Here is a 125,489-nt window from a genome sequence, read left to right as displayed (position 1 = left end):
ACCCTCGCGCTTGCAAAATTGTGCGGCAGTGTGGCCCCTGCCTAAAATTGAAAGTGAACACGCTTCAGATAGTTCTGCAGTGTGATAATTTATTTATTTATTTATAAAATATTTTACCAGGAAGTAATACATTGAGAGTTACCTCTCGTTTTCAAGTATGTCCTGTTCACAGAGTTAAGACAAATAATACATGTTTACAAATACAGATACATAAATGAGCAGGGTATACATTATATACAAGACAATTGCGTGCACAGTTAAAGATAATATATATATTATGGGCGTATGAAACAGTTACAGACCAGATTAAAATGTGTGACAGCCTTAGATTTGAAAGAACTTAAACTGGTGGTGGATGTGAGAGTCTCTGGTAGGTTGTTCCAGTTTTGGGGTGCACGGTAAGAGAAGGAGGAGCGGCCGGATACTTTGTTGAGCCTTGGGACCATGAACAATCTTTTGGAGTCTGATCTCAGGTGATAGGTACTGCATGTGGTAGGGGTGAGGAGCTTGTTCAGGTAGCTGGGTAGCTTGCCCATAAAGAATTTGAAGGCAAGACAGGAAAGGGGAACTTTGCGCCTAGACTCGAGTGATGACCAATCTAGTTCTTTGAGCATTTCGCAGTGATGTGTGTTATAGTTGCATTGGAGAACAAAACGACAAATTGAATTGTATAGGGTGTCAAGTTTGCTAAGGTGGGTTTGAGGTGCTGAGCCATATACTATGTCTCCATAGTCAATAATTGGCATTAGCATCTTCTGTGCGATACGTTTTCTGACCAGGAGACTTAGGGAGGATTTGTTCCTGTAAAGTACCCCTAGTTTGGCATAGGTCTTGGTTGTCAGGGTAACAATGTGCATCCCGAATGTTAAGTGGGAGTCAAACCATATGCCCAGGAATTTAAAACTAGTTACAGGAGTTAGGGTGGTGTTAGTGTTGGTTCTAATCTGGAGCTCAGTCGCTGGAAGCTTTAAAAATGTAGTCTTGGTCCCAAATACCATTGTTACAGTCTTGTCAGTGTTTAAAAACAGTTTGTTTTGGGAAATCCAGTTTTCGAGTCTCAAAAAGTCAGACTGAAGTATGTGTTGAAGGTCAGAGAGGCTATGGCTGTGTGCGTATAGGATTGTGTCATCTGCATACATGTGTATTGAGGCTTCCTGACAAGCTGTGGGAAGATCATTGATGAACACTGAGAAGAGTAGGGGCCCCAGAACAGAGCCTTGCGGGACGCGACAGGTGATATCCAGGGGGTTAGAGCCAGAGATGGACACATGTTGGGATCTTCCTGATAGGTAGGACTGAAACCAGTTTAAAGCATGCTTCCCTATTCCAGAGCTCTGGAGTTTAAGCAGGATAGCATGATCAACAGTATCAAAAGCCTTTGCAAAATCTAGGAATATTGCACCAGTGAGTTGACCCCGTTCCATTCCACACTGGATTTCATTGCAAACTTTTAGCAGGGTAGTTACAGTAGAGTGTTTGGGGCGAAAGCCAGATTGGAATTGGCTAGGGAAATTTGTCTTGTTATAGTAATCGCTTAATTGGGAGTGGACACATTTTTCCATGACTTTGGATAGGATTGGGAGAAGGGAGATTGGCCTGTAGTTTGAGACAGTGTTTTTGTACCCACTTTTGAAGATTGGGACAACTCTGGCAGCTTTCCAGGTCTTAGGGATATGGCCTGCATAACGTGAGTCGAGGTGTCCAATGTATACGCCAGGGGTGCGCCAGTCCCCTCTTCTCCCCCCCCCCCCCCCTAACAACTCAGGATTCCAGGATACACCTGCTTCAGGACAGGTGGCTGAATCAGTCCCTGCTTCAACACAGGAGGCTCATTCAGAGTGTCAGACCGAGCCTCTGATTGAGCCACCTGTACTGAAGCTGGGGACTGGAGTTGAGCACCCCTGGTATAAGCCAACATTCACTGAATTAACTTATGCAATAAATGTTTATACACTTGTTTATATAATGTTTGTTTCTGTGATTTGTAAAAAAAAATATTTGTAGATCACTAAATCTTAGTCTTTTTTTGCATTGAGGATAGTTTTTGGAGCGCTTAACACCCTCCTATTTATGTTGGTTTATTTCACTTTCTTTAATTTTCTCATGTTGGTGCCCAGCCTTTGTTGTTGTTGGTGTTCTATGAATCCTTGTGACTTGTTTAGTTGAGCGAACACACGAGTGTAATAGCTCCCTGGTTGAAAATCATTGACCCTGACTGATATTTTAACGTCAAGTTGCACCTTGCGCTCTCCTGAGAGGGGAAGGTGACAAAGGATTACATTTGGGAGGTTGGCTTGTTGGTTACCATGTTTCTAAATACATAACACAATACATTTTCAATACATGAATAATCCTGGAGTCAAATTTATATTTGGTCAGAATAGTGCGACATTTTGAAGTGACAAAACATAGCAAAATAGAAAACCTGAATCAGTTTCCCCCACTTTATTCCTTCTAGTGTCTCTTCACTAACAGGATCATGTTTATTAATCAACAAGGCACCCTCTGACGCATTAACATGAATAAGCTTTATGTTGCCCTACCAGGGCCAGCATAATGGCAGTGCCATCGGTGCGACTGCACTGGACCCTGCGCTTGCCGAGGCCCCATGCTCTCCCCCGGGACACCACCTGTCGAGTGGCAGAAGAGTGTGTCCACCTACGTGGCGATTACGGAAGTCAGGCCTAATTTCTGTGTCAGGGCCCCCGGGTGGGCTCCCTCCACCGCCCTAACTGCCCCACAGATAGGTTCCAGGGAGAGTAAGAGGCCCTGCGATTTTACAAAGGTTTGTAAAGAGTTTACAAAGGGCCCTGTGATTTCCCAAGCTGGCCCTGTCTACAGTTTAACACTGCTTTGTAAATATGGCCTGCGGGGAGAAATGGTTGGTGGCATGTCACTTCCTATCTGTTTCTACAAGGATTCTAGACAGCTTTTCCGAGTGCATTTGAGTGTGTGCAGCGAAGCACAGAGCCAGTGGAGCTACTCAAACAATAGTTTCATCCTTGTGCATTGTGAGGCTGGTAGGAAGTCAATGTGTGTTTTCCCCATAGTCACATTGTACAGTGTTTAAATTAGACAAGGATTGTGGGTAATGACCCACCATAACCTTAGGGTCTGTTTTGCACACCCCACCATCTTCCCAATAGCAATAAAGTGATGAGCACTATTTCATCCCAAATATAGCTCACCAAACACATGTAGCTGAAAAATAAAAATCCTTAAGCCTGCTATAACAGGCTGGTTTTGCTTCCATGCATGTCACTACCCCTCTCACCCTATTTAGTAAAGTCTTCCAAGTTGCAAAAGAATGGCACCAGTCTTATCAAATGAAAAAATCCCATTGCTTTCTATGGGATTAACTTCTCGGATGAATATGGTGTCGTTATTTGCACGAGCCCGAGGGGCAGCATGTCTGCACGGACGCTGGCCCTTCCGCTGGCCCTTCCGCTGACCTTTGGCAGCTGCCCACTGGGTAGTTGCTGATTGGTCACCGTGGCAGCTCACAAGGTCAGTTCGGTAGTTGGTGGGAGGGTATAAATAAGGAAACGCTGGCGAACGGGCAGCAATTTTTAAGTAATAATATTCAGAATTAAAGTGAAAAATGTGTTTTATTTTTGTATGTGTATAGATGTTATTTAAAAAAAATGTTTATGGTTGTCACAGCTTTGTTTATGTGTGGTATGTTGGGTTAAGTTTGGTAAATACGGTGATGCTCTAGGCTGGGAGCCGGAGCTTGTTAAAAATGTTTTATGTAATGGAGAGTAACAGGATTAATGTATATAGTATTTTATCTAACCCCTCTTTCCTGCCCTCAGGCCCCCACCTCAGCAATGGTTGTAAGACTGAGTCCCTATGAATAATTAAGCCCCGCGTGGCACCTTAAGGTCAGACAGCGACAAATGAGAACACAGGCTATGAGTGTTACCACAGCTTTGTCTGTCTATCCCCTGGGTCAACCGTAACGGCTGTCCCTCGGCAGAGAACCCCGACATGTACAGTAATGATACAATCACATGCAATAGTAACGCTGAGCAGGTGTGTCAGTATTTACTGCGCAGCCCCACTCCTGGGTATGTTGGCTTGTGATGGTGCCGACACACTGCGGGAGCGCGTGTACTAAATGTAACAGGCCTGTGCTTTGGAAATGGGGGCTTCGGTACCACTGTGCTTTGTAGCTTCTGAGGGTCCCCTTCGATGGCGCTCGAACAACCGGTCACATCCTGACTGGAATCCGCTGATCCTACTGCCACGTGTACTCGTGCGCACCCTGTAATCCTCAGACGAACCTGGTCACACTCAGGTTCGTGCAGATCTGATCTCATCATGGCTGCCCCCCTTTTAAAAGCCTCCGCTCCTTATTAGTCCCACCTCTTCTGCAGCTGTTATCATGTCCATTAACAGTCACATGTCCATAGCACGTTGGACAGGAACCTGCTGGGGTAGAGCGAGTGTGTGGATTGCATCTCACAGGGTTACAGCTATAAAAACTATTTCATTGCACGGTTGTAATATATGGTCCATGTTTAAAAATGATACGAGCTTCATAAAGTAAAGGCGTCCACCTGGGGGGCTGGAGTCACGCGCTCTGCATGAAGGCGGAGGATCATTCCGTAGCTAATAGATCACAGAACCCTTGAGGAATATGATGGGGCTTCTGTGATCCCCGTCTGTATAAAAGTGTACGCCGGTATCTTGCAAAGTGGCAGATTACCTTCAATAAGGGAGAGCACTGAACAGAACTGATCTAGCAAACTGATCCCGTTAACCATTCCAGGGTTAGTCCGTTACAGTACAGGAGGAAAACACAAAGCAATATAAACTGAGCATATGAATACATAGGGGTGGGGGTGGGAGAATACATTCTCCTGTTAAGAATTATAGTTTATAAAAAAAAAAATATATATATATATATAATATTTAAAAAAAACACACAGGATTACAGTGTACATAGTAGTATAGGGAGAATCTTGGGTGTTTATTCTCAGTGACAAATGTAGCCTGTGTTTACATGTTTAAAAATGTTCAAATCAATGTTGTCCCCATGGCCTGAGCCCAGTATGATGACTTTCAAGCTTTGTCTTGATTCCCCACCGTACCCTTCTTTATAACAATCTGTTATCAACGTTTTAATGATTATAATGTCTTTCTGTTACTCACAAGTTGTTTCTCTCCCCCCCCCCCCCCCTCCCTGGTACGTTTTTCATGGTTTCCTAGAATCCAGTTATCTACAATTTCTCATATTCTGGTCCAATATTTTCTCAATCAGTTTCATGTTTGAATGTCATGCTTAAAATAATCTCTCAATGTCCAAGTGCCTTGAAATGCTTTTTATAAAAGCTAGGGGTGATATAATTTGTCTACAAGAAACCCATTTCCGGATTCATAAATCCCTGAAATTTCAGGATAAGCACTGCCCCGTTCATTTTCTTTCCGCCACTAAAAGCAAAAGATGTGGGGGGAGCCAGTCTGATAAATAGAGACATTCCTTTCACACCCCTAAACTCTTTCTCTGACATCTGACTCCAAGGGACTTTTCACGGTCCCAAGGTTCAACAAAGTATCCGGCCACTCCTACTCTTACCGTGCACCTCACAACTGGAACATTCTACCGGAGACTCTCACTGCCGCCACCAATCTTAGGCCACGCTTATAGTGCCGGCGACGCGACGTCGCCCGAATACAAATGCATTGCCGCCGCGTGCGCTTATAGTAAGCGCGACGGCGACGAAGCGACGGAGCGACGTCGTGAAAAATGGTAGCCGGCAAAATTTGATTTTTCAAGAGCTGTCGCCTCATGTGACCAATCAAATGTCAGGAAGCCTGTGACGCCGCCGCCCAGCGAAATATAACTTTCGCCTGTGGCGACGGGTGACGTCACACGTCGTGTCGCCGTCACTATAGGTGCGGCCTAAGTTCTTTCAAAACTAAAGCTGTCTCACATTCTAATCCAGTCTGTAACTATTACATATGTCTTTAACATATATTATCTTTAACTGTTTATACAATGTCTTTATACATCAGGGTTATACATTTTCACTTAATATAACTATGTATTTGTAACCATGTATCTGTCCTCTTAACTCTGTGCAGGGCCGCCGACAGGTCTCCCGGGCCCAGGGCTAGAGTTACCATCGGGCTGCTTTAAAAAGAAAATCGTATGCACATCATGCAAGTACTGTATTTTATTTAGTTGAGCCACCTGTGCTGAAGCAGGGATATTCTGAAAAACTGATGCCGGTTGCCATGGAGATGCGTCGCTGGAACTCCAGGTAAGTGAAAAGTTAGAGGCCTTGCGTGACTCCTGGCATTTATTTTAAATGCCTTCGGGATAGGGCGGGGCCTCTGTAACAGCTGCGCCCCCCCACCCTCCCCCCCCAAAATCTATCGCCCCCCACTTTGTGCACCGCTGTTTTAGGGCACCCAAATGGTTCAACTTCAAAGAACTGTCAAAGTTTGCAGCAATAAACTGCAAATCCCATATCAACCTCTAGGGGTCACTGTTGCATCATATAATGTTCTCGCTTTTGTTTTTGCAGCAGCATTGCTTCCTAGTGACCCCCTAATATATGTTCCTGTCTTGCCTTCAAATACTTTCTGGGCAAGCGACCAGCCTATCTGAACAAACTCCTGAGTCGGGCCGGCTTTGAATGTGGCGGGGCTCAGTGCCGGGGGAAGGGCGCTGGGCCTCTCACCTTCGCCGGCATCTCCTCCTGCTCATCTCTGCTATGTCGTGGCGTCATATGATGGCGCGTTGTCACGGCGACGCCTCATCGCAATCAGAAGATGCAGGAGAGGAGAAGTCGGAGAGAAGGTAAGAGACACTTGGAGGCCCTGCGCTCTCCCCCAGCAATCAGTTTAAACGCTGTGTGGAAGAGCGCGGGGCCTCTGTCAGCGCGAGGCAAGGTGCACACGCATCGATGGCACTGCCATCAAGCTGCCCTGTTGACCTCACCCCTAACACATCACCTGACTCCAAAAGACTGTGCATGGTCCTAAGGTTCAACAAAGTATCTGGCCGCTCTTCCTCCTCTTACCCCCGCACCTCACAGCTAGAATAATCTACCAAAGTCCCTAAAATGTGAGATATCTGAAGTCTTGACATTACTTAGACTGGTGATGGCTTTGAGAGTCTTTGGTAGATTATTCTAGCGGTGAGGTGCACGGTAAGATGAGGCGCGGATAGATACTTTGATGAACCTTAGGACCATGGATCTTATCTGTAACTGTTACATATACTCCCATAATCATATCTCAAACAGTCCTTGAAATGTCTGTAAATATAATGTATAACCCTGTTCATTTAATGTAACCATGTATTGTCATCATAACTGTGCCCAGCACATACTTGTAAACAAGAGGCAACTCAATGTATTACTTTCTGGTAAAAAAAAATGTTTTATTTAAAAACTAAATGGCAGAGGTTGTTCCTCAGACTTCTGTGGGTTAGTGTTGGGACCTGCAATATTTCATCATGCCTTGAAGTTGCTTGCAGGCTTAAAATGCTTTGGCCAAAGGGTTTAACTAAATTACCACTTTTCAAGAGATGTATAGGTATTTCACTGTATATTTTTGTATACAGAAGAAAAGGAAACCTAGTATATCAGCACTCAGTCAAACTAAGTGATGATGTTAAAATACTTTATTGGCAAACAATGAATAAAAAAATGAGGTTTTGAAATCAAAAATGTATCAAACAGCACGTGACTGTGATCATTTGTAACTTAACTATAGGTAGTTAAGTAGTGTGAACATATGGAGATCCTTTGTCCATACTACCAAGGCTCACAATACATTGCTAAGGTACCCTATCAAGGGTGTTCACATCAATCCTTCAATTGCGCATATACCTGCAGACCTTTGTTTACACGGCACTAGGGGCTTATACTCACAGAGTGCTTCCTCCAGCATTACCCTTACGGTAAGCAGCTTCTATTGTTTAGATGACTGGGGCTTATACAGCAGCCACTCATCAACAGGTAGTCACACACATATTTCTGCTTTGCTTTGCCTAGATGTTATACTTACACACCACATTGATGTCACCATAGATTCAGAGCGCTTACTAACACACGCTCTGAGAATATACATTTACACTTGGATTGACATTATCTGAGTGGTGGTTATATCACGGACCTATCTCCATATCTATAGGAGGCTATATACATAGCACAAGATCCTAAATATCTATCAAGGATCTCCATATGTTCACACTACTTAACTACCTATAGTTAAGTTACAAATGATCACAGTCACGTGCTGTTTGATACATTTTTGATTTCAAAACCTCATTTTTTTATTCATTGTTTGCCAATAAAGTATTTTAACATTATCATTATACATTTAGTTTGACTGAGTGCTGATATACTAGGTTTCCTTTTCTTCTGTATACATTATTTCCCTACCTAGTAAGCACCTCATCGTGGTTTATTATTTAGCTGTGCGGGAGTTTCCCTTGTGTGTAGCTGTATATTTTTGTCATATTGGATGTAGCTTTGGGCTTCTTTGTTTCTTGTTGTATACATTTAGCCACGCCCAGCAGCACTCCCATTGATAATATATATATATATATATATATATGTGGTCATTTTGGGGGGTTCTTAGAGCTTGCTGGGTATCTGTGTGTTTATTAACTTTGTCCAGCTGGTCTCAGGTGTTTTGGAGGTTAGTAGCTCCTCCCTCCCAGGGTTTAAGCTCGCCCCTCCCCACTTTCCACGTAAGCAGTTCTTCTTTCATGCAGCTGGTTGGGACAGATCCAATGTGATAATTCTTCCTTTAACTATAGAGATAAATAAGAATTTTAATCAGTTAGTGTTAGGACCTGCAATATTTGATCATGCCTTGAAGTGGCTTGCAGGCTTAAAATGCTTTGGCCAAAGGGTTTAACTAAATGACCCTTTTATCAAGAGATATATAGGTATTTCACTGTATATTTTTGTCATATTGGATGTAGCTTCGGGCCTTTTGTTTTTGTTGTATACATTTAGCAACACCAAGTAGCACTCCAATTGACACGTACATGTGTGTGAGTGTGTATGTATATTTGTGTGTGTGTGTGTGTGTGTGTATATATATATTATAATATGTGGTAATTTGGGGGGTTTCTTAGAGATTGCTGGGTATCTGTGTGTTTAAAGGGTAAGGGGTAGATTTCCTCACTACTTCTAACATCAGGTTTAGAGATTTGTTTAGAAACAGAGAATGACAGTGAAACATTAGGGGCAACATTTTTTCAGAAATCAACTGCCAATATTAATGAATTACTGCAAATCAACATCACAGACAGGCTTTGTGTTATCCAGCTACCAAATAATATGGGACAGCAGGTGTGAGAAAGCTAAATAGTGCATGAATTAGGTACTAACATTTATCGACATTCCAACTTCATAGCACAAAAGCAGCTGTGAATTTCACTTTATACACAAAATGTGAAGAATTGGAATGATTCCCTTTAGAAGGAAAATGCAGTGGAAAAAAAAATGTAATTCCAATTTCTATGGCTTGTTATTCTCTGAATTCTCATTGCATGTTCCCGGCTTACTGAATCGATGTCTAGTTGCATTAAAAACTTTTCTTGATCTCCAGCACAGACATGTCTGGCAGTAGAGAAGCTTACTTAAGTCTTTCTACTACAAAACTATGCCATATTGGTGTAGTATTGGTGCAGATATCAGAGATGAAAGTGCCTTTGGACGCAGTAGTGTTTTTTCTCGGTCTTTGTTTGCACCAATATTACATACTCTTACTGCAGGAAGGCGGAACAATAAATCCTCATTCTGTCTTCTTTCCAGCTGGCTCAAGTCTAACTTCAGGTACTCACCTGCATGTCTAGTCCGGTTTGGTCAGCACTTCCGCCAATCTTCAAGCATCATCACCTCATTTCATTCACAACTACAAAAGGGCGGACATCCACCCACCCACCCCATTGCCCTTGTTTATAGTAAATCACTTAGATTGTAAGCTCTACGGGGTAGGGACTTCTTTTCCGAACATTTACATTTGTGTATGAAGTGCTTATCCCTGTTACATCACGGTACTGCAGTAAAAAGCTATGTACATGGATGACACTACATAAATAAAGTGCAGGTCTCACAGACAGAGGTACAAAGTAGAGCTCAACTCAAGTCCATATGGGACCTGAAACGTTGTTATTCCACTGTTCTTGGGTGTCACAATAAATGGAGAATTGCATTATGAACTTGAGTAGAGGTCTACTTTGTATCTGTCTTAGAGGAGACCTGTACTTTGAAGAAATTGTTCGTCTGTGTTGTGTTGGATGCACAAGCCGGATTCTCCTCGCCTGAGGCTGTTTCCACGCACTTTTGGAATTGTACTATATAAATAAAGACATACATACATTGACCACTTGGATTGCAAGCTCTTTTGAACATTGGCCCTCATACTTACTGTATGTCTTTACACTAGGTTTCTCTGTATATGTATATATGGCTGTCATCTTCCTTCCCCTTGAATGTATTATGTTACAGAATACAAAAAGAGAATATTTTTACAAATATAATATTTCTGTTATCTGTTCATGTAAAGACCTAAAGATCACAACTGATGCGATGTATAGATGTGGTGGAAAAATGTACAAGTGTTCAGATGTAAAAATGACAGACTCATGAAGCTAAGATCACGAGTGCAGTTTTTCTTGATAGTGGGAAAGAAAACTGTTTCAAAGGAGTCTACAAATAGCTTTGATATACTCAGAAATATATCTGGAAATAGACACCACGGAAGAATGAATATAGAACTGCCGTCTACAATCTCAGTTATGGAAACAATTTGACCCAAACCTGCTGGGTGGGAAAATTGTAGACAGTCAGGAATTTATATACAATGGATTCCATTTTAAATGTTTCTCAAACGACGGCAGATGTATTTTCCCAGGACATTATCCCCATCTATTAATACATATTATCAGAGAGAGAACATAATGTCTCTTATTTAGATAAAACTCATCACTTAGCTACTTTTAAACAAGAAGTATGTCTGCACATCCCTCCCTGGCTGTCTACAGTCATTTTGGCAGTTTCAAAAGTTAGCTCACTGACGAGAGTACATTAGGATCGTTAAAACCTTATTATATCTCCTAAACTCCGAATTGTACTTTGCTACCGGTGCCTAGAAAACGTTCTCTCCTTGTTTTGTCATTACAAGGTGTTTTGCCATGATAAATAAAGCTAATGGCTAGGTTCCTCTAATAATACTTTATGAATGCACTGGTTTATGCTTTTTAAAGAGGCAATCCAAGCGGCCAATTTTTTTTTTAACATAGGTTTGAAGCTGGGGGGGGGGGGGGGGGTTTAGTTCTCCAGAGCTGAACCAAATTCATTTCAGCTCAGGGGTCCACCTGTTTCCCGAGATTCTTGCCTCCGTAGGGGGTGCCGGTGGCCGCTCCGCTAACAGGGATCACGTAATGGCAGAGTTTTAAAGCTCCCGCACCCTGCAGGCCAATAGGAAGCCGTGACGTCATCAGGTGCGGCTTCCTGTTAGCCCGCGTGACGCGAGCCGAGATATCGGCACCTCCTTTGCAGGTTAATATTTCGGGAAGCAGGGGGCCCCGGGAGCTGAAATGAATGTGGTAGAGCTCCGGAGACGAGCTTCTTCAAACCTATGCTAAAATAGTTTAAAAAAACAAAAACAAAAAACACACACAAATTGGTCCTTTAAGAGAACTGCAATGAAAGCTTGCATTTATTCTGGGCGAAAACAGAGGGATTCAAGCTCAAACCTCAAAAGATTACCAATCTGTCACGTTTTCAAGATCTTTCCAATTAACACATAGGTCAATCAAATAAGCTCCGACTATTACTAGACTAACATGAGTGCACATGTATTGCCCTGATATCCTGGACCGTCTGTGCCCCTTCAGTACTCGGTTTCCCACACTGGGGAAAGCTCATGGATTTGCTTTCTGTACCTTACTCTGATTTGATTTGATTGTTCATATTGACACAAAACCAAACCTATATAAATGTATGTACCACCTGTCAATGTGTTTTGTGTTCCTGCTTAAACAGAATTGAAAGGTTTTCTTTAATTTATCTTGCATGTCTTTTTGCATTTATATATATTTATTTATTTTTTAGATTTTTTTTTTAAAATATAGTATGGAATTTCTCTATACTAGCTCACTGAATGCAGTACAATATTACAGTAAGTTTCCCTATACACAAGTTAATATGCTAGAAAGACCCAGAAGACCAGTTTTCAAGGCAATCTACTGGTTTACAAAGCTAATGTAATGTGTAAATGTGGACTAGTTGTTTTTGTTTTCCCAGGATATCAAAATTAAATCATGATTTAAATCATTAAATCAGTGTGGCTTTGCTGCACTTTGAATTATAGGCCCAGTTTTCTAACTGCATGGTGTACAAAAACATTTGTACGTACATGTATTTTTTCCTCACTCCTACTGTAACAACACCTGATATAAATCGGTAAAAACATAGCCCTTGGATCACTACAGTGGAGCTTTTCCTAGCAGCTTTGTTGTCTGCTGCTTTTAGACCAATGCTATTTAATTGTCACTCTTTGGTTTATTTTGAGGACTATTTTATTAAATCCTCCCGCTGTAAACCACATGTGGTTTGCCATTACATTATAAAGTTTATGCAATTTTAAAGATAAAGTAGGCTTATCACATCAATGGCTTTTGTTTAAAGATAACCCTTTATGCTTAAAATCTCCCCCTTAATTACTGACATGACTGTTTATAGGTATAGGACTTTTAGGTTACCTGAACCATTCTCAATAATAACAGAGCACAAATATTAAAATAAAACCGCCCCACGCATTATTTCCGATAGGTAATTGAGAGAATATTCCTTGTTCCGTTCCCCAAAAGAAAAAATATATACATAGGATTCAAAGAAAAAAAAAAAAGTGTGAAAAAAATACAGAAACGTCAAACAGAAAGCAATCATTGTTTATCTAAAAAGAATAAAAGAAAAAAAAACATTAAGAAAAAATAGCAACAATTTTTTTAAATTAAAATCACAACATATACAAACAAATTGTACAAAATAAATAGAATAGATTGCAAATCTACAACACCATTTGAATAATTATAAACCTAAATTTGCATAACAATCAGCTCATAAAATGTATACACTTCATTCGTAATTTTTTTGTGCTTCATTTAGATGTATATACAACATAGTACTGGAGTCAGAATTCTGCAGCCCTGGGAAGGAATATTGTACAATATGATACAACGAGCCAATAGCAAAACGTGTAATGTGCTTCAAATGATACATTGTGCACAATCACAGCTTCAGATGAGAGCGCATGCTTCAAATATTATTGTTGTTCTGAAACCAATTGAAACAACTGTTTATCAACCTCCCCCACCCCAAGAGAAGAAAGGGTTTGTGGAGCATACCGTTTGATCAGTCAGGAATAGAACATCTCATCATACCTCTCATCCCACCGCGCCTTCCTTCAGAAAATAAAAAAAATCGCTTTGATTTGGACCATGAAAAATGGCGAGCCAGGTTATGTCGGGAACACTGGAAATCACGGGGCGCTAATGTGGGGTATTGTGACCCAATCTAGTGTTAACCGCCATGGACTTGAATCAGATACCCGCACCGCGGCTTGGTGAATCTCCTCCGTAGGGATTTCCTGGCCGCAGACTCAGAAAATTCAATAAAAGTTGGGGGATCTAACTGCATATTCTTCTGGGGTTAAGAACGGTTCTGTACCATGGGTCTACCACACGGACCTGTCCTTAAATCTTCCATTTAATTACATGGGTGTCTGCTTTTTTCAGTTTATAATGTTACTGTAACCCTACCGTTCTGCTTTCCCGTTTAGTAATGATGGCATCATTCTGTACACATTGTATAACTCCTTTATTACCCTCAGATTTAAATGGCAACCGTAGAGGGGAAAATACAACCTTACACCTTGTTCTCAGAGATGATGTATCTGGCTTTAATGTTATTTTAGTGAATTCCCGCTAAGTAGCTATTATTTCCATGTAGGTAACTGACCCGTACTCAATACAATATGCTGTGAGACCGTCTTCCCACCTGCTCAGGTAGATTTTGGCTCAAATCAAATGAATGGAGTGGAATTCTTTGCTAGAAACATTGCTCTACAGCATGCTGAATAGGGGCCGTAGCTGCATCATCGCATGGAAATGTCTACAATAGAATAGGTGTTCCAAGTTAAGAAAACTGTATTAAATTTCAACTGATTGAAGTTCTGAAGGAAAAAAAGGTAGTCCCGTTTTTAGAAGTAGCTACGTAAAAATTATTAGTTACCTTCCGGCTGCTGATTTTCCATTTGTGTTTTCAAACGGTTTCAGGTTTTGTTAATACAATGCAGTACTTTGGGCAATTTTTTTCTCTTAAAGTAATGAGTTGGCAACGCGTAGCACCCTTTAGTGAATATGGCCCTTAAAGTGACAAATCTGAGTGTTCTTTTAAAAAATATATTTTATCAGTATTTGAAACGGGGATGGGGCTGTGGGAGCTCACACAATCTATTTTTAGCTCAGGGGATCTCCCCCATTCCAGACATACTTTTAGCTACCGGTCTTCGCCTCGTCCCTTCATGGGAAAGCAAAATGGCTGCCAAACCATGAGCCAATAGGAAACAACAACATCATGGATGATCGCCACTGACCCTCCCCCCCCCAAAAAAAACCAAGTGCAGCGAGAATAAAACTAAGTATTTTGGGAATAGTGGGGGGAGTGAAAATAGAGCGGTTAAGCGCTGGAGGACTCCCTGGTTCAAATTGCTGCTTTAAGTCTCCTGAACTGCATTACAGTCGTGATACCAGCACACCATAGATCTTCAATATTAGTCCAAGATTCACAGTTGAGATCCCAAATCTGTAGAGTTTATGGGATTAGACATTTATTTGTAAGACTTGGGAATGATATTATATTGTATGCAATACTATAACCGGCATTTGGCATCATATGTATTCAGTATTAGAGAGCAGTAAAATATCCAGCACAATAATATACATAAGTGCCCCGGTCCTTCACAGAAAGTTATCTCATGCAGTTTGCTAGAACGGTCCTTTAAAACGGAATTTCTTGGTCACTTGGAGGTAAACGACTACATGAAGAACAGTCAGAAATTGAACTTCCATAATAAAAGAATGAAATACAAGGTTGCTTTATTAAAATTACACTCCTTCATAATGCCGTATCATTTTACAATATTTCAAATCAGAAGCAAAAAAAAACAAGTAGAGACCTTTGCATAATAAACTTAGCTTCTGCTACATATCATGTACTATTTGTCCAACAAACACAGCTTTCAATTATGACATTGGGAAGACTGGCATAGAGAACATCCAGGTTTAAGCAATCTGACAATGGGGTGCTGTGGGTGCTATGTGCAACTTTGGGGTGAGCTTCATTGATGACATTTTTCATTCAAGCTTATGATAAGATAGGTCTTCAAGCAAAAATTGGTAAGTCATCTTACCCTATCTTGATCTGAGTCACGGAGAGCGGTGTGCGATCTCAAGATCATTGAAACTCCACTAGCTGCTATTATTTACAGGAATGCCATTTTTAAAGTTTTACAATAAAATACTTTGGTAATGCCCAAGGTTAACCGCGTGCTGTGGACCAGCAATTGTTCTGCAATCCTCTCCAGTGGCAGAGAGGAAAGAGGGATAATACAATAGATGGTCTTTTGTCATTGAAATGAACCAGGAGTGTAAGAAGTTAATCATTCACAGTGGTGCACTGAAACATTACTTTAAAAAAAATTGTTGTGCAAAAAAATGTCTCGAAAAAAACTGGCTACATTAGTTTACTTCATAAATTCATAATCCGTTTCTGCAACTTATATTATATTTGACTTGCAGAGAGAGTGTACCATATTAGACCATACAAACACAAAAAAACAATAAATGGTTGGCTAAATGATAGCGAGAGAGGGGGGTTGGGGGGGGGAATTTGTGTCACCTCCTAGATGAATTCTTTGCAGATATACCACAGAGCACTTTACTGGACCAATAAATCAATAATACCAGGATTTACAACCACAAAACTCTTCCTTAGGTGGGACAACTTCAAGAGCCACCATTTTGAATGCGCAAACGTGTTGTATTGGATCGAAAAGACTTCAGGACTGGCAAAGAATCCAGTTACTGCAATTACTGCATCATCAATATAGCAACCAGAAGACTATATTTCATCATCCTATGTGAAACAAGTCAATTACACACTACTCCGGATGCAAGAGCCTCCAATTAAATTTAAAAAAGAAAACTCAACCCCTTAGCACCAATTGTTTAATAGAACATTCATTAACAAGTACCTACATTACGGTTTAGGAAGAATGGAAGTTGGGAAATTACCATTGTATTGTGTGCTGTTTCCATTTTAAAGCAGCAGTTCAAGCAATATCCTGTTTTTTTTGTTTTTTTTTAATAAATCAGTTTGTACTATGAGAAAATACTTGTAGCATTAAAAAAGTAATGTTTTAAAGACATTTATTTGAGCCCCGCCCTCTCTCTAGCAGTGCACGAATTGTATCTAGTAACTGCCCAGTCAATCATATTCCAGGAACTACATTGCCCAAAATGCTGTGCAAGAACTGAATTAAATAGCCCTGTGCAAGCGATTGATTACAGGAGACCGGATCGATCTGCAGCTTAGCTAATCATTTGTCAGCGTGCAGATTGTATTGATGCACATATTGAATGGGAAATATATATATATATATTATTATTATTTATTTATTTTTAAACGACAGCTTGAACTGCAGCTTTAAGGGATTGTGACATAACTAAACCATACTTAATTGTTCCAAAAAATCCTTATTGACACCCAAAACTTCATCCACTTTTACCTTTCTTTAAATCCTCTATCCTCCATCAATTAAAAGACCCAATGTTAAAAAGTCATTTGAAGGCGCATTTGCAACCATCAACGTATATTGGCAGAGACAGCGACTAACATTTGCTCAGGTATTTAACGGGGGTATTAGAATGTGAAAGAGCATGATTGGTCTGAAAGTATAACTGTAAAAGACTCACTAACAAATATCACAGCATATACACTATAACTGCAAATACAGTACCTAAACCATTAGTCAGGACAGAGGTACAAAGCAGCTTTTAATATCCCAGAAAACAACGTTTTTCCATCAATATTGCTTTTCAATAAAAACCTGCAAGGATTTTACTGTGAAGTATGCAATGAAAATGGCAATACATGACAGTAAAGGCAAGTGGAACTGCACTATTAGAGTATTAATTACAGCCAATCATTTTCTATTGGTGTACTGCGTTGGGCACAAAACCACATCCATCCGTTGTGAACCATCCAACCCTAATGTAACCTAATGTGTGTGATTGTTGCATTCAAATCTGCAACGTTTCATCCAGTTTTAAGGTTTTCCTCCAAACACACTAAAATATTTGACTATGAAACCTTAATATTCTCCCTGCAGGGATTCTCAACGTCAGTCCTCAAGAACCCCTCAACGGGTCAGGTTTTCAGGATATCCCTGCTTCAGCACAGGTGGCTCAATCAGTGGTTCAGTCTTCGACTGAGCCATCTGTGCTGAAACAGGCTCTTTGACTGAGCCACCGATTGAGCCAGCTGTGATGAAGCACGGATATCCTTAAAATCTGACCCGAGGGGGGAGAGGGGGTGTCGTGGACTGGGGTTGAGACCCCTCCCCCCCTCCGATAAAAGGCACGGTAAAGAGGTAATGAAACGTTACATCTAAAATATTATTTGAACATCTTTACCCACCACACTGCTTCATTTCTCAATTACAAACTCTGCTCTTAAAATCTCTAATACAATTTGAAGTCGATCACTAAGGCAGACACCACCGGGATGTAGATTTAGAAGCAGAGATCTGCTTAACAGACTTGCAGCTGAAGCTTAAATAACCTCTGCATGTTACACATTCATTACCAAAATCAGATGGGTGACGCCGTGTCCGTTCTAACAAGGAAGTGTGCAGTATAAAGGTGGCCAGTCACGCGGTCTCGCTCCTGTTACTAACAGTACATTTCTTCAGTTTCATTTCTATAAGTGAGCAGGGTCAGTGTGTATGTGAGATCCATATACGGTATCAGGGCCTCGCAGCCTAAGGGGCCTATCCTCGCGGCTCCAAAGTTTGCCTAACCGCACCGCTTGGCATGTTCAGAAGTAGTGGAATGAAATGTGAAAAAAACCTTATTCTCTTTTGCAAACCGCTTCTTTCAAAAGTGACAAACCGCCAGGTGTGACAGCCAGAACGCCCGGTGTGACAGCCAGAACGCCCGGTGTGACAGCCAGAATGCCCGGTGTGACAGCCAGAACGTCCGGTGTGACAGCCAGAACGCCCGGTGTGACAGCCAGAACGTCCGGTGTGACAGCCAGAACGTCCGGTGTGACAGCCAGAACGCCCGGTGTGACAGCCAGAACGCCCGGTGTGACAGCCAGAACGCCCGGTGTGACAGCCAGAACGCCCGGTGTGACAGCCAGAACGCCCGGTGTGACAGCCAGAACGCCCGGTGTGACAGCCAGAACGCCCGGTGTGACAGCCAGAACGCCCGGTGTGACAGCCAGAACGTCCGGTGTGACAGCCAGAACGTCCGGTGTGACAGCCAGAACGCCCGGTGTGACAGCCAGAACGCCCGGTGTGACAGCCAGAACGCCCGGTGTGACAGCCAGAACGCCCGGTGTGACAGCCAGAACGCCCGGTGTGACAGCCAGAACGCCCGGTGTGACAGCCAGAACGCCCGGTGTGACAGCCAGAACGCCCGGTGTGACAGCCAGAACGCCCGGGTTGCACTTGCTTCAGAAGTGGAATGACCTAAATGGTGCTAACTCCATCCCCGGTCTGACTTATGGGTTTTTCTCACTCAGCCAAACACATTTTAGGCTCTGCATGTAACTTGCAATTTCGATCTCACTACCCTAGAGGTGGCGTGAAACAAATGTGAGTTTTTAGAAGCGCTTTGCATAACAGAGCCACGAGAATTGCAGTTTTTGTAAAAAAAAAAAATAATAATAATAATAATGTGGCTTTGGAGGCTTTTTTGACAAACCGGTCGGATTGGCAGAGCCGGAGTGAAACCGCTTCTTAAAAGCCTTTTTAGACACGGATTGGACATGCGAGAAGGGCTTACAGAGTAGCAAAGAATGCCAATCTGCTTGTGAAGGGCACTTTGGAAGCGGTTTGCTACACTTCGGAGCTACGAGAATAGTCTTCTATGTGTTTCTGTGAATCTGCCAGAAAAAAGCTGCCTTATTGCCATACATCTATGGTTTGATAAACTCTAACAGGGACTAACATTGACATATACAACATCCTCTTAGTCTGATTTCAGAGTGGAAATTGACACCAAAGGCAATAAATAAAATCTCAACTTTGGGAACACAGGCAAAGCAGGAGTCATCCACCTCAGTTACATTGTAACCTATAGGAAAGTCTCCACATCCAACAGTAATAGGGGACAAAAGCAGCTTCTTTTTCTTTCCATTGTATGAAAAATAACTTTATGAAGAGTTCATAGAACTACAACTTAGTGTTACGCCAGGTTTAAAGCAGCAATGCGCTTTATTCACTATAAAAAAATAAATATCTCCTTTTTTTTACCACCGCAAAGTCCTGCTGTTTAAAGCAAGCTCACCCTTTTTACATTCTGTAGTTACATTTTGGAGATATCAGCTGCTGAAAATGTTCCTCGCTGGGAGGTGAAAATGGCCGCTGCCGGTCACACTCCTTGAGAGGTAACCATGGTAACAGCTGAAGCTTTTGGGGATTTTTTTAAATAGAAACATCAGCACAACATAATTGGATTATGTTATGACTTTATTGCAGATTCCTATTGGTCCGCAGGACCCAGTGGCCATTTTGATTTCCCGGATCAGAGCTGAAACAGAGGCAACTAAAACCAGTATAGGGGGGACCTGGAGCGTCTCTGGAGCTAAAAATAGGAAGGTTCAGCCCCGGAGGACCCTCTCGGTTTGAATTCTGTAACGAAAATCAGTAGTGAAAATCAAAAAACAGTATAGGGTGTGCGCTCCTGTCACACAAAAGGTGCACAAGTGTCTCATATGTCCATAGGCAGCCCGCATAACCAGCAACTTAATGTACATATGATCAAGCAGATATTAGAAACTGACCTTACGATTAAGTTTTATCCAGGTGACTTTTACACTTCGATAAAAGGAAAACAAAAAAATAACATCTGACACTAATCCCTTTACGGAGCAGAAAGGTGTTACACGCCCACACAATTTACACTTTTCAGTCTGTCACGAGAGATTGACACAAACTCATACAACAAATGTTACATTGGGATCCTTACACGGAACAGGCAACATATGTCACATGATGGTCGGGGCCTTATTTGTAAATCAGCGGCCATTGCACACAAAATGGTACCTTTAAAATGAGGCATATAAATTTGAAGTGATTTGTGGCAATATCGTGCACATAATATAGGGCTATCTAAAAAAAAATAAAGTTCTGCTAATTCAGGAGCAGAGAAAGTATGAATTACAGTTGGGTTACTGAGTGCCATGCTTGGAATCACATAGAAACAGGGCAAATCGAGGATTTCGAACCCTGCCCTCGCATGTATAAATTAGCCAAGTCTGGGTCAGCACTGTGATTGTCATTTGTGTATTTTCAATAAATATTATTAGCTTAATTAGTGCTGCTGTTTGGCTCGTCACTCTCTTCACTGGCTACGCAAAGGGTGGAGAATGTGAAGCTTATATATCCAGTGTTTCCTACAATCTGTAAGAGCAGTTGTATGAGGGAAGTCCTACTAAATGTCTGAATACAGTGAATAGTAACAAAATGAACACCTGTACATCATTGGGAATACCAATACGGTTTCACGATTCACAATGATCTCACGAAGCATCACTGTGGTTAGCAAAGCACATTCAACAAATGAGCTGCAGGAGTGCGAGGCTTCGGGATCTGATGTAGCATGTGCTGCTTATACATGAAATGTGTCATTTGAGCAGCAGTGCTAAATACTGTAACACCCCATACAGCTGTGCGTCGGGAGGCCGCTTACCATTACAGGCTAAAAACATGGGAAAATGTACATTTGTATACATTTCTTTGTTTTAATCCCTGTGTTTTCACGCCACAATCTCAAGTGAAATGTAAAATGATCCTACTGCGAATCGCTAAGGGAGCTTCTGCTTACGGACCTTCCAACATACAGATGACGCCCACATTACTGCACCCACAGGTGCACTCCTACTGGTCACTAGTAGCATTTGCACCGCCCCTTTCATACACGCAGCTGATTAAAAACAATGGCGGCTTCTCCTGCTGGTGCGCTGTGTATGTCGCGCTGCAACGCGTTGGCGGGAGCAATAACTTTGGCTACACCTGTATACTCGCTCCCTTATTGTGTAGTATACAGTCAACTAATGAGCTGCCGTTATGACTCGATGACCTTCAGAAATGGAAAGTGCAAAGGAGGACATGATTATCGCAGCCGTCCCCAGCCACTTATTTACCCGAGGTTTAAATTCATTTTGAATGCCTGAAAAAGGAAGGTTAACATTTCACACACGAAAACAAATCATCACGTCGAGATTGGAACAAGTTGACTCGGCCCCGTTTTCTTTAGAGTTTACATTTGTATGGCTGTAAGTAATGATGGTATAATGATGGTTAGTCTCTCAGGTAGGGGGCACTGCTGCTTCCATGAATTGTAGGGCAGGTGGCAGCACACTGCAGGTCTGGACTGAAAAATGGGGCCAAACATGATTTGAGTTGACAAAGCCTTTCCCCTCCATTGTTGTGCCCATTAGGTGCAGTAGCCAAGAGCAGCTTAGCATGAAGATTACTTTGTGATCCATAGTTGACGTTCCAAAATAATCATTGGGTTATCCCCCTTTCAGTTCTTGTCATACATTATTAACCATTTTGCTTCCAGAGGGGACCTACAAGGTATTACAACACAATGTGGTCTGCTGGTTAATGGTTTTCTGGGGTTGTGATAACACGTCAGCATGTCTTTATCAATAAAAGGAACTGTAGTGGCAGCCAAGACAGAAAGATTATGGAAAAAATGTCTGCTACTTAAAAATATTAAGAATACTTTCTTTGGGTGAAGACCACATAGTAGAAAAAATGATGTGGTCTTTAAAAAAAAAAAAAAAATATATATATATATTTTAAGCAGCAAGAATAAACCCAGTGGGAAAAAAGAAATGACTGGGACCAGCAGAAAACTTGTCAATCTTAAACGTGCATTGATTTGGCAGCACAATAAAATAGGTGGATATTTGAAAGTGAAACAAGTGAAATATTCTTAATACATTATGGTAGTATTTCTGCCTAACACAAGGAGATCATGGATTTTACCCCAGTGGATTAAATAGGAGCACACGTACACAATATGGTTGCCATTATGGATACAATGTTTAACGAGTTACACGTTAGAGTGCATGTAAATCTGATTGACAAATTAAATTATCTGAACACTGCAATGTAATCCAATAGGATGTGTCCCAGTTATGGAGACAATACTGTTCAGATCCATATCATATTCACAGCTAAGGCAGTAAAAACCACAAACCACATCCCTGATCCTCAGCGTCACAGAAGGCAAGTTACACTCACCACATTATAAGGCACTGACAGCTGCTAGCCGAGGCTACTAAAACATGTCTAAGGAGGAGATACAAAAAGAAGAGCAGCTAAGTCTTATTAGATACATTTAGTGACAGATGTTGGCCATCACTGTTGATCCCAATCATTCTTTTGATAGTGGGTAGGAGGCTTGTATTGTTATCGAAGCCTATGGTGCATTTCTCTGCCAGTCACTTGGACAGCAATGGCGCTATCTGCATGACATGTTTACAGGTTACTTCCAGTGAATGCAGACCCAGCTGTTTAATTTCTCAAACTCACAAGCATCACTTGGGCTGTAAAGCAGAGAGCTGCAAATAGGAAGGCTATAGGTAACCAAGTGGCTAAACAGACTGTAACACTGGGAGCTAAATTACCCTTTTACACATAAAAGCAAGAGTCCATATTGAGCTTATGTTTCCCACTTTTATAATCCAGGATGGACAGATGCTTTCATTTCCCGAAACATGGAGGATGCAAGGGGGGTATTTCTAATAGGTATATTCAGATTTGGGTCTGTGACAGGTCATATCAATGATAAATCTGTGCTGAATATTTAAAACATAATATAATAAACAAGAACAGTACAGTCAAATGTCTGCAAGTTTAAAAGTGGAAAAATATAGCATCATGTTATTCTTTTCAACATTTTCTTTAGAGGCTCATCACCATTTTTGGTCTCACTCACCAGTCCTCATTTTATTTACCATTATTCATTATTGTTTAGCCGTCTCTCGCCTGCTCTTATCTGAAAGGTCTTCGGTTCCTGCTGCTTGGCTCAGAATCTTTGGTCTCAGAATGCTGGGTGGCGCGTGGCGTGAGCATGTAACTCAATATATAAATTACACAGACAGGATTCCGGGAGGGACGTTTGAGAATGAAGTGAAGACGGTCCGGAATATGAATGAGTTGGGTGACATTCCCTCAGATGGGCCCTTCGTTATGCATACTGTGATTGGACTTGTTGTGTGAGACACAGTTCTGTTCATTTAGCAGGTTTGCTGTTTCGTCTGCTAAGCCATCATGTAGCTCAGTGAGAGTCATTTCAATTTTTGTGTTTTCACTGTCTGAGGACTGAGGGGTTTTGTCCATTCGAGAAGCCATTAGGGCATTTTGGTATTGCTGCCTTGTAATCTGTTACGAGGGTAAAACAAAGAGAAATACAGGTCACTCCTTAATATACAGAGTTGTCAAGTATAACAGATCAATAAAAATGAAAAAGGACATTTATGCCCTGTCAGATGGGGAACAAAAAGGAAGTTAACTAATCTGAGGTACAGATATTTCAGGTATATTTAAACCAAAACACAAAGAGATCTACAGGGTCAAGAATATAATTCCATAGGGACCTTCAAAGAACATAACATGCATATTTACACCACCTTAATAATGTGGCTTCTAGGTCCACATATTTCTCAGTCCTCACAGTAGGGGGAAAGGACAAATAAGAGGCTGTAGGTTGGGTTAGGTCAGCAATACTGAGGGTCATAAGAACTCGTCTATATAGCAGGACACATTCTGTCCTCAACAGAAGGCAACTATTCTCCAACTTACACTTCATGAACCAGCTCTAATTATCTCATTATTGCTCTGAAAACCAGGCCAGCAGATTGCTCTCTTTGGGGAGCCGTGCTTTAGATATTCTGTGCAGAACAAAAAGGGTCTCTGCATTATTCCCATGTCACCGTAAAAAAGACATGATTTTAATATTAAAATATACAGTATACAGCCGTTATGCCGTGGTGCTCAGGGTCCACATAATGAGATCCCGTTATAACCGGGATCACAAAATGGCCACCGCGCGAGGACTTACCCGGCATCTGCAGCTCTCTCCTCTCTGCAGCTCTCTCCTCTCTTCCTGCATCCACGTGCCCGGTGCACATCTCCAAGGTGTTATTAAAAAAGATTTTTTTTTATAACATTTAATGCTTTATTGCTAACGGACACATACACACCTCCCCCCTACACTAATAATTTTTGCATATCATGATGGAATCGAACCCATAATCCTTCATACACTAGTAGCGATTCCCTACTTGCTACACCATAGGATTTGTGTGATGTCATTGTCTCTATTATCAAACTTTACTTCTACTGCACAGTACTGAAAGGCAATAGAGTCAATGACATAACACCAATCCTATGGTGTAGCAGGTAGAGAATCGTCACTAGTGTATGAAGGGTCGATTCCTGTCTGGTATGCTAAAATTATTAGTGTTGGGGGGGAGGTGTGTGTCCGTCCGTTAGCAAAAAAGCATTGAATGTTATAAGAAAAAAAAACCATGAGATGTGCACCGCGCACGTGGATGCAGCTTGATGAAGCAGGGAGAGAGGAAAGAGCTGCAGAGAGGAGAGCGCTGCAGATGCTGGGTAAGTCCTCGCACGACAAAAAAAAAAAACTTGGAGATGTTTTTAAATAGGGAGTCACGCTCAAACAGCGGTATAAGCGGATCCGTGTTGTAGCGGATGGCGCTTTAACAGGGTTGAGATATATATATAAAAAAAAAAACAATCACATTTGAACTCTGTGTTTTATTAAGTGCATGAGGTTGTTATACTGCACATGTTGTCTTTTATTTGTACTACAAATGTTTTCTGGCCCCTCCCAGAGCACTGAATTTTACTGTGGATATCTGCACTTACCAGAAAAAAACAAAACAACCCCAAAAAAAAAAAACAACCTCCAAAAAAACAGTGGGATTTCCAAAGCCCGATAACAGGTATCAGAGCTCAATCAGTGTCAAGACATTAAAGTTAATGGCAGCTCACGCCAATTGAGCCCCAGTTATCAGAACTTTGTGAATCCCCCACATAGCGCCTGATGTAAAATACATGGAGCAAAAAGAATCTAACGCAGTTCTAAGGATGGACAGTGATCCAATTCACTTGCAGCTTTTACCAATTAGAAATGGAAATGCAAGGATCTGTGAAACATGCCTCTGGTGATGGACTGTTTTGTTGCAGCCATAAAAAGCTTTGTTTTTCCTTCTGAACGTATAATTATTTTCAGGCTGCAAGAAGCAGCACATCTTACATATGCACTGCAATCAATTCCAGCAATTAAGTTAAACATAATTATATTATATTCTCCAGTAATTATACAATGCTTTGTGAACAGTGCCATCATCAATAAGAACAAGTAACATTATAATATGTACAGCATAGTGTTTTGTGTGTGTACAGGTAGCTCGATAATAGTGATCCAAACGAAAGGATTGTGCTACCCAGTGGATATAAAAAGAAAAAAGGGAGAAATATAGCAATGTTACGTAAAATGAATTCTACCAAGCACGTATACCGTTGCACTCGCAATAGTAGTAGGGCATTCCGCATGTAACAGACTCCGCAGCCACGGGAACAGCCGTCTCCTCGTCGCATCAAACACAGCGCCAGTGCGGAGTCGTTGTACATGTGGAATACCATACTGCCTTTGAGTGTACCTGTTGACATGCTTGGTATAATACATTTTCCTTAACATATACTATATTTCTCCCTTTCTCTTCTTTTTATATGCACTGGGTATTGCATTCCTTTAGTTTGGATCACTATTGGATTTCGCGTTGCCTATGTTGGAAGGCAAGCTATGCCACGCAGAACTAGGTATTACTGGATGCATGTGGGACCTTTTGAAGTTGCAACAAATATATTATTCCCCTCATTTTGTACACCACATATGTAGATATATTTCTTAACACTGTTTGTGTATGCCAGGGGTTCTCAACTCCAGTCCTCAAGGGTCACCAACAGGCCAGGTTTTCAGGATATCCCTGCTTCACTACAGGTGGTTCAATCAGTGGCTCAGTCAAAGACGGCAACTTGTGCTGAAGCAGGGTTATCCTGAAAACCTGAACTGTTGGTGGCCCTTGAGGACTGGAGTTGAGCACCCCTGGTGTACAATTTAGTATAGTGTTATGTACACCTTATAGTATAGTTTTATAAGGTTTGACAAGCATAGAATTTCGCATATATTTACACCTACTATATTACGTATTTGTATTCACTAAATAGAGAGTAGCGCTAGAGAATATTTTTATTTTCTTTTGTATGTAAGCATCACATAATAGTGGATATATGTTTTGTAGGAATAGCATCAATGATAAAGCAACATAGCTTGTGAAACGCGTTGGGAGGATTTTGTCCCTTCAGTGGACCCGTAGCTGAGGCAGCTTAGGAGCCTGCGAGTGACATCACCACCACCCGCTGGACGGGAGGCACGGTACTCTAGACGGGCCTGGGACATTTACAATATCAGATAAGATAGTGGGTTTTTTATAATTCTTTGAGTGTTTTTCTCTTATTATACTGTACAGGCTACATACACACTGTTGGTTTCCTGTTTGCGCTTCTTCCACTATAGATCCATAAACTTATAGAGATCCATTTTAAAATGGACAAGAAGCAGGGATTGACAATGAGTGCTCATTTGCATATCATTACCCAGAATCCCTGGATGCAGTAGAAGCGCTGTATGTCAAGAGATAATGGGGAAAGACAGTGTTGCAGAACTGTGAGACAAGCAAATGTGCCTAAAAGTGTCATTTTTATTTGCTGTACACATGGGAGTGTGTCACTTTTTCCCCCCACACTACCTTGTTTTGTGTCGTGGAAAATAAAATAGGAATAGTACACGATATGAATACCTTGACAAACTGCATGTCTGCCGTGGCTCTTACAGAATAATCTGGGATATAAACTTGTAAAAAGGAAGCATTTAGCTGGTTATTACTGCTCCCGAGCGTTGGCGTCACTGCATCGATCCGATCACCTCTGTTTAGAGAGTCCGAATGGTTCAATCCACAAGGACGAGGCGGCGACTTATTTTCAGCTAGAGGACAGTAAAGCAACACTAACGTAATTAGTCATATCAAATACAGAAAATGTATCAAAAATGTAAATAAACACGCTTTTAAAGAGATTTCGTCTGCTAAATAAAACTGGAATAGTAAAATGAATCTTTTGTTTAAAAATAAAAAACAAGTCTATCTGTATTTCCAAATACTTTGTGTCTTCTCGGAAAGATGTTGTCACCGGGCAATGTGAGAAGATACAAGTCTAATTTAGCCTTACCTTGAGAACCTGAAACCCTAGATTACTTACATCTGGCGATTGCTCACTAATGGTAAAATAACAATAACCCACACAATTTATTTATTCATTTATAGAATGCTTTTTTGCCTTCTTTTCCCCATTTTGGTTTAAGGTTTTCCCACCTATGGAAGGGTGCCAAGGATGGCAGTAGATTACAAATGAGATGAAGGTGAGATGGTAGGAAGAACGAAGATAAGGGAGGTCCTGTGCTTGTTTAGTCAACATATGTATATACACAGATCAATGCTGAAAAAAGCCACTGGAGGCAAATCAATGCACATTAACTGGATTTTCTAATCACTTTTTTTACCGTATGCTTGGTCCAATGAAAGGTATCAGATCACCTGCTCCTTCTCCTTCCTTTGTTACTTCAAGGAACCAACATGGCGATCCACCCTTCCTTGCTTACCATATGGAGAAGTCATGCTTTAAAAACGCTTAACCTTGCCATCACTACAGCATTTTGCTATAATTCTATCTGGGTGTTGACGGCCTTTTTAATGCAAGATCTTCCCAGGATCAAAGGAGTCTGCAGTGATCTGATCATAAAGGATGCACCTTTACCACAAATAGCAGTGGTTATATTCCCATCACAATTTCAGAATCCATAGAGAATGCCACTACTTTGCCCATCTTGAGAAGTATTCTTACACGTACAAGGCACAGCCATGGGGTGCAATGAAAGTAGAAATTCCAATCACACACACTCAGACCTTTTCCATTGCTTTCAGATCTCATTAAATCTGCCTTAAACAAACATATCATCACGTGATCCCTCTACAGTTAACAGGTCATAATCCCCAAGTGAAAGTATGTAATAAAGGGTTGTAACCCCAGAGACATACTGGTAACAGACCGCAAATGTAATTAAAAGCGTTAATGTCATTCATCTGACTACTAGAAGTCATTCTGACTGAGTCACCTGTGCTGAAGCAGTGATAGCCTGAAAACCCGATCTGTTGAAAACTGGAGTTGGTGACCCCTGGCTTAGACTAACTGTGCTAAGCAAACGCTCAATGATCTAGTATTACAATGTATAATTGTAAAACAAAACGGATTAGGGCACCCTGCAGTATCCAAAAAAGGGACAGCATGTGAAAAGTGCTACACCAATCAAATACACAATATCGCATTCAAAACCGCACTATACGCAAACAGTAAGTACAGATCTCTAAATATCAAAAATATTTATCATAACCAAAATAAACACATAAAACAACTCTTAATTCACATTCCCTGCAGCCATTACATGATTGTCAGAGACCAAAACAGAAATGTAAATACAATACTAACAAATATAAAGGTAAACAAATATAATATATTTTAAATATCTATCTCGGATATAGCACCAAATAGATGTTAGCGTCCAATATTAGAGAACCTAAAGATAAATTGCATGTACGTGATATTAACCAAATAAAAACCGTAACCATGCATTCTTTTTATATTGGTGGATGACTGTTGCTAATAGCGACAGTGTGTGAATTGTGTCTTTTTGTGTGGGGGCTGTAGTTTATTTTAGTTCTAATCAATATGTTTTATTGTAAGATATCTATGTTGCAGCAACTGTTTTTATTTATTTGATTTGAGCTGTTTTGAACTAGATACTTTGTATTTCATTGGTATAGCTCTTTCCAGATCTACTGTATGAAAGTTAAAACAATAAATTAAATGAGAAACCATTATTAAAAAAATAAAAAAAAAAAAAAAAAAAAAAGAGTGATCTTGGCAAAAGCAAATGAGAAAATAAATCAAATTTTAAAAAATGCTCGATCCAAATGGCTTTGGAAGAAATAGGCAAACTTAAGGAGAGAGAAATCAACAAAGTACTACAGTACACTTTTTTTTTTTAATTAAAGAGAGATTACATTTTTGGAAAATTCAGCCAAGTAGTGAAATCCCCTGGAGGCCGAAGCCTTGCAGTGTGTGTGGAATGTGAAACATACTCCAATATTACAGCCAAAGAACAGGAACCGGGTCCTTAGCGAGACTACGAAAGAAACGGAAAACGTTACAGCTGCTTGTGTGTTTGTTGTGTGCGCTGGCAAAAACAAACAATGGGATCAAGATCGTCATAACACAGTATGATTATTACAGTCTGGGCTGCAATTGTGCACCAATGTATAACCCTGTGAGTCACAGGTTTGTACAACATGGGACTATTGTCATTTTAAGCTATTGTATTCACTACATGGTAATTTAGCGGTCTTGCTTACAGGAACAAGACGGTTCCCCTCCACTATTAACCTCTAGAAAAGATTCCTCCAAGCAGATTCAGTTTCACGACCAGAGGCCGAGACTACCATGCAACCTCTAAATAGTGCCAATCACCCAACTTTGTAGTTCCCTATATTTCTGTTGGAACGACACGACGCTTGGTAACGTCTCATGCTGACAATGTAATGAGCTTGAGAACGGCATTCTGATAATACAGTACGGCGAGAACTTCTTGTATATTTATTTCATAGAAAAGACTCCAATTTCAACAATGTTTAGGCTACTACATGGTCTTTTTATATTGATACAGAGCAGGAGTTGCCAACTCCAGTCCAGCAGGTCAGGTTTTTAGGATATCCCTGCTTCAGCACAGGTGGCTCAGTCGTTGACTGAGCCAGGGACATCCTTAAAACCAAACCTGTTGGGGGCACTTGAGGACTGGAGTCGGCCACTCCTGATCCAGAGGAGGTCAAAATGCCATTGAAAGAGCTATTCATTCGTTCCCCGGCCTCACTATGATCATTAGTCCTTGGAATTATATTCCTACGATTCTTTGCCCTCGATTGTTTTTAAAGAAACACAGAACTATTATCCAGAAATATTTTCTTTTATTCAGTAGTTGTGAATTTGAATCACACTGCGATATACATTGTCACGGTAAGACCAGCTTATTACACCTTTTAATTACCGGGATCATTGATTGAGCAAGCAGAGAGATAAAAATAAATTGCGTTTATTCACCTAATGAACGCACACAACTATGTTACACAAAAATACAGTAAAAAGACACACTTACTTTGGAAAACTGGGATAACAAAACTAATCTTTCCTAATTGCAAACACACAGCAAAATATTCCAGGCCACTTTTCCAATGGGACTGAATCTCAGGTGAATCACACAAGATGGAACTGATGAAACTCTTAGGCTAAGGCCCCGCTCCCAGAGTCAGCGCACCCGCACTGCTGACAGGCGGTGCGCTGAGATACACAGACCGCGATATGCGGTCTGTAGGGAGCCGGAGCGGGAGGTGGGCGGTTTGACAGGGAGGAGGGGCGTGGCTTGAGCGGAGGGACCCGCTACTCTCCCCCCCCTCCCTCCACGGACTCGGGCTGGAGCTTCGGTAAGTATTAAACACACACACACACGCAGGCACTCATACATACATACATACACACACACACACACACACACACACACACACACACACACACACACACACACACACACACACACAGGCAGGCACTCACGCACTCATACACACACGCGCGCACACACAGGCAGGCACTCACGCACTCATACACACACACACACACACACACACACACACACACACACACACACACACACACACACACACACACACACACACAGACAGAGGCAGGCACTCACGCACTCGGGCACACACATACACACACAGACAGGCACGCACACACACAGACACACACACAGAGAAAGGCACTCACCTGCTTTCACTCCACACTCCTCCCCGCTCCCCGAAGCCTCTCCTCCTCCCGCAGCCTCCCCTCCCCATTGGCTCACAGCCACACACGTCACGCGTCAAAGCTAGAAAACACCATTCTGTGGTGTCTCCAGCGGCTGACGCGCGACAGCGTGTAGTCAGCTGTGCCGCCAGTGGGGACCGGGACCGGCTCGCGAGGATTCCCCTGCTGGTGGGGAACTCGCTACATTGCCGCCCGCGCCAACGAGCGCAGCGGGACCGAGGCCTTAGATGGATCTCTTAGAACTCTTAGAACTGAAGAATCAGACCTGTGTCAAGGCTTTCAAACCTCTGGTGTCCAGGTCCCAGAAAACCTGCAGCCCAATCAAAAAACCTTAGCAACCGCCTAGCAACCAATCAAAAACACTCATACAGGGTTTCCCACCCCTGAGCCTTTTCCCCGGGCAGGTGAAATAGCCCCCTCTGCCCCTTCGCCCCCCCACGGTGCGAGGCTCCACAGCGGCTGGCTGTTTAGCAAAGGGTGTTAGGTTGCCTTCTTTCATGCCTGGATATGGCTGCTCTATAATAATGGCAGGGCCCATATGGCCTCACACCTAGGCATCTCTGAGCCCTTTCCAGTATGGCCCCTGGACAGACACACCGGAGCCGAGCTTGGTAACCATCTGTGCTTTCCAGAGTCTATAACTTAGAAAGCCCCCAGCTCATATACAGGTCAGTAATATCTATACATATTAAACTATTCCCGTTTAATAAAAGATGTGGTGTCCTGTCTGCTGCGTGCAACAAGTTATGAGTTCCTATTCTGGTGTCATGCATGGAGTGAGTGTAAATATTCCTCTACTAATCACTAGCCTCATTCCTGGCACACATTACAAATATACTTTTAAACACTGCAAATCTGCTCAGCTTCATAACCTTAGCGTGAGTATCTTCCTGAACCCCTACTCTAGGCTCAGGATACCTGGGCATGTACAGTATGGGGGTACCTCTGCTATACTGGGGAGTCCCATGCTATACTAAGGACTCTGTGTATACCTGCAGATATCTTTTAACCCCTTCATACCCATTTACCTTGTCTGGAAGATGCTGCAGCAGGGACTCTGGCAGTGAGTCGTAAGAGCGTTTTCAGGGTACAAGGTTGGCGGAGTAATGCGCTTAGCAGTATCAGAGGATATCACTCAATCTCCGTATACAACTTTTGGGGTATCCCATAACCCGGAACCCCGCTACATAGACACATTCTGCAAAGACTTTCTCCGCCAAACCCACCCTGAAACTTACAGCCTAGAAATCTCCCGATCCCAGCATCCCCGGAGAGGAAATAAAATCACATCATTCTTTAATGTCGCAAAATCAGTATACAGTTGCAGTAATACATTTTTGACATTTGGATCCCAGAGCTGACACTCTAAGACCCTAACACACGGGTCAGGGTTAACCAAGTGGGCCGTAACTTTATTACAAGCCCAGTTAACCTCTTCCCCGCCACATACATGTACTAATGTAATTCTGGGTATTTATCTCTATGCCATTTAATTCATGACATCTTGCTATGGTGGAGAGTGTGAGTACTTGTATTTGCTCGTACACAATGGAAAGTAATTGATTTGGTGAGGATATGGCACAATGAGGTGAATCTCTTGATCCAAGCTGGTAGTTTTATATACAATTGTACAATATAGTTGATTTTACGCTTTTGTTATCCGGTTGGCTATGTAAGTTTGTTTTAGTTTGCACACTTGTGTATATATTCACAGCCCCACCAATGAATATGCAGCCCATCGGAATCACATTGCTGCAGTTGATGCGGCATGCCGTATCGTGTCGGAAAGTCAACAGAGATTGGGTTAGAGCCATTGAAATCTGTTGAATTACAATGCTAAGTGTATAGATCAGGGGTGGCCAACTCCATGCCTCAAGGGCCACCAACAAGTCAGGTTTTCAGGATATCCGTGCTTCAGCACAGGTGATTCAATCAGTGGCTCAGTCATTCTGACTGTCACTTAATGAGCCACCTGTGCTGAAGCAGGGATATCCCTAATTCCGGCCTTGTTGGTGGCCCCTGAAGACAGGAGTTGGCCACCCCCGGTATAGATCTCTGTTGGCTCTGGACAAGATACATAAAGCAAATCTTCGCACCCCGCGGTTAAGCGCGCTTCCCGAGGTGGGTCCCGGTTAGAGGTAAAAGGAAAAGCAGAGGCGAGCAAGGGACAGGAAGCGTTGGAAAGAAACATGCAGATTTACCTGGAGAACCTGCTAACGATTCTGTTCTGCTGACAACAAAGGTGCGTGACAGTGACAAGGGAACTGGCAAGGGGGAGAGACAAGAGAAGGCACCATGAGAAGAATACACAGGGAAGCCGGGCAGTCACCCCACTAACCAGGGAGAAGGAACTCATTCAAACGGGAAACAAATCAACTTTGGAAAAGATTTATTGATCTCTGTTTTCCTGAGGGTTTATTCCACACATTTCCACTACGCATTTTGTAATACATTTCGTTGATGTTCCATTTTTTTGCTGTCTGTTGTGATCTTTACCTGTCTTTTTTTTCTGCAATATAGAATATTTCCTTTTGTTTTCTACAATTCTTTAGAAAACAAATGTTTTTTTTTTTTTGCTTAAATATGAATGATCTGTCGTTTAATTTCCCTTTTTGTTTAACTGCATTTAATAATAAATTCTAATTCAAATCGCATAAGTTCCGTACAAAGGAAATGCCTTGGTCATTTGGTTGCCGTGAGTTGGGGCGATTTCTCATCGTAATTAATCTCGTAGTGTGGTTTTGAGATAACGTTTCAACAGTAAGGTGCAACAGAAGCAACTCTCAGGTCTGAAGAGGCCAACATGAGTCTTTATAAATAAGAGCAAATCATTTCAAAGAGGAGACATTAGTTATGCAGGAACAATCAGGTACACAGCACTTCTCGTAATAAGAATGAATAAGAAGGTACACAAGTTAGAGAGCGGTTAAGAAAATCGAGAGCAAAAAAGACACTGAACCAGTCACAAGGATTTGCAGATCTGTAATACGAATGATTAACATGGAACAAGTTCCATGCATACCTGCACCCGCTTTCAAACATCTACTGTAGTGCCGATGAGTAGTCTAAAACAAATCTGGGGCAATCACCAACAAAACCCAGGTACATGCTGGGTACATGCTGCAACATTTCAGTGATATTTCTGCAGACAGACTAATGGCCCATCGGATTAACAGCGGGGGTCCCTGGCAGTCCCATTCAAACTGAATGCGACTGCCAGGGACCCCTGCTGTGTTCATCCGATGGGCCATTAGTCTCTGCAGAAATGTCACTGAAATGTACCCAGCATGTACCCAGCATGTACCTGGATCTTAAGGCAAGTTTTAGAATACTCGTCGGCGCACCTGTATATGTGCTCACATATCTTTGAGACATCCTATAGGTAACAGAGATGTTACCTACCGGGCCAGTTTTATAGAAGTCAAATTGACAGCACTACAGGAAGCCATATAAATTGCGGTACAGTAGCCTGGTCTGCAGTCTTTAATACAGGTCCATATCTTAGATCAGGTTACAAAGCTCCTGATTGCCAATGGGAGACACCTGGGAAGGCTTCTATGGATTGTACCAAGATCTACAAGGTCTGAAACTCGTCATGTAAAGGCAACTGGTAAAATGTAGTGGGTACCGTGCAGAAAAAGGCTGTATAGACTCTGATGCACAAGACAGCACAGCGCTGTGATAAACGCAACATTTCTTCTGATCCTACTGGGGTTTTCCCATCCACCTTGGTGGGAAAAACCATCAATGAACAAAGGATGACAATACCAGGAATTCAGGGACAGAGTATGGGGTAAGACACTCGGACTTCATGCTTCCAGCATTATAGGGTGTATGCAGACTCGCAGTATAATGGTTGCCATTTTTCCCATCTTGCTGACAGTATATGCACTGGAAAAGCCTGTAGCCCATCCCACTGCATATATCACATACTCACTAGCAGAGAATCCGTTCTGAAAGTCTGAAACCGAGCCCATGCATTCAGCACTACAACATATATACAATATTCATTGCTGCGCGGTCTTCGGAAATATAACGTTTCATGTAAAGAATTTCTGTTCTCTCAAAACTATAACAGGTTTGCTCACAAGGGAAGATATTCAATGAAACATGATACACAAAGATCTGATATTTGTATATCAATATTAGGCATCCCTAATCACTGTCCCAGATACATACGGTGACCATGTAACTATTCATTTACAAATGTATGTATAAACTTTAAACTGGGGTTGTAAGCAATTTACCCAATGGGAATAAAGGGCAAAGATAGATGAGAGAGAACTGGTTTCTCAAATACAGCAGGTAGTTGCAACGTTAGCAATCAGTGGAAATGTATAGCTGTTTTGGTATAAAGGGATAATAAGTGAATAGCGATTAACCAATGGTAAAGGTGAATGCACTTTATACCCATTTAGAACATGCCTTTTTAGCAATGTACTTTGCACCTATTCTATGCTGCTATCAGTTAAAGTACATATTTTAATGGGATGCATCATGTTTTGAGGATCTTGCAGTCATTTTCCCCCTGCAACAGTAAAAACGGTTAGTTGTCAGCTGGAATAACTGATCTGCTTCATGGTTAGAAACGTTACAAACAGAGGATAATGGATAAAGTAGGATATCGCCATGTGCAACAAGGTACATTTTTCTAACGGACGCGAGGAGTGTTTCTAAATATGATAATAAGCAGAAGTTGAGAGTGTGAGAACAGTGCGGAGACATTACCAAGAGTGAGTGCTTAATGTGAGAGACCGAATTATGCAGGGGTTCTCATCTCCAGTCCTCAAGACCTTCCCCCCTCCCCCCCAACAGGTCAAGTTTTAAGGATATCCCTGCTTCAGCACAGCTGAATCAATCAAAGACAGAGCCACCTGTGCTGAAGCAGGGATATCCTGAAAAGCTTACCTGTTTGGGGGGGAAGGGGAGTTGAGGACCCCTGGAGTAACAGGCATGCAGTGAGCTGGCCCACAGCACAATGGGAAACGGTTTCCATATTCAATTTCCCCAAAAAAAGGCTCATCAGTTCAGTCTCCACTCCGTGTGCAATTAAGTGAATGGAATCCAACTATAACAATTGTTTATTTCGTTAGGAAATAGGCTTGAAACACAGGCAGAACATTATCAGAGAGACCGGGATGTATGCACTTACACCGTGTAAATATCCTACACATACATGATAAATGAAAACAAACTAAATATAAAGCAATTTGAACCACTAGATGTTGCTATAACCCTCAGTAGGATCAGTCTGATCTGTGCCTATTATACTGAGAAACTAGATTCATTCAGCAACATGACGGCTAACGACACCAATAAGGACGCATTAACTAATTCACTGCCAGAGGGTTTAAAAGGTGCCTATTTACACTTATTGACAGTCGATACTCAGTTGGACTTTTGTGAGGTAAGCGTAACATTTCTCCTGATCTCACTGGGCTTCCTCCCGCCCACCCTGGTGGGAAGGCATAGGTCTGTGTTCCCCTTTCTGTTCTTCACTAGAAAAGCAGGTCACTGAACGATAAAGGATGGCAGTGCCAGGTCAGAACAAACTATGCATCAATGCTAGTGTCCAGCGACAATCTGCGGGGTAAGACAGGGGTGCTTAACTCCAGTCCTCAAGCCCCCTCAACAGGTCAAGTTTTCTGGATATCCCTGCTTCAGCGCAGGTGGCTCAATCAGCCCCAGCTTACGGACAGGTGGCTCAATCAGAGGCGCAGTCTTCGGCGGAGCCTCAGATTGAGCCACCTGTGCTGAAGCAGAGATATCCTGAAAACCTGACCTGTTGGGGGGAGGGGGGCTGGAGGACTGGAGTGGAGCACCCCATGCATAAGGCACTCGGTCTCCATGCTTCCAGCATTATGGGGTGTATGCAGACTCGCAGCATATTGGTTTCCATTAGATTTCCATCTTGCTGACAGTATATGCTATGGAAAAGCCTATAGCCCATCCCACTGCATATATCACACACAGGCACACCCCACATTAACGTACGCAATGGGACCGGAGCATGTATGTAAAGCGAAAATATACTTAAAGTGAAGAACTACCTTTTCCCCACTTATCGATGCATGTACTGTACTGCAATCGTCATATACGTGCATAACTGATGTAAATAACACGTGTAACAGGCTCTATAGTCTCCCCACTTGCGCACAGCTCCGGTACAAGTAGGGAGCCGATATTGCTGTTCAGGACGTGCCGACAGGCGCATGCGCGAGCTGCCGTTTGCCTATTGGGCGATATGTCCTTACTCGCGAGTGTCCTTAAACCGGGGTGTGCGTGTACTCACTAGCAGTGAATCCGTTCTGAAGGTCTGAAACTGAGCAAATGCATTCAGCACTACAAAATATATACAATATTCATTGTTTTTACCGTGCAGTCTTCGGAAATGTAATGTTTCATATAAAGAATGGCTGTTCTGTCAAAACTATACCGGATTCATAGGGGGCTCGTTAAACAAAAGCAAAGATCTGACAATTGTATATCAAAATTAGATATCCCTACTCATGTCAATATTCATATATAAATGAGTGTATAAACGTTACATGTAAGTGCTATGTTTTTGCTCTTCATTCATAGCCCTGGAATACAATGTTATGGTTAGTAATAAGCAACTCACTTTATCACTTCACGGCCTCTGCATATTTTAAGCCTGGTTTTAAAACAGAGAGCTGAACTGTGCTGCCATATTCCAATTAATCGTGGATATCAGGTTCAGTGATTCCTACTTAGAACAGAAAGATGCTCGGGAAGTAGCTTTACAAATGCTGTAACGTCAGGTAGCCTCCTCCTCAAAGGCCAATGGAATCCAATTCTTCATTTTACTGGAACAATAAGGATTCCAACAGCAATTTGAGACAAGGCGTTGGGGGCATAAACCTGAACATTTTGGTCCAATGTTGATTTTATATCATCTTGTGATTCTTTATATTTAGATTGTAATATTTCGGGACAGCATTTTCTCCGGCTAGTACTACATCGAAATAGGAAACTACTACAGAGAATAATAAATCACATGGGAAAAGAATACCTGGTGATGCTATGAGCGCCATGACGCCATAGTATGAAAAGGCACCAGCTTCAAACTTCATGCCTTCCTTTCCAGCTTCCACTTCTACCTTCCCCTGCAGAGGAAAACATACTGTGCTTTACCCGGGTGATCAATTACTATTTAGCAAAGCAGAAGCATTATAATGAATGCATTGGCCTCGGAAGTAGCAGATCTAGTGCCAAGCTCGTGCTTTCTAGGGCAAAATATCTTATCTCCTGTGTCTCAGAAGCCAAGAATTAGTCTGCAAGCTCTGTAGGTGGAGATTAATCGCGCGTGCACGCGCTCATATTTTCAAGCAATATACAGAGCTGTATTATATATATATATATATATATATATATATATATATATATATATATATATATATATATATATATATATACACAGTGGTCGACAAATCACCAAAAAATCTACTCACGTGTGCTGCTTGGGCCAATAGGAGCTCGCCACGATGTTAAATCCACTCGCCCGGGGCGTGCAAATGTATAGGTTTGTCGAACACTGTATATATATATATATATATATATATATATATATATATATAAAAATATATATATTATATATATATATATATAATATATATAATATATATATAATATATATAATATATATATATATATATATATATATATATAGCAACTGTAAATATTACTGTATGTTCATTTGCATGTCTTAGACAGGTCTGCAACCCTGTCTAAGACATGCAAATGAACATACAGTAATATTTACAGTTGCTTTATGCTTTACTGTGGAGGGTTTTTGTCACTTTTTTTACCCACCATAACCTTAATGACAGTATATATATATATATATAGTATTTTTATATTACCAACATATGCACTAAATGTATTAAAAGCAAAAAGCAACAGAATCAAATTTTTTAAAAAACACGTGTAAAATGGAAAATATGATCATGTTTTAGCACTAGGAATTGTGAAATTGCCACAAAAGTACTTCTCTGCTTTGTTCTTCTGCATTCATCTCCCAAACCCTTAGCACTGGCCGTGCAAAAAGAATGATGTATTTAGATAATTCAAGGAATGTAAAAATGGAGAGCAGTTCTTGCAAAATAGCGAGTCAAGCAGGATACGATGCCCCCAGGGTCACATCATCCACATGTTACTTCCCACCTCGTCTTAAAAAGCAGGTGTTTCAGGGGTATAGGTCATATGCTCAGCCCCTATATGGATAAGTTTGACGGATCTTAAAAATGCTTGAGTGAGCTGAAACTCTTAGAAGACATCTGCATTCCAACATACACTAATCTTGAAAAAGCTGCGTAAAGGAGCGAAACGAACGTTGGGGGAAAGGGTGACACAACTCACATGGTCTAATGTGACGTCAGACGTCACGTGGGTGGAGCTAACTGAAAATAAGGGAGAGGCGCCAACAGTACTAAAGAGATATCTCCTAATATCGCATGAAACACTATCGATCCTAGGTACTTTGGTTAGCTTGACAGCCTATATGAGATTTATAGCAGCTAGATTTAATAATTAAAGACCCAGTACTCTATAGAAATAAATAAATACATCACATAGGAAAACACTGTCACTAATTGAGTGACCTATATAATACACTCTCCTACCTCCACATGTATTTAAGATATTATTGTAATGTATATTATTGGAAAAGTTTAAGATAATATTATTAGAGGCTATTTTTTAAAGTAAATTCTTAGTTATCTGAGGCACTTTATATTTTTTCACATGGTTGCTACATAGATCTGCACACTTTGAATGGGGTATCTTGTTCCCTCTCTCCTAGTGTTCATGTGATCTAAAATGATGATGTGCTTAGGTTCTTCCTTTTTTCAGGCAAAACCAAAAGTATCTGAGACATAAGAAACACCACATTTGTGATGTACGGTAGAAGGACAGAGATAGGGGAGCAGACACTCAAAATGTGGAGCGATTTAAGAAAAACCAGTCTGACCTGTAAGACAAGTACAAAGTAGTCCACTGGCTTATTACGCTGGTAGAGGTAGTATTCAGGGGACTTCTTGTTCTTATCATCAAACTTCAGCTCCTGGATGACATTGGGATGTTTCAGGAGCCTTAGAAGGATCTTCTCCGACATCTGAGATGGGCTAAAAGCATCCACTTCTGGAGAGGAAACAATATCATTACATTTTATTAAAACTATGGGACTGCGTTCATGTTTAAAGAGTATCTCCAGATACACGGTAAGAACCCGTAAGAGGTTTATCCCATGGATACAATTGTAGATTGGACATGAAATGCATCAAGGAGATGGAGGTTTGTTTGCATTTCTGAACATCTGCAATACATTCATTACTTTAAGTGGTCCTCGTACTTTTTCAAGGAACCAGACACTAAGGGAGATTGTCATAAGTAAATTCACTTTTTTTCTATAAAGATATAGGCATCTAAAGCACTTTCTTAGGAAAAAGAGAACTTAAAGAAACGCCACAGTCATCATAACGTACAGCATACAAATACAGAACATGACACTGCTGTCCTTTTTCATACCTACAGCTCAAAGCATCATTTCCGATACCATGAAAGCTGGCTGCAACCGATTAGGCTATGGCAAGTTGTGAACACTTCAAAATGCATCAGGTAAATATGAAAAAAAAATTGCCTTCAATGGTGTATCTGTGATTGTGTCTTGTCTTCACCCCTGTTGCAATGTAACGCAGTGATAATACAAACGCCCTTCCCCAGAACAGGCAATTCCCCTTTTTAATCACAGTTAGTAAATTCACAATCATGTGGGGGAAAGTACCTGCATTTATTAAAGTCCTCGGACGTGAAGAATTAGGTGGTTTTTAGTTTTCAATTAAGCCGTTTAATTATTATTTACATAAATTGAGCAGCTTGTCTGAAGACAGCAATATGTATTCCCAAAAATCTGTAACATGCTAGATGGAGCTCTGCCCTCCATGAATATTTAAAGGGCTGGAAAACTGCATCTTATTTTCTGTCTTTTCCCCCCAGGTCCACTCCATCGCTCTCGTCTGTCCCCCCATTGTCCCGATTTCTACCACTCTGCACCCCTCTAGTAGCTTGCTCAACAAAAACAGGCACGTCAAATGTCACTCGCATGGTATTTTGAGCTACAAGTGCCACTTAATGAGATCAGACCTTCAACACACAAATTGTATTTCTTTTATGATACAAAACACTAAAAAATGTGACACAGTATGAATCCTTAAACCTTCACTTTTAAGTAAAAAAGGAAACTGAGACGTCAAAACATTTTTAAAGGATAAAATATCGAGGTTTACGTTTCTTTTTAAAGACAAATCAACTGTAAAATATAACAAAGCACTCAAATTCACACATATTTTCCATAATCTGAGCAGGAATGTGTGGCAAGTGAATTTCTTTTTTCTGATTATGGCATTATCCTATCCAACTGAAAGAGAATGAAAGAGTGCATTCTCCTTGCTAATGGCTCTGTCAGTATACCTGGTTACTGAAGCAATGCTAAAACACACAGGTTTATGCATCAATTGTACAAGCCATTGTTGAACATGTAACAATGGATACATGTTCATTTGTATCTGTGACTGAAGGGGGGAACTAAATATGCAACACATTTATAACAAGATGTATCAAGCTCTTAATTTCCTCTGTTTCACCATCAAAAACACCTGCATAAAAGATTAGAGCCATAAGAAACCGGAACCAGAGGTTTGAGCCAGTAGGGTTACAAAGGCTATTTGCTTGATATGGTAAAATGTTGTGAATTATTTTCAGCTAATATATTGGAAATAAAACCAATGGGAACGATCAGGTGGTATAAGGACAGGGCTAATTATTGTGAGAGCATGTTTGTGCGATTTTCAGCACACGTAAGTGAGTAACTACTAACCGGACCCTTAGTCCACAAAAAAACACGTTTAAAGAATGTAAAACAAAAGTTATCATCCTTACAACAAACATTCAATTTCTTTTTTTGGGGGGGAGGGGGGGTAAATGAGTTTTTTAGGTGTGATTCTGAATGCACAATAAAGTTTAGCCAGTTAACTTGTTATTTGCCTCTTATTCTGCCCTCTTCGGCAGACAGGAGAACAGACATGAGATTTTGTTTTGAGCAGGTGGCGACCCCGTCACGTGAGTGGTTCAGCCAATGAGGGCGAACCACCCACGGCCATGCCTCCACCACACCTCCTCTGCGTGCCTCCTGTCTGCAGTTCACATGCCGCTCGGAGGCATCGCAAGGATGACGTCACCCGATTGCGCACACGCCCAGCCGGAGCTGGTAGGATCGTAGCCTTAGCTTATGTTGCTTACAAACCAAGTTGAAACAATTATTTTAAATGACCTAGAAGTGGGAGTCAGCAACCTGCGGCTCTTTCCGCACCTACATACGGCTCTCCTCCGTCCATAGGTTGCCGCTCCCCAGCTGCTGCCTCTCTCCCTCACTGTGCTGCCGGTGACTGCGGGGGGCCCGGCCGGCACTGGTCGGGTCTCTTGTTGCCGCAGGGGCATCTCCCCAGCTGTGGGCCCACCCACCTATACTGTCCCACACCGGGCCTCTCTGAAGCCGGCAAGCACCGGAAGTGCGTGCCGCAACTTCCGGATCGCACGGACATCACAGAGCGCCCCGGCGGCAACAAGAGGCCCGACCAACGCCCCCACCCGCAGCACGGCGAGGGAGAGAGGCAGCAGCTGGGGAGCGGCAACCCAGGACAGTGCAGGAGAGAGGCAGCAGCTGGGGAGCGGCAACCCAGGACAGTGCAGGAGAGAGGCAGCAGCTGGGGAGCGGCAACCCAGGACAGTGCAGGAGAGAGGCAGCAGCTGGGGAGCGGCAACCCAGGACAGTGCAGGAGAGAGGCAGCAGCTGGGGAGCGGCAACCCAGGACAGTGCAGGAGAGAGGCAGCGGCTGGGGAGCGGCAACCCAGGACAGTGCAGGAGAGAGGCAGCAGCTGGGGAGCGGCAACCCAGGACAGTGCAGGAGAGAGGCAGCAGCTGGGGAGCGGCAACCCAGGACAGTGCAGGAGGGAGGCAGCAGCTGGGGAGCGGCAACCCAGGACAGTGCAGGAGAGAGGCAGCAGCTGGGGAGCGGCAACCCAGGACAGTGCAGGAGAGAGGCAGCAGCTGGGGAGCGGCAACCCAGGACAGTGCAGGAGAGAGGCAGCAGCTGGGGAGCGGCAACCCAGGACAGTGCAGGAGAGAGGCAGCGGCTGGGGAGCGGCAACCCAGGACAGTGCAGGAAAGAGGCAGCAGCTGGGGAGCGGCAACCCAGGACAGTGCAGGAGAGAGGCAGCAGCTGGGGAGCGGCAACCCAGGACAGTGCAGGAGAGAGGCAGCAGCTGGGGAGCGGCAACCCAGGACAGTGCAGGAGGGAGGCAGCAGCTGGGGAGCGGCAACCCAGGACAGTGCAGGAGAGAGGCAGCAGCTGGGGAGCGGCAACCCAGGACAGTGCAGGAGAGAGGCAGCAGCTGGGGAGCGGCAACCCAGGACAGTGCAGGAGAGAGGCAGCAGCTGGGGAGCGGCAACCCAGGACAGTGCAGGAGAGAGGCAGCAGCTGGGGAGCGGCAACCCAGGACAGTGCAGGAGAGAGGCAGCAGCTGGGGAGCGGCAACCCAGGACAGTGCAGGAGAGAGGCAGGCCCAAAATAAGCGTGTGTGTGTGTGTGTGTGTGTGTGTGTGTGTGTGTGTGTGTGTGTGTGTGTGTGTGTGTGTGTGTGTGTGTGTGTGTGTGTGTGTGTGTGTGTGTGTGTGTGTGTGTGTGTGTGTGTGTGTGTGTGTGTGTGTGTGTGTGTGTGTGTGAGTGTGAACAGAGTATGTTATTTTGGGTTTCTCACAGTTGTATTTCCGGAAGTGGGACAAACTTGCTCCTTTAAGAAAACATTGTGATGTGTATTTGGAAAATAAGTGAAACGGATTACTGATAATGCGCCTGGAGGGCTGGTGATTAATATGTCTTTCAGAAGTTAGGCCCTCGTGTAGTGATATATATATATATATATATATATATTGGGGGGGGGGGGGTTAGTGTGTGTATTTGGGGGTAGTGTGTGCGTGTGAGTGTGTATTTGGGGGGGTAGTGTGCGTGTGTGTATTTGGGGGGGAAGGGGTAGTGTGCGCATGTATTTTTGGGGAGGGGGGTAGTGTTTGTATGTATCGTGTATTTCTAAATGACAAACTGTTTTGCACAGAAAAACAATGAAAAAAACAAAATAAAGGGAGGTGCATTTTATTCCCCCACATATTTGTTCATTTCCCTAATTCTGATTAAAGTAAGTCTGTGGTATGTTAATGCTTATACAGTATATACCTATCAGTGTGGGTACAGTGTATGTATGTGTTTGTGGGGGTGTAATATTCATGCATGTGTTGCGGCTCTGTGAATATTTTGGACAAAGAAATGCTTTATAAAATGGCTCTTCTTCCTTGAAAGGTTGCAGACCCCTGACCTAGAAGCATCTGATTTTCATGAACTTAAAGTGCCAATTGCCTAGATCTAACCACATGACTGTTTAATGTTGAGCTTTCGTTCAATTCTTAGGGTTCTGTACAAACCTGTCCTCAACCTGGTTCAGATGAAGCAGAACCCAAAAGTATAAGTGGATTCTCAATACATCGCAACCTCTCAAATCCAAGATGGCTCACTCCTTATTCCTAAGGGCAAAGTAAGGATATCACAATCATGTCATTCTATATTCTATTCCTGGGTAAATGTTACCTTTAGACAGCTCTGGAAGCTACATTTTAGAGAGCTTGTTGACTGCCTTTGTCATTGAACCAACATGGAGCCAGTGGGTTAAAAAGACGAATTCCACCACTTAGCCCAGGAAACAAAATGACATGAAAGCGCAAAATGAACATTATAAACCTCTACAGTCCTTTTCCAAGCCTCACCACCACCCCCAATCTAGCTCTCAAATGGTTAGTGATTTCACACTGTGATAAGCCAGACTTGCCTGTTGCTAGGAAGCGGTGCATTGCCAGGAGAAGCTGTGGGGAGATTTTAACCTTCATCTCGTTGTCGGTTTGTTTAAAAGCAGAGAAATCCTGCTTTTTCTCTCGATGCGCCACTTTCTTTTTCGTCCTGTTATCAGCTGTGACATAAACGAAAAAGCCCATATTACACAGAGAATTCTAGTAACAGACAGGGGTAACCATAAAAAAATAAATCAATTAAAAACGCTTTCAACACTTAGAATAATAATGAAAAAAATAAAAAAATAACCTGCTCCTCATAGGTCTGGCCCAGCATACACATTGAACATTTACTGCCAGTAGTAAGAATCCACTTGGATACAACATACTCGATTACAGCTATTATGCGGGGGATGTTGTTTTTAACATGTAATTTTATGCCACTGTCTGCATGTCCTTGTCTTAATGATATAAATGCCTTATAGTTTTTCAGTAAATAGGTATAGTGGAACATGCAAGGTATGCAATAAAACAGGGCCTTTTCCCTCGGGTTTCCTGGAAATGAGGACTTTAGACTTCCAGGAGTTCTCCAAAAGGTTCATCAAGGTTCCGCACAGGAACAGGCGTCCACTCCCATTCATGTCAATAGGAGTTAACGCTCGTACTGGTGGATTAACCAGTAACGAAGCTTGATGAATCCGGGGGGCAAGTGAGATGCCTACTACTGGGCAAGAGGCTGCTTTCACTTACTTGGACAATCTGAGCCAATCAGCATGCACAGAATCTGAAAGTTCCATGCAAAAAAAAATTAGGGACCTCAACGGAGAACTCGGATTGTTAAACACCTGGTAATAACCTCATAATTACTCCTTCCGTGCGAAGTCATGGGATTAATGAGAAGTCACGGTCTGATTTAATTGTACAGTAGTTCAGTTGTACAGCAAGTCTGGACGCAGCAAAGAAAAAAAAAACTCACAAGTAAAACAATGTCCTCCAACCGTCTCTCAAAACCTGTACATTCATACATCAATGTATCAAACTGAATACATCACCAATCTGTGGAAGACCTGGTAATGAACATTACAGGCGCCATTTTGAGTTTGCCACCTAATCCCTTGTGTGACTCACTATATAAATCGGTTTCATCGAGGATCTCGGATTTGATGATTTCTTCGATCACATCTTCCAAAGTAACAATCCCAAGCACTTCATAAAACGGGTCCCCTTCTCCCTCATTGTTTACTCTCTGTACTATAGCGAGGTGAGATTTACCTGCGGTAATAAAAAACAGGAGGAAAACAGGAAAGCTATGTTAGTACACACTGGATCCCTTTCATTTCAAAACTATTGGAAGAACAGATAAAATTAAAGCAGTGTAATGAGTGAATATATATGAATTGTATTTTAATATAAGGTGCAACGCCCCCTCCCTTTGTTACTCCTTGCTGAAATGTTACATTGTACCTGGATCCTATGAAAACAAAAAACACCCACCACCAGGTTTATTTAAACATAAGCTTATGTTCTTAGTTGTGCTTGTCACAGAAAAGAACAAGATCACATTATCCTGCGACACTGGGGAGCAGAGGTAGGCTGCAGCTTTAAAGCTGCAGACCAAGCAATATCCTACAGCTGTGTTTTTGTTTAATAAATCAGTTCTTTACTGTGAGAAGATACTTGTAGTTTTTTTTTTAAAAACAACTCCGAATTACATTTTTAATGTATTGTAATGCAACAAGCATGTTTTGTTTCTATAGCAAACATTTACAAAGTCACATCCCCTTCCTCTTCTGAAACGAGCTCTGACACACCCACTTTTTGAGCCCTGCCCTCTCTCTAGCAGTGCACCAATTGTATCTAGTGACTGCCTGGTCACATGATCTTCCCCACAGAACTTTGCATCTTGGGTCCTCTTCTGCTGCACTGACAGCCATTTAGCGAACCCCGAGCCGGATCTTCGCCGATCGATCACAGGAGAACGGATCGATCGGCAACTTAGCTAATTACTTATCAGTGATTGGATTGTATTGATGCCCATATTAAAGGGCGGAGAGAAAAAAAACGTCAGCTTGGATAGCTGCTTTCTTAAGGGTTTCATACTAACATGAATTCTGCTTAAAATCAACTTAAAATGTATCCTTAGTCATTTTAAATTAGACTTTGGTGAAGTCCCTTAAAAATATTTGTTTTGTGAAAGGAAAAGATACAAAGTGTTGTCTCTCCCAGGTTGCAGATTCCCTGACAGCTTCTACTTCTTACGTAATCAGTCATAAGCCAACCAAAGTGGTGTGTCTGTGTGTGTCTTTCTGTGGGTGTGTGTTGTGTGTGTGTACAGCGATAGGGAAATCCAACTGGGAATATCTGAAGGGCTATGTACAGTATCATGCATGCAAGCTGGCTTTCTTGGCGTTCATTCATTCATGCATAATTCGTCATGTATCAAAATACAATTCATATAACCTCTGCATTCTGTTGTTACCAGGATGAGGTAGGATGGGAGTTACCTGACAGCCATATTACATTGAAACGTGTCTATTTTTGTATCACTTGCCATATTTTTTCACATTTTTTTGCTATAATATCTGAGGTGGTATTACCATTGTCTACTTAGCAAACAAATACATTTGAATCATTCTGCATACTGAGTTATCAGAGTCTGCGGGAGAGAAATACAATGATGAATTCATACTGGTCTGGAGCAGAAAAAAACTTGTAACATTCCTATTCATACACAGGCACCACTCCCTACCCCAGTGTTAATTTTTTTTTAAAAAAATTGGATACTGAGCCCCATAATTATATTGTGAAATTCTGCGGAACCCCAGCCCTCTCTAATAGTGAGTCTGAGATCAGATACATTGTAAGGAACCCCAACCCTCTCTAATAGTGTCTGAGATCAGATGCATTGTAAGGAACCCCAACCCTCTCTAATAGTGTCTGAGATCAGATGCATTGTAAGGCTGCGCTTATAGTGCCGGTGACGTCGCTCAAAAACAAATGCATTTTGAAGCCGGTCAAATTTGATTTTTCAGAGGCTGTCGCCACATGTGACAGCCTCTGAACCAATCAAAGACCTGGTCACCCGCGACGTCGCCGGAAAGCAAATTACAACTTTCGCTAGCGGCGTCGGGTGACGTCACCGGCACCATAAGCTCGGACTAAGGAACCCCAACCCTCTCTAATAGCGCATCTGAGATCAGATGCATTGTAAGGAACCCCAACCCTCTCTAATAGCGCGTCTGAGATCAGATGCATTGTAAGAAACCCCAACCCTCTCTAATAGCGCGTCTGAGATCAGATGCATTGTAAGAAACCCCAACCCTCTCTAATAGCGCGTCTGAGATCAGATGCATTGTAAGACACCCCAACCCTCTCTAATAGCGCGTCTGAGATCAGATGCATTGTAAGAAACCCCAACCCTCTCTAATAGCACGTCTGAGATCAGATGTATTGTAAACTCTTCTGTATTTGGTACAATTTCAAATGACCTGAAACTTGTAAGGAACCCAACAGTTTCTAGAAATCCCTGTTGAAAAACACTGCTCTATCCTATAGAGCAGGGGGGCGCAAACTTTTTTCCCTGCGCCCCCCTGACGGCTGTCCCCTCGCTCCCGCGCCCCCCCCAACCCCAACTTACCCGCGCTCCGGCGTAATGACGTCACGTTGCCATAGCAACGTGACGTCACATGACCTCGCAGCGTCATTTTGACGCCGCGTTGCCATGGCGACGCCGGGAGGAAGCCGCCGGAGCCACGGGTAAGTATGGTTTACAGAGGCCCTGCAGCTCCCCCGGCACTTAAATTAAGTGCCTTCGGGAAGCGCGCGGGGCCTCTGTAAACCCCGCGCCCCCCGTCGGCAGTCTCGCGCCCCCCCTGGGGGTCGCGCCCCACAGATTGCGCACCGCTGCTATAGAGCTTGCAGTCTATTCTTGGTACCCAAGACAAAGACCCATATACAGTATTCTGTGAAGACATTTTCAGCACTATAGATCAGCCCCATTCAATTGAATAGGTCTAACATTTTCTCCAGCACAGGTAAGATAGAAAATAGACCAGGTGGAGATGCATGGGAGAGGGCGACATGACCAAGGTTGCAAGGATTTGAACTGCATTCGCCTGCTTCTAAGACGATGACCAGTGATCATAAGACTACAGGTGTGCCGACGAGTATTCTAAAACTTGCCTTTGAAAATCTGGGGCAATCACCAACAAGACCCCCATGTACATGCTGGGTACATGCTGGGTACATTTCAGTGACATTTCTGCAGAGACTAATGGCCCATCGGATTAACACAGCATGGGTCCCTGGCCGTCCCATTCAAACTGAATGGGATTGCCAGGGACCTCCGCTGTTAATTCGATGGGCCATTAGTCTGTCTGCAGAAATGTCACTGAAATGTTGCAGCATTTACCCAGCATGTACCTGGGTCTGGTTGGTGATTGCCCCAGATTTGTTTTAGATTACTCGTCGGCACTGCAGTACGTCGTCTCCCCTTTTGCCACTTGCAGTTTCAACAGCCCTCCATTTATGGCATTAAACAAGAATAAACGATTTTCTGACATTTGCCCACAAATAGAGAAAAAATGAGAATCCAATTAGAAAAAAAATAAATATATAAGAGACAAAATATATTTTATAAGTCAAATGGATCTTTACTAAGGCTCGAAGAATGAAAGAAGGAAACTGACCAATGCATGAAGACATTTCTCTTTAGCTGATAAACAATGAATCAGGTTAAATAAATTACATTTTCCCATGGACTTTGGTAAGTGGTTAAAAATTCTTGGTGAATGCTGTTTGCTGAAAGTTGAAATTCTTTTGCTATTCTCAGCTTGTGATCATTTAAAAGGAATTTTCCAAAGAAAAGTCTAATATTAGACTCAACATGAAGTTTCCATTCCTCTCCAGCTATATTCTCACCAAAGTAACTGCTGTATAATCTGATTGTCTTGGAGCCACTCATTCAAATGCAGATAGACATACTTTACAAACCAGCTGACCACTAACAAAGAGGCTAAAATCAGATGTTTCATTATTGGTCCAAATGTGCTTAAGATGATAAACTAGAGTAACATACATTACATAGTACAGCTCAACCCCGTTATAACGCGATCTGTTACAACGCGGATCCGGTTATAACGCGATGCCAGCGTGGCTCCCAATTTTCGTATTTATGAATACTTTACAACACGTTTATTGGTATCTTAAATACTTTATTGTACAATGCATACAATTGTACATTATTTCTAATGCGATCCGGTTATAGCGCAATGTGATTCTTTGGACCCCAAGCACAGCGTTATAAGGGGGTTGACCTGTAATTGTAATGATTCAGAAACAGGAGCTTATGGTACCGAGGCCTATGGCTCCCACCACTGTTGATGACAAGTTGATGACTCCCATGAACCAAGCAAGCTATCAATGCACTAAACCCATAGCACGACCATAATGTTCCCACCCCTGCCCACCACAAAGCCATCTTAACAATTACTCTATGCCCATCACATGAAATGTTCTATATGTAACCCCTCTATTGTTTTACAAACTAATGTACAGCGCCCTGGATAACGGCGTTATATAAATGTTGTTAGAAATAAATGACATTACCGTTATAAAAGAGCACATTTTATGGCTTGCAAGATGGCAACTATGAATCAAGCATTGTAATTGGTTAGATGACACCTTAAGCTCTGAATTAACCTTCCCCATGCTCCGTTTAAGTGAAATGAAGCCGAAATACAAATGAATGAAGCGTAAATATTTCCAAGCAAGGGAAAGACTGCTTCACAGTATATTACATGGGACAAAACGTCCGACATTGACACCCAGTGCTGGGCTGGTGAGTGTGCCGCTTTGCATCAGAACACAGTTTAGGAGTGTGCAAATGATGACAGCAAGACCTCAGGGCTCACATTCTCTGTTCAACTCCAGTAAGCCGGTTTGTGGAAAAACTAACTATTTGATGTGCTTTATAAGGATTTATTGGTTTCAGGCCCTCTCCAGCAGCAAATAAATTACAATGGAAATTCCCACTCACAATAAGTACAGGTTTGTTTTCCAATTGTAAGGATTCAAATCTACCTCAAACCATTTCATCTAAACAGAAATAATAAAACTGCTTAGAGTTAAAAGATAAGAGCATGTGTGCAGTCATGTTGAGGAAATGTAATATAATGATCAAATATGGGTTTACTGCATAGTCAAACTGGGGTATTGCGGAAAAACAGGAGATAAATGCCAGGGGCCCACTAGATTTACAATATCGCTTGCACTCATGCATACAAAAAACAGACACAAGATACATACCCTCACACGTGCGCCCAGATGCACGCCCTCGCACCACGCACGCCCATATACATGCAGAGCTCCCCCTCCCACCCACGTACATATATTGAGACACAAAGCAGACTGGCTCACCCACATTCACATATATAGACTGCCATGGGAGATTGACCGTGTCTATTCAAGATTTCGGGAGTCTCGCGGTCATGCTGGGAGACTTGCATGCCCATCGGGAATTTCTCTGGCTACACAGTAGCTCAGTCCGGGCCTTGCTCCCCATCTGTTATTAGGAGTTTTAGGTAAAACTACAAACATCAGTCTGCTTTGATTGTTATTCTAGCAATTACGTGTGTTTATCATTTTTTTAGATGAACAAGACAACATATTAGTGACTTTATGGGCCTATTTGCAAAGTGTATCAGTGAATGCTGGTATTTCTCCCCGGTATGAGGTAGAAAGCAGACGTGATATGCATTCAGCTACTTCTGTGTGATAGTCATGACATCGTTCAGAAACTTGGCTAAGTGGGAGAATTTTGAAAATGTATTTAATAAAAACAGAGCAAACATTTTTTGCTCTGAAGCACATGGGAACTATTATAGAACAATTAATCTAAAATAATGGTTATAATATGTGAAGGGTAATTCCACTGCAGTGACTCAGAAGCGAGCCAATCTGCCATAGACTTCACCAAAAATAGTTCACGATTCACAAACCTTGTTTGCTAAACATTGGCTATATTTAAGCTGCACAAACTACTAATATCCCTTGAAGTCTGGCGACAGTTCCTCTCATTTTAATAATAATAATAATAATGTTTTTTTTGTTTTTGTTTCCCGCACTCCTTTTTCCATTGCAAATTCATTTTCTCAACGTCATAAGCTCTTTAACACAATGAATAACTGCACTGGAACTGAACGCTGTGTCTTACCTGATGTTCAGAGAATGCACTGAACGAATACATTAGTGTTAAGAACACCTGGTTTAAATCGGTGTCAGATCTCTGTGTAACATCGAACATTGGACTTTATCTCCCTATGCCTCAAGCAACAAAATTTGATTGCAATCACTTTGGGGCGTGGGCTCCTTATACTGTACCTGCAAGATTCCATGTACAATGCTGCAATTCATTGAGAGCTCTATTTACGTAAATCGCATCATTATTATTGAGACCTTTTCAGTGTGAAATCTACAATAAAATACATTTGATTGAAAACAAAGACGTAGCATGCAGAAAAACCCTAGAGTCCTCTGCATGGAGCCGACTCCTCCCACAGCAAAATGCATTTGGAGATGGATAACAAAACAGACACGAATGTAAATATCTGTATGACAGGCAAACAAATACTGATATGGATAAAAAGATCTCTGGCCTGAAAATCTTACAGTCTACAGGTAAGAAAGGGGTTGGGTGAAATACAAGCCGTACATGGACAGAGAAAGGTGGCGGCGGCTAAGAAAATCACTTATGTTCTCTCGGAGCCCAGCATTTGTCTTGGCATAGAATGGTACAAAGAAATGTAACGGAGCAGATATCAGAATATTGAGAATGCTTCCTTAAAACAGTGTTTTTCAATGTGTGAAGTGAGGTTAAGTGTGATGGTGCAGGCAAGGAATTGCAGATGTACTGTATGATGCAGCCTGGGCAAAGTATCCAAGGCCAGAGTGATGAGAGATTACTAGATGAAGATGATAGGCGAGGTGCAGCAGGTGAGAAGGGGGGCACATGGAAATAGAATGTTAAAAGTAGCGATGGACATGAAGAGCCTTGCGTGTGAGGGCCAGGATCATGAATGCATTTATAAAGGATATTTCCAGCCAAATGAGTGATTTACATATAGCACACCCAAAGGAAGAACAATAGACTAGGGAGATGGGTCTGTAAACGGTATGTTAGGTTGACAAGTAATGAAAACAAGGTTTCAAGACAGCGTCGGATAATGCAGTGAAATAGTACTTTGGTTATCTCAAAAATATTAATTAAAAATATGTTATTAGTGTTGCCTCGTGTGTGTTGGTAGATTATAATAAAATAAAAAAACAGAATCATAGTCATTATTTTCACGTCAGAATGAATTGGGCAACAGCTGTCTCTGCACACCTAGATCTATTTTTAAACCTTTTATCTGATTGGTTGGCGAAGCCAGCCAATCAGTAAGTACAGCATCTGGTTAGCCAGTTAGGACCAACCAGAAAAGAAAAGGTTTAAAACAAAAAGATAACAAAAACCAGTATATAAGTGCACCTGTAACTGAAAATAAAGTGCACTAAATGAGGACGTGGAGTTTAACATAAAAACCATTGGGGGATACCGAGCAGAGCACCCCGCCTAAGGCCCGGGGGATACCGAGCAGAGCACCCCGCCTAAGGCCCGGGGGATACCGAGCAGAGCACCCCGCCTAAGGCCCGGGGGATACCGAGCAGAGCACCCCGCCTAAGGCCCGGGGGATACCGAGCAGAGCACCCCGCCTAAGGCCCGGGGGATACCGAGCAGAGCACCCCGCCTAAGGCCCGGGGGATACCGAGCAGAGCACCCCGCCTAAGGACCGGGGGATACCGAGCAGAGCACCCCGCCTAAGGCCCGGGGGATACCGAGCAGAGCACCCCGCCTAAGGCCCGGGGGATACCGAGCAGAGCACCCCGCCTAAGGCCCGGGGGATACCGAGCAGAGCACCCCGCCTAAGGCCCGGGGGATACCGAGCAGAGCACCCCGCCTAAGGCCCGGGGGATACCGAGCAGAGCACCCCGCCTAAGGCCCGGGGGATACCGAGCAGAGCACCCCGCCTAAGGCCCGGGGGATACCGAGCAGAGCACCCCGCCTAAGGACCGGGGGATACCGAGCAGAGCACCCCGCCTAAGGCCCAGGGGATACCGAGCAGAGCACCCCGCCTAAGGACCGGGGGATACCGAGCAGAGCACCCCGCCTAAGGACCGGGGGATACCGAGCAGAGCACCCCGCCTAAGGCCCGGGGGATACCGAGCAGAGCACCCCGCCTAAGGACCGGGGGATACCGAGCAGAGCACCCCGCCTAAGGCCCGGGGGATACCGAGCAGAGCACCCCGCCTAAGGACCGGGGGATACCGAGCAGAGCACCCCGCCTAAGGCCCGGGGGATACCGAGCAGAGCACCCCGCCTAAGGCCCGGGGGATACCGAGCAGAGCACCCCGCCTAAGGCCCGGGGGATACCGAGCAGAGCACCCCGCCTAAGGCCCGGGGGATACCGAGCAGAGCACCCCGCCTAAGGCCCGGGGGATACCGAGCAGAGCACCCCGCCTAAGGACCGGGGGATACCGAGCAGAGCACCCCGCCTAAGGCCCGGAGGATACCGAGCAGAGCACCCCGCCTAAGGCCCGGGGGATACCGAGCAGAGCACCCCGCCTAAGGCCCGGGGGATACCGAGCAGAGCACCCCGCCTAAGGCCCGGGGGATACCGAGCAGAGCACCCCGCCTAAGGCCCGGGGGATACCGAGCAGAGCACCCCGCCTAAGGCCCGGGGGATACCGAGCAGAGCACCCCGCCTAAGGCCCGGGGGATACCGAGCAGAGCACCCCGCCTAAGGCCCGGGGGATACCGAGCAGAGCACCCCGCCTAAGGCCCGGGGGATACCGAGCAGAGCACCCCGCTTAAGGACCGGGGGATACCGAGCAGAGCACCCCGCCTAAGGACCGGGGGATACCGAGCAGAGCACCCCGCCTAAGGCCCGGGGGATACCGAGCAGAGCACCCCGCCTAAGGCCCGGGGGATACCGAGCAGAGCACCCCGCCTAAGGCCCGGGGGATACCGAGCAGAGCACCCCGCCTAAGGCCCGGGGGATACCGAGCAGAGCACCCCGCCTAAGGCCCGGGGGATACCGAGCAGAGCACCCCGCCTAAGGCCCGGGGGATACCGAGCAGAGCACCCCGCCTAAGGCCCGGGGGATACCGAGCAGAGCACCCCGCCTAAGGCCCGGGGGATACCGAGCAGAGCACCCCGCCTAAGGCCCGGGGGATACCGAGCAGAGCACCCCGCCTAAGGCCCACTGGGAAGTGAACGCAGCTTCCTGCCCAGTGGTCACAGCGGGGGTGAATATACTGGACTGCTTGGAGACATCGTTTAGGCTGCAACCCAGAGCACTTTCTCTCTTGTGGTATGAGATACTGTGTGGGGACATCGATCCCCTGTGCTCGCTACCCAACCCTTTCACAGAACCCGATTTCCTGCTCCTTTTACCCACTAAACATAAAACAAACATACAGCAAGAAACATCTCCCAGTTGCCTTATATCGGCTAACATTTTATTGTGCTTTTTCAGGAGCATTTGGCCTATGTTCATTAAGTTTTATGGTGTATGTGTGTAAACAAATCTTACAACATTGCCTAAAACTTACTGCCAGATGGAAGCAAAGATAAAGATTTATTTTCAATGCTTAACCCGTTTGGCGCTAACGGCGGCGCATTGCAAAGCACCGGCCCCACTTATTCACACACAGGTAATCTGAGGAACAACCAGGCATAATGAATTATAATGGTAACGCATATTTCATCATTTAAAATAGGAGTTGGGCATTGTTATAATATAGCTCTTTTCTTCTTCTGTTTGCCTGAAGAATTTTATTTCATTGAGGAAATATGGTCATTTTATAATCTTTCATGCATCTTTTCTTTTGTAATAACACCATACGAGGTCCAGAGTAATGGCGCTCGGCGCCAGTCTTCCTCCTGATCTTACTGTCTTAGGCCTTGGCCATGTTTGGCGCTTGCTCGCTCTCGCTTGCTGCCGCTCGCTCTACCTGGAGCTTTTTGCTGTCCTTACAGAGGAGACAGCAAGCGCTTGGGAGGCGGGTATCACTGTGTGTGTTGGTAGCTGTCAGTGTGTGTGTCACTGGGGAACGTGTGTGTGTGTGTGTGTGTGTGTGTGTGTGTGTGTGTGTGTGTGTGTGTGTGTGTGTGTGTGTGTGTATTATATAATATTTTAAAAATTAAAAAAAAAAGACATGTTGTGAGAATAAATTATTTCTTAACATTGTGCAACTTTGATAAATATATTCACGCACACACACACGCGCACACACGCATACACATACACACACACACACACACACACACAATGCACACACATATACATACACACACACACACACGCGCACACACGCATACACATACACGCACACATGCATACACACACACACACGCGCACACACGCATACACATACACACACACATGCATACACACACACACACGCACACACACGCACACACATATACATACACACACACACACACACACACATGCATACACATACACACACACACACACACATGCACACACGCACAAAGGCACACACACACACACATGCATACACAAAGGCACACACACACACATGCATACACACACAAAGGCACACACACATGCATACACAAAGGCACACACACACACACACACACACACACACACACACACACACACACACACACACACACACACACACACACACACACACACACGAGACATGGATCGGGGTAGAAGGGGGGCAGACCGTCAGGGGGCGGGCGCGTCACTGGCCGGGGGCGGGCCAGTGACATCACGGAGCTGGTTCGCCCTCATTGGGCGAACCGCTCACGTGACCGGCCTGTCTCGCCGGCAAGCGGGGGAATTTTAAATTCCCCCAAGACCTGCGCTTCCGCAAGCGCGCGGAAGCGCAGGTGAGCCCCTACTAAAGCCGCTCTAATTGCGGCTGTAGGGGCTCAGTGCTGAGCGGGAGCGCGCCTCAGCGCGCTTCCACCAGCAAGCAGGTAACATGTCCGGGGCCTTAGGCCTCGTTTATAGTAGAGCTGCTCACGTGACGTCACGCCTCCCGATGCCGGCAGTGCAGGTTTCGCACGATTGACATCACGCGGTCGTGCGCACTGCCGGCATCGGGAGGCGTGACGTCCCGTGAGCGGTTCACCCCCATTGGCTGAACCGCTCACGGGACGCCGCTGTCGCGGAGGAAGAACAATTTTGGAAATCTGTGCGCCTGTACATACACCTTCATTACTGTCCATATGTCCTTTCCGGCGGCGGCAGCGCCATTATAAGCTATTAAACATATGTGATGAATATTGCTTTTGTTATTGACTAATTAGAAGAGTGGAGCTGGGATATTTTGTAAGATGATGGTCACTAAGTTTTTTGTTATTTTTTTTGGATTAGACCAAAATAAAATGCTATTTAGACATTTAAAAAGTTATGGTGGGTTAAAAAAAAATAAAAAAAAGTGACAAAAACCCTCCATCATTGTGTACAGCAAATAAAAATAGCTTGTGAGCACCTTCACGTCTCAAAGGCCTGCAACCCGGCCTTTCCCCATTATCTCTTCTCAAAAAGTGCTTCCACTGCAGACAGGAATTCTGGGTAATAACATGCAAATAGGGTTCATGTTAAAATGGATGTGACGTAAGGAGTGACTCACCAAGTGCTCATTTGCATGTCATTACCCAGAATCCCTGGCTGCAGTGGAAGCATTGTTGGTGAAGAGATAATAGGGAAAGTCAGGGTTGCAGACCTGTCTAGAGACATGCAAATGAACCACTAGTGTTGTTTTGATTTGTTGTACACTGTACGGTGTAGGGTTTTGGACACACTTTTTTTACCCACCATAACTTTTTTTTTCAATGTTATGTTATACCAATGTCACAGAGTTGCACTCAATACCAGTGTAAATACTGATTTGTGGCAGAGGGTAACCAATTAATACCTCCTTCTGGTCAATCCCTTAACCCTAATGGGATCAGTATTAAAAAAACAAAATAATAACATTTTATTACATCAGTATCTATTTACACAATAGCAATGAACAATTAAAAATAACATTTCATGTAGTGGAGTAGAGTGCTGAGTATATATCTTGTTAGTTAGCTCTGTCCTTTTGTATAATACTAGTAGACAGTAATCACCCCCCCCCCCCCCCCCTGAGGAAGCGTGAAAGACATGCGACACATATGTTGGAGAAGGGAGAAGTAGGACGTCGTTGCTGTGATGTCATGGAATAGAAGCGGTCGTTTTGCAGGTCACTCGCACCATTTCCTGCAGGATCACGGCTTGTACACTGGTTGCATTACTTTCATTTGGGTTCGCTGTAAACCCTGTCATGATTAACTATCAGGATATAATCAGAGTGGTTTGTGCACTACGTGACTTGCACATGGGCACATTCGGGCAAGTCAAAGTCATCTGGGAGCAGGGTTACTGGTTATGCACTTCTTTAACCCAGGCTGGATGGAAAAGCTATGTGATACGGCAGGAATAAGCTTATTTCCCAAGAAGTAAAGAGTGACTCACTGAATGCTCATTGGCATGTCATTTCCCAGAATTCCTGGCTGCAGTGGAAGCGCTGTATGCTTAAAGAGAACGGGGAAAGACAGGGTTGCAGACCTGTCGGGAACATGGAAATGGGCTCACAAGTGATATTTGTATTTGCTGTACACTACGGGAGAGGGGTTGTGTCACTTTTGTTACCCACCGTAACTTTGTCTAAATAAAAGGAGAATTTTATTTTATTTGCTGTCCTTTTATTTAGAAACAGTGTTTATTTTTTTGCTTGTACCAAGTAATCAATTTTGCGATGTAGCAGTTAGTAAAGAAAAGCCATTTAGTTTAAAATGTTATTGTTATGATTAAAATGTAATTGCATGGCAGATAAATCTCGGTTTTATTGATTGATCCAGTACATAACATTTATTGGTGCAGCAATCAAGTGAAAACACACACACTTCTAACAGATGTGTCTCAGTTTTAAATATATTAGTAAAATTTAGCAAAACAAAATCATTAATATCCAATAAGCAACTAAAGCTACAAGAGAGTTTTTATGGGGCTCAAATCTAATCCAGTAAAAAAAATATATAGTAACAATTCCGAAGTTGCAAAGTTTATAAGTACTTTAAATACATAGAAAAAAAAAGGGGGTGATTGCGCAGAGTACTGTAGGTGGGCACACTCCAAAAACTAATTTATATGAAAAATTGAGGAGAAAGTAACATGCCATCTTTAGTGTCTGCATGTTGCAGCATTGCTGTTTCATCTCAATGAATTGCTGAGTTTTTTTTTTTTTTAACATACTTTTTTTTCACAACTAAAAGCTATATTTCATTACACTGCTTTGACCACTCTACAAGGAGGGCCAGTATTCTTCTGGGAATAGGCTTAATATAACAAATTAAGAATGTGAATTTACAGAAAGCAGGTCCCATCTAAATAAATCATGAGAAAAGTACATGAACCCGGCAGACAATGAGAGAAGACCTTTTCCATCAGTACAGGATTATTTTAAGATGACATTTTTCCATGTTTTAATATGTCTTTTTCCCATAATTAGCAGAAAAAGCTCTCTGGGCATCTCTTCATCTTTAGGGTGGTCTGTCAAGTTTAACATTATGGGATGTTTTCTTAAGGAATATGCAATGGAAACCGTTTCCTGACCCAAAAGATGGAGGACCATGAAAAGAGAAGACACATGAAAAAAAAAAAAACTGTTCTCTCCCATGAGAAAGGTATCCCCTCCAGCAGACCAGGACAAATATTAACTATTCACACACGATCATTTAATTCTAAACAGCTTCCCGCTGCAAAAATGCCACCCAACGATGCTCAGAAATTCATGGAACCAATTTACTGAGTAACTTTGCATGTCTTTTCTTTATTTTCCTTATGCAACACCCTAAAGCCCCTTTAGCACTTTCAAAGGATCACATAATAACGTAATTTAGTGGGATGGATTTAAATTATCCTTTATGTGTCACAGTCTCCAACACCAGGATTAAGCAAACCTTGATGGATGGGGGGGGGGGGGGGGGGGGGGGGAGGAGTAAGTGAAAGGGTTATCACACTCAATCTAGCGTGAACTGCCATTCAAGCCAGCTTCTGATCCATGCGACACCCCACATCGGAGATTGTCGAGTGTCTTTGTGCTTTAGAACGCTGCTAGAATTTAGGTAATCATTGGACACAGTGGTACAGCTCAACCCCCTTATAACGCTGTGCTTGGGGTCCAAAGGATCACATCGCGTTATAAGCGGATCGCATTAGAAATAATGTACAATTGTATGCATTGTACAATAAAGTATTTAAGATACCAATAATCGTGTTGTAAAGTATTCATAAATACGAAAATTGGGAGCCACGCTTGCATCGCGTTATAACGGGGTTGAGCTGTACCTTTTTTTGTTTCTCAATTTTTATTGAATTTTCGAGCAGAAATATACAGAAATAAAACATTCGAGGGTGGGTGTTGGGGGGTTGGATACATACAAGAAAAGGGGATTAGGGGGAGGGGGGGAACAGCACAATGGTGAATCAACAATTCATAACATAAGCGGCACAGAGCAGCTTCTCTATATGATATAGAGAGCCAGTCTGGGCGTCCGGGTAGGTGATGAGAAATCGTAGTGGGTAGCCTACGAGAGGGTGTTGGGGAAACACCTGGACCCTCCATGGCAGGGGTATACAATTAGTTGGTCGCAGGGGGCTACAGGCTCAGGGAACCTAGGTCTACATGTGGACTACCTGCGTACACTATCCAGGGAAGCCAAACCTTCTGGAAATTGGAGTGTGTGCCGTTTAGGAAGCTAGTCAGTTTTTCCATCATACATGTGACAAAAATAGAAGATAGGCGGACACAGATAAAAGTAGATAGGTATACCACCCTCTAGTAATAGGTGTGTCAGCTGGCGCTCCTACTTAGTGACCAATGAATAAATACAAAGAAAGGGTTACACAGTGACAAATGCAAACATAGTACTAAAGGGTTAATAAGGTAAATAAATGATATATAGTCACATCATGTGTTCCCAAATACAGAGTCCAGTATCAGATGAAGTATGGGTATGCTGCTTCTTTACAACCGGAACTAACCTCAGGACCGGTAGGAACTATAGAAAAAAGACAAAAGAGAGAAAAAAGCGCCAAGCCCATAGAGTAGTAAAGTCTGTTTATAGAATGATAAAAAGCTGTTATAAAAACTCACAGAAGAATAAGTAAATTCAGGCACTTCGGTACTTTGAATGACCGCTGGAACAGGAGTAGTCCACTCGTCTGTTGGTTGGGGTACTCAATGTCTCATCCCTTCTTCACTCGATCGGCGGCGTGCGTCTGCTTCCGCGTCAGGTGACTCGTGACGTCAGCGCGTGTGTCGTCAATCGGGGGTTGGACTTAGTTGTGCCCCTGACGAAGAGGACATAGTCCTTGAAACGCGTAGGGCTGACATTGCTATGGTTGCTGGTACCACTGAACTACTGAGAATACACGTGACAGATAGAACTCCTGTACGCCGAGTTTGGAGGGGGAGCAAGTGACTACCCTAAGTCCAACCCCCGATTGACGACACACGCGCTGACGTCACGAGTCACCTGACGCGGAAGCAGATACACGCCGCCGATCGAGTGAAGGAGAAGGGATGAGACATTGAGTACCCCAACCAACAGACGAGTGGACTACTCCTGTTCCAGCGGTCATTCAAAGTACCGAAGTGCCTGAATTTACTTATTCTTCTGTGAGTGTTTATAATAGATTTTTATCATTCTATAAACAGACTTTACTACTCTATGGGCTTTGCGCTTTTTTCTCTTTTTTGTCTTTTTTCCATCACACATATAAAGTAAGGATAGACAACAACAAGAAACAGACCCCCCCTACTCCTCATCCACACACACAATTATCTACCTGTGCACTTGTGATCTAGAATGTATGAGTGCTCTCCTTGGGGATCTGTTTCTTGTTGTTGTCTATCCATATTTACCCCTGATTGTAGCACCATCACTCCTATACTTATTTAGCAGTAGCGAGGGTTTCCCTTCCCTTTCCCAGCACCTATACCCTTCCCTAGTTCGTACATCTAAACTAAACCTTGTTTCTAATAAACAGAATTGGCGGTAGCTTGTCCTGTTTCCACAGGCTCGTTATGGCGCACCTTGTTGCTATGATAATGTGGGTTATTAACTTATTTGCAGCCCTTGTGTGGTCCTGAAGTGGTTTGTTCGGCAGAAAAAAAAGAAAAACATAGGTCTGGGGGAATTTCTGAACCCAGAACCTGCTGGATCCAGGATCCCATCTGTCTCCAAAGGTCCTGCACCCTCTAGAGCAGGACCACCACATATGTAGGAGGGAGGCCACTTCACCGCAGCCTTTGGGACACATGGGGGAGTAGCCCGGGATATAGTATAATACTCCCGAGAATATTGCTAAATAATGAGTCATAACTTTATACGCGTTTTCACAAATAGTTGAGCAAATAGAGCTTTTAGCCACTGACTCAAAATTTCCTCCGAGTCATCATCCTCCGGCTTCTCCCCTAGATCATTTCCCCATTTTTCCATGAATCTAAGCTTACCCTGAGGGTCTACAGCTTGTAGGGAAAATTAGCCACACTGTATAACTCAGATCAACCTCTGGTGGGAGTCTGCTCCCAGACACAGTCTCTCAAATAGTGAGGTAGGTCTAGTGGGCAGAACTATAGCATAAAAGGCCCTAAACTGAAGATATCGGAAAATCTCACCTGAAGGAATTCCTCAGTCCTTTACCAGTTTGTCAAAGGGAGTAATCTTGGGATCGTGGCTAATTTAAAAAAGTCTGTTCATGTTTGCTTGCCGCCATTTCGCAAAGATTTGTTTGAAGCTCCCTGGGGTAAAATCCTTGTTCCCAAAGATAGGGGTCATTAGAGAATTTGGACTACTAAGCTTGTATTTAAACTTAAGCCTGTCCCACATTCTGAGAGTGTGTGTGATTGTCGGCAAGGTGGGGTGAATCAGAAGGTCTACCTGGGTTGGAAGCCAGAGAATATTTTCTATGGGGATTGGGTATATAAGATGCGCCACAAGAGAGACCAATATCCTAAATCAGCGGTGCGCAAAGTGGGGGGCGCGGGCCGTTGCAGGGGCCCTGCGCTCTTTCCCGAGGCCTTAAAATTAAATGCCGGGGGATCGCATGAGGCCTCTGCAACGCTATTACTTACTTTAACTCTGCCGGCGTCACTCGTGGCGTCATGTGACGTGATGTCACACGCGTGAAATGACGCTGCGGGTCACTTGACATCACATGACCCCACGGCGTCATTTGACGCCGCATCAAGGTAAAGGAGGGGGCGCGAGCACCAGAGGAGGGAAGGCAAAGGTTTGTGCTCCCCTGTCCTGAGTAATGGGTTGGTGTGCCATGCTACCTATTGATTGGCTTGTGCTGCCCTGTAGTACGAGAGAAGGCAAGGGAGTTATAGGCCTCCTGCTCTGGTGGGTCTAGTTAGCAACATACAGTTAAGTCTAGGTCTCTTGTTATTCCAAATACATTTGGAAACTAAAGATTGGCGTTTGACGATATCTGAAGGTACAATGGGAATGGGGAGGTTTTGGAAAAGATAGAGCAGCCTGGGTATCAGATTAAACTTCACTGATTGAACTCTCCCCATCCAGGATATATTACATTTAGTCCACACCAAGAGATCGACTTAAAGTATCTTCAATATTTTGGGATAATTAGCCTGGGAGTCATAATCCTTAGTTAAGAACACTCCCCAGGTATTTCAAATAGGATTGCTGCCATTTTGAAATCGAAGTTGAGTTTCTAAACAGATTTAAAACATTTCAGGGATGTGCTGAAAATATTGTGTATACAAAACAGGCAAATCTAAACAGAGGACTATTAGACTATATTAGACATACAGTATACATATTAGTATATACTGTACATAGCTTTGTATACAGAATGAGTCCACCTGAGAATAGATATTAGTAAATTGGGACTCTTCTGTGGACTCTTACATTTGACAAGTCCCAACCTTCTATGATTTAAGCTTAATGATTTAATTAACAAATAACTTTCCATTTCCCAGCAGTTTCAGTTTACGTACGGTTATTATTACATGATACAAGCATGTACATGGAAAATGTTACCTTTGTTCCACTCCGTTTCTTTAGCTGTGGACAGCACGTTCTTTTAGATCTTAATCTATTTTTACTTTCTGGTGGTTAAACTCTGTGAACTATAACTGCACCACAGGAAACGCTGAGGCTTCATAGAATGTTCTGGGACAGCGAAACTGGGAAAATATAGTCCTGTCACATAGAATGTTCTGGGACAGCGAAACTGGGAAAATATAGTCCCGTCACATAGAATGAGGGGCAGGCACATCAACCTCCAACAGCCAACATTTGTGACGTTTTGGGGTTCTGAACCAACAAAGGGCATTTGAAAAGAAAAATATTTTTTTTTTTTTTTTTTAAATAATGCATCGGACACCATTTTTTTAAATCAGCGAGACAAAGAATCTTAGGGGGAGAGGTATCCACAATAAAAAAGCTGTTTTGACACATCACATCATTTTCTGGTTGTAGCTAGAGATGGAATTTATTACATCTCCTGCAGACTGCTAAATAAAGAACAAAGTGTGTGTATACACACACACACACACACACACACACACACACGAAAAGTGATGCACACTGATGCAGAACGTATTGTGTTCAATTGTAACATATGCGTAAAGAAACTCCTCTCAAACGTCTTGCAAATGTGCAAAACATTTACCGAGGGACCCAGTACCAGTGTTACCGAGGGACCCAGTACCAGTGTTACCGAGGGACCCAGTACCACAGTGTTACCGAGGGACCCAGTACCAGTGTTACCGAGGGACCCAGTACCACAGTGTTACCGAGGGACCCAGTACCACAGTGTTAGCGAGGGACCCAGTACCACAGTGTTAGCGAGGGACCCAGTACCAGTGTTAGCGAGGGACCCAGTACCACAGTGTTAGCGAGGGACCCAGTACCACAGTGTTAGCGAGGGACCCAGTACCACAGTGTTAGCGAGGGACCCAGTACCACAGTGTTAGAGAGGGACCCAGTACCACAGTGTTGGCGAGGGACCCAGTACCACAGTGTTGGCGAGGGACCCAGTACCACAGTGTTAGCGAGGGACCCAGTACCACAGTGTTAGCGAGGGACCCAGTACCACAGTGTTAGCGAGGGACCCAGTACCACAGTGTTAGCGAGGGACCCAGTACCACAGTGTTAGAGAGGGACCCAGTACCACAGTGTTAGAGAGGGACCCAGTACCACAGTGTTAGCGAGGGACCCAGTACCACAGTGTTAGCGAGGGACCCAGTACCACAGTGTTAGCGAGGGACCCAGTACCACAGTGTTAGCGAGGGACCCAGTACCACAGTGTTAGCGAGGGACCCAGTACCAGTGTTAGCGAGGGACCCAGTACCACAGTGTTAGCGAGGGACCCAGTACCACAGTGTTACCGAGGGACCCAGTACCACAGTGTTAGCGAGGGACCCAGTACCACAGTGTTAGCGAGGGACCCAATACCAGTGTTAGCGAGGGACCCAGTACCACAGTGTTAGCGAGGGACCCAGTACCACAGTGTTAGCGAGGGACCCAGTACCACAGTGTTAGCGAGGGACCCAGTACCACAGTGTTGGCGAGGGACCCAGTACCACAGTGTTGGCGAGGGACCCAGTACCACAGTGTTGGCGAGGGACCCAGTACCACAGTGTTAGCGAGGGACCCAGTACCACAGTGTTAGCGAGGGACCCAGTACCACAGTGTTAGCGAGGGACCCAGTACCACAGTGTTAGAGAGGGACCCAGTACCACAGTGTTAGAGAGGGACCCAGTACCACAGTGTTAGCGAGGGACCCAGTACCACAGTGTTAGCGAGGGACCCAGTACCACAGTGTTAGCGAGGGACCCAGTACCACAGTGTTAGCGAGGGACCCAGTACCACAGTGTTAGAGAGGGACCCAGTACCACAGTGTTAGAGAGGGACCCAGTACCACAGTGTTACCGGGGGACCCAGTACCACAGTGTTAGCGAGGGACCCAGTACCACAGTGTTAGCGAGGGACCCAGTACCACAGTGTTAGCGAGGGACCCAGTACCACACAGTGTTAGCGAGGGACCCAGTACCACAGTGTTAGCGAGGGACCCAGTACCACAGTGTTAGCGAGGGACCCAGTACCAGTGTTACCGAGGGACCCAGTACCACAGTGTTACCGAGGGACCCAGTACCACAGTGTTAGAGAGGGACCCAGTACCACAGTGTTAGAGAGGGACCCAGTACCACAGTGTTACCGAGGGACCCAGTACCACAGTGTTAGCGAGGGACACAGTACCACAGTGTTAGCGAGGGACACAGTACCACAGTGTTAGCGAGGGACCCAGTACCACAGTGTTACCGAGGGACCCAGTACCACAGTGTTAGAGAGGGACCCAGTACCACAGTGTTACCGAGGGACCCAGTACCACAGTGTTAGCGAGGGACACAGTACCACAGTGTTAGCGAGGGATCCAGTACCACAGTGTTACCGAGGGACCCAGTACCAGTGTTACCGAGTGACCCAGTCCTGTTCCAAATTTTGGAGAGACGCATACTAATACTTTCCAAATGTAAGTGCAATACTTACCTTGCTATTTACTGTTGTCAGGACATACTACTCTATGTCCGTCCCCCGTCCTCTCCCCATCTCTATTTTTTCGTCTAGGTCAATCTGATTGTGTGTGTGTGTGTGTGTTTTTTGAGGGAATAACTTAAGATGTAAGAACATTGAACTGATATGGTTAAGAAGACTATTAAAGATAATAAAAGCTTAAAGATGGCAAAGCAGCGTTAGGCCTTGCCCCCGCTGCATGCTGCAGCGTCCGCTGTGGCGGACGCTGCGCTCACCAGAGCCCTCCCCGCAACGGCGCCGGGCCCGCTGCGAGGGGGGGCCGCAGCGCTCGCGCGAGAGCTACTCCTGCTCTCAATAGACTTGAGAGCAGGAACTCGCGTCGAGCGGCTAGGCACGCCCCCCGCCGGTTCAGCCAATGAGGGCGAACCTGCCGGGTGACGTCATGGCCGCGCCTCCGTCACTCCTCCGGCACGCCCCCCCCCCGGTCTCTGCTCCTGCAGTGATCTGCAGACCGGGGAATCGCCGGAACGCGCAGCTGAAAGCGCGGGCGCGCATTAGAGCGCCGTGACCGGGGCCTTAGCCTTATGGTTGGGAAGAAGCAAATCATTGCCCTCAAACAAGCCAATAAATCAACAATAAAGACTGTGCGCTTATCAAAGACAGTAGAAGACAGTGGAGGACTTCTACATGACATTGCACGTGAACACAGATAACACAGGGGCATAATCCAGCACAGAACAAACGAGAAGAAACCACCAATAATGTACCATGCGTCCTTCCAGAAGAAGTGGCAAAGCAATACATTTCATGAAGAACGGGAAGGCTCCCAGGGAAGATGAAATTGCATCTGAAATCTTTTAAAGAAGCAGAAAAAGTCCTTGCAAAACTCTTCACATGCTGCTTGAAGAACAGGTAAATTCCAGAACAATGGAGCAATGCCATAGTTATCCTCATCCACAAGAAAGGAGACAAAATACCTCAAGAACTACAGAGCAGTCAACTTCCAGTCACAAGATTTTTACGGAGATACTCACTAATCGGCTGCAACAGACCCTGGACGTTACCCAGCCTAGAGAATAAGCAGGATTTCGTAGTGGATACAATACAATGGTCCACATCCAAGTCGTACAAGAAGGGATTTCTTGAAGTAATGAACATGATCTACCACTCAGCGTAGGATTCCTAGATTATGAAAAACATTTGAATCCATCTCCACCTCAGCGGTCCTAGATGCAATGGTGCAGAAGCATACATTAAGAACGTTTCTGAGAACCATTCGATTACATAAGATACAAGCAAGATAAGGATGATAAATGGAAAAATGGCAGGGAGACATGTCACCAAGACAATGACCAAAAGTAAGATGGGAGGATGAAATCAGAAAATGTGTTGGAGCAATGAGAAGAGAGGCTTGTAACCACATTACCTGACGATCTTGGGGAGGACTTAATCAAGTCTCATCAAGGGCTAAAGATATTGATATAGAAACACACACACACACACACACACACACACACACACAATAAATGAATGGATAAACATTGGAAGTAGACGACTACTTGTGTAATTTTTCAAGCATTTCATAAAGTAAATGTTTGCAGAAAAAAGCAAACACTGAGGGTCATTGGAATAGATGCTTGTCTGCTACGATATTACAGCAAATCATTCACGTAATGTTGCAAGAATTTCATAACTACAGGATGCTTATTTAAATTAACTTAATCCTATTTGCCTCTTGGTGCTTTGATTTAACTAATGAGATTTACCACTTATGCTCAAGGAATGTTAACCCCAGAGCTGCTGATGGGGGATGCAAAAGCTTTATGTGAGGGATTCACTGGCTCCGATAACGGGTGTCAGAGCTTAATTGGCATTAACAGACTTTCAAGTCAATGACAGAGGCCTATCGAGCTATGGATTATGATACCCATTATTGGAGCTCTGTGACTACGCCACTGTCTTGAAACCTCCCTAAAGAGGCTTAGCTAAAGAGAAAATATATTTCATTATAAAAACATGTCTTGTGACCGTCTATTGGGATAAGAAATAAAAAAAAAAAAGCATAATTCCCCTTCCACTCATTTACAAATTTGTCTAATTAAAAAAAAACCACAACTTGACTATTACATTTATAGAACTACTTTACCACTGCTAGATCTAGACCGATTTACTGTCCGTACTGGTCACTGCAGTTGTAACCCCAGAAGGTCCCAAGATCAGGTCACATCTAAGGTTCCAGCAGTTTTGGAAGCTTGCAGTTTCCACCAGCAGGTAAACCAATTAGTAACTAGAACATCAGCGTTCCCAGGTTCAGGTGTTATAACTTCTGCAGAAACAATGGACACAAGACTAAAATGTTCCAGATTTTGATCCAGTTTGGGCAGTTTCTAAGGGAAGTTATTAATTTTCAGTTATTAAGGTATGATTAATTTATGCAACTAGCCTGTGTGGCAGATAAAAGCACCTTTCTTCACTTTTATAGCGTTTCGCTCAATTGGAAGCAAAATGTATGTCAGAGCTTCAGCTTTCTGCTTTCTAAATAGGAAGCATTTCATATTTGAGGTATAAAAGGTTAACTTAAAAAAATAATTAAAAAAAATAATGTTATCCATTGTGAATGAATACACAAATTCTAAATGATTACACAAAGATCAATTTAAAATAATCTTGAAAATCTGAATTTAGAAAGCCTAAGCAGTATTCGGATGGCATTATAAGTAGTATTAGAATGATGATACCATAAGTAGTACTGTATTATTATGGTAGGAGAAAATATATATGTTACAGTGGAAAACAAATCTGCAGAGCATTTCACAGGTAGTTTACTTAATTTTACATCTACCTGTACTAGACCGACTCCCGCTGTCATTTAACAGTGTTCCCTGGGCTTCCCTGCAATTTTTTGGTCATTTGAAGATTGTATCAAATACAGAAGAATTTACAATGCATCTGATCACAGACGCGCTGTTAGAGAGGGTTGGGGTTCCCCAGAATTTCACTTGGGGTTCCTCAACCAAAAAAAGGCTGGAGACCACTGATCTAACATACTTTGCTACTGTAGCATTTTTGTTGTACTACATTTCTGTACGAAAGGGGCTAACTAGTGGCAATATGACCGGTGAACATCTGTAATTAGTAGGAGTCCAAATGTTTTTTGTATCTCCGTTTTCTAAAACGGATATATTCGATGATTGTAAAAGCATACTTGTGTGTTTCCAGCAGTGCCATAGTCCTAACTGAGAACATGCACTGTATTTTCTAAAAACAGGAAAGGCCGCAGACATGCACCAATTGTTTGGCAAACGAACGGTGCTATATTAGCATCATGCTTTCTCTGGAGAATCTCAGACAGTGAAGAATGCATTTTATTTGTATTTATTTTTAAAGCAATGGCAATATATAAATTAATCCCTGGTCCTGGACAGGGGGCGGGGCACATTTCCTTAATATTGAGTTGGAGTGGAAAAAGATGGCACATTTAGGTAGTCAGGTTCAAGAAATTACACACAATAAGCATGTCTAGTGAAAAAGAAATGTTCTTTACGGACAGGTCATTTTAGCGCAGACCTTTCAGAGATTGTCCTTCTTTGGAGCGGTCTCTATCTACGTTCCAAAAGCATGAGATTATGGGATGATAACCCATCTCACAAGAAGCAGCCTGAAAATAAACCCTTCTAGGGGAGATTGCATGGAATACTTCCAATTTCTCCATGTGGTTTTAGGACTGTAGCTGTGTTTCTGCAACATTATACCGTTCCTTTGAGCTCTACGGATTAACACTAATCCCTTAACTATTAGAAAATGGCATTTAACTCATCCAAGGCCAGAGATGCCAGCGATGTGCTATAGAGCAATGTAGTGTTGGACCTGGTTGAGATGGGGCTAAACAAAATTAGCCACCTGCCTGGGACAAAAGAGTGTGTGTGTTTGTGTCGAGAAATGTATTCATTGCTACATCTGTAATAATACAAATGTTTATCATTTTTGTGGACCATTTAAATAATAATATCTATACTAGTAACATTTTGTGATACGTGCACAATATGGGCTGTCTATAAACATTTGCTGTATTAATCCACCATTTTCGCTGTATGATATGCAGAATATAAAATGCACACAACTCTGACAATTACTGATCTCACACCACATGTAATGTTTTACACAGCATAAACATGGATTTCCATGACACTTCGCATTTATTTCCTCCAAGTGGCTTTATGAAAGGAGATTGACAGAGATTCTTTAAACCCACCACAGTGGCAGACTTCTACTAATAGGATAGCCACACGCGACACATTTCTGTGCTCTCGCATGAATGCTGCAAATAACGAGGGTCACGTTAGTATTGTCTCCTTGACCTGGAGCTCGAAGTTTGAACAGAAAGCGGTTTTCGGCTGATGGCTTCAGAGCTCATTGAATAAGCCTGACTAACGATCATGACACGAGAGCATTGGGGGTTAGCACCTGCAGTTACTAAGGGATTTATTCTTTAAGTAGAAGCTTTAAAGCAACAGTCCTGCCATTTTAACCCCCCCTCCCCCCCCTCTATTTTAATCTTCGGGGGTTCCCGAGATGCTTACCGGCAAAAGCACCAGCATCCCTTCCTGGTTTTTATATGGCCTCCGCAATATAGGAGGCTTACATCTCATTTGTTTGTTTTGTAGGGGGCTGGACACGGGTTCCTTTACCGGTATGTATCTCTGTAACTGGGGGAAATGGAGATCCCCTGGCTCCTAACATTTAAAACAATTATAATTAAATAGGATTGCTTTGCTGGACCCATCAACACTGAAGAGGTGAACATTAAAACAGAGATGACCATAGAAAAAATAACCACAAATAAACCTGAAACTAACAATATCAATATTAATAAACATTGTAACCTTGTGTATTGGGGGAGTGTACAGACCGCACCTCACTCTGCCTTATGTTCACTTTCCTGGTTGGGCGAAGAGCAGGTGTGTGTAAATCTGATTACCTTATCAATGGTATGGACCAAATAGGATTGTCAATCACCCCCCGCACCCTCCCCTTTCCAATTCAGAGCCCAAACTTTGAAATACGACCACAAATTTTAATAAACTAACAAATTAGACATGCCACTATCATTAGTTCACTGCGCCACTATGTAATAAATATAGTAATGCATGACTTGGTCTTTGGCAAGAAAATACCCATAAAATCTCTAAAGAAGCTCAGTTCAAACACATTGCGATCCATATATCACACACAATATTAAATAAATGTGTATTATAACGATGTATACAAGACATAGCAGATCCTGTGGACTTGCAGCCCTGGGAAATACATATACTGTTAATAATACCTCGAATCCGGATGGAAAGAGACACTTCACTGTAACGTAACACTCATTGCCAGGCAGGTTGGGGGAAATCACATTCAAATAAATATCCTGCTCGGTTTTCTTTGACCCGCATGAAACTATTTTCATATATTTATGATCGTCTTGCTGGCCTATATTGTGACTAAAGCTCCCAAAATGAAAACTGTAGCATTACTAACGAACAACTGCCTTGATTGTTTGCAGCTATTAAAGAGGCTTTGGGTTGCCACAGGGATTTCTACTAAAAGTGTCCTGCTCGAAATTAATCCCTATTCCCAGAACCCCAGTGAAATTTGATCTGGGACAGAGTATATCAAGCAAGGAGGACGGGCACATGCATCTCATACGCGCAATGGTGATTGCACAAAGTATGTTGGACAGCTGTCAATGCTGCATTTAAGAATAAAAGTACTTGTGTACGAAGCGGCATTACCATGCTGTTGTATAAAGAAATACAGGGTATGACTAAAGTTGCATAATCTCCCCTAAAATGACACTGTAAATTCTACAATGCATTGCTGGCCACTGCACATGCCTGAGTGTTTTCACTTTATAAATGCGATGCGTTTCTAAGTAAGACTGGGGCTTTCAAAACCCTTTTTAAGGTCACTGACAATGCAGCAAGGCTAATGGTCTCTCTAACTAAGTTTACCCCCCAAAGCTTTTAAAACTTCTGTAGCTGAGCAATCCATTACCCACAGCAGCCAGGGCTATTCCCAGGGACATTTGGCATCCCGGATTTAATATGCTTTGTCTGGCACTTTGAGATCCACAGAACTTTTCGTTTATCGGAGATGGATGTTTCCATTCTTCTCTTAAACTCCGCATGCTGCAGTGTCCTGTTCCAAGTATCCTCTACACTGCCAGCCTAAGCTGCTTCATCACAAACAAAGTCACTGTTACTCAAGAACATACTCTGAGACCCTTTCCAGGTCTACCATGACCATTGTGTGAAATACCTGCAGGTCAGTGCTGGCAGGTATCACACACAATGCACATGATAGACCTGGAAAGGGTCTCAAGTCACAATATCACAATGTCAACTGAGAGTCTGAGTCACGTCACAATGTGATTCAGATGTAGTGAAATCGGTGGAAAGGCATTGCTTTGATTGTTAAAAGGTAAAAGCCCTGGAGTTGTTTGAAGTACGTATCCATAAGCAGTACTACTGTTTCTGTGGCAAACCTGAAGGTAGCAAGGGGAGAACTCAAGAAAAAAAATATCTTGACTAAGACACACAGCCATTTGTGTTCCTGTTTTGCAACAATAAGCTGCAATGTGCTTCAGATATACCCCCGGTATTTGGTTAAAAAATAAATAAATACACACACTTCAGTTTTGTCTTGCAGAAGGTTAAATATACTGTAGCTGCAGTGAAAGCTTCTTCAGAAAGTAGGAACTTTGCTCTACATACACAGCCTTAGCCCTGCGCTCCTCCCATCTCTCTCATTGCTCCAGGAGCCAAAACAGAAGATTAAGAATGAACGAGGCAGTGCCAACGGCGGGCATCGTATTACAGCACAACACTCCTTTCATCTGGCTGCAGGTAACAAACGCTACATCAAACATCAGGAGAGGTGTACAGGGTATGTGGAATGGGAACGTGGTAATAAAAGGAACAGTTTTTGTATACAGTAGAATGGCGCTGATTTTATCTGCGATCACAGGGATAAACAAGAGGGGCGTGTGAAATACAAGGACCGGAAACGTGCTGTTATGGGCAACAAAATAATTGCATAATTAATCATTAATATACTTAATTGTATAAGTGAAATTGTTCCACCACATACAAAACCCTTTATACCAGTTTAATGTCTGTTTTGTAATTTCAGATATATTAAATATCATACTGCGCAAAATCATTTTATATCGAATGCTTAAATGTCAGAAAACAACCTAATATTTAACAAAATGTCACAAGGTTAAAAATACTCCCAAACAAATCTAACCTCTTATTTAAGACTCTTCACGCATCAATGTGCAAATGAAACTTGAACATGTAATAGATCGGTGTATTGGGAGCAAGGTTACAGTTCACTCCATAGGGGGTGCCGGTATCCCTGCAGAGTTTAAAGGTCCAGGTTACGGGTGCCAATAGGTAAGCTGCACCGGATGACATCACAGCTTCCTATTGGCCTGCGCGACACGGGACATTTAAACTCCGCCTTTAGATTAAGGATCACAGTTTCTCTGCCTGCAGGGATACCTGCGCCATTACGGAGGTAAGTATCTCCTGCTCGGGGACCCCCTGCTTCAAACCTGTAATGAAGAAAAGATATAAATAATTCTTTTAAGTTGTCCCATATTACTGCTTTAATACAGCTCAAGCTCTGATACACGTGGTTAGAGCTTCATCAATCACCCCCCTCCCCCTCCCCCAAAGGACTTCTGTATTTGATAAACCTATACCCCTTGGCTTTGTACATTTTCAGAACAAAAATCTAAATGAATAAAACAGGAAAGCTATTAATCCCCTCTGCCAGAAAAGGGGTTAACCCTGGGGTAAGCAACTCCTCAAGAGCCACCAACAGGCCATGGATATCCCTACTTCAGCACAGAATGACTGAGCCACCTGTGCTGAAGCAGGGATAATCTGAAAACCTGACCTGCTGGTGACCCTTGTGGACTCGACTTGCTTACCCCAGGGTTAACATTGCCATTCGAATACACCAGGTCATCAGAAGACAGCGTTTCACTTATGAGAGGACGTATCACCTGCTTTGCTCACCATTGGAAGTGTTTCATGAGGAGGCAGGAATAAGCACTGCGGGTTGATGGGTTCCTATGGTCAAGATAAGTTCCTTGATCAAACTCCCTTGTGGACACACAATGCATCAGAATGTGCCTGCGGATTTATGAACGCCTGCTTTCTCATAGATTAAAAGAGCTCTTTTTCACACGTCGTGAGCAGCCTCGTCTTATTTTAGGGCCCTGTGCTACTCTCTGTATATTTAATGGGCAAAAACTGCACAACAACTGTGTAATAAGATAGTAGTGTAATAAAGAATTACTCCCAAGGTGAAAAATACTTAATGAAAAGTAAAAAAATCAACCGATACTTCACAACAAGAAATCTCAAATAAAGTGCACTTGTGATGAAGGAAATAGAAACACAAAAGTATTACTGATGTGACACCAAAATAATCAGTGTTAAATGGTGATTGAATAAAGATGCATACATACAATAACCTTCGATCATCTATTGGGAGACTGCTGCTTGTCAGTGGATGGCTCAACATCACACACAAGATCATGAAAAAGGAAAAAAAGACAGCGCACGACTCTCATAGGGTTAATAAGTCCTTCTAATGTGACAATAAAAGTGATAAGAATGCACGTACAAAATAGTCTGTCAAACAGGCAGGGCATGTTTAGGGTACATGTTACCGCTCATGGATAAAGGTGACGTGCTTCGTGGACAACCCCTTGCAAACAGCAGCCTCCGGTCCGGATGGAAGCGTCTTACACCTGGTGCTGTAATCATCCAGGGGATCCTCCACTCGATACACAGCCCACGGGTTAGTACCCAAAAGGCAGCATGCAACTGGAACAAACACTCCCCTCACTGTCGGTTCGAAAGGCTATCCTAGCCAGAGATTGGTAGGTCTGTAGCTACCGGTACCACAGAACGGGATCGATGATGTCACTCAGGTGTGCCGCAACTGGGCAACGACCAGAAAGTATTCAGTGATTTCCCGTTGGTTACTGAGACAGGCTAAACAACAGTGATCTCTGGAACAATGTTTCACAGCAGGCTATAAACGTCAATCCTGGATGGACTGAAACGTCTCTTTTACCTCTGTTCCAGGGAGAATGACTGCAGTGGGCCTGTCCATACAGCAAAATGAAAAAACAAACTGGTTTATAAAGTGGGGAGGGGGGAGCCTAAACCCTGGGGAGGAGGGGCCACTAACCTCCAAATACTGATGCCAGATGAAAATGGAAACCAACACAATCCCAACAAGCCCAAACCCCCAAACCCCATCATTTTGCTGTATGGACAGGCTCACTGTGGTCATTCTCCCTCCCATAGAGATAAAAGAGAAGTTTCAAAGTTTAGTGTTAGGACCCGCAAATTTGGTCATGCCGTGACCTGGCTGCAGGCTTATAACGCTTTGGCCAAAGGGTTTAACTAAATGACCCTTACTCATGAGAATATTATTTAAGTATTTAACTATATACTATTTACTATATATTTTGTATAGCATTGGACTTTTCTGTCTTTTATTGTAATAGTTTTTTAATGACACAAACAGGGGAAAAAAGTTGACCTTCAAGTATATGTCACTCCTTAATTTAATTCTGCATGCTGCTAAGGTTAGCAAAAGCACACTCCAATGAAACATTCTCTGAATACACAACCCCTATGAGCAGCGGTCGACAAATCACAAAAAAATCTACTCGCCACCTAGTACCACACGTGTGCTGCTTGGGCCAATAGAAGCCACGATGTTAAATCCACTCGCCCGAGGCGTGCAAATGTATAGGTCTGTCGAACACTGCCTATGCGCAGAGAAAACGTTAGCAATGGCAGTCCTTCATAACCAACTAAATGCAGCTTAGCAAAGCCTCTGGCTTCCTTGAAAAGACTGTATGACTCCTAAAGTAAAATATTCACAGTGTCTTGTGAAGAATGAGCGGGTGTTTGGGAACAGTGCTCGGAAACGTATTGTTTTGCAGCATTAACAAATTGGCTGATAATGGTTTTATGTTGATTTTTCAAGGAGAAGGCAAATCATCAAGAAGTCAAAATAAAGCCTGCAGAAGAGTGGGGTGAGCACGCTGTCATCACAAAAGAGATTAAAGATCCTATGAACTACCCTGAGAAAGTTTAAGTACTAAAATACATGTGTTTTTACAAAGCCTCAGCAATTATAGTTAACCCATTAAACATCCAGTTTCCATTATTTCAATTGGGTCCCAGGTGGGAAAGCATCGATAAACAACTTGTCCTCCTACATCCGCTCTGTACTATACGTTAAATAACACCTGTAACAGTTAGCCATATGTATGTCTTTATTTACATAGCACCATTAATGTACATAGCGCTTCACAGCAGTAACTTACGTAACAATCATATAAATAACACACAAAGGTAAGAAGTGCTTCAGACATAAAAGTAACATTTAGGAAAAGGAGTCCCCGTTCCGAAGAGCTTACAATCTAATTTGTTGGTAGGAAGAACGTATAGAGGCAGTAGGAAGGCGTTCTGGTAAGTGCGTCTGCAGGGGGCCAAGGTTAATGTATGAAGTGTTAATTATCAGCCATGGAGCTAATCATATACTTCTTTAAGCAAGTGTGTCTTAAGGTGGGTCTAAAAAGTGGATAGAGAGGGTGCTAGTCGGATATTGAGGGGAAGGACATTCCAGAGGTGTGGGGCAGTCAGTGAGAAAGGTTTAAGGTGGGAGAGGGCTTTAGATACAAAAGGGGGTAGAGAGAAGACATCCTTGAGCAGAACACAAGAGTCGGGATGGTGCATAGCGAGAAATTAGTGCTTAGATGCAAGGCTACAGCCCCGCTGCCTGCGCTGCACGCGCGCCTGTCAGGCTGGCGGCGCGTGCAGCCGAGTTCCCTGGTCTGCAGTGAGCTGCAGGGAGAAAGACGGGGGGCGCGGCCATGATGTCACCCGGCAGGTTCACCCTCATTGGCTGAACCGCTGGAGGGCGTGGCTTAGCGCTCTGTCGCTAGTTGTGATCTCAATTTTCCAGTCTGCTGGAAAAACTGACCGCACAGCGCGGCCGCCGCCCCATTGAGGCTCTTGTCCCAGCAGCGTCCGCACTGGGATGCGAGATGCGTATCTGTAATATTGCGGAGGAAGTATTTGTATAACATTTAAAGCAGCAATTCAAGGTGATCTGTTTTTTCTAAAATTGATTTTAATACGTGAGAGAGGGGTAGGGTCCTCTGGATCGGAACTGTGCTATTTTTAGCTATTGGGACCTACCATGGGAAATCAAAATGGTCTTCCAACCCGCAGGACACTATTTAAATATTTTTCTTAAAAGGAAGGAGATCCCTTCCAGCAGCAGCTAGAACTGTATCTCAGGAATTGGGAATTCCCGGCGCAAAGATAGTGCCGTTCTGCTCCGGAGGACACCCAGTTTGAATACAGTGGGGGGGAAAAATTTTTGGGCAAGATTTCTGCCAGAAATATACTGCCTTAGCAAATAAATGAAGTGAATACCACTACCTTGTGATACACATCTGGCAGCCACCGGGTCAGTGTGCTCGGAATCGCAAAAGAAGTGGCAGTGACATCGATGAGTCAGGCAGCAGGGAACGCCTCGTAACGGAGGAATACGGGAGCAATTACAAGACTCGGAAGATGTACATTTTACAAAAATTTAAATCTATGAATTGATATTAAGATTAATATTTCTCCAAAATAGTAAACCAAGTGTTTACATTTTAATATTGTAAATACGCTCATATTTCCCTCCACATGCATACAGTGGGGGGTGGTGGGAGGGGTCTACTTTCCTGAATTTATACCAAACATTTTTTTCAGAGGTATTTATTAAGAGAATAATAAAAATAATAAATGATGTTTTGATGGATAGTAGAAAAAAAAAAAATCGAAAAAGTTTGACAATAAATGCCCCTTTTAACTTGGAATATAACGCCTTTGGCCCACACTCACTCAAGGGTGCCAATTAGGAAGTGCTAAAGCTTAGCACCATTTCGTGAATATGGGCCTTAGCGTTTGCTGCTTCTTGCATTGCATTTGAACTTGAAGAGGTGACAACATTTATAGACAGGCACCACTGGCATACTACCAAATCCAGAGCTGTACTGCAGTAATAGTGTATGGAAGAGGCATGCATTGAACATGCAGATAGCTTTGTTATTTACTAGTTTGAATTATACATGAAAAGAAGGATGGTGTAATTAGCGTATCGGAAGCAGTTTACTACTTAGCTCAGTGGTTTCCAACCTTTTTGGTTAAGGAACTCTATGTGAAATTCTGCAGAACCCCAACTCTAAGGCTGAGCCCATGGTGACTGCAGCCGTGCGGAGGCGCGCAGAGGCTGAGGGAAAGCGGGTGCTTTCCCTGGCCCTAGTTCGCGCGCCGTCCGGGGGCGTGTCGGGGGGGCGGGCCAGTGACGTCACGGAGCTGGTTCGCCCTCATTGAGCGAACCGCTCACGTGACCGGCCCTGCGCTCCCGTGAGCGCGAAAAAATAAAAATTGGATAAGACCTACGCTTCTGCACGCTTGCGGAAGCGTGTGCGAGCCCCTGCTAAAGCCGCTCTCATTGCGGCTGCAGGGGCTCACTGCCGAGCGTCAGCGCGCCTCAGCACCTAAGCGCTGACCCTGGACTCAGCCTAATAGCGCATCTGAGACCAGATGCATTGTAAATTGTTCTGTATTTGGTATATTATTCCAATGACCTAAAAATTGCAGGGAACCCTTTAGGGATGCCCGCGGTTGATAACGCTGACCAAGCAGAAATCCCACTGTCAGACGATTCTGTGCAAAGCAAGTACATGTACGTACTAAACACCATGTAGTCAGTGAAATGTAAATTAGGAAAAGTTATTTTTAGATGTCCGACAAAAATAGTTTGATATTGCGGTTGCCTCTGTCAGCAAATAGACAATTATTAATATTCCGTATGTTCCCTAATACAGTATTTCTTCATTATGTTTCACACTAGCAAACACTTCGCTGTATGTTCCAATTGGGTCCTGAAGTGAAAGGAATGTTTCCATGTGGGAGATGTGTACAGCGCAATAATGTTCTATGTGGAGATGTATTCTCCCACCCCAGGATGGGGAAACTATACACGATTCAGAGATATTTAAACTGTCCAGACATCCTTTGTTATCTATGTAATTAAATGCCCTTGCAGCTTTTTATATGTAGGGGAAACCACTAGGCCAGGGGTGGCCAACTCCAGTCCTAGAGGGCCATCAACAGGTCAGGTTGCAAGGATATCCCTGCTTCAGCACCAGTGGCTCAGTCATTGACACACTGAGCCACTGCTGCTGAAGCATGGGTTTCTTTGCAACCTGATCTGTTAGTGGCCCTTGGGGACTGAAGTTGGCCACCCCTGGCCAGGCCATTGAGTAAAGGATAAGTGAACACAAAAGTAGAGTAAGAAAGAAGGATTTGAAATCACCAGATGCTAAGCATTTCTGCACTAGTGGTCACACAGTGAATAAAATAACATTTCCAGCGATGGACTGCATAGATGCACCAAGGAGAGGTGGGGATAGGGTGTATTAAACACTGCCCCCCCCCATGGGATGAACGAAGAAAAGGACTTGACATGCTTTCTGTAATTGAGATAAAACATTGGAGACCCGGGGGGCTCCTATGGTAGTGAGCGGTTTTGTGTGTTATAGTCAAAGTCTGCCTGTGAATTAATAGGGGTAATCGGGTTGATATTAGGATATATTTATAATGGAAGGTTTTTTGTCAAATGCACAAGATTAATATGAGGATGCGTTTTTCTAAATGTAACGTTTGTGAGCATCTGGTCTCTTGGATTTGTACACTTTATAATGAGAAAGTGTATTAGATGAGCATTTATTATTCGCAATGTTAGTGGTTGTTGAAAGTTTATTGAAGGAGAAAAAAATGTACGACTGACAATTATGGTCTTCTGAATAATACCATGGCTTTGTGAATACTTCGTAGAGATGTACATTTGTGATATTGATGAAGATTTGTAAGTTTTAATATATCCATAGTGGGGTCGTAGTTAAAATGGTTATAGGGTTTCGCTTCGTGAGAACTGCCGCGTTGCTGAGACCGTGGTGACGCCAACACACGCCTTTTCGCCAATTAGGTACTGAGGCATCCATCATTGTGTTAAGTATTAGGTTTACCAAAACAAACTTCTATATACCTACTACATTTTATACATCTATATATATGTATAAGACTGAAAAAATGTTTGAATGTCTGTTTGCACCCTCACCTCATTGGCCAGCGGGGTGGCCTGATGTCACGGCCCCGCCTACGCAGGGCGTGACAGCGACACCATCCTCACACCGCGTGCGCCTCTTGGACTCACTCTCCATTTGGCGACTCACTCTCCTCGAGAGCCACACGCCGTTCCTGAACCTCCAGGTAACATCCACCCCCGTCACTGCCGCCCTCCATCCGCCGCTCCACACCTCAACCCGCCCCGCCGCCTGCCACCCTCCACCCGCCCCGCCGCCTCACACACTCCCCGCGCGTTGTGGTGCCGCGCTGCTCCACCGGGGGCGGGAGATGGGCGCGGGGGTGGGGGGAAGCAGGGCAGTAGCGGACGCGGCGCTGCTGACTGTCCCCTGGGGCAGGTGGTCCGTTTCCCCCTCGGCGCGCCCTTGCCCTGGCTGCCTGCGCGGGGCGGGAGATGGCCGCTAGGAGGGGTGGGGGGTGTGGAGAAGAGAGCAGGGCAGTGGCGGGAATGGCTGACTGTCCCCTGGGGCGGGCGGTGGGGGGGGAGATGGGGAGCCTCCTGCTACGATCGTCGCCTTTCCTCCCCCCAACCCCCCTCCTCTCCCCACCGGCACTTACCTCCAAACTTGCGCCTCTTACTCCAGTCTGTCTGTGTATGGGAGACACTGTGTGTGAGACAATGTGCATGAGAGAGTGTGTGTGTATGGGAGACAGTCTGTGTGGTGGGGGCCGTGGGTGATGCAGGGGGGGGCAGTAATGTGAGGTGCAAGGGGGGGGAGAGTCATCTGAGGTGCAAGGTGGGGGAGAGTCATGAGACGTGCAAAGGGGGGAAGTTATGTGACGTGCAAGGCGGGGACAGTGATGTGGGGGCCAGGGGGGGGGGTGGAGACTGATGTGGGGGGCAGGGAGGGGAGACCGCAGCTGTGAAGGAGGGGGGGGGAGAGACGGAGCTGTGAGGAGGGGGGTGGAGCTGTGAAGGGGAACGGAGTTGTGAACGTGGGGGCCACCCACCTGTGAAGGGGGGTAAATCACGGGCAACGCCGGGTATATCATCTAGTATTATATATTCATACCATATATATTTTATGACCGTGTTTATAAAAACCTATGTATATTCCGGTTTTCTATTATCTTTATGTAATGCAAACTTTTTCCATCACAAATACATTAAAACGACTGGATTTCCTGCAATGTGAAGAGGTTAGTCCGAGGCAACCATAGCTAAAAAAGGCAAAAAAAAAGCGCTCTGTGCATTAATTGCTTTGAGAGACCACCTTATCCCTCATCCCTACCACAAAAACGTATGGTCATAATGATTGCTTGTGCAACGGTCTGGTTTTCTGGCAACATCATGGAGGCAAATTAACTTGAAATCGGGTTACAAAAGAAGTCACCAATCAAGGCCAAAATACAGCAGAACAGGCAATCATCCTTTGCAAATCCTGGTACTGTTGGTTGAACAAATGTCTGCTTTGCACAAGTGCCAGGTTTATGGGTTTCTGTTTTGTAGGTTTGCCTTTATATCTTTTCATGATAGTAACATGTTCACACAAGACACAGGAAAAAATATCTGAAGTAGGGAGCCACAGATCCGTCTTGTTAAGAACGGACATTATCAATGAAAATTATGATTATATGACTATTTGAAACATAGGAATTTTATATTTGATTCTTCAGATTAAGTTATAGCCAAATGGTTGTAACTGGGCATGAGAGCACATCACTCAATTCCTTCACGTTCTTAAATTATGCTATAGCAGCCATCAACTTGAATGTTTCTGATACTGAAACAGTCGGCTGTCTATAAAACAAATAATGGGTGTTGTCTCTTAATTTATATCTAGCATAAAGTCAGATTCTCCCTCCCAGAACTGGTCTTCACTACCCCCACCATCCTTCCTGTTTCAGAGCTTCTAATAGTTATACTTATGCTAACTCAATGCCACTGTACGCATATTAATGGGTTTCTTATATAAGTAGTTAAAAGCATAACCCATTGCTCACTGCACTTCAGAGATTCTCTTCTTCTCCTTCTCCCCCCCCCCCCCCCCCCATTAGCAACCACTAGCACTGGGGAGATGGAGTAGAAAGGGGTGTATATGACAGACTAAAGTCAGGTAAACCAAGAAAAAACACAAAAGCGCACCAAGATGAGAGATAGATATTGTATTAGCGCGGACTGAACTTTTCATTAAAGTCAGGTAACTGGGAAAATGTCTGTTAGCTCCATGTTCTAAGACACAACATGGAACATAACACACTGATCAGTTGTTGATGTTGTAGGAGGTTCAAAGCCATGTGATGTAATCTATGAAGGTTACTCAATTCAACATGTAACGAGCTTAGCGTTAGAAGTAGGGTAACCAAGTATGTATTTTCTTGTGATACAACAGGAGATCCCACCAGTCCTTCAGCACTACGATGTACTGATGGCACAATGGATAGCAGCTTCAGCTTGGGAGACAATAGCCCTTGAATTCAATTGTTCCTATTGCTAGATAGAAAGGCCTCGTCTGTGCTACGATTTCATAATTAAAGTATAAAAAATAAAACCAAGCTTTAAAAAGGTGCAGTACTACCCAAATAAATACACAAGATGGTCAGTACCCAGTTACAAGTACAAGTCCAATTATTAAATAAAATCTCAAAAATGACTGTGCCAAGAAGACCCTACAATGGATATTTCATCTCATTCTCACCATTTTCTCTTCCGGCAGTGACATTAAAATAGGGAATTGCATCTGAATCCACCATATTCCAAACAGCAGGGATTTGCACAGGGACTCTCTCCTACTTAGAAAGGTTCAGAACAATGTAGGAGATGGAGTAAATAAGCATGTATATAAGCATGTGGAGGCATAGACGTGTTAAAACCAATAGCATGCCGACCTCCCTCGCTCTGTGTTAACATTAAAAACATGCTTTATTCATTAGACATTTAGAAGAGCTCAGTATTTAGCATGAAAGTGTCAGGAAACAGAAAACCAAAAGCACTATCACACAACAATAAACAAACTACAGAAAGCCCCATGGAAGTGTTTGCTGGAAAATAACTATCCCTACCGCAAGCGCAAGAAAAGAAGGCTGCTTGCTTAGTAAAGCAATTTAGAGTCATAATACTAGATATTCATCTGCCTTACTGGCAAACTGAAACACCCAAGGTCATTTTTTTCCCCCAACAATACTGATATAAAGCAGCGTATTTTTGTAAATAAGCTTTTTATACACTCTGCCATTCTGTCACTGATAATTATATTGGAAGAAGCTCAACGACCAATAATGGGTTTTGTGATAATGAATCCGATGCGCCAAGAAATACGGGAGATTTAATCCTCTAAATTCTGAGTGCACGAAAGAAAATCCTATCAGCGACGTGCGCTCTTTTCCATTTGTTTAGATTTACATCGCAAACAAATATACCAGTAACTTCTCTTCGTCCCAGCTCATTGTTTTTTTAATAAAAAGTTAAAAAGGCATGGACTTAAGAAAACCACCCAAGTGTGCCGAGGTTTGTCTTAAAAGGGACAGTTACAGAAACTCCTCTGCTTAACCCTTTCAGTACCAACACGTCTAAAAAGGCACAAAGTAGCACAGATATTTTGACCTCTGTGTCATGTGATCCGACCCGTGCGATCCGCTGCTTGAAATGCACAAGAATTGCTTGCGATTGCAGAAATAATGCAGGGTAATGTGTGGCTCGTGGAGTGGGAGAAAGCCATCACAATTATTAAAATGGATGAGATCCATTAGTGCTTTTAATCCCACACTACAAAAATGCCTTCAATGCACTGCAAAGAAATGAATTAAAGCAGCAATCACCCTTACTCCTTTATCTTTTCCGTATGGGAACCAAGGGGTCTTCTGGACCTAAGCTGCTTTAAGCTCAGCTTTAATGTGCCATGATTCTGCCTCCCTTTTGGGAAATCAAAATTGCTGTCAGCCTCACTCCCACGAGCCAATAGGTAATCACAATGGCAGAATTGAATATGACCAATATTGGATGATCTGCCTATTTTTCTTTTTCTTTTTACAGTTAACCTGCTCAATAAAAAGGTACATTTCTCAGGAATCGGGCAGCAGAGCAGAGAATTGTGCAGCTCAGCTCCAGAGGACCCTTGCCTCCAATATTGGGGGAGAAATTTGCAGGTGGCGTGCTGCTATAGCCCGTATCCCTCTTGGGGTACAGATCACATGGTCGCAGCCAGGCCCCCAGTGACACGAATGGAAGTGGAGCACCCTACATCTCTGTTCAGATCCGGTGCAGCAATGAACGCGATCAGTCCTAGGAAAGGAGCACAGTTCACATGATGTTCCATGAATGTGACAAAAGCCATTATGAGTAGCGGTTCGAGGGAACGTCTCAAGAGCCCCCAGATGGTCAACTGGCCAGGAACTTAACTTCCCACCTTCAGAAAGGTCTCAATCACCGAGCTAAATGAGCAGCACGTCTAGCTGAAAGAGACATTAGGTACAAGTAACGTTGTTGCTATTTTAGTTGTTTTGACAGTTCACCAATACATAGAAGCTATCTGGATTGTATTTCTACAAAATGACTAAACAATATAGACAAGTGGTGCGCAAACTCTCCCCACCTGCACCCCCCCTACCTGCTCCCTCCTTGGTCGCGCTCACCCTTGCGTCTAATGATGCGTCAAATGACGTCACGTCTCCATGGCAACGGGCGGCAGAGACGCGTGACCAGAGCCTGGCAAGTAAGTTTACAGAGGCCTCGCGCTCTCAGCACGGGGCCTTTGTAAACACCGCGCCCCCCCCAAGAAAAGTCTCGGGCCCCCCAGTTTGTGTACCGCTGCTATAGACTATAATTAAATATTTGTCCTCTACAACCAAACTTTATTATTTTAAAAGTGTATGTATGTATGTATGTATGTATGTATGTATGTATGTATGTATATATATATATATATATATATATATATATATATATATATATATATATATATATATATATATATATATATATATATACTAGCTGATATACCCAGCGTTGCCCGGGATGTAAATCCGTAATAGGTATTATTATTTATGAATAGTTGGAAAGAAACATGGAAGAAAATGTAATACGATATTGTTTAAAAATAGTTTATTGTAAACACACCACAGTACAATGTATATTTTGGTGACATAGGTGATGTAAAAATGTGAGGTGTGTGTCCCACTCAAAAACAGAGCTGGGGAGGGGTCAAAAACGGAGCTGGGGGAGGGGGTCAAAAACGGAGCTGGGGGAGGGGGTCAAAAACAGAGCTGGGGAGGGGGTCAAAAACAGAGCTGGGGAGGGGTCAAAAACGGAGCTGGGGGAGGGGTCAAAAACGGAGCTGGGGGAGGGGGTCAAAAACGGAGCTGGGGGAGGGGGTCAAAAACGGAGCTGGGGGAGGGGGTCAAAAACGGAGCTGGGGGAGGGGGTCAAAAACGGAGCTGGGGGAGGGGTCAAAAACGGAGCTGGGGGAGGGGTCAAAAACGGAGCTGGGGGAGGGGTCAAAAACGGAGCTGGGGAGGGGTCAAAAACGGAGCTGGGGGAGGGGTCAAAAACGGAGCTGGGGGAGGGGTCAAAAACGGAGCTGGGGGAGGGGTCAAAAACGGAGCTGGGGGAGGGGTCAAAAACGGAGCTGGGGGGGTCAAAAACGGAGCTGGGGGGGTCAAAAACGGAGCTGGGGGGGTCAAAAACGGAGCTGGGGGGGTCAAACGGAGCTGGGGGGGGTCAAAAACGGAGCTGGGGGGGGTCAAAAACGGAGCTGGGGGGGTCAAAAACGGAAAACGGAGCTGGGGGTCAAAACCCCCCCCCCCACCCCAACTCCCCTCCAGCAGTAGCAATTCCTCACCTCAGGCAGCAGCAGCAGTGTGGCCAGGGGTTGGGGACCCCTGGGTTAGAGCGCACCGGCCAATGAGAGCCGTGGGGGGGCGGGCAATCCGGAGGGGTGAGACATGTGTGTATATACTGTTAGACCACACCGGCCAATGACAGGTGTGCGGGGGCGGGTGGGCCAAGGGAGCCATCTCATTGGCCTGAGGCGGAGTGACGGGCCAAAGGTCCAATGTGATTGCCCCTAGACACAGGGACATACAATGTTTTCAAAAATATAGATATAGCTATATATATGTGTGATATATGTGTGTGATATATATATATATCACACATATATATATATATTTTACAAATGATTGCGGTTTATTATAGTTTCTAAGGAGAAATCTCAGATACATGCGCTAATATTTTAAAACCAATTTGCTTTACTCTGTCTTTCGTAAAAACATTTGTGAAAGGACTGCAGCTTTAAATATTTCATGATTTGTTTATTGGAAACTGTTAAAGGGACACTATTTAAAAAAAAATATTTTGAATGTTCAATGAGCCTATTCCATACATGGTTTTTAGCACCATATTGATCCTGCCTTTTTGTTACACAATCATATTACTGTTCCCTAGCTACCAAGCGACTAGTGAAAACTTGTTCCTTAGAAATCATGTTTGAGATATATATTTGTTTTTCCAAAATACTAATGTCAAATACTCTTGAGCACTGTAGACTGAGAAATAAGCTCTAAAATTTTAATTTAAAGGTTATATAAAAAGTCTAAGACAGGGGTGGGCAACTCCAGTCCTCAAGGGCCACCAACAGGTCAGGTTTTCAGGATATCCCTGCTTCAGCACAGGTGGCTCAATCACGTTCACGTGTCGCGCCTGCGAGCGGCAAAATCAAATTGATTTGTCTCTCCAAGCAGCTGATCACCGTGCGCTCACGGGCACATGCGCGCTGGTCATTATCGCAATGTGTTTGATCGCGCTGAGCCCTTGGTACACAGGAGACCGGAAGAGATGCTGCACAGTTAAATTGTCAAAGGTTTCAAACTGGTCCAGTCAAAGCAAACACTGACCAATATAAATACAAATTAGAAGTGATGGTACGGGCACAGTAATTGCACAATACAAGAAGAACGCTTGGCCAAGTATTTAGCATTTTACTGTAGATAAACCAAGATTAAAACATGCTTTTTCTAGACAAAGTATTAACACTACAAGTATGTGTGTATGACCACCTTATTCACAGGAGAAACCGAGATAATATACAAGACATAATACAGGAAAGGAAGGGCTGAAGTAGTGGCTCAGTGAGTAAAGACGCTGACTACACGATAAAACAGGGGAACCTGGTTCAATTCCTGGTGTTGTGACCTTGGGCAAGTAGTCACGTTATCTCCCTCGGGCACCGAAATCATGGATTATAAACTCATCTGGGCAGGGACTGTGTCTAACAAATCCTATGTGCTGTGTACAGTGCACTATACTGTCATTGTGAAGCGCTTTGAGTCCCATTGGGAGAAAAGCGCTATATGAAATAAAGTCATTATTTTATTATTATTATTATTATTGGAAGTCCACAATACATAAAGGTTAACTTTGTGGAATAAAAAGTTCCTGAACCGAGGATCTTGTAATCTAGCTGGGAGCGGACTGAGACAGAAGCAGTACATACAAGTGCAAAAATTATAGAGCAAAGTCAAAACTGTATTGTATGTCATCTTACAAGCTGTATGGAAGGCTTCGTTGTGCAGGCGAGTCTTGGACACGGGGAGAGAGGGAGCCTGACTGATAGTGAGGTAGGGTGTAGTTAGTATATAAGATTTCAGGTGGGATTTGTGCGACAGAGAAGACATCCTTGTGAAGGGTACAGGAGACAAGCAACTACCCAAAGAGAGGTGAGATCAGAGATAGGGAGAGGAGCAGAGGAGTAAAGAGCCATGAAGGAAAGGAGGATCATTTGAAGGCGATACAATACATTAAGGGTGGCCAACTCGAGTCCTCAAGGGCCACCAAGAGGTCAGGTTTCCAGGATATCCCTGCTTCAGCACAGGTGGCTCAGTCAATTCATCCACCTGTGTTGAGGCAGAAATATCCTGAAAACCTGACCTGTTGGTGGCCCTTGAGGACTGGAGTTGGCCACCTCTGCAATACATGACCATTTTGGTTTTGATATCACATATATGCCGCCTCCTAGAGAACCTTCTGAGATTCGCTTCGCCGCTGTTTCAATTGAACTTTCCAAAAGGTTTCAAAAACCCGCAAAACATGCAATCGTACCTTTGGAGTTACACGTTCTAGCGAAACGGCCCAAATATTTCAAAAATGCCTATTTTGCTATTTTACCACTTAGAGCGCTGGAGGGCCACTGGCTATCATGGGATTGCTACGTCACCGATGACAGAACAGGAGTCGTCCTCTGTTCCTCTTCCTGTAAATCTAGATTAAGAGACTGTTACTACATGGGGTCCCTGGAGTGTCAGACCCCATGTACAGTAGTAGCTACATCCATTGGTGGCTTAAGTGATGCTATAGCAGCCCGACAACTCTCCGCTCCCCCCCAGAAAGAGATGGTAATCAAAATTCATCGAACATGAATGTCCACGACCTTTAAGCATCTTATTGCAAATTTTTGGATCATAGAAAACCTTTCCTTTTTATTTGTGTGTTGATATTGCTGGCAGTAAGTTAATGGGAATTTAAGTCTAGTTACAGTGTAACAGATAGACCCACAGCTGTACTCGGCACATTACAAGATAAATAATACAGTACAGTACAGTAATTATAATACAATAAGTGCAACAAACAAGATCTAACATCTAGTATGTTGGGAGATTTACAAACACTGCAGGTGGGGAAATAAGTGCAGTAGATGGCAATGTATACGAGGTGTGTGTGTGTGTGTGTGTGTGTGTGTGTGTGTGTGTGTGTGTGTGTGTGTGTGTGTGTGTGTGTGTGTGTGTGTATTTGGAGTCAGGAAGGAATTTACTTTCCCCTTATGAGAGATCATTAGATAATGCGTCACTGGGGTTTTTTGTTTGCCTTCCTCTGGATCAATATACTGTACGTACGGATATAGGATAAGTAACTTGTCTACATTTAACATAGGTTAAACTCGATGGACGTGTTTTTTCAACCTCATCTACTACAGTATGTAGCTATTTGAAAGCTCCAAATCATACCCCCTCATCTAACCTGTACATATTTCAGGTCCTGTAATGCTTCCTGAGAAGTCTCGCGCACCATTTTAGTAGCCCCTCCTTGCACACTCACATTTATGGACGTCCTTCCAGGTCTCAAGAACTGAATACAATGCTCTAGGTCAGGTGTGCGGAAAGTTTCCTACATGCGCCCCCCTATCTCCTCTACCGCCCCCTCCACGGCTCCGGCATCAAATGACGCCGCGGGGTCACGTGATGTCATGTTGCCATGGAAACACGTCGCGGGAAGGTAAGTAAAAGTTACAGAGGCCTCATGCGATCCCCGGCATTTATTTTAAATGCTTTCGGGGAGGCGCGGGGCCTCTAATAGCCGCGACCCCCTCCAGAAAATATTGCGCCCCCAGTTTGCGGACCCCTGTGTTAGGTGACACCTCGCAAATGATCTATAAAATAGCATGATCAGCCCTCTCTCTCCGCATTGTTCTGTTACATTACTCACCAACACCTACGTCAGCTGAAATAACTCCCAGGTGTCCCTTTCCTCTACAGTAGCTGACATAGTTCCATTCATCTTGCATTCTGCCTTTCGATTTTTGGGACCCACGTGCACCATTTCTCACTTTTTGCCATTAAAATGTACTTGCCACACACTTGACCATTCCTGCAATCTACCCAAATCATTAGTCACTTTGGTTACCCAACTGAAGTGTCAACCTTGTTGCAGATCTGTGTATGATCTGCAGAAAGGCATACAGGCATACCCCGGTTTAAGGTCACTCACTTTAAGTACACTCGCGAGTAAAGACATTTTCAATAGCACCATACCCCTGTGTCCGTATGCTCGATTCGGACACTTATTCTGCCCTACAGATCGCCGTAGTAGTGACGCGCTGATTCCCCTCGCCCAATAGGCAAACGGCAGCTCGCGCATGCGTCAGCACGTCCTGAACAGCAATACCGGCTCCCTACCTGTACCGAAGCATCGATAAGTGGGGAAAAAGGTAGTGCTTCACTTTAAGTACATTTTTGCTTTACATACATGCTCTGGACCATTGCGTACGTTAATGCGGGGTATGCCTGTACTTTCCCCATCAAACCATTTTTCACTAATAAAGATATCAAAGGGCACTGGTCACAGTACAGGAATAGATTAAACTTGTAGTACAAGCTCCTTCCAGTCAATGGGAATATAAATGCGGATTGTCACTGGAATGTATAATGATGCATGGTAAAGATTAGAGGTTTCTTCTGTGCCAGGGTTATTGTGCAGAAAACATTTGCACATCTTCTGTGCCAGGGTTAGTGTGCAGGAAACATTTGCACAAGGTCCCCTGCGTTTGTTTTTTTTCTTGCCCAGGGATGTTTTTAATCCATTTGTAACCACACAAAAAGCGGAAGACAACACACCAAAATCTGAGGTTAAAAACATGTTTTCACATACTCTCCTTTAAATAACAATGGGCCACTGTCCATGCAGCCCAGAGCTGTGATATTTGCAGACGTGCACATTCTTAGCTACGGTTGTTTACAGGTTTGTGAATCATAATTAATACCCCCAATGAAAACAATTACTTGTGTCCAAAAGCCCTAAAGCTACAACGAGCTAATTACTAGCACAAGCTCCACAGTCTCTGTTAAGCTGTGGGAATGTCGCTAGGCATAGCAAATAGGCAGATTGGGTGCAAAGCTTAACTGCTTCAGTTCAGAAAGGACCTGAAACCGCAGTTTCAATGAACAAGGGGGGACTGCAGCATGCATTCTTCCAGCAGGCAAGGGGGGGGCTGCGGCATGCATTCTTCCAGCAGGCAAGGGGGGGCTGCAGCATCCATGCTTCCTGCAGGCAAGGGGGGGCTGCAGCATCCATGCTTCCTGCAGGCAAGGGGGGACTGCGGCATGCATTCTTCCAGCAGGCAAGGGGGGGCTGCGGCATGCATTCTTCCAGCAGGCAAGGGGGGGCTGCGGCATGCATTCTTCCAGCAGGCATGGGGGGGCTGCGGCATGCATTCTTCCAGCAGGCAAGGGGGGGCTGCAGCATGCATTCTTCCAGCAGGCAAGGGGGCTGCGGCATGCATTCTTCCAGCAGGCAAGGGGGATCTGCGGCATGCATTCTTCCAGCAGGCAAGGGGGGGCTGCGGCATGCATTCTTCCAGCAGGCAAGGGGGGACTGCGGCATGCATTCTTCCAGCAGGCAAGGGGGGACTGCGGCATGCATTCTTCCAGCAGGCAAGGGGGGACTGCGGCATGCATTCTTCCAGCAGGCAAGGGGGGGCTGCGGCATGCATTCTTCCAGCAGAAAAGGGGGGGCTGCGGCATGCATTCTTCCAGCAGGCAAGGGGGGACTGCGGCATGCATTCTTCCAGCAGGCAAGGGGGGGCTGCGGCATGCATTCTTCCAGCAGGCAAGGGGGGACTGCGGCATGCATTCTTCCAGCAGGCAAGGGGGGACTGCGGCATGCATTCTTCCAGCAGGCAAGGGGGGGCTGCGGCATGCATTCTTCCAGCAGGCAAGGGGGGACTGCGGCATGCATTCTTCCAGCAGGCAAGGGGGGACTGCGGCATGCATTCTTCCAGCAGGCAAGGGGGGGCTGCGGCATGCATTCTTCCAGCAGGCAAGGGGGGGCTGCGGCATGCATTCTTCCAGCAGGCAAGGGGGGCTGCGGCATGCATTCTTCCAGCAGGCAAGGGGGGGCGGCAGCATGCATTCTTCCAGCAGGCAAGGGGGGGCTGCGGCATGCATTCTTCCAGCAGGCAAGGGGGGGCTGCGGCATGCATTCTTCCAGCAGGCAAGGGGGGGCTGCGGCATGCATTCTTCCAGCAGGCAAGGGGGGGCTGCGGCATGCATTCTTCCAGCAGGCAAGGGGGGGCTGGGGCATGCATTCTTCCAGCAGGCAGGGGGGGGGGCTGCGGCATGCATTCTTCCAGCAGGCAAGGGGGGGCTGCGGCATGCATTCTTCCAGCAGGCAAGGGGGGCTGCGGCATGCATTCTTCCAGCAGGCAAGGGGGGGCTGCGGCATGCATTCTTCCAGCAGGCAAGGGGGAACTGCGGCATGCATTCTTCCAGCAGGCAAGGGGGAACTGCGGCATGCATTCTTCCAGCAGGCAAGGGGGGACTGCGGCATGCATTCTTCCAGCAGGCAAGGGGGCTGCGGCATGCATTCTTCCAGCAGACAAGGGGGGGCTGCGGCATGCATTCTTCCAGCAGGCAAGGGGGGCTGCGGCATGCATTCTTCCAGCAGAAAAGGGGGGGCTGCGGCATGCATTCTTCCAGCAGGCAAGGGGGGCTGCGGCACGCATTCTTCCAGCAGGCAAGGGGGGACTGCGGCACGCATTCTTCCAGCAGGCAAGGGGGGACTGCGGCATGCATTCTTCTAGCAGGCAAGGGGGGACTGCGGCATGCATTCTTCCAGCAGGCAAGGGGGGGCTGCGGCATGCATTCTTCCAGCAGGCAAGGGGGACTGCGGCATGCATTCTTCCAGCAGGCAAGGGGGGACTGCGGCATGCATTCTTCCAGCAGGCAAGGGGGGGCTGCGGCATGCATTCTTCCAGCAGGCAAGGGGGGACTGCGGCATGCATTCTTCCAGCAGGCAAGGGGGGACTGCGGCATGCATTCTTCCAGCAGGCAAGGGGGGGCTGCGGCATGCATTCTTCCAGCAGGCAAGGGGGGACTGCGGCATGCATTCTTCCAGCAGGCAAGGGGGGACTGCGGCATGCATTCTTCCAGCAGGCAAGGGGGGGCTGCGGCATGCATTCTTCCAGCAGGCAAGGGGGGGCTGCGGCATGCATTCTTCCAGCAGGCATGGGGGGGCCGATTCCAAAACTCAAATGAGTTTAGGCCGTGGAGTGCACACAAACAAGCATTGTAAGGATCCCGATTTTTACACAGTTGTCTATATTTATCTACACAAGGAGCCATAGCAACACAATAAACCAAGTAATGTAAAAGTAATGTTTGCCAATTACACAAACAGTATGTTAATCAACAAGGTACATATGGACTTCAATACAGCTACTACACCTCTGAGGTGAATAAGAAATCTGCCCATAATGTCTTTCTATAAGTGTATGAAGAGAACAGAGCTTTGACCAGGAAGCTTAATACAAGTCCAACATAGGTACCAAAAAGGAAAACGGAGCTGGAAGGGGGATACCATGAGCCAAATGCAGGGGCCACTTTATTATGGATCATACAAAATATATTGAGACTTGTTTCTCTATACAGCAAATATACAATGTGTGCAAAACATTGTACCCAACATTGTGCACCCCCCCCCCCCCCCAGCTCCCAATGTTCACTGATATTTACAGTACCTCTATTATGGCCATTTTTCCTGCGATATCAAACTTAGCCGATTATAAATGAAATGAAAAAGGAGGTGAGGACAGGGGGGGTTTATTTAAATCAATGAAATCTCTCATCTCCATTAGTGGGCATCTCCAAATTCCGAGTTCATGCATTTACACCGGCCTAATGCACCGCTGTACAGACAGTAGCAGCTTTAAGGGCTCAGGTAGGACACACTATAAATCACTTGTGTTCGTACTGAATGTACACATTGCTCCTCCAACCAAAACCAGACCAGCTGGAACCTGTTAATACACCTCAACAATAGTTGTAAAAATAGATTTCAGACATTTTACGGCGGGGGAACTGACCATTACATTTTGTTACACCTCTTACAAAAACATGCCTATATTCACAGACTTTCCGAGACAAGAACTATATATTATATACGGTCATATGTCCGGCAACAAATCTGAAAGCAGCGTTCAGAAGATAAACAGTGTCAAGCACAAAGATAAAACGTTTATAAAGGTGAAATACAGTTCACCACTGAAATCGTCCTTGTCAGAGGTAATCAATAAGTAATCCACAGCGTGCGATGCAGCTCGCTCGTTGGTGAGATGCTTCCCGTCTCCTGTATGTAGGATATACATACACACACACACACACACACACACACACACACACACACACAGTGTGTGTATAAATTTTTTGGATGCGCAACGATATCAAAATAAATAATTAAATACAGATAATTAAATGCTGCCTCAGAATTCCTAACCTCACACTCAGGTTAACATATATATAGAACAAACAAAATGAATAATGGGCGCAGATAAAAATATCAGTAATAAAATAATACACAATGTGTCACGGAAGGTGTTCGAGGTAATAACCAAGTCCCAATTTTCTTTGATCCTAAAGAGAATGTAAAAAGGGCCACAATAGTGAAGTATGAAACAGCAACTTTAGCTAGAAATAGCACAGTGGCTACTTACGCAAGTAAGTCACTTTTTTTACCCACCATAACATACATACGTGTAACTTTCATACCATCCTGCAGCAGAAAACTGCAATCGTAGAAGGGGATTCACGGAGATCAGCAACGTGACAATGCACCCGCTCCGGCGTTAATTAGCAATTGCTTGAATGGCGGGTTGGGTGCGTTACCCGCAATGGACCTCCGGGAAACTCCCCCTACGTGCTGCGACCGTGAAGTAATCCGTGACCTCAGACAACATAGTTGATATGAGGAGTGTGTTTGGTCGCTAAAGCTAATTATGTCCTCCAACAGACTGGGTATTAAAGTCGAAACATACACAAAAATATCTCAGTTGGAAGCTGTAGCCGTGATTTATTCTTTTACTCTTAGGTGAAGGTTACATTGGTTGCTCAATGTCAGAAAGATGCAAAATTCATATCCGTGGCTATTGTGAACTCAACTTTTACAAACAAAAATAAAATGGTTAATATGAAGCTACAAAGCTTCCCCTTTTTCTGGCTGACAAGGGATCACTGTTTTTTCAATGCCCGAGGTCTGGCAACACCAGAGGGCAACCAGACCTCCAGCATATGTGGTCATGCAACAGCTTTAGCAGCGATGGCGCCCCCTGGTGACAGTACCGTGAGTGGAGAGGGCCCCACTTCCATTTATATTGGGTCGACCGCTCAACGGGAATAGTCTGCTCAATCAGCCCCTGGAAAAAAAGCATTTCCGCATGAAATACCTGGTACATCACACTTTGCTTTGCTGCCTCAGGGCCTGGACGGCTTGCCATCATCGACACAACCATGAATTCTGCATTGTATCAGAAGATTCTAGAGGAGAATGTCAGGCTATCTGTCCATGAGCTGAAGCGAAAGTGGGTCATGCAGCAAGACCATGATCCTAAACATACAAGCAGATCTAGAAAAGAATGGCTGCAGAAGAAGAAATTCCAAATTTTAGAATGGCCAAGTCAAAGTCCGGACCTAAACCCCATCGAAATGTTGCGGCAGGACCTGAAGCGAGATGTCCATGCAAGGAAACCCTTTAATGTCACTGAGCTGAAGCCGTTCTGTGAGGAGGTATGGGCGAAACCGATGTGAGAGACTGACCAGCAGTTACAGGAAACGCTTAGTTTAAGTCATTGCGGCTCAAGGGGGCGCCAGCAGGTACTGAATCTAAAGGGTCACATACTTTGTATCACACGGATATTGAATGTTGAATCATTTGTGGATAAATAAATGCTGAAAAATAATGTGTGATTTATTTGATCAGGTTATCTATTTATTAGAACTTCAATTATGCTCCAACAACATTTTAGGTTTCAAATAGGTGAAAACTCTTGTGTATATAATACAATGGCAAGAAAAAATTGTGAACCCAACAACTGGACCTAAAATAATAAAATACATTGAAGCATTTCACAGACCACAGTTTGAGAATCCCTAACTTTAGAAGTTAAATCCCTGAATGTCTCCTTATCTACTACACGTAACGAGATGCAAGATTTGAAAAGGAAGACACTCATTTCATGACTGGGTATGAGTAATTTAAGGCAAGATTTAGTTTCACATATCCTACTGTGGTCTAAAACTTTAAACGTGCCGAGATAAAAAGACATGGAAAGTGGTCGTGAGAAAGGATGTCATCCATTGCAAGCCTCACCCAAAAATTATTGCGCTCCCCGGTTTGTGCCAGTACCTTACATGTAATTTGTTGCCAATTTTATCCCGCGTTTGGTTTCTTGGTTTCTAATGTATTCCTTTCCTTTTGTAATTGGGAAGTGTTTGGAGTCCCATTGGGAGAAACATGCTCTAAAAATACAGCTATTATCAGCCAACATGTGTTCTTCTCTATTACACAGACAAGCTCACTTCATTTAATAGGATCCCAATCATTCATAAGATAACAGCTTATCGACCTGTAGTTGTATGTGTAAAGAAGGGATCTGAGTAGAAAAGGGAGACGTTTTAGAGAACTACATAACTGGCTTAAATATATTTTTAGGGAGACTTTTTTATTAGAAAAACAGCATGTAAATCCGTGTTCAGTATAATTATTTTGTTACTCTGTATTTTTATCACTGGTACCAAGAAACTGGCAAAAAGAGACAACATCTCAAGGAACCATCCACTTCTTAAACAGGCATTTCAACCTACCTTTAAGTAAATGTGTGTTTGTATGAAAAATATATAAACACCTAGATTAAAAAAATAAGTTGCATTAAATAAAAATGTTCCTGGCTTTCTGTATAGGTGAACATCCCGGTAACCCAGGGGTGCTCAACTCCAGTCCTCAAGCCCCCCAACAGGTCAGGATTGAGTCCCCTGTGCTCAAGCAGGGGCAGATTGAGCCACCCGTGCTGAAGCTGGGACATCCTTAAAACCTGACCTTTTGGGGGGGCTTGACCACCCCTGCGATAACCAATGCCCCCTCTGTTCCATCAATATAGAAGCCCCAGACGCCCCTGTAGGGACCTCACAGCCAGAGTGCAGCGTGACCAGTCAGTTGCAATGTGATTGGTCCCCGGGAGTGGCTCTGTCAGAGTTTGAACATTACAGATAGAAGAGAGAACGCATTGATTATTCCCATGGGTAGGTTGAATTGCACTTTTAAAGTCTGTTCCACTCTTAGTTACCAGAGGGTATTTAGGGCTACGCATGTGAGGCCCAAACTATGGAGAACAGAGTGCCAGAGAAGGAGGGGTGGGTGGTACTTTGGTAACCAGACAATGTTCAAACTTAATTTATTAATATTTTGGATGTTAACATGCTAATGGAGGAGTTCCATTTACTATTTTTAACCAGAGTTATTTATATAACTAAGATGTGGCATCTATTTTTAGGCATCAACAAAAAGCTCCTTATAGCGATTAGGACATGGTTAGGAATGGAGCTGGAATATGGACTGGGAGAAGAATTGCTTTTTCTATCACTTCTTTATTTAAGAAGCTGCAGACCAAGCAATATCCTACATGTGTTTTTTTTTAATAAATCAGTTCGGTACCGAGAAAATACTTGTAGCATTTAAAAAAATTATTCTGAATTACATTTTTAATGAATAAACATATAAAAAACATTTTTGTTTCTATAGCAACCATTTACAAATCACATCCCCTTCTGAAACAGGCCCTGACACACCCCTTTTTGATCCCTGTCCCCACTCTAGCAGTGCACCAATTGTATCTAGTGCCTGCCTGGTCACATGATCTTCCCCACAGAACTTTGCATCTTTGGTCCTCTTCTGCTGCACTGACAGCCATTTAGTGAACCCCAAGCCAAATCATTGCCGATCGATCACAGGAGAACGGATCGATCAGCAACTTAGCTGATTACTTATCAGTGTGTGGGTTGTATTGATGCCCATATTAAATGAGGGCAAAGTGGCAGCTTAGACTGCTGCTTTAAATCTTAATTCTTTATTGTAGTTGTAATATTTTTTTACTTCGGGATCTGATACATTTCCCTTACAGAAACATCACTGCAACCACAAACTAGCAACCTATTCCTGGCAAATTTGTTCCAGTTTTTAGGACTGAACTTTGTTGCTGGTTTTACATTGAAAATGAGAGCCAGTCAAAAAAGCAACACGGTGATTGTGACTATAAAGACAAAAGTGGCAAAACACTACAAAGTGAGCTATAAAGGAAAAATACCAACGCTCTTTTCGTTATCACTTAAACTTTGCATTGATGACTATAAAACTGAAGAGAGTTTCTGTTAACAGGTGAGAATTGTGAAGATAACAAGCGATTGTGGAGGTTGTTATATTTTATAATCCTTTTGCAGCCAGAAATCACTGGCATGGACAGCTAAGTCAGAGGCCTCGGGGACATAAAATTCACAGGCTAACACAAGGTGCAACTCATTACCCTAATGATTCATCCTGCGACACAGCTTTATTGGCTAATTACAAACATACACCGCCGGCCATCATTCATCTAATATTATGGCAAGCATTCACAAGATGAAGCCCTTGGATGCCACATGGGAATGTGGCTCATTGCTCTGCCCCTCTGCCTCCGCGGGGTTAATTAACAAGGGCCTTGGCTGGAAAAAAAAAAATACATCAATACAAGCCACACAATACGTAATTAGCCAAGTTGCTGATCGATCAGTGAAGATTTGAGCGTACAGGTATCAGCAGCACGCTCAGTCGCCCGCGGCTTCCCATAGGCATAAGGAAAGGGGGTTACAGAATCAAAAGATGCTTTTTTTTTTAAAGAAAAAAAAATGCTACAAGTATTTTCTCATAGTACAGAACGGATTTATTAAAAAACAAAACAAAAACACGTAGGATACTGCTTTGTCTGCAGCTTTAACAAACCTTTTAACTCCTCCTTAATGTCCCCTGCTACAGCACAGGTGGCTCAGTCAGAACGAAGCAGGGATATCCCTAATACCCGACCTGTTGGTGGCCCTTCAGGACTGGAGCTGCCCACCCCTGACGTATGGCGCACGTTAAGTGCCACCGCAGGGGCCCGTACACTGTAAATCATTGCACTTTGCTCTTTTTTTAGGGGCAATATGCGATCCGGTGGTGCGCTGATTGCGTACCACATGCCCCCTCCTCGTCGCATCCGGGCCAAGGGCTGGAACAGAAACATTATCAGGTGATCGCTCCGAATAGCAGTCACGTGATGCCGAAGTGGCGGAGGATCCGTGGTCACGGAGGTGGCACAACCTTCTGATACAGCGGGTTAACGCTTTCCGAAGGGACACATTCCCGTCTTTTTATGCCGTTGATCTGCTTGTCCTTTTTGTCTTCTCGGAATGTATACAACGGCCGCTGTGTATTCTTATTCTTGTCATTGGTATCGCAGTCTCCTGATTGAAGTGTGTATTACTTTTGTGAGGAGGACCCGGTGGGAAATAGTGCTGAATATCAGGGTTCAAATGGTCTTGATGACACCAACTTGTTGAAAGGGAAATTGGGTTTCCCCGTCATAACAAATATAAATCTATTAATGCAGAGATTCCTACACAGCAAATTGCTCAGGTTTGTAGTGTAACCTACAATGGCTGTACACACAAAGCTGTTAAATCAGGGCTCATAATGTGACTTTGCCTAAAACAGGATGGAGAGGGGAGATGGGAAGAACACTACGGTATTTCAATTATGCCAAACTGTGACGTTACACCCATCCAATAAAAAAGCCTGATTCCAGTGTCTTCACTGACTATGTTAGAACTACGTCTAATTTGCATGTCATTATCATCAACGTCCATTATACTCAACACTATGGTCTTTACAGTAGGAAATGTTGTCTATGAACATACACACATACACACAACACGCATAAGCATATTACACCCTAACTTTGGAAAACACAAAAAATATAATTGTGCTGCTAACCATTGGCCAAAAATGGATTTACTGTATTTGCAGTACGCTTTACATAGAGCACATCCCTGCACCCAGCCCCTCCAGCACTGAAGTCACACGATGAGATCATTTCCTCACTAAGCACGCGTGAAACCAACGCGAACGATGAGGATTCACGAACAGCCTTTTTGTATGGTTATGCAGCGCAACTACACAAGTTCGAATGCAAAATATATAACGTGTTCTGTTTGTCAGATATGAACAATTTGGCTAATAGGCTCAGATCCAATTTTTTTTTAAACTTTTGTAAACCAAATGAGTTGTGTAACTCAGGTTTTCCACTTTTGAGGAATTTGGATGTAAAACCATTTATAAGAGGCCTGTTAATTCGGGCTTTTTTCTAAAGGCTATTTATTGCCCCGCTACCTGTAACTTTGAAATCGCTGCCTTATTTATCCATTAGCTAGATGGAACCAATTCCCGATAAACAGCATTATATATTATACAGATTGGGATATTATTTTGTGCTACATTTCCAAAGCTAATAAACCCAACTCCGATTATGAAACTACTACAGTATTAAAGTTGTTAGGATGGGTTGGGTGTTTTGATTGCCTCAACTTTTCTTCACATCCTGTACATTTAAAGTACAAAGAAATGGATTCCTTAATCACGTCAGTACTGCCACCGTTTGCATCTCTGTTGGTACCCCAGATTAAAAAAAAAAAAAAAAAAAAAAACGCAGAAATATTGTATGATCAAGAAGACCCTGTATTTAATTCTAGATGCTTTAAGGTTATTTGCCCTTTAAAGCTGCAAAAAAGGTTAATTTTGACTTTCCAACCTATTTTAAATGCTTGAAAAATAAGCAATATTTCACAAATTACAAGATCCCATGGAATGCAATACTCTGTTCATACACGTTCCCGAGCAGGATTTTATTTGCGACGACCCATTTCTTCAGTTATCAACCCAATTGGATGAAAGTGAATCCCTTCCAACCCATAAATGGTTAAATATTAACAGTCAATCTGCTCCATCCCGGTAAAATCCAACAGTCAGGTCTTCAAAAATGCTAATTTCGCACGTCAGGGTAACTTTCGGCCAACATTTGCTTGGGAAGTCTAAATTGCAAAGTGTGTACATAGTGGATTTTACATGCATAATAAAAGCGGTTCTCAGGTACAATTTGTTTTCTCTGCCCTGGCAGGTGAAGAAAAGGCTCATAAGAAATGCAGGGCCATGGATGGTAAGATGTCAGCGATAAACTCCAGGTTTAAACTCACATTATATTGAGCTTCCGTGTACATAATATCATACTCAGCATTTCAAGCACAAGCGAACGCCCCGCAAGGCCTCGATTATAGTTGGTGTCAGTGCGCGCATGCGTGTGATGTCACTCACGTGCGAAGGTGGCAGGGATGCGTGGCGTCACGTGAGCGGTCCACCCTCATTGGCTGAACTGCTCATTTGACGCGGCCATCTCGCAGCAAGAACAATTTCAAAAGTCTTTACAAAGATAGCGCGATTGGACGCACAATGTGCGCGCTCATTGGACAACATTCATTTGTTTTGGCGGTGTGCCTCCACTATAAACAAGGCCTGAAGCACATGGTCACCTGCATGAAAGGCTCCGGTTAAAACTGTACACATCAATTATCTCAAGCCAAAACCCCGCGCCCCCCCTCAGCCCGGCTCCGGCATCACGACGTCACATGACCTCGCCGCGTTGCCATGGCGACGCGTGTGGAGCCAAAGTAAGTAAAGGTTTACAGAGGCCCTGCAGCTCCCCCGGCACCTAATTTAAGTGCCTTCGGGAAGCGTGCGTGGTCTCTGTAAACTGCGCACCCCCCTTCAAGCAGTCTCGCGCCCCCCAGTTTGCGTACCTCTGGCTTAGCATACAGCGCTTCCACTGCAGAACTGCCAGCTACCAACCTCGCCAAAAGGTCGAAACAGCTGTCCGAGTGGGTTTACTGGCTGTGCAACAACAACCCAGGCTGTGCTGAAACGCTGTGTAATACAGAAGGCATAAGCTTATAGGGATATCCATGTTAAAATGGATAAGAAGTTAAGAGTGACTCACTGGTAGTGCTTATTTGCATGTCATTACCCACAACCCCCAGCTGCAGTGGCAGCATTGTATGCAAGGAGAATGGGGAAAGACAGGGTTGCAGACCTGTCAGACATTTGAATGTGCTCACAAATGTGCCTAAATTTGCACCAGTATTAAAACAACTTAAATTATGGGTAAAAAAATAAAAATTAAAAGGTACAGTCACTCAGGACAAAAGTTAGCATGGGACAGTGGTATGATAAATAGGTAAAATGTAGCGATTGACCGGGAGGGTGGGGGGGGGGGGGGGGGGATGCGGGAAATATGGTTTACACTGACTTTATACAATGTATTTGTGAGGCGTTTGCTTGTCTTCAAAACTAGTGATAAATTTCTTTTGTTTTCTCCATTCTTTGTATAGCAATTATGAACCAATATCATTAGTCAGATGGATTAATATAACAAGCTGATGTTGGAGTTCAGTGGATCCGGAGAGAAGGGAAACATTCATTTTCAACAGCATGCAAAGAAGTAAAATTGCTACTTATAATTGCTTCTTTCTAGCTACGGCCCCAGTCAGTGCGTGCACCCGCGCATCGGGGCGTGTGCACCCCTTTCGGCCGCGATCAGTGGTCATGGGTTCATGATGGGACAGCAGGCGCATGCAGGTACCTACTGGGCTCGGCCCCATAGAGGGCCGTACCTTGTTTGCATGCCGCGCACAGCCGCGCACAGTGGGGATGAGGCCCAATGAAGCCGATCAAACGGAGAACTTGTTCCCTTGCTGTGTGGGACTGCCGTTTTAAGATAATAGATGTTACACGGATATGGCCCAGATCCACAAGAGGGTGCCAAGATTTAGCAGCAATGATGGTGTTAATTTTAGGGAATATCCAAACTCAATGTAAAATCAGCGTTCCAAGTTCAGATAATGACACCAACACGCTGTAGAAATGGATGTGGATGGATGTGAAGCACAGAGTATGAGAGTAATCATTACATTCTTAGGCCTCGGGCATGGTCAGCGCTTAGGCGCTGACCCGTGCTGTGGCGCGCTGCTGCTCGGCAGTGAGCCCCTGCTGCCGCAATGAGAGCGGCTTTAGCAGGGGCTCGCGCACGCTTCCGCAAGTGTGCGGAAGCATGGGTTTTAAGAAAATGTTAGTTTTGGCGCTCACGGGAGCGCAGGGCCGGTCACGTGAGCGGTTCGCCCAATGAGGGCGAACCAGGTCCGTGACATAAACCCCCCCCCCCTCCTACCCCCTGACGGCTCGCGGTCTAAGGCCAGGGAAAGCACCCGCTTTCCCTCAGCCTCAGCACGCCTCCGCCCGGCTGGATTCACCCTGGACGCAGCCTTAGACGTGCAAAGTTACTACTCACTACATTAAATGTTGCGATGATTTGCAGGCTGCTCTATCAAATTATTTATTCCCACCAAGACCAATACAGCTACTAGAAAATGTACATATCACGGCATTTGCAGAAAAAACACAGTGTTACCCTATATTAATTAGCTCAATGCGGCCGCTCTTTTTGCCTATAAATTATTTAAGTCAACACAATGTTAACCTCGAGGCAAATAACTTCCGTTCCAGCTTTAGGTATCGTCACTATTTGCCAACTTAAACGAGTTTAGTGAATATGGGCCTAAATGCCTACAGTGAAATGACACGTTACCATGTTCACAAGAGCCCTGTGTTTACAATTTGTACATTTTATCCAATTTCCAGGGGCTGAATCAAGAGTCGCCCTCGAGAATTGTGAAACAGGCTGCAGAAAGTATTAAACTGGGGCACAGAACCACATAAAAGGTGTCATTTCATTCAACTATTTAGTCAAGAACTATTCCCAGGTGACTGGAATTTATTGCAGTAATCTCCATTAGGGAGTGTGTTAAACTACAAATACACACACTTTCTTGCACTTATTTTATACATAGCGCTTCCTTAATAATTATGTGCTTGAATCTTCTTTTTGGTGCCGAGATGAGCAGTAGCAGTTAAGGAATACAACGTGTGTATAATAAAGACACAGCGTGCAATATTAATGACCTCGTGCATGATTCATAAATCCACACTGACATTTCCTTTGCACAAACGGATACATTTATCTAGGCTGTGGTGTCACTAATTTCACCCCCCAAGAAGCACTACATGCAACCTAAGGCTTGTTATATAGTACGCGCTAGTGCGCGCACCCGGTGTTGCGCGTGCAGTTGCTATAGCGCAATCGGTGACGCGCGCGGCTCTGACGTCACAGCGTGAAAATACAAATGTCTTGTATTTTCACCGATCTGCCACGCCAACGCTCACGGACGTGCGCGCGCGTCTCAAGTATATCAACTGCAGGCTCACACTGCAATTATCATTGACACGTGCGCACTATATTACAGGCCTAAGGCAGTAGACCTTATTTCTGTTTTGGGATGGATACTCGGACCTTGTAGAGGTCTAGAAATAGATCCTAGTATTATTTTTTACCTTTATTAAATGAGCTTATATCTTCTTCCAAGATTGTCACTGGGCAGCTTGCTGAAGGGGAAGCAATTCCTAATGGCAACCAGACGTCACTGGCAGTTTCCCGGCACAGTAACCCTGTGGGGTGAGCAAACTTCACGGGTCATAGGTTCCTAAATGTATGATCCAAACTAGGAGACACTTCAATTGACTGATTGACTGATCCACCTGTGCTGAAGCAAGGATATCCTGAACACCTGAAATGGTAGTGGCCCTTGAGTACTGGAGTTGGCCGCCCCTGGACTAGTCAAATAAAAATACGTTGGAAACTGAAGTCGTTTACTGAGCCACCTGTGCTGAAGCAGGGATGTCCCCAATACCTGACCTGTTGCCAGTCATTGAGGGCTGGAGTTGGCCACCTCCGTTCTAAGCTTTCTAGTGCACGACTCAAAAAGAAACAAAAAAGCAAGGTGCTTATTCATGTGGGATCACTTTAATCTACTATTTATTTTAATTGGCATGTTAGAATTTGAGATAGTCAAAATAGCATCAAAAGGTCAGCAACAGAATGTAAAGGCTACGGCCTCGCTGTCTGCGCTGCCAGCGCGCCTGCCGGCGCGTGCAGCCAAGTTCCCGGGTGTGCAGTGAGCTGCAGGGGAAAGACGGGGAAGGGGGGGGGCGTGACGTTCGCGGCCATGACAGCAGGTTCGTCCTTATTGGCTGAACTGGCGGGGGGCGTGGCCTAGCGCTCCGTCACTAGTTCTACTCACAAATTTCATGTCTGCCTGAAAAACAGAATGCGCAACCGCCCCTCGCAGCAGGCCCAGCCCCATTGAAGGGCGGCTCTTGTCCCAGCAGCAGGGACCAAGCCTTTACTCTGCGAGCAAGACCTGCAGTGCCAGAAATCAGTTTAAAGGCAGCAGGTCCATGAGATAGGCCGATAGATCAGAGCGCTCTAGAGGAGATCGACATCTCGTTAGAGCAGTTGAGTGGATAGGGCAAGATCCAGATTGAAGTGCATCAGTTAGTTGGAGGAAAGAAAGTGCATCACACAGTTATAATCAAGACATTGAAGTCGTTTGCAAGAAAATGGGAGAAGGGTGATGGTGCATGTTGTGGAGGTGCGAGGTTACCCTATTTTGTCCCCAAATCCGATAGCTGCCCCACCAATAATCAATGAAAGGAGGAGGGAAAAGGCAGGTACAGGCACATGAAACCACTATGCACTTGACACAAAAAACAAACAAATGTACAGCACTGTGTACACTACTGAGGTACACAAGGAAAATATAAAAGTGGTTATCAAGAGCAGGACTTCCCAGGTTAATTCATTGAGACCAAAGAGGCCATGTTTTCAAGACTGTCGTAATTTACAATTAAATCAACATACTGTAGCTCCAGTTATCACTAAAATAACGTTTAAATGTTGTTACCCTAGAAATGTGGCCTGCTTGTTGGTCTTGCGGACTGAGCTTGGAGTCCCTTCTCCCGGGAATGCTTTAAGAATGTGATCTTAAGCTCCCTCACCGCACAGCAATACACTGCAGGATCGTCTGGCAACGAAGGAGGTGAAAGTTGAATGCTGAAAATCTTTTTATCTGATGACGTTTATAGATGGTCTGTATGTGAAAAGCCTCCAGCAGTACAGAAGTTTAAAAACACACTGAGGTCTTGCACTACTGGTTTCAAAAGAATTCTTTGGAAACTGGAAGTTGTAAAAATAAGCTGTTCCAGGCCTTCCAAATGTAGCAGCTTGTGGCATTCAGCTAATTTGCCAAAAGGGACCCAACAGAGCCAAACTGCAAGGAAGAATTAAATATTTAAGTTTTAGTTTAGCAGTAGTAATGCGGCATTTACCTCTTGCCGAGTTAGTCAGGTCTCGGTAGCAAAGAAGCACCTGTGCAAGTTCACAACGCACTGTATATTATGTGAGGCAATTATTTTCCCATCACCAGCATGCCCCACATTTATATTTGAGTTGCAAATATTAACAGCACTTTAATAAGCTTTATTTCATATGGGACTAAAAGCGCTTCAATATAGTGCACGGTGCGCAGCACATAGGATTTCTACAGACTGTCCCTTCACAGGTGTGCTTACAAACTATGTTTTTGGTGCCTGAGGCACAGAGAAATAAAGTGACAAGGTCTTAAGGAGCCGACAGCAAGAATTGAACCAGGTTCCCCATGGTTTACAGAGTCAGTGTATTTACTCACTTAGCCACTCCTCAATCCACTTGAGTACGTAAAAGAGCTCACACACTTCAAAAGGGAGTTCATACTACAGGCACACCCCGCATTAATGTACATGGGTCCAGAGCATGTATGTGAAGCACTACCTTTTTCCCCACTTATCGATGCTTCGGTACAGGTAGGGAGCCGGTATTGCTGTTTAGGACGTGCTGACAGACGCATGCGCGAGCTGCCGTTTGCCTATTGGGCGAGGGGAATCAGCGCGTCACTACTACGTCGATCTGTAGGGCAGAATAAGTGTCCGTACTCGAAGCGAGTGTATGGACACAGGGGTATGGTGCTATTGAAAATATGTCCTTCCTCGCGAGTGTACTTAAAGTGAGTGTCCTTAAACCGGGGTATGCCTGTATCTTGTATCCTTTTCTAATATAATTCAGCGGTTGTAGGTTTGAAATGTCTTGCATTCAGAATTTTATATAGGTATGTTGACGTTTTAGGACAATTGTTATGAATTTATTGTACTCTGATCCCAGTAGTAGGTACTGTTCAGACTCCATTTCTGCTGATCTTGCATTTTAGTGGCTTGCGTGCTACATGTTGCAAAGGACATTAGCAGGATTAAGGTAGTCCTGTAAAAATGAACTTAAATTGCAAAAAAAATAAAAAAGTATTTAAAACACGTGAAAAAGCTAAAATAACTTGGCATATCCACTTCAGAGCAACAAAAACAAGGGCTATATGGCAGCTAAATTTCAGCCATCTCAACGATATACAAAAGATACAAAGTGAAGTATTATCCGAAAAAAAAGGATGGCCTGTAAAACCTACGAAGCCAAGTGGAGGGGAAGGGAAGCCAACGATGTGAAAATGTGACATTTCAGTAACAGACTGGTGGTTGCCTGGACCAGTTCACAAAATTAAAATATGTACCGAACACACAAAACAAAATCTATAGGCTTGGAAATCGTGAAAAAATTAAAGGAATATTTACCAATTCTACAAAATCTACTAATCTATGTATCCTAGAGTTTTGAGTCTTTTTTGCCTTGTACAAATAAAAAGGAAGATCCTGTTTGATTTCATTTAATCCAGGATTGAGGAGTGTAACTAGAGAAAGCCAAACAGGAGATAAAACGGTCTCTGCCATAAAACCTGATCGAGAGAGCCCTTTAATGAACCCCTTTTTTTTGGTACCCAAATGATTGTATGCAAGGCACGGCCGTAATGTGCCCAGATTGAGCTTCCTACAGGGCTGTGTTCTGCTCCATAACAGAACAGCAGCTCACTCCCCCAAAAGCAGCCAGTTTCCAGCGTGTGCCGATAGGTGCATAGTCATTTCCAGCAGGCTGCCAGAAACCAGCAGTTATAAAGTAAGATGGGCACTGGTATGTGATAGGAACTCTGTATGCCAAACATCTGGTAACAACCACACAACTGCCAAAGGAGATAAGTCACAGTACCATTACATTATTTGAAAAGCACAAAAAGTAGTTGTATTTCAATGGCACCTGGAAACCACCACTATTCTGAATTTTCGCATAAACTGCGTTAGAACACATTGCAACAGAATTATTTATTCTATGTTCACATTGCATTGGTGCACATTTCAGAATTAAGCTTGTGGACCTAAAAATCATTTGAAATGACAAATCTGTAGAGACATTTTTAGGTGGCTGAAATATAAACTTTATTTCAACATGTGGCTCTAAATTTAGAAGAATTCTTAGACCCAAAGTGATGACACTTAGTCACCAGAACGTCAAACTTGCATGTTGCGATCACCTAAGGATTACAGTTACTGTTGAAATAAAAATGATTGAACGAGGAGAAGATACCTTGTGCTGCTTCTGTTCCCCTTAATCACTTTACTTCTAACCACAGACACGATTGAACGTTCGCGCTCATCACAGCGATTTCACAACTTTTCCAGATTTAATTATTTTCTCTATAAACTAGTTAGAAAGGGATTTCATTACCCAACTATTACTACACATTAATAATCAGTGTTATTGAGCGTTCATAAATGTAACTGTAGATTCATATTGTTTATTAGAAATGTAATGCTAAATATTTTAATGATGCATTAAAATAAAAAACCCCCACAGGTGCCCCAATGCATCTGTGGAAATGATTTTTTTTATAACAGAGCTCTTCCACATGTAGCCCAGGGGCCATGAAGGTCTTACATTTGACCCACGCTGCTTGTGGCTGTTCCCCTTTAAGGCCATGGAGTGTATGGGCGGCCATTATGACGGGACATCATATAATCTTCAACTCACTGTGGTCTCTTAAGTGGTTTCACTTTACACACCATAAAAATTGCATTGTTCAAAAGGGACATGTTCACACTTCTATCATTTTACCAAGAATAATGAATACAGTAACATTTGTAAATCCCACAGGATGTAACGGATTACAATACTTTACAAGTCCCACATGTTACATCTTTCATGCGAGTCAGATAGTATCTAGAACAGTGGTGCTCAACTCCAGTCCTCTAGAACCCCCCCCCCCCCCCCCTCAATGACTAAGCCACCTGTGCTGAAGCAGGGATATCCTCAAAACCTGACCTGTAGGGGGGTGGGGGGGAGGGGTCTTGAGGACTGGAGTTGAGCACCTCTGGTCTAGAAAATACACCCAGGCGACAAAGGTAACTTTCATAGAAGCACCCAACATATCGGAGTAGGAGGTAATTGGTGTACATCAAAGATTATACAAAGGGCGGCACACCAGACATGAGAATAAAAAATATATATATTCTAACTTATCTACATTTCAGTGTGATGACAAGTCCTGATGAAGGTGTTGTAAACATTTCACGAAGTTACAATAAACACATGTTTCATTTTCATAACTCAAGTGTGCCCTCCTTTGTATAAGAGTATTGATGTCGGCAGATGCGTTCCCTGCAAGGACCAAGCGAGTTCAGGTTGATGGTGTGCACTTCCATCTTGTTCAACGCAACATCCAAGATTACCGTACTGCTGATGTGTATACAGCTTCTTGAGGTTTACACACATGAAACCACTCATCTGGCAATCAGCCACCCTGCCTAAGGCCAGGTCCCCTCGCTGGCTATTGCAGCGCCCGCTGTAGCGGACGCTGCAGGGACAGAAGCCGCCCCGCTGTTGGGGCCGGGCCCGCTGTTGGGGAGGGGGGGCGCCGCGCTGCGTCGATAGTTTCTCCTGCTCTCAAGAGAATTGAGATCAGGACGCGCGGTGGAGCACTAGGCCACGCCCCCAGCGGTTCAGTCAATGAGGTCAAACCTGCTGGGTGACATGGCCACGCCCCTGTCACGCCCCCCCCGTAGCTCACTTCAGGCCGGGGGACTATGCTGCACGCTCCGCCAGTTGTGCGTGCAGCGCAGGCACTGAGGCCGTAGCCTCATGCAGTAAAAAACTTGCGGCGATAGGCGTGTAACTAGTACTGTCTAGGGGAGCTTTCCGATTGGCCAATTCTTCTTCCCAACAGTTTATAACAGATAATCATCCTGCCTCCGAGGGGTTAAAATTGGAAGTGCTACAAAATGGTTCATGGTGGAAAAGCTTAAATAGTGTAATTTCTTAATTGATGTGAGGAGAGCTCGCATGCAAAATATCATTTTAAAAATGAATGGAGCTAATCCGAGATAAGTCACTTCTAGGCCGACTGGTTATTAAAAATGTATAGCAGGTTAAAGATCACGCAGAGTTCGCATCTAATTATCCAGTATTTATTCCTCTAAAAAAAACACATCAAATATTAAACACATCTGCTATCTTAAAACTGCAACAAATTTAGAAATAAAACAAGTCTGGCATAAATAGTTATAAAAAAAATAAAAAAATCTATTGGAAGATTGTGGGACAGTCATAGTATCAAGTGTTAGGCAATTACTGATTGGAATTTGTGGAATTTATTCTCAGTTTGTTGGTTTACAACCAACACTATTCTTGACTTGTGATAACGTCAATTAAAAAAATAAGTTTGCCACAAGATAAAAAGGCGCTATGAAATTCAGCAACTATCAAAAGGGATCTAATCTCATAATTGTGCGTGTCTCAGCTTTTGGTATTCTGTCTCCGAAACATAAGGATACCATTTTGAGTGCACAGCTCTACATGCAGTATCCTCCCATAAAGTGGGCATTGTCTTTAGCGGTTAAATGTGCATTTTTACATAGGTTTTATCGACACTAAATATTGTTGGTGAAAACAAGCATCAGTATCAATGGAGTTCAATAAACTGAACTTGTGTTCACTATATTGCATTCGTCGTGGGAATAATAAGACGCAAACAGATATTGGAGTACATCAGTCAGGGAGCCAACCTTGTGGCTTCCTATTGAATGACCATCTTGGAAAATGTAGGAAGGAACACCGCCAACTAAACCGGCGAGTATCTCGTAAAGCAGACAGGTTCCCAGAGCGAAAATAGTCAGCGGACCACCCTGGTTCAAATTCTGCCAAATTACAAGAGTGAGCCGCACACCAGCGCTTACAATGTAAATGGAGGTCTCATTTCTAGCATGCAATGCCTTGGTGTTTCACATATTACTGTCAGAGCTGACCTAGTTATCTAAAAATGTCACCTGACACACAAAAAAAGGGTGACGGACCACGACCGTTTTGAACAGTACAAACACTCCAGTGCATCCCCAAACCACACAAGGAAGTGAACTAATTAGTAGATGTTCTGAAAACAAGCTTTATGGTAGAGTACTTCCAATAGAAACTGGAAAAAAACACCTACACAGCTTTGCAAGCTCATTAAACAGAGCTGCCGTTGTGATTTTTTTAGAGCTGCTGGAAGATTATGCTCTCAGAACAGACCCACCTAAATCCTCACAGTTATGCATACACTCCCAGCAAAACCAGAATGGATGCAAAGTGTGGAGACCTGAAAGCTTTTCTCCTCCCCCCTCAATCCAAGGCAGGCCAACGCCAGACCTCAAGAGCTACCAGCATGTCAAGTTTTCAGGATATCCTTGCTTCAGCACAGGTGGCTGTCTTCAACTGAGCCACCTGTGCTGAAGCAGCGATATCCTGAAAACCTGACCTGTTGGTAGCTCTTGAGGACTGAAGTTGGCTACCCTTCGTCCAGGGGAAACAAGTCAACACATAGCTAAGCAAGTTGTCTGTGTGATAATGAGTTTGGTTAATTGGGTGTTAGAGAAGCCTTGAATATCTGGACAATCCCAAAATTGTGATACTGGGCTTAATTCAAAAATACTTCTACACTTAAAAATATTAGGGCACAGCTCTTGGGATTGTAATAAGAGATATACAAAATCTATACTATAAAAACAAAAAGGGTGGTTCTAAAATATAACCTTTATTCATTTAAAAAACAAATGGAACTGCAAATGTACTAACAGAAATATCTGTACTCTAGGTGGGAAACTAAAAAAGTACTGGTACCATAGTATTATCGCACTTCCACCAGTCTTACTACCCAAAGATACCCTGATCAGTTAATTAGAATACCAACAATGAACTAAGAGAACATTGGTAATCATATTTCTAAGTGGGATTTGTTATAAACACTTCTGATCAATAGAAAATCAATAGAAGATGCATTCATGGAAAGATATGGGACTTCGGGTTAAAAATATATTATTCTAGGAAATGTATAGTAATGGATTGAATGGTCACACGCTAATGTGATAAATAGCAGTTATCCAACATTGAATTGATAGACCCCATTGCTAAGCTCTGCCTTGTTAAATTCAGTATAACAATCACAACACATTCCAAGGATAAGGAAAATTAAGCAATATTATTTATTTAAAAAAAAAAAACACCACAACTGAATGTTCTGATGCACTATTCCAAATATAAATATATAAATATATATATATATATATATATATTTGGGGTCATCGCCATACAAAAAAAAATAAATGCACCCCTGTAGAAGGACCCCCGGGGGACCTCCGGTTTGTTATGTGATACACAAACTGTCTTCTACACTACTATCCAAGTGCTTAGTGCTGGTTAGCATTGCTTGGATGTGGCATCATGAACGCCTTTACCCATGCACAGAGAGGTCCTAAAGATACTGCTTTATTATACTCTTGATTGTGCTGCCATTTTACATCAGGCAGGGCTCATTTAAAAGGCTCTTCAAACATTGGCTGAAGCATTCACTGGATAGGAAGATATACAGAGAGGAGCCCATCTATTTTAGCATTCTAAGATTATTTGACTGTATTGGTCGCTCTTCTGCTCGACTGCTGTTCAATGCATCCACTACTCTGTGAACACTGCACATTTCTCGTGAGTTATCATTATGCTACAAAAAGGCATCCCAACAACCAGTGCACCTTCTCAGAAACATGCTCTCCTCCTGCACTATATTTCAAAAGTCTATCATATCCTCCGATCCCCCTATTGTAATTGGTAGTAGCATTCACACAGTGGTCGGGATTTATCAAAGTTGGACACAGGGTATCGTGCTTATGGCGATAACCAGTCTTAATTTGAATGTCAGTTACCGCCAGAATAGGCGCGATGCCCGTCTGCTCTGATAACTCACAGCCTATAGTCCAGCATGCCCAATATTTGGCCAAGCACTGAATATGGAACAGTATTAGAAGTCCACATAAACATGCCCTGCTCTATCCGATTCAATTCTAAAGCGATTTACAAAGGAGGAGTGTGACTAAGGGAGTAATGAAGCATATACCCAAGAAGAACTGAACCCTATGTAGTGCAATCAGAGTCCTCCAAATAGGAGGCTCTTCTTTAAATGCACTATACAGGGTTCTGATCTCCTTGGGTATATGCAGTATTAGGAAGTCCACATTAAAGTGGATAGGAAGCAAAACATGACTCAGTATGGGCTTGGATCCACAAAAGGGTGCCAAGCTTTTGCATGCCTTTACTCCCATTCATAGCTTAGTACCCTTTTGTGGATCTGGGTCTACGAGTGCTCATTTCCATGTCATTACCCAGAATCCATTGCTGCAGTGCAAGCATTGTACACACTGCGTGATACAATGTGATGCATTGTGTGATAACCTGCCGGAGACATGTGAATGTGCTTATAAGGGTTATCCATCATCACCATTAGAAAGTCCCTGTCCTTAGATGGAGAGCAAAGATAGTGCCTATGTTCGACTCACTGATCTGCATAACATACTTCACTACAAAATGCTCCATTGTCTGAAGTAATGCTGGAAATAAATCATGTTCTGCTTGTCTTCAATTATCATTCCTAAAAAAACAGAAACTACACATTCCACGTTCTAATGCTCAGTTTACTAAATCTCTAATGTAGATACAATATAGAATTCCTTTGATACTTTGTTGTTTTTCTTTAAATGTACTATTTTGGTGTAAGTCATATTTGACTGTGTATCTATAAAAAAAAAAGTCTACTTTTTGGGGAATTATGTACCTGTTGCGCCCTGTACCCCTCCCACCTTCTGTAACCCAGTCTTCTGCTTTATATTTAGGTTTTTTTCTTCTTACAATTATACAGAAATAAAGCGTTCTAAATTAAAAAATAAATAAAAGATGTCTCAACGATTTCTGAATAAAGCAGCTCCAGGCAGGATAAAGAAAATACTGCCCCAAGGATAAAGAAAATACTGCCCCAAGGATAAAGAAAATACTGCCCCAAAAGGTACAGCTCATGACTGCACTACAACCAAGCAGAAAAATAAGCCTCCCAATTACATAACCCAGCCAAACCATGCACGCTGTGTGTTTCTCTTCGGAAAAGCGGACTTTTGTACCAACGACACTCTAGAGAAACTCACTTTGGACATAAAAGATGAAGAGATAAACATTTCTTATCTGTGATTGAGTGATTCTGGTACGGAAACGAGCACCAAAGGAAGTTCAAGGTAAAAGCCATGGAGACCTACCTACATTTATATAAAAAAAGGACGAGAGTAGGCGGAAACAAGATCGGTACAGCAAACAGACCCCTTCACAGTAACACCCACACCTGGTGTGGGGGAATTACCATTTATCCTCATTGTTTCCCAGTGCATTGGATGCAGTTTGGCAGCAAATCTTACCCATGTCCGTCTCCCAGTTACTGCATCTACCCCCCCCCCCAAAAAAAACACACAGATAGGAGCATGTCCTGCTATAGACTGGTCTAGACAGAGCTACATTTTAATCTCCCCATTTTAATCTCCCGGACACTTATTTCAAACACCTGATCACATTTAAAAAAATAAACAGCATTGGAAAAGGATAGTTCAGATCTAAATGCAAAAAGGCCATAAATGCAAACTGCTCCTTTAAACCTTTGTCCATGCCCCTATGGTACTGAAGAAATGATTGGGATAAGGGTTTGTTCACCAATACCTAGCAGCCAAAGTTATACCAGACGAGACTGGTCCCCTCTGAATAAATGAGCTGCACCCTGACAAGTATGTGTGGCCCCTGGAGACTTTTACCAGAGATTTCTTATTATAATAATACTACTGATGGGTCAACTGGGTGATCTTTGTTAATGTGTTACTTGCAAATGTAGGGGCAGTGCCCACAGACAAGTATTCCAGCTGCTAGAATTACATGCAAGCCATCAGCAACCCAGGGACTAGATCACAGGATGGTATTCAAGTCTACTTCTGTTTCTTATCAAATTCAAGCATTGGTCCCGGGGCCAGTTTGCTACTTTCTGTGACCCGTCCAAAAAAGATCTCATTGATATTAGATGTCACAATATGTAGAGAATGTACTTGTTAAAATACGATTCATGTAAAATATGCAGTGGATAGTTATCTATAACCTCCCTCTCCCTTATTGATTTTGTCCTGATTATTAGGTCAGGGGTATGGCTGGCATGTTAAGGGGGGTAAGGCTGGCATGTTAAGGGGGGGTAAGGCTGGCATGTTAAGGGGAGTAAGGCTGGCATGTTAAGGGGGGTAAGGCTGGCATGTTAAGGGGGGTAAGGCTGGCATGTTAAGGGGGCTAAGGCTGGCATGTTAAGGGGGGCTAAGGCTGGCATGTTAAGGGGAATAAGGCTGGCATGTTAAGGGGGGGTAAGGCTGGCATGTTAAGGGGGGTAAGGCTGGCATGTTAAGGGGGGTAAGGCTGGCATGTTAAGGGGGGTAAGGCTGGCATGTTAAGGGGGGTAAGGCTGGCATGTTAAGGGGGGTAAGGCTGGCATGTTAAGGGGGGTAAGGCTGGCATGTTAAGGGGGGGTAAGGCTGGCATGTTAAGGGAGGGTAAGGCTAGCATGTTAAGGGGGGTAAGGCTGGCATGTTAAGGGGGGGTAAGGCTGGCATGTTAAGGGGGGTAAGGCTGGCATGTTAAGGGGGTAAGGCTGGCATGTTAAGGGGGGGTAAGGCTGGCATGTTAAGGGGAATAAGGCTGGCATGTTAAGGGGGGGTAAGGCTGGCATGTTAAGGGGGGTAAGGCTGGCATGTTAAGGGGGGGTAAGGATGGCATGTTAAGGGGGGGTAAGGATGGCATGTTAAGGGGGGGTAAGGATGGCATGTTAAGGGGGGTAAGGATGGCATGTTAAGGGGGGTAAGGATAGCATGTTAAGGGGGGTAAGGCTGAACAAGTGCCTCATGTAGCCTCTACCAGGAATCACTAATCTTTCATGCAATAGGTGGATATGAAATACCCCATATCCACAAAACAATATGAGATTTCATGCAGCACATTAATACATAGGGACGTAACCCCTAAAAAGTCTCAGAACCTGCACGGATCCCACATTCATAACGTTTCAGTGTATAGGGGGGGGGGGGGGGCGCAGTGCATCAGGGGGGAGGTTGCGGTGTATGGGGGGGGAGCGCAGTGTTGCAGAGGGGCGCAGTGTACCTGCTAAACACCCTGCTTCACCAGAGGCAGCTCCCCCATGCTGGGAGGAGCAGTGCAGGCGCAGGGAGGCTGGCAAAGGGGGGTATGGGTGCAGCGTGTCCTCCCTGTCACCGCCTGTCTTGTCCCTGGATCACTAGCAACGCCTGAACAAGCAGCGGCGAATAGGAAGCTCCCACCTTTTTTAAACTCCTCCAGCATGGCATCCAGCTTGGTGTCATTGAAAACAAAGTGCAAGGGGTGGCTGTAAAACTTGGTGATGGTCTTCAGCGGGGTGCAGTCATCGGGGTCCACGAAGGCCAGGTCTTTGACAAACAGCAGGTCCACGATGTTGCACCTCTCCCCCTCGTGCACCGGGATCCGGGTGTAGCCGCTCTCCATGATCTCCGACATGGTGTTAAAATCCAGCATGACATCCCCGGCGATCATGAAGCAGTCTCGCAGCGGGGTCATGACATCCTCCACCGTCTTGGTCCTCAGCTCCAGGGCCCCCTGGATGATGTTGAGCTCTTCCTTCACCAGGTCGTTGTACGGGTCGGTCACCCTCAGCATCTCCAGCAGCTTCTCCCGGTTGTACACCGTGCCGATCTCCTGCCCCAGCACGCAGTCCAGCAGCTTGCTGACCGGGTAGGAAGCCGGGAAAGTCATCATCATGAAGAACTTGGTCAGGAAGATGGTGTTGGCCCCCACCGCCAAGCCGTGCCTGGAGCAGATGGCCTGGGGGACAATCTCCCCGAAGATGACTATGCCGATGGTGGACACCACCACGGCCACCAGCCCGGAGCCGGCGATGTCATCCAGCAGGATGGTCAGGGTGGTGTTGACCAGCACGTTGCCCAGCAGGAGGGAGCACAGCAGGTAGTTGCCCTGCCTCCTCACCGGTTCGATCCGCTTGGCGTAGTTCTTCTCCTTGTCGGTGCCGCAGTTCTGCACGATCCGCAGCTCCATGGGGTCCAGCGCCATGAGCCCCAGGTTGAGCCCGCTGAACATGCCGGACAGGCACAGCAGCAGGGCGATGAAGATGACCTGCAGCCAGAAGGGCAGCAGGAACTTCTTCTCCTCCCCCACGATCACTTTGGTGTCGTCGCCGTCGTGGTAGATCCAGGTGGTCTCGGTCCAGGGGAGAGCCCCCGAGCTGGCGGCCGCCCCCACCCCCGGGACGGGCCGGGAGGTGCACAGGTAATAGGACTTGCTCTTCTCCGTCTTCCTCAGCGGCTTGATGTCAATCTCCACGATGCCGGAGGTCTCCCGGTGTAAGACGATGGCGGGGAGGATGATGATGTCGGAGGTTCGGATGCCACACGGGTGGGGGGCCGGGTGGTCCTCGGGGGGCCAGCCCTTGGCCCGCTCGTGCTCGGTGAAGGCGATCTTGGACCACGTCTCGTTGTTGATGTTCTGCCCGTACACCCGCAGCTTGACGCGGGTCCGCTCGCTCACCCGCAGCGCGCCGCCTTCCATGTAGGACACGTCGTCCGTGTCCTCCAGCCGCAGCCCGATGATGACGGTCTTCTCGCCCTCCTCTTCGCCCCGGGCAGAGCCCACCAGGCAACCGCTGAACGCCAAGAAGACCAGAGCCAAGGCGCTGCCGTGACTGCACGCCGCCATGTTGAGAGTGGGCAGTGCGGAGTTGCCGCCCGCCATCTTTGGGACGGGGAGGGGGGACGGAGGATGGGGGTGGGGACATAGGATGCTCAGAGCCAATCACGGCCCAGCCTTCATTTCGCTTTCACAGGCACGCTGCCTCGGCGGCCGCGTCCCGAGGTGAACCAGTATCTTCGAGGCCACCTGATGACCGACATCCCGATAAACCAATGGGAAGGTGAGGATGGGGCAAAGGGGGCGGAGATAATTGACAGCTTAAAAAAAAGGCGCAGGGGGAAAGCGGACTTGCTGCCCAATCATACCGGGAGCAGAGGAGTTTCCCCCCACCCCCTACTTTTGGGAGGGCGTGGTTAAGGGCGGGCAGGGGCGTGGTTATGTAAAGACGGGGGCAAAGGGAGCCAATGAGATGCCAGCCTGTGGTTTCTGTCTCGTGCCCTGCTCTCTGGTACATGGGGAGAGATGACTGATAGGCTGTGAGATGATTGACAGGCTGTGATTGACAGGCGGGATGTCAGGTTCGGTCTGACACGTCGCGTGACTTGTCTGCGGGTGTATGTCCTCAGTGGGGACATCTGAGGCAAAGACCGAGTTATGGGACACACACGTAGCTACTTCTGCAAGTGCTGAAACACATCATAATCCAGACTCAAGAGAAACCCCATTACACCTCACAGAGAAAAAACCCCATTACACCTCACAGAGAAAAAACCCCATTTCACCTCACAGAGAAAAAACCCCATTACACCTCACAGAGAAAAACCCCCATTTCACTCGCAGAAAAAACCCCATTACACCTCGCAGAGAAAAAACCATTACACCTCACACAGAGACCCGCGTTCACCTCACAGACAAACCCCATTACACCTGACAAACAACCCCCTTTATACCACGCACACAAACCAACATTACACCTCACAGAGAAACCCCACTTGTAAGGATCTTTGGAACCAGAGGGTCCCTGTTCAGCTCAGGCAAGCCCCCTGGTTACCACCATGTACAAAAAGGGTAACAAGAAACGAGTAGGGAAGATTGCTGCTTTAAATGCACCCACAGTCATGTAACTTTAAACGTGAATACGAGGAATGTGTGCTTACGATTGTGTTAATATGAAGAGCTAACAACATACAGTAAGCTGGCATATCAAATTGACTTTCTTTAGGAATGAACAGTGTTTGGTCCAACTGAGCATGAGTTACTCAACGTGCATTTTTACATACATAACTTAATTGTTTTGAAATTTGCATGCACCTTTCTACAAATACATGAATGTTTATGGAATTTGTACACCCGGTGTAATTTTTTATTTAAATGTTATCACAGGGTTAAACATTACATAGGGAACACAGTGATAAACAAGATAAGAGAGATTTTTTTTCAGGAAAGATACAGTATGTATCTTTATCTGCACCAATAAAACCAAAGCAATATTTTCTTAGCTATTCTGTAATAAACACTGTGTCAGAGATGAATGACCGGGCGTAGATGGGCTGTCTACAGTGGCATCTGGGAAACATTATTTAGATCAGAACTGGCCAACTCCAGTCCCCAAGAGCTACCAACAGGTCAAGTTTTCAGGCTATCCCTGCTTCAGCGCAGGTGGCTCAATCAGTGGCTCAGTCTTTGATTGAACAACCAGTGCTGAAGCAGGGATACCCTGAAAACCTGACCTGTTTTGTAGCTCTTGGGGACTGGAGTTGGCCACCCCCGATTTAGACATAGGCAGTGGCTATTATTTATAATTAGGGAAAAACATCTCAGGCTGCTCATCTTGCACTTGTATCTAAAACCGATATAAACTGCAAATTAAGCATCTTTTCCTACAGAGTTCTACCTCTTGTAGCAATCGCAGACAGGAGAGAAAAGCAGCCCAAGGGCAGTATGGAAATAAAAATTAATTTAAAAAAAGCACAGGTAAACACCAAATTCAAATAAGTGACATTTTCCCTCTGTTAACACTCATAAACTCTGACTGTAATAAAGTGAAAACTCCGGAAAACAAAAAATAAACACTGATTTTACAATTAAAAAGGCCCTGAAAACCAGAATCTTTACTTCTAGTTATTTAATGATATGCAGATGTTACACAAAGCTACTTTCTTCTATAATAAGTCAAAACTCAGCAGTTGCTCTTTTTTTTTTATATTTCAGGTGGATTAAGATTGGAAGGCAGAGAATGAGTCAACCCCCCCAAAAATCAACTGAAGGTTTTACATGAAATGAAAGCCTGCATAAAGAAGAAAGAACAGCTGACTATCAACATTTCAAAAGCTCACAAATCTTTCAACATTCTTTGAATGGAAAAACCACCGTCAAAAAAATGTAAAAAAGCCAGTTACTGTATAGTCTCAACCCTTATAGTAGAGGAAGGACAGAAGTACCGTAGATATGAATTTTATGCAAAAAGTATTGTTGCTGTACAGTACCCTCTACTGGTACCCATCTAGTTGTACACATCTGAATACTATCAATATGTTGCATGCAGTATTTAACTTTTCTATACACAAAGTATCTTCTTTGGTAAATCCATTATGCTTTTTAACCTCAACGTTGCTGCAGGATTGTTTGCACAGGTTTAGTGATTGTAACTTTGATCTGTTATACATTTTATGGAAAACCACCAGTTAGACAAAAAGTATTTGCTATATACTACCTATTTATTTAGGAGTTAAAACAGCATACCTTTTAGGGCAGTGACAATTTTAGCTACTTATATTGTACATGTCCGGTTGCAACTGTAACGGTAATTAGATCTCAATGGAATTTCGACTCCACCTTAAATGGTCTTAGTACTATTGAGTACACTTTAGTTAGATTTAAAATAAATAAAAAAAGTGATAGTGACGTAATCCTTATTAGAATGCTTATAATTATAAGCAATATTGAAATGACTATTTTGTTACCTTCAGTTATACCAACTGCAATGACACTCAGATTGTGAGAGAGACAACACGTGACTGCACCGCGTTGCCATGGCGACGGGTGTCAATTGCCGCCGCGGGATCATGTGGCGTCGCGTCACATGACCCCTCGGCATCATTTGACGCCGCGTTGCCATAGCAACGCGTCACGCCAGTCATCTGAACCTCAGTAAGTTCAGTTGCAGAGGCCTCACACGGTCCCCGGGCATTTCATTTCAATGCCTTGGGGAAGAGCGCGGGGCCTCTGCAACCGCCTGCACCCCCCCCCCCACCCAGAAAAATCCTGCACCCCCAGGTTTGCGTACCCCTGCTGTAGATCATGCACCATCTTAGTAGCCCTTTTTTGCACAATCTCCAATTTTAATAGTTACTGATTAAATAAATCTGTTAATGGTGTTGCCAGCACACCCCTAAGCTCTTACAGTATTCTTGGATGTATCCCATCTGACTCCATTGACTTGTCCACTTTCAGTTTTGAAAGTTCCGGAGGGACTTCTTTCTCCTCTGTAAATGGACTCGTGTCCAACTCCTTCCATTTATATTTCTGTTACCCATCTGTGGTACCTCCCCTTCAGCTGTGAAGATGGAGCAAAAATAATGATTAAGGTGGTATGCTTCTGTGTTTAGTCTTATTGTTCTACCTTTTCTTTTTCTCCTTTCATACCTCTTTGACGCACTGCACCTCACAGTAAAGTCAAATGTTAGAAACTTGTTAATCATGTTACATTTAAAGCTGCAGTCCAAGCTGGCGTTTTTTAATTTTTTTATTGCTCCCCACCCCCCTCCCACCTTTAATATGTGAATCAATACAATCTACACACTGACAAGTGATTAGCTAAATTGCCGATCGATCTGTTCTCCTGTGATCGATCGGTGAAGATTCGGCTCGGGGGTTCACTAAATGGCCGTCAGTGCAGCAGAAGAGGACCAAAGATGCAAAGTTCTGTGGGGAAGATCATATGACCAGGTGGTCACTAGATACAATTGGTGCACTGCTAGAGAGAGGGCAGGGCTCAAAAAGGGGTGTGCCAGAGCCTGTTTCAGAAGAGGAAGGGGATGTGACTTGGTAAATGGTTGCTTTAGAAACACAAAATGCTTGTTACATTATAATATAAATATATTAAATATATAAATATTGAATCATAGCTACAATATTATGACAGCATCAATCATAAACTAGACTTTCTACTCGTATTTAATCTTAATCCACAGCTCCACTTTTCAAGAAGTATAATGCAATGGAAATGGATTTGAAATATGTATTAATGGGTAGAAAGTAAGATTGTGGAGCATTTGAAAGTTTGCTCTATTCCCCTCATTGTACGAGGAGCCGTAGGGAGAACAGTGGGCAAAAGTAGCATAATAAGGAGATGCAGGAATCAAGGAGCAACGGGTGTTGAAAATGACATTTAAACATATTATATTGCAATCCGCAAACTCAAAGAAGAACCAGCGTGTGTTCAGCAGGCGGAGTGGAGACAGGGCATTGTTAGAAGCAACTAATTAAATCTGAAGATAGGAAGATGCAGGCACTTGAGAATCAGGCAGTACCTGCTGTGCTTATATTAACTGCTGCCGTTTGACATTTTCCTACCCCCTTCAACCGACTATTAATGTAATATTAATGCTTTGTGCTATGAAATAGGCTATTTTAAGCAATGCAACCAGAGTATGGCCTTCCAGGGTGTCATTGTGTCTAAGTGTTTAAATATCATGCTGTATGTCCATCAAAATGAAATGAATACATTCGGCTTAAAAAGTTTGCTATGCCGTATATGGAAAAAGCGCAGCAAGAATAGAATATGTTACATGAGGATTGTTTTTGTAGTATGCAAAGGGGTTATATTGTCAAAGAGGAAGACCCATTGAGTGTTTTTGTATCAAGATAATGTCTGCTGTTAAAGTGATACTATAAGAGGCATTTTTAACACATCTCTCGTAGGTCCAGATCCATAAAGCTCTGCTAAGTCAGAGCTCATAACGTCATGTTATCAAAATGAGTAACGCAAGTTATGTTCCGTGAGGTTAACGCCAATCAACAAAAGCTAATTATATGCAAAAATATATGGGAGAGGGGGAGAGAGTTCTATTTGATTAGAGTTCCAAGTGCTATTTATATCCCCTCTCTTCTCTCTCAGAACCCATATTTCCGTGTCTGTAGGGAGCTAACGCCACCTCTAGGTATGACCTGAGTAACGCATTGTTAAATCCCAGCGGTAACAATGACGGAGCTCTGCGCGATGGCGTTGTTACAGGGGGCACATCTTTGGTATAACATTAGCACTAACTTTCGTTATAGTAATGCAAAGGCTTGTTACAGCTGAAAACAGCACTCTGCGTTAGTGAGCTTTAAACGATGCGTTTACTTATGTTAACGAGCACCTACAGCTTGTTCAGTCAATAACGAAGCCATGTGGATCTGGGCTTAGCATTTATATTCTGTTATTGTGCCATCCTTTTCTCTATTCATGTGAACTTGTAATTTGTAGAGTGATTATGTTAAACAATGGAGTTATATTATAGTTTTGTGGCACACACACTTTAATGGGTTGTACAGTATGACGTTCTGTCCCTTAGGCTGTAATTTTTGTATCTTTACACTCCATTGAAATAACCCCCCAAGATTGAAGGTTAAGGAAGCCAGTGGGGGGGGAGGGGGTTTGGGAGCTGGAGCAGGACACCTCTATTTTCCCAATACACTTATCGATGTGTTTGCCAGTGTTTTTCTCCCTTTTAGGGCAATTGAAATGGCCGCCAAACCTCACACATCCCGGAGACACTGATATCTAAACCAGCAAGTATCTCAGGAACACATTATTCCTGTCTCTCCACTCCCCTTTCTCTAGATCAGCGGTGCACAAGATTTTTTGTCTGCGCCCCCACCCCTCCTTACCTTTTCTCTGATGTCATGTGACCCCGCCTCGTTGCCCTGGCGACGCGCCGCTAGAAGCCGCCGGAGACAGGTAAGGGAATTTACAGAGGCATCGCACGCTCCCCCAGCATTTAATTTTAATGTTGTGGGAAAGACCGTGGGGCCTCTAAGTGCCGCGCCCCCCAGTTTGTACACCCCTGCTCTAAATGACCGTACATATCATCTAGAGAAGGGGAGTGGAGACACAAGGAATAATGTGTGTGAGTTTTAGCAAGGGTTTCCCTAATAAAGCAGTACTACAGGTTGCTTTGCTTGCTTTATTTTTTTTAATTTTGTTAATTTATAGGATTAAAGCAGGGGGTCTCCGGAGCGGAACCCTATTAATTTCAGCTCCGGTGACCCCCTGTTTCCAGAGATACCTCCGTAGGGGGTGCCGGTATGTCGGTGGAGTTGAAAGCCCAAGGTCACACGGACCAATAGGAAGCTGCAAGGGATAATGTTGTGGCTCCCTATTGGCCCGCATGACATTTAAACGCCGCCATTTTGTTAAGGATCCTATTTCACTAGCTGCAGAGATAACGGCACCGTTACGGAGGTAAGTATCTCTGGAAGCAGAGGGTACCCGGAGTGGAAAATAACAAGGTTAAGCTCGGGAGACCCCCTGCTTCAATCCTATTTTTTTAAATCAAGCAATACAAGCTGTAGTGTTGATTTAACATAAGGATGCTGAATATGCGACTTTAGAATTAAAGTAATAGAGAGAAGTCTAAGTTCATGCTATACTTGGGGAAGCGTTTGCAAGGGTAATCATCTATTAACCCCTCTGGCCTGATTTA

At 43.9% G+C, this 125,489-nt stretch overlaps 1 protein-coding gene across 3 annotated transcripts; it reads right to left on the bottom strand.

Annotated features, from left to right (window-relative positions):
• Positions 1–15,116: 15,116 nt before the first annotated feature.
• Positions 15,117–119,041, bottom strand: CNNM2 (cyclin and CBS domain divalent metal cation transport mediator 2). 3 transcript variants are annotated; one of them, XM_075612511.1, is made up of 8 exons: positions 117,441–119,040; positions 46,442–46,585; positions 45,355–45,492; positions 40,391–40,560; positions 38,435–38,528; positions 33,603–33,665; positions 27,234–27,418; positions 15,117–23,727 (listed from the first exon to the last, which is right to left on the bottom strand). In XM_075612511.1, the coding sequence occupies exons 1-8, from the start codon at positions 118,900–118,902 to the stop codon at positions 23,518–23,520; spliced, it is 2,466 nt and encodes an 821-aa protein (XP_075468626.1). In that variant the 5' UTR covers positions 118,903–119,040; the 3' UTR covers positions 15,117–23,517. The 3 variants fall into 3 exon arrangements, with proteins under 3 accessions (XP_075468626.1, XP_075468627.1, XP_075468628.1); XM_075612512.1 differs by lacking the exon at positions 33,603–33,665 and having other exon boundaries at positions 117,441–119,038; XM_075612513.1 differs by lacking the exons at positions 27,234–27,418; positions 33,603–33,665 and having other exon boundaries at positions 23,520–23,727; positions 117,441–119,041.
• Positions 119,042–125,489: the final 6,448 nt, after the last annotated feature.

This window comes from Ascaphus truei, chromosome 8, assembly GCF_040206685.1.
Source record: "Ascaphus truei isolate aAscTru1 chromosome 8, aAscTru1.hap1, whole genome shotgun sequence".
In the NCBI taxonomy this organism is placed as follows: domain Eukaryota; kingdom Metazoa; phylum Chordata; class Amphibia; order Anura; family Ascaphidae; genus Ascaphus; species Ascaphus truei.
This window is presented reverse-complemented; position numbering and strand designations above follow the sequence as displayed.

What these genes read in the sequence shown, in the direction of transcription:
- CNNM2 (XM_075612511.1), bottom strand. Translation starts at nt 118,902, where the DNA reads ATGGCGGGCGGCAACTCCGCACTGCCCACTCTCAACATGGCGGCGTGC. An exon ending in GCACCGCTTCCTAGCAACAG is followed by an intron (nt 40,561 to 45,354) that starts GCAAGTCTGGCT and finishes TTTCCTCTCCAG; the next exon opens with AAGTGGATGCTTTTAGCCCA. An exon ending in ACTTTGTACTTGTCTTACAG is followed by an intron (nt 38,529 to 40,390) that starts GTCAGACTGGTT and finishes TTTCCTCTGCAG; the next exon opens with GGGAAGGTAGAAGTGGAAGC.